This window comes from Meriones unguiculatus, chromosome 17 (genome assembly GCF_030254825.1).
Source record: "Meriones unguiculatus strain TT.TT164.6M chromosome 17, Bangor_MerUng_6.1, whole genome shotgun sequence".
NCBI classification, from domain to species: domain Eukaryota; kingdom Metazoa; phylum Chordata; class Mammalia; order Rodentia; family Muridae; genus Meriones; species Meriones unguiculatus.
This window is the reverse complement of record NC_083364.1, coordinates 95,493,999-95,629,006: the sequence shown is the minus strand read 5'-3', so window position 1 is coordinate 95,629,006 and position 135,008 is coordinate 95,493,999. Positions and strand designations below refer to the sequence as shown.

Sequence of the window (135,008 nt, the reverse complement as noted above, 5' to 3'; positions counted from 1 at the left end):
TTGTTGTTAATTTTTTGTGAGATTGTATTTATTTTCATTTTATAGAAATGAGTGTTTGGACTGAATGCATGTCTGTGTGTCACATGTGCCTCAAGAGTCCAGAAAAGCACATTAGATGCCCTGGACCTGGAGTTACGGATGTTTGGTAAGCTGCTACATTGGGGCTGGGAACCAAAGCTGGTCTTCTGGAAGAACAGCCAAGGCTCTTAACCATTGAGCATCTCTCTATTCATGAATTCTATTTATTTGAACACTGTAGTATTCTTGCACTGATAAAGAATTGATGGGCTCTGTCTGTCCCATGGACCCATCGTAATCCTATCTTCTTTCTTGAGGAGCTAGGAAGGGGCATCTACTCAGTCCAGAAAGGCAGCTTGTGATGAACCAAACGAAAGAGACTGAAAGGAGCTGCATCAGGTGAACAGCAGAGGGCTGGACAGATGACTCAACAGTTAAGAGGGCTTGCTGTCCTTGCCCTTGTTTTCAGTCATTACCGTCTCCATGGCAGCTCACAACTATAACTTCAGTCCAGGAGATCCAACACATTTTTCTGGCCTCCTGAAGTACCAGACATTCACAGGATGCAAATATATACATGCAGACAAACCCTCATACATATAAACAAAAATGCATGTTTTTAAAATTACAAAAGTAAAGAGATTGTAGGCAGAGACAGACTGAATACCTTCCCTACCTGGTCTTCACAAAACAGAACATCAGGGAGGTAGATGCTATGAAAATGTGCTTTATGCAGTCGTAGGTCTAGACCAAAGACTGCTTCTTTCGCTCAATAGTTGTCTTAGTTAGGGTTTTATTGCTATGAGTAGACGCCATGTCCACGGCAACTCTTATAAGGGAAAACATTTAATTAGGACTGGCTTACAGGTCAGAGGTTTAGTTCATCATTGTCATGGAGGGAAGCATGGAAGCTTGCAGGCAGACTTGGTGCTAGAGAAGTAGCTGCAGTCAACAGGAAGAGATGAGACACTGGGCCTAGCTTGAGCATCTGAGACCCCAGCAGAGCCATATCTCCTCCAGCAAGGCCAAACATTTTAGTAGTGCCACTCCTTAATGGCAAATGGGGGTAAATTTCCCTCAGACCACCGTAACAGTCTACCCCTATTCTGGGAGTGCCTTCCTTTCTTAATAAACAGACCCTCAAAACATTCTCACCCATTTCTGCCACACATTGCTGGATGTACTGTTATGCCCAATTCACGAACCTCAAAAGACCAGGAATAAATAGACTCCACTGTAAATACATGAGGTTTTTAATTGTACACGTGTTCAAACAGGAGACACAAACCTACTATGGAAACGGGAGAGGAATGTGGCCCCGAGGTCTAGGGGTACGGAGTTTTTAAAGGGAAAAAAATACAAGCAGAGACTTACATGCTTTGGTATCACATGACTGGGTAAGGGAAATTGACTTTTTAAACTATTGGTCTACTTTAGGTGCCAAGACTACAACAGTTCTCTGGCCTGGCCATATGGGCCGGTTTCCTAGCAACTGTATAATTAGTGGGTGGGAAAGAATGAAGTAAGGCTAGTTCTTCCCCTCAGGGCATTACTGGACATATCTCCATTTGGCTGGCCTTGGTTCAGGCTTGTGCTCTAAACTTTAAAATAATATCCATTGATTTGTAATCCTTTAGTCTCTTAGTACCTATGAAAGACCCCCGAAGGTTGTCTTCCGTCAGGGAGACCCCGTACCCAAAGATCAACGAGTCCAGTTGTTCGGATGCAACCAGCAAGAGGCTTTATTGAGTACACGGGTACCCGGGGGCTCGGAAGACTTGCGCGCCTCTTGGTTGGGGTGACGGGTTTTTATAGGGCTTGGGAGCAGGAAGCGCGGTTACAGAAGCGAGAAGCATAGTTACAGGGGTCTGATTGGGTGGTTTGAACAAAGCCGTAGTTAAGTCACGTACCCAGAACAGGGAAGGCGGGAAGGCAGATTGTGAGCCGAGTCAGCATTATGCTAGGACTTTATTCTTTCACCTACTTCTTTGGTCCAGAATCAAAAGGCAACTGGTACAGTAAGATAGTTCAGTGGGTAAAAGTGCTTACCACCAAACCTGAAAACCTACGCTGTGTCCCAGGACCCACGTGGTAGATGGAAAGGACTGACTTGTGGTCGTTTGAATGACAGTTGTCCCCTTAGGTTTGTATATTTGAATGTTTGATTTCCAGTTGGTGGAACTGTTTGGGAAGGATTAGGAGGTATGGCCTTGTTGGAGGAGGCCTGGGGGGGGAGCTTCTGTAAGCATGGATCCTGCATGTTCAGTGCATAGTCCTCATTTTGTGTGTTACATAAGCTCATGGATGTTTGGGTTGGCCATTAAATGATCCTGCCATGAATGAATGTGGGTGTACAAATGTCTTTGAGGACCCATTTCTCTTTTTTTTATGATCATATCTCTGAGAGACCAAAAGATAAGCAGCGATTGTTAACACTATGTAGAGTAGGCGCGGTATAGCAGTAAGTTCCGTGAGGGGAGAGCTACCTCGCTGCATTCTTTCCCGCCTTCCCGGTTCCGGGTATGTGACCCTGCTCACAATCTGCCTTCCCGCCTTCCCTGTTCTGGGTACGTGACTTAACTACGGCTTTGTTCAAACCACCCAATCAGACCCCTGTAACTATGCTTCTCGCTTCTGTAACCGCGCTTCCTGCTCCCGAGCCCTATAAAAACCCGTCACCCCAACCGAGAGGCTCGCAAGTCCTCCGATAGGCTTGGTCGCCCCGGGTACCCGTGTATCAAAATAAACCTCTTGCGGCTTGCATCCGAAGGCTGGTCTCGCTGTTCCTTGGGAAGCGGGGTCTCCCCGTCTAGATAGGCTCTTGGGAGTGTTTCAATCTCACTATGTAGCCAAGGCTAGCTTTCAAATCTCAGTCCTTGCCTCAGCTTCCTGGGTACTTTGGTTAGAGGTGTGTGCCGATTTGCTTGGCCTTCAGTTCTTGGAGGAAAAGAATGTAAAGTGCTATTTATGTAGCCTATTCCTTTGCACCATTCTTCCTATATGCACGTTGCTGTTGTTGTTGGGTCAGTGAGACTCTGGGAAGGAAATTCTGCTGTAGGAAGGTCAGCAGCCAAGCAAGGTTCAGTCGCACTGGCTTCTTCCTCGCTTCAACAGAGCCCTTGCTTCCCCAGGGAATTGCTCTGAAAACCAGTGTTTCCTCTTGTGTGGTCCAGGAAGGCCTGCAGACTAGCGCCCTCCAGGAAGATGTCCTAGGTTTAGGAGGAAGAGATGAGCTACTCTTCGGAAGACCTTACTGAGAGGTCGGCGAAGCAGGTGAGAGGGACACGTGATCCAACAACAGTACAGGCTTTATTTGGGAAAAAGCTGCAGAGGAGATGCCTAGTCCAAGAAACAGAGCCTGTCATCCGCCACACATACTGCTGCTGCAGCTCAGGGAAGAAGAAAGCGGAGTGGAAATTCTCCCTTTTTGTCCCGTGGTTAGCTTGGCTAGGGGTAGCTAGCAGGTCATTCCTGGGGGTCCAAAGGACAAGAATCTAGAAAAGCATCAGTTCTGGCAACTCAGTTAGTTCAGCTACAGGACCTGCCATCATTTAACTCAGTGGAGGAGCTTTCCAAAATAGGACAGGGTGAGGCAGGGCAGGGGTTCCTCCATCTTGGATTCTTGTGCAGGCCACCTCCGGTTTAACTAGAATCTCATCTCCTTGATGGAGAATCCTGTGGAAAATTACCCAACTCTATTCTAGGAACCCAAGGTCAAGATGTCCCAGCTAGCTTTTCCTAGCTTCCCTCCAATTGTTTGGTTATGTAAGAACCCCTCCCCTCCCCCACCTCCTGTGGCTGCCAAGCGAGATGCCAGGAAGTGGTTTCTGCCTTCAAAGCCCCTGTGCTCTGGACACTTCCGCTATGCTTAGGATACCTGGGTGCCTGAGTGTAGTCCCAGCCTGCCTGAATACATGAGTTTCAATTGGCTATAAATGCTGTCTGAGTGGTCATCGCTGGTGGGCTCCCTGAAATGATGATGTGCAACAGATATTATATGAGAGAGATTTACTGGATGGAGATGAAGAGAGAGAGAGAGAGAAGGAGAGAGCGAGACAAGATGGGGAGGGAAAGGGTGGGAGAGAGGAAGGGAGCACAAGAGCAAGAAGGAAAGAGAGAGAGGAAGTGGCTCCCTTTATGGAGCACCTGAACCATGCCTGCCAGGTGTGACTGCCTGGCTTGGGACACATGATGACATCATAGGTTGCTAGGCAACCCAGAAGCAGGCTGCCTAAATACTAACAAAAATGGTGTGGCCATGGCTGACATTAGGAAAGCTGTATCAAACCATGGGCCACCATGATGAGGCCCTGAAGAAAGGAACAGTCCCTTCGGTTGGTTCCAAAACATAAAGAAAAGTTATTTCTCTTACGTGTGTGTGTGTGTGTGTGTGTGTGTGTTTGTGTGTGCGTGAGAGAGAGAGAGAGAGAGAGAGAGCTAGCCTTTGTGCCTGAAGGTCACAGCCTTTTGCTTAACAAGTTTCTGTACTAAGGGGAAGTGTGGCCTAATTCCTTGAGGCCAGCGGGAGGTTCCCTTAAAGTGACAGGCAGAGGGTCGGTCTGTAAACCTGACAGACACTTTGTCCAACTCAAGCCTCCTGAAGAAGATGGACACTGTGCATTCTTGGGCACACACAAACGCAACAACCACAGCTAGGCAGAGCTGCCTTGCTGAATTCAGTCTTTCGATTAGGAACCCTGGCTCTTCAACTGTCCTGAAACCTTTCTAAATGAGTTAGTTAAATGTATTGTTGTGTGTACGGGCCACGTGTGAATGCAGACGTGTGCCAGACCCACACGTGGAGGCCAGAGGAGGACAGCCCTCAGGACCTGGTCCTCACCTTCCACGTCGGAAGCTTCTCATCAGGCTTGTGTGCCAGGCACCGGAGGATCGGTCCAGCCCCTGACTGAGCATGTCTAGAAGCAGTTGTTTTCTGTTCCACAGATGGCTGACAGGCTGGTTGAAGTCATGGGATAGCATGTTAGTCATGGTCCTCTAGAGGGCCAGAACTGCGAGGGCCAATCTGTATCTCCAATAGGGAGATTCAGTAGAGTGGCCTACAGTCTGTGGCCTGGGCAGCAAACGGCTTCACCAGTGACATGAGAAATTGAATTGAGCTGAATTTATAGAAAAAAAAAGGGGGGGTCAGGTTTACTGGGGGGCTTCTCTCAGGCAGGATCACTATCTCCTGGGAGGAGGTCCCTGAAGCTGAAAGGCTGGACTCAGGTAGGGGCTTCTTCAAGCGGAGTGGGGGAGTTGTGATGGAGGGTGAGGAACTGGGGTTACAGCCTTATGTGGGGGGTTCAGGGCCCTGTAGGTGGGTCCTGGGTCCAGTGGTCACTTTGGAATCTGGAAGTAGGAGCTGGCTTTGTCCAGTGTTTCCTGTGGGCTTTTGAAAGTGTGGGCTCCTGGTCAGAAGAGAAAGGTAAGAAGGGTAGGGACCGCTTGGTCCTAACATATCCTGGACATGTCCTCCAATGTCCTGGACATCGTTGTTGGCAGAATCTTCGCAGAACTGTATCTGGCAGAAAGCTGGAGTGAAGGCGCCTAAGCTTTGAAGTAGCCTTTTTATCAGCAGTTGTTACTTGAGATTCTATGGGTATTCCTTCCAGGTTTCTCTTGGAGCCTCGTAGACAAGGCTTGGCAATCAGGAAGTCTCCCGCTGAGAATTGCTTAGGTGCTAGCCCTACATCAGATAAGAAGCCTTGGAATTCGGAAATTAGCTTGCTCAGGTGTCTTTTGTGTAACAATAAAAAGAGCTTCTAGGAAACTGCCCCGAGGCTGATTGCCCTGTTCATCCCGTTGTGGCTCCCTTTCTTCCATCAATCAACACTAGTCCAGTGAAACCCAGGAACAACAACACACCTCCTGAGGAAGAGGGCAAGAATTCTGTAGCTGTTCCATCCCTGAGGCTAGATGTTTTAGCTGATTGCAGTCCTCAAAGGAATCACAAAGACTAGGTTCTACCACCCTTGAAGGTGTTAGGGCTCTACCGGCTGCAGGGCGTGGCTGGCATACCTGCCCTACCTTGGTGTGTTTGTGTGTGTGTGGGGGGTATTTCCTCTCTCCCCGAGGCCCTCTACTAAATAATCCAGACATTTTGGTTCCACTGGCCCTCCCCCCCCCCCCCGCTCCCCCTTTTTTTTTCCCTTCCTGCTCCCTCACCTTCCTCCCTCACCAAGTATATGGTCTCCTTCTCAAGCTGCTCCAGTAAACCTGCATTTATATAACGTAGCTTCATCTCCGCATTAGCTTAGTTCCATCTTATTCAATCAGAAGAAGTGCCTCGGCAGCAGAATAGATGAACTTGCCAGCAAGAGTGAGGGCAAGCAGGCGAATAGCAAATGCTCGTGTCTTCCATGTTGGCGGCCACCAGAAAGTGTGGCCTAGATTTAGGGTCAGTCTTCCCACCTCCAGTGAGGTAATCATGAAAAACCTCACAGGTGTGCCCAGCTGCTTGGCTTTTAGTTGATTCCAGATGTGGCCAAGCTGACAACAGTAGCCACTGCAGATAGCATGAGGTCTGCATTATTTACCAGCATTTGAGCATGATTAAACATATAACACGAATACCTTGATGAGAGCAAGTAGACCCTGGCTAGCCTGTGCCCCTGTCCTACTCACACTGACAGAGCCACAGCATGTTTTACAAGAACCCGCCTGCCCTTGGCCTTGTAGAGAGGACCCAGGATACGTTACAATCTGAATCCTAAGAGCACATTTGTACCTAGCTGTGTTACAAGGTAAGTCCACCAGAGAACATGTGCTGTTGGTCTCATTTACACTTTTTTTTTTTTTTTTTTTTACAGTTTTAAGACTGGAGGTGGGGCTTACTGTTTGATTTCAATCCTGATGGGAACTTGGGGGGTAGGCATAGCCAGCATGCTGCCCTGTCTGGTTGAGCATGGTTAAGGAATCAATTCCCTCTTCTAGCATGCTGAGCACCGAGAGCCTGGCTTCTGCTGATCCTGGGCCTTTGTCCCCGGGGTTAGTAAACGACTTCCTGGGGAAACTGGAGTTATGGGCTTGATACCTTAGGGGCTCACATTCTCAGGGTACCAAGACGGTCAGTGTAGGCCAGTGAGCTAGATGACCTTAGGTGTTTTTTCTGGGACTATGAAAGGATCCTGTGCTCCCAGGAAGTCTTGGCTTCACAGCCACCCCGAGCACAGTGGTATGTGCCTGGCTCCTGGCAGTGCAGGGAGCCTTCAGGGGGCAGGTGCGGTGCCGAAAAGGTTGGAGCTCTGTCTGGTGAGCCAGGTGGCCCCAGACCCGTGTTCCTCCCAGGAGCGGGTGAACCCTCCACCGCCAGTAGCCTCGTGTGTAATGTTTTACAGGAAGCTGCCTGGAGATGGGTTTGGGTCTAGACAGACTAGGTGTGAGCTCCTCCCTTGGTCCTGGTCCTTCTTAATTCCCACACCTCATGGGGCCATTGTGGCTTTCCCACAGGAAGACAATCTAGAACAACTGTTAGCAATCAGGCACCTCCCCAGCCAGCTCCAGGGGCTCTGTGACAACAGGAAACGTCATCACCAGCCGCCAAGACGGGACACACTTCCCCCGGTCACCATGAGACACATGTCTTCTCCCTGAGCACGTGTGGCATCACCTTATAAAAGGACCCCTCCCCATTTCCCACCACCCTCACCCAAGGCACCGGCTGTATCCTCTCTGGGTGGGACTTGAAGAACAGCTCACCCACCTAAATCCCAGCAACAACCGTTACTACAGGCAGCCATCAGCCTGATCGTCAGGTCGGAGAACCCGCTAATCACTGTGTGCCGTTGTCTCCTGCACCTCCTTCAGCTAGGTGCGGTGGGGCCCTGGGATGACACTGGCGACCTTCACTGCTGTGGGAGTGATGACCCCCAGTGTGGACCTTTCCCTGCTGGCTCCAGACTGCGGGTCAGGCTCCTCTTTACCCAGACAAGGTCTCCGGGCTCCGACACAGAAGGCCATTGTCAGAGCCCTGGCAGAGAGGCAGTCCAAATCTAGAAATCAGCTCTTGGAGGAGCGTCTTGGTGGTCATTGAGGCTGTTTCTGTTTGGAGAGGATAGATTTCCTCCTATCTAGAGAAGGTGTCACTATGTAATAGTGTCACATAGTAATCACTATGGAGAGTGCACGGTGGCCAGGAGCAGTTCCTAGTCCAAAGTCAGGCTGTCAGCTTCTTTGGTTAGCAGGCTCCAGGGGCAACTATCCCACAGCAAGTTGGCCAGCGGGCAGAAACAGAACCAACAGGACCAAGTCTTTTGGATAGGTCGGCCACTGGCCTCTTGCAGGTTCTGATGCTTGGGCTTTCCCAGGTAGGGGATAGGACAATCTGGCACTGACCAGGAATTTAACAGCTTTGCTTCCTGTCTTTATTGAGCATCCTGGGCTCCTGGATGCTCAGGGGACAGAGCCCTGGTCCATCCAATCCTCACCCAAGTGAAGAATAGGGGCCTGTCCTTCGGTATTTTGATTTGGGCCTTCATTTTTCTGGTGTTCGTTTTCTCCACAGTAAACACACAGCTCCTTCTCTAGTCTCTTCCTTGCCGATTCATGTCTCCAGCTTCCTCTCTAGGAGCTCTTTTTTGGTCTCTCAGAGCCCCGCCCCTGCTGCATGGGTCAATCTTTTGTTCTGCTCTTCTACAGCAGCGGTTCTCAATCTGTGGGGTCTGGCCCCTGGGGGTAGAAGGACCTTTTCACCTAAGACCATCAGAAAACAAAGATATATTATGATTCATAGCAATAGCAAAATTACAGTTATAAAGTAGCAATGAAAATAAATTTAAGGTTACCATAAGGCGAGGAGCTGTATTAAAGGGTTAAAGCATTAGGAAGGTTGAGAGCCACTGTTCTGTGGAATCGCAGAGATTGCAAACCTTTTTGTTGGGGTTCAGACCTGGGAAAAGCAGCAGGGCTGCCTATTTAACACACCAAAGCAGACTGGTCTCCAAGTTCTCCCAGCATCCCTCAGTCCCCACCTGTTGTTACAGGGCATGGCTGGCATACCTGTCCCTCTGCCCTGAACTTCCCAGCCAAGGGCAGGGCCTCTTTCCCCCAGAGGCTCTTCACTATATAATCCAGACTGCTTCTGACTGTCTCTCTCTCTTTCTCTGCAGTTCTCTTTCTCTCTTCCTCTTCCCCTTCCCCTCTATCTCTCTCTGTATGGCGACTTCCCTTGTCGCCTTGTTCCTTGGGACTGGTGAACCCACCCAAGAGCTGCCCCGTAATAAACCTGCCTCTATACTTTAATTTGGCTTAAATTGGCTAATTTTTTTTTTTTTTTTGGCACAGCTAACCTATAGCTTGTGAGCAATCTTCAATTACTGGAACCTAGTCACACTCTGAAACCCCTGTAACTTCGGAAGCTTTTTCTAATATCTGAGGCTGCCTGTGTAACAGAGGCAGCATTGGTTGCCTGCAATGTCTGGGTACATTGGGATAAACAGCTGGTAAGCCTTGCAGAGGCACCCAGGAACAGGTGGACAATCCCGGCGCCTCGGTGAGCATTCTAGCTGCTGCCTTCAATCCTCCTAAAAGGGATTGGAGAAAACTGTCCAGAACCTCCTTGCCTTGGTTGCTGTTGGGGCTCCAGTCAGGGCAGGCAGAAGGGGAAATCTACTCTATTCAGGCTGAACTGTCCTCAAATAATCCAGCACCGTGCCAGAGGGCAGTGGTATTTTGTCTTTTCTCCTCAGAGGTGAAGAGGGGGCCAGGAGCTGGTCTCCTGTCAGCTGGTGGGTGGGGAAGACATTCTCAAGAAGGCTAATGACAGCCTGAGAGTTTTTTTTTTTTTTTTTCTCAGAGAATGGTGGGTTGAGTTTTCCAGTTATACAGATCACTGTTTCAAAGCAAGACATAACCTGTGGAAGGTGGAGAGTGGAGCCTTCAGGCCTTGGGCTCAGCAGAGGAGCCTCCTGTAAGCAGGAAATGGAGGCTCCTTTGCCCCAAGGAAATTTCTTCTGGAGCCCCCAGTGCCAGAGCAACTCTGGATGTGTGGAGGGCAGAGGGGGCCTGAAGTAAAAGAGACTCTGCACCCCGGAATCTATTTCCCCTGCCCTGTGCACACACACGCCCTAAAGGAGGAGGAGTACAGTGCCGCTCCTGCTTTCCTGGGAGGAAGCACTCCCAGCGTTGAGGCAAGGGCCAGGGGCTCCGTCCCAGGGAGCAGAGCGAGGACAAGGGCTAAGATGGAAGGGAGCGAGCAGTCAGAGCAGGAACAGGCAACTGGGAGGGGCTGAAGGAGGAGTTTCTGGGTGGTGGAGGGGAGCAGAGACCCAAGGTGGAAGACACTGCGTGCCCCCAGCAGGGCGGAGGACAGTACTTCCCCTGGCGTGGCCGGGGCTACCATGGGGCACACGAGGGGGATGTCGGTCCTCTCCCACAGGGCTGAGGGAACAGGTGGAGGTTTTAGGTTTCTCTGGCCAAGCCAAAAGGATTTGGCCATTAACAAGAGGGCTTTGAGACAGGGAGGTGGGTCTTGCGCGGAGAAAGCCAGTGCTGGGTTTATCTGCCCCGGCCTGCCAGCCCCGCCCAGAAGCGGCTCAGCACCTCGGCGGGCGGCCTCTTGGAATTGTTCACCCCCGTCCCATTCTAGATGTTTCTCCAGCCAAGGGAACAGACGGAAACACAGAGACACAAAGACAACTAGAGGTGACCACAGACAGAAACCAGGGACCCCAGAGCTAGCTCATGCAGATCCCAGGCAGGAATCAGGGCTGTGTCCAGCCCTAGGTGTCCTGTGCCCACACTTTCAGACTCACTTTCAGAGGGGCGGGTCCGGGAGACTTTCTGCAGTTTCCTGTTTGTGGTGGAGGCGTTGGGAGCCTCTAGGTCTATAGGAGCAGAGAAGTTCTGGGGCCTTGGAATGTCTCAGAGTGTCCCCCCCAATACCAGGCCAGCGCATCTGAGGCCCCTGGCATCCTGGGGTGTCCGTCTCTGAACTCCTGCCGCACCTCCAGTACGTGAAAGGGAACACACACAGACACGCTTAAAGCCCAACAGAAAGTCTGTAACTGCTGGGCAGCAGCTGTACAGGGACTTGCCCAAATCCTGCAGCCCCCTCTGTGTGTTTCCCGAGCACACCCACGTCCCGCTTGACACACTTCAGCCAGAAAGAAGAGTTAGTAAGAAGCAGAACTACAGAAGCCAAAAAGTACAATTAGGGGACTTTCCTGATTCCTGAACTAGGACTGGTCTTTGATGGATTAGCTCTTTGTTCCCGTGTTGGCAGGTGTTGGGGTTTTAGGGTCGGAATGGCGCCTCTAACATGGTGTCGTGCTCAGGTCTGTCGGCCTGTTACAATTATGTAGATAAGTGTCCGTGTGCACCCTTTGAAAGCATCTTGGCATGTACACCTGGTTAACGGTTTATTCTAGTTAATCTTAACTTTAGGTGTTATCCATATCGGTGGCTGGGAAGGAAATGCACGCACACGCAACTGGCTGCCACATGCAGCATTCTGAGTCCTGTGGAAGCTTGCTTTCACCGCAGAGAGTTTCAGGATAAGCAGTGTGAGCCAGAGTTGGGGTTTATTACACAGACTGAGCACAGGAGATAAGGAAGAGAGGCATGTTGGAAAAGACTAATACATCCCAAGTGTGGTACAGGCTTCAGGAGAGCGTCACATCTTATATAATGACCCTGTGGCTTTCTAAGTTACACTGTTTATTTTATTTTACTTATTTATTTACTTATTTTGTTTTTTTGGGGACAGGGTTTCTTTGTGTAGCTTTGGCTGTCCTGGACTGGCTTTGTAGATCAAGCAGACGGCCTTGAACTCACATAGATCCCATCTGAAAAGATTAAAGGAAGCTTCAGATTTAATAGAAAGCATCTGTGCCTGTTGACTTGTTTTCCTTAACATGTGTTTCCCTTTGTGACTGAAGTTGTTCCCGTAGCTCCCTGAGCCATGTAGCTCAGCTTTAGCTATAGCGTCCACAAGCTGGAACTCATAGTTACAACCATTCTGACCCAAGCAAGCTCGGGGTGAATGGACAAAGACATAAGCAAGGAAAGGACACAACTGCTCCTAGGTCTGCTAGCGGAGAAGGTCTATTGTTTTTTACTTTTTGAGACAGAGCTGCTCTCTGTGTAGTTCTGGCTGTCCTAGAACTAGCTCTGTAAACCAGGCTGACCTTGAACTCTAAAGAGATCTGCCTGCCTCTGCCTCCCGAGTGCTGGGATTAAAGGGAGAAGCCATCAGGGACATCTGAGAGAGTCTAGAATGAGTGTGACCCTGAGCCCTGTGAGGGGAGGGAGGAGGGGCAGGCGAAGGGAGAGGGAGGCCAGGTGCAGCAGCTAGAGGGTCTAAATAAAGAAGTGGTAACTGAAGTGGTTGGCTTGTATAAGGAAGGACAGCCTAGTGCCTGCGCCAGAGTGCCTTAGGGTAGGGGCGTGGTGTTCAAACAGGGTAACACTAGGGGCTGCGGGAGAACCTGGAGGCCAGGTCCACTATGATGTCATGTAGGCATCTCAGCCACTTGTCTCAGGGTTTGAGACAACACACTTCACTCTCTAAGTCTGAGCTGTCTTTAGACTCATCATCTCTGCAGATATTTGGCTTTATTCAGTGTGTTGAAATTTCTTGACACTCCCCAGGAAGGCAACTGGATCCTAGGTTTAATGGCTTCTTCCTTGTAGCACTCTTTTAAACTATTTTATTTGCATTTCTTATTCTCCACCCCAATCCCTTCCAATACCCCAACACCAGGTAAGAGAGAAAGAAGGTTAGTGGGGAGAAGGAGCAGAGCTCTCTTTAGCTACTTCCTGCTGGTTGGAGTTGTTGGGGTTCTTGGGGCAAGTACAATCTATGTTCCAGATCTCCAACTTCTCATCAAACTGCAGCAAAGGCAACATGAGCAGCTGCAGTCTTCTTTCTCCAAGCCCCCTCTTTGGGCTCTGGCATTTATTCCCTCTCCAAAGTCCTCAGAATTTAACCAACTGCACAGAGCCCCTCTCAGAACCTGCAGGAGGCAAATAGTCTGCTGCTGTGGACCATCTGAATCAGTCCACACCCCACTCCTGAGGTTAAAATAAATTCATGTTTATAGAACATAAATGAGGTTTTAGACACCGAAATTTCCACCACACTTCCCCGGTGGGGGTTGCTCTAATTCTGGCCCTCAAGATCTGGTTCTACCTATTCTTGTTTTGTAAATCTGCCTAAGTCATTATATCTGATTGGTTCATTAAACAGCCCATACCTGGGCAGGGCAGAATGGGGTAGGCGTGGCTAAGGTTCCTGGGCTTTGGACAGAATCACTGGAGAGGAGGAGAGGAAGAAGGAGGAAGCTACAATGGGTTAGCCTGGGGAAGAAACCACATGGGGCTGGGAGGAAGGACTCCAATATTGGTGTGAAAAGGCCTAGATGAAGAATAAAAGCAAGTATTTATAAGATTATGGAGGGAAGATAGGATAGTTAAGGATGATGGAATTGGGTGGAAGCTGGGAGATGGATGGGGGGTTATCGAGACAGCACAGGTAGGAATATCTGTCTGGCCTAAGGTAAATAAGGCAATTACAAAATCTAACAGGTGTCTGTGTCTTATTACTTGTGATATTGGGTTAGATAATACTGCTGTGATAATCATAGGGCAAATAAGCATCATATAAACATTATGCAGCCCAACAGCCATATTTTGTTTTGTTACACACTTCCAATTCCCCTTCATTTCCTCCTGTGCCTCTGGACGGCCTCCCCTGTGCTGTGGGCCCAGGATGGGCTGGTTTCCAGGAAGTCATAACTGGGTGGAGTAACCCAAGAAACCAGTCCTTACAAGTTTTCACTGCAGCAGCCTCCTCCTTCCGCTTTCTCAGAGCTAGGGCTGACGGTGCAGAGCCTGAGACTCTGGTTTCGATTCCTGGCCAGACCTGTGAGCCTCAAGTCGGCTGCCTTGGAAATGTTAACAGGACAGGAAACCACAGAAAGGAAACCACGCACGTGAGCCGCTGAGCACCCTGCCCGGTCTCTGTGGAAGGGATCACGTTAGCACATGCAGCCTTCGCTCACACGAACTGTGGAGTCCCATCTCCTAACTCTGGGCTGTGGGACACCAGGAGGTTGTCACTCATGCCTGTCACTCCTGGCAAGCACCACCTCTCCCCTTCCCCTGCCTCAGCACAGTGCTTCTGTGGGTCAGCTTCACCACCCTTTCTGGGAGGAACGGGGCCAGAGCAGTTAACTTCATGGTGGGTACACTCATTCATCCGGGAAAAAATTACCCAGCTGCGGCACCGGTAGGCTGGAGATGTAGCTCAGTTGGTAGCGTTCGCTTAGCCCTGGGTTTGAGGCCCCACGACAGCATTGCACATGCCTGTAATCCTCGGGTAGGAGAGGCGGTGTCTGCCAGACTAGGACATGATAGGCAAGCCGAGTTGCATGCCACCATGTATGCCTTTGCACCCGGGAAGATGGGCACTCACGCCAGCTTTGTGGTGCTTTCTGCTTACATCCCTTGGATAAGCCTGTCCAGTGGGGACCTGGTAATGAACACAGATTATCCCCAGAAATCAGCAAGTTGTTCTAGATGCCTGTCAGGAGCTCAGGTTAGACTATGGGCCTTCTGGTGGTGAGAAAAAAGCCTGCATTCCTTAGGAACTTGTGAAGTGGGGTCGCATCCCCAAAAGGAGTCCCTCCCCCTTTACACAGCCCCAAGTTTGTCTCTCCTGAGCATTCCTCCTCTCTGCACTTCTATCTTTTATTTATTATCTATTGTTGCTCTCTCCCACCTCTTTCTCTGTTCTCTCTCTGCTCGAGACTCTTCCAGATGCCTCTGGACATTTCCCTTTAATGGAGAGCTCATGTGGGCAGTTTCTTTAATATGCTCCCTTGCATGTGATATCAAGAAAAGGTACTTGTCTTAATTAGGCTTTCTATTACTGTGATGAAACACCATGACCAAAAAGCAAGTCGGAAAAGAAAGTGTTTTTCTGGCTCACACTTCCACATCACTGTTCGTCGGCAAAGGCAGTCAGGACAGGAACTCCAGCAGGACGGGAACCTGGAGGCAGGAGCTGGTGCAGAGGCCATGGAGGGTGCTGCTCACTGGCTAGCTCCCCATGGCTTGCTCAGCTGCTTCCTTATAGACCCCAGGACACCAGCATAGGGATGGCAGCACCCACCATGGGCTGGCCCTCCCCCCAATCAGTAATTGCGAAAATGCCCTACATCTGGAAATGATGAAGGCGTTTCCTCTTCTCGGATGACTTTGGCTTGTGCCACGTTGACATAAAGCTAGCCAGCACGGTGCTAACTGGTAAACCTCCACACCACAGAAGACATTCACGGGCTGACAGAAACCGATGCTATAAAGCACTGACTTCTGTCTTTTCTTGGATTTATTGTGTGTGTACATGTGTATATGCGTGCCCACACGAAGTCAGCTCTCTCCTCCCACTGCCTGGGCACTACTGTCCCCACGCTGGGCAGCCTTACCAGCTGAGCCACCTCACTGGCCCCCGCTTCGTCTAGCGTGTTCATGCTTTGCCTTCACACACATCTGGACATCACGTGTGCACAGTGCACAGGGAGGCGTGAGAACGGCGTCAATCCCCTGGGACGGGGACTACAACCGTTAGTGAGCCGCCCTGAGTGCTGGGAATCCAACCTCGGTCCTGGGTGTGAGCAGCAGGTGCTCGTAGCTGAGGTCTCTCCCACCCTCCCAGTCTTTTTCTTAAAGCAGGTCTTCACAGCGTGAGGCTCACAAACGCTGTGGTTTCAGGGTAACCTCCCCCTTTCCCTCTGAGACCAGGTCTCACAGTCTCCAAAGCTGGGCTGAAGCTCATGGCGAGCGAAGGCTGACACGGAGCACAGGCTGGCAGTGAACCCCCCATCCCCCACACCTGATTTTTGTAAGCTTTGAGTGTGATGTCAGACTGGTTATTGAGCAAGGTGCGGCTGCTTCCTCATTCTCTGGATATAGCCCCGAGTGGGGTATAACCCCGGAGAGTCACATGGCTTACCATTTTATACTGACAGGCTTCAGTGCCTGCAAGTTACATATGTTTTCACTTTAAATATATTCCTTGCCGGTGGTGTTGGTGCACGCCTGTGAGCCTAGCACTCGGGAGGCAGAGGCAGGTGGAACTCTTGAGTTCGAGGTTAACCTGGTCTACAGAGTGAGTCCAGGACAGCCAGGGCTACACAGAGAAACCCTGTGTTCAAACAAACAAAGGAGCACATTCCTTTGCATGTGATTCCCACGTAATTTCTAACAGATACTGTGTGACTACCATATATTTAGATGTACTTTTAAAATAGAATTTCCAGCCCTTATTTAGGCAGACAGAGGTCCTGGGAGCTCCAGAACTATGTTGAGACCAAGGACATAAATTACTTTTCTACTGTGTAGAAGGAGTGAGATTTAAGAGAGGTCTGGTGAGATGGCTCAGTGGGCAAAGGGCTTGCTGCCAAGCCTGACAACTAGAGTTCAGTCCCCAGAACCTCCATGAAGAGAAAACTGACTTCCACAAGTTGACCTTTTACCTACACACACAGACACACACACACACACACACAGGATAAGTGTAATAAGAATGAAAATAAATTTAAAAAATTCATTTCAAGGGTGCTGGAGAAATGGCTCAGGGGATAAGAGCACTGATTGCTCTTCCCAAAGGTCCTGAGTTCGATTCCCAGCAACCACATGGTGGCTCACAACCATCTAAACATAAAATCTGGTTCCCTCTTCTGGCGTGCAGGTGTACATGCTAACACACATTGCATAAGTAATAAATAAATCTTTAAAAAAAAATTCATTTCAAAACCAGAAAACAGAGAAGAGCAGAACTGATCCAGTTCACAAAGGCCAGTGTACAGCAGGCCTGGGCTCTGAGCGGCGTGCCCCACGAAAGCGTCACCGAGCAGGCAGGTCCGGAAGGCGCGGGGCACTCACTGGTAGAGTGAGCCTCGGTTCCCAGCCAGGATGTAAGCAAGGCAGCTGGCAGAAGACAGCCTGGGCGGGTGAGATCCGATGCCGCCAGGCCGAAGGGATTATTTTAATACACAGTAGCATCAGCAGAGCAGTAGAGATCTGAGGGGGAAGACAGCAAGGGAGAGGCCAGAGTCAGCAGCTCCGACTGCTCAGGCGCCAGCGCGCTGTCACCACTGTCAAGAGGCTGAAAACCGCAGGCTTCCCATGCGACCAACAGCGCAAGTGTGATGTCAGTGGGCCAGGCTCCAGCGCACCGAGGAGACCCACCTAAGCGCTCAACAGGCTGGCATGCTGCTGAGAGCCGGCCTCCGTCTCCAGGCTGGCCTCCGCTTCCTGAGGGCTGCAGCTACAGGTTGGAATTCCATGCTCTGTGGATGCCAGGCAAACGCCGACTAACACAGCTCTAGCCCCGCACTGTGCTGCTATCGTTTAATTTTTAAGTTTCAAAGTACAAAAAAAGTTTCAAACTACAGGACCAAAGTACATGCTTTAAAGGCTACTGGTGTGAAATGTTAAAAATAACATTTTTGACAACTTTTAAAAAACAACCCAACAATTTTTTTTTTAAACTCTTAACTTAGGTGTGCGTGTGTCGAGTGTGTGGAGACCAGAGGACAACAAGGGGGGGGAGGGGTTGGGTCTTTCCTTCTGCGTGTGGGTCCTGGGGCTGAGCCTGGATCATCAGGTTGGGAGGCAGGCTCTGTCAGTGCTCATTTTATCTATGTATCTGTGTACCTGTGTGGACGGCAGAGGACAACGTGGAAGGATCTGTTCCCTCGTGCCCTCTGTGGGCCAGGGCCTTTCCCTGCTAAGCACCCCGCCAGCCCAATAAACAACTGGCTTGAAGTCAGAGAAACAGCAGAGCCCAGACCTATGCATTTGCTTCACCTGCTCTTCACATAGGACAGTCTTGTGTGCTCAGATGATATATTAATTTTATTTCCATTACATGAACTGAGGAGGAAACACAAACCGGGACTGAAATATATTACAAGGCATTGAAGGGAGGCGCATTTGGCTGCAGACCAGAAAGTACCTGAATGGTCTTTCAGGACTGTGGCAGAGGCGATTCACTTTCCCCCACTCCCGTCTTCTTTACAGAACACCCTGTCCGGTCAGGCTGGGGAGGGTGGTGAAGGCCCTGGGCTAACACTCCGGGTGCTCCAGGAAGTCCTGCTCCACACACTCCTCCAGTCGCTGCAGCACCCGTGGGCTCTCCACAGGGAAGCCCTGCTCTGAGGTTCCCGGCACATCAGGCAGGCGGCTTTGGGTTTTGAAAGCACAGCTTAGGGTCCTGAAGAATGGCATCAACTGCCTGACACAGGACACGGAATGGTGGCGCAGAAGAGGAAACTCTTGCTTCCTGGTGACCTCCTCAGAGGGGCCAGTGTCCTGGAGAGAGACCAGAGCCATGCAGGTGACCCGGCGGGCACCGAGAGGCCTTCCCAGCACACGCCCGCAGAGGGGCGTCAGCCACAGCCAGCTAACACACAGAGCTCCACAGTCCAGCTAAGTCTTCAGCCCTTCACCCCAAGCCCGCCCAGCCCCAGGCTCTTGCCATCCCTCCAACAGAACTGACTCAGAACCATAGAGCAATGTGGGAAAAAGCCAGCTTCTAACTTCTAACTTCACTGTTCCCCAGGAAGCCTTGCTTCCCAGCAACCGCATGAGCAAGAAAACGAGGAGGGAACTTCTAACCGCAAGCTTTAAAACTAAGACATTCTGAAGGTCTTAAAAATCAGCAACGTTAAGGACTTTGCCACTGCGTAGTCTACCCTCAAGCCCTGGCCTTCCGCCTCTGCTTCCCACGTGCCCGGCTTACTCTGCTCCACTCTGGCTCAGTGTACATAGGGACTCAAATCCAACCTCGGGCATTCTGCGCGCCAGCCAGGGCCCTGCGCTCCAGGCCGGCACTCTGCATCTGAGCACAGCTCTGGCGTGTGAACGCTGCTTTTGAAAGGAAAGCACTTACCCCATACTTTAGTCTCAGAAGCTCGAGAATCCTGACAGTATGGGGTTTGCATTCCTGGTGATTCTCCTCCAGCTCTGACAGGCAGGCAGGGTGCTCAGTGTCCACCTCTGGAACAAACGCCCACCTGTAACTGCAGGGAACAAACAAGGCCGGCACTGAGGCGGGTCCTGCACACTGCTGCAGAGAGCGCTGGCGCAGGTGACACTGTACAGCTCTGGCCTGGCGTCGTCACACAGGCACTAGACATCTACAACACAACCAGTTTCGGGGGCTCATCAGCTCTGCAAGTCCACCTCCCTCAGCTGCCCCGGCCCAGTCTCTAGGCCACAGACCTAGGTCGCCATCTTTGTATGTGCAGGAGAGTATGTGCATCTTTGTATGTGGGGAGAGACAGGCCTCCCAGAGGAGACGTCAGTGTCTTGTTTCCTGTCCCTGCTGATGGATGTCTCCTGTGCAGGTGTCTACTGCTGTCTGTGCAGCTGTTGCTGATGGACACCACACACACTGTCACTGTTCACAGTGTCCACAGGAGCACCCCCTTTCCCATGGCCTCCTTCGGCTACCATGAACACAAGGGAAGTTTCCTCAGGTCCAGTATGGTCATGCACAGCCTCTCTACATGCATTCACACAGAGCAGAGCAGAGTCTGTGGCAAGTGCTGGCTATGTAGTGATAGCAGCCTCCACCCAAGCCTCTATCTTCACTAGGCTCCATGTGATGCTGCCCAGATACAGATCTATCCCAGCAGCCAGTGCTCTGTGCTCCCATTGCTATGGCGTGGTATTTTCCAGATTAGCATTCAAATGGAATGATACTGTGTGTGTCCTGTTCAGTCTGGCTTCTTCCACTTGATAACAGCCATTGAAGAGAATGCACAAGTGTTCAGCCCATGACTACTCTCTTTGTTGGAGCAAATTAGAGACCAGTGGCCGATGGGCCAGGCATGAAACTCAAGGCAGAACAGCTGTGTAAGCCTGTGGGAAGTGTGTGCCAAAGAGCCCAAGGGACTTGGAGAGGCCACATTGCCAATACAGCTTTCACGGCTATCTAACTGAGGCAGACAGAAGTCCAGTGAGGGCCACTGCTAGTGACCCATTTCACAGGCACTCAGGAGCAAAAGCCATCTCAGCAGACGGTAAAACACTCCGCATAGACAACTCACAGACATGACTGTGAGGCAAGGCATGAAGCCACAGCTGTCGGGGAAACCTGAACCCTGGGCTGTGGTCGCCTCACAGATGCTCAGAGCGCTTCGCAGACACACGCTGCACAGGAAGTGGCGTGCCCAACAGCAGGGAAAGCCCGCCTCCAAAGGCTGTTCAGTGCCCTCTGACTTACGTCTGAAACAACGGCATCTTGTCGGGTGGGAAAGAAAGCGCTGTGTCCAGGAATTTGCAAGCGGAGAGGTACATGATGAGATCACTGGCGGCCACAGCCACACCCGAAGGCCCATTCCCATCAGCAACCGGGATTTTTATTCTGTTTATTTTGTTGTTGTTTCTATACAAAATTTTCGAAAGGAAAATTTCGTTATTCATTCACATCTTCTGCACTTAATTTGCTCAGGAAAAGTCCTCAAGACACATTTTTCTGCTAACAAATCTTCAGAATATGGGCACAGTGAGGCATGCCGCTTTGAGGGGTCGTGGAGCCGGGAGGACTCATTCAAGGCTATCCTCAGCTACAGAGCCAGTTTGAAGACAACTGATGATACATGAAGCCCTGTTTAAAAACAGGAGGATCTAGAGAGTTGGCTCTGCAGTTAGGAGCTTTCGCTGCTCCTCTACAGGACCTAGTTTCAGTTCCCAGCACGTACACTGGGAGCTCACAACTGTCTGTAACTCCAGTTCCAGGGGATCTGATGCCCTCTGCAGGCTTCCTCTGGCACTGCATGGACATGGTATACACACAGGCACACAGATAAAATGAACACATACACCTTGAAAAGAGGGCAGAAGTCTCCACTAGCTGGTCCAATCGGGTCTTGCCAGCAGCCAGCAGGTGCTGTGTGGCTGACAGCCCACCCGAATCTCCCTCCTCACCTCCCAGCGTGCACTGCAGAGCTTGCATGACCCACCTGGATTCATCTTCCTCCTTCAGATCTTCCTCAAGCTGTATGAACGTCTGGATCTTAGGAAGAAAGCATGTATTCTGGTTACTATTTGAGGGAGATCACATTTACCTACATTTATCGATTTATGAGAGACTAGTAGGCCAGGTGTGGTGGCGCATGTCCTTAGTCCCAGCACTCAGGAGGCAGAGGCAGGTGGATCCATGCTAGCTTGGTTTACACAGCGAAACCTTATCTCCAACACTAAACCAAACCAAATACCCAGCAGATTGGAGTCCAGAAAGAGCCTAGCAAGGGGGAGTCCTGGGATTGACCATGAGCACCACAGATGAAGAGAAAAATCAGCAAAGAGTATCAAAGTGTGCTTGGGTACAGGTGGGAGAACACAGAATAAAACGTTCTCTATTTAGCTGAAAGATAACTCTGTGCCGCCAACCTGATTAAAAATAACAGTTAGACAGAGTTAGATGCCCACAGAGTGGCATATTACATGACAATGAAAATCTTTTTTTTCTGGGAAGTGGTGGCTCACACCTTTAATCTCAGCACTCAGGAGGCAGAGGCAGGTGGATCTCTGTGAGTTCAAGGCCAGTCTGGTTCACAGAGTTCTAAAACAGACAGTACTACACAGAGAGCCTGCCTCAAAAAGCAAACTCCCAAGCCCCCAAAAATAATAAATAAAGAAAAAGAAAACACATTTTAAAAAGCTCCAGCCTTGCCTCACCCTGAGACGAACGCACTCACCAGTTCGGAGACCATGATGGGCCACAGTGAGGTCAGGTGCTGGGGAGAGATTCTTAGCAGCAGAACTCGGAAAAAGAGAAACATCTGTGCAGCGACCATGGACGTCTGTCCGACCCTGAGGTTGTCTGTCAGGCGCTCTAGGGAAAGAAGATTTTAGAGAAATTACAAGTATGCACTTTGGGGTTCTTGTCAGCTAAGACAGAAAAACCAAATTGCAACTACAACTCTTAACTGTATACGCGTGCCCCAGGGAGAGGCAGGATTGCCACAAGTGCAGGGCCAGACTGCTCTACAGTGTAAGCTCCACGCTAGCCAGGCTACAGGGTGACCTCTATCCCCATCTTAAAAAAAAAAACAAAACAAAAAAAAAAAAGGAGGGGCTGGGTGTGTGTGGTGGTGCACACCTGTAATCCCAGCACTGCGAGGCAGAGGCAGGCTGATTTCAGTGAGTTTGAGGCCAGCCTGGTCTACAGATCCAGTCCAGGACAGCCAAGGCTGCACAGAGAAAAGGAGGGGATGGTGGAGGGCGTGGCTTGGTTAGTACGGGGCTTGCCTAGCATGCATGGGGCCCTCAGTTTTTTCTTTGCACCAAGTGAAATGGGCATGGTAGCACACAGCTGTCAGCCACAGAGACCTGGAGGCCAGCCCCCTGGGAGACAGGGGGGCAGAGAGTGTGTGATTGTGCCATGAAGACCATCTTGCTATGTAGTCCAGGTTAGCCTCCAACACAATGAGCCTGTCTCAGCCTCTCAAGAGCGTGGGTGTGCCGCCAGGCCTGACTCTCCCACCGATCCCCTTGGAGGTAAAAACCGGTCAGTTTCTCACGGCCGTCCTTGTGCGATGCACCTCACCTCACGCAGCTGCTGTCACTACAACCTGCAGCCGCTACCGCTGCACACCTTCCCACTACCAACCTAACAGTGATGACCGCTGAGCAAGCGTGTGTTCGCTCGGCCCTCTGGGCACCCCGATCTCCGTCAGTGCTGCCCGAGGGTGCTTTCAACCAGGGAGGAAGAGCTCAGCATCAGAGCCCAGGCCTGCCCTTTCAGGACGGTGCTCGCCCGAGGCTAATGGGCTCCTGTAATGAGCTGCCTGCGTGCTGACTTAGAACCCTAACTAGAACTTAGAACCCTAACTAGAACTGCTTGCCATGTGCACTACGTTAAATCATGCAATATGAATACGTCTCAATCCTTAACTTCCCATCAGCCACCACCCCTAAAAAAAAAAAAAAACAAAAAACAAAAAACCCTAAAAGCATGAGTTTTCCATTGTTCTTGGGATTTGCTCTGGAGATCATTCTAGAGAGGCTCCTCCCCTCTTCCTACCCCTCAACATGGCTCTCATAGCATTCCTCATCTTTTAATTTCTCACTCCTTTAAAAAATGATTAGTTTTTATTCATTTTAACTCAGTGAGCTGGGTGTGGTGATGAATACCTCGAATCCCAGCACTTGGGAGGCAGAGGCAGGCAGATCTTTGTGAGTTCAAGGACAGCCTGGGCTACAAAGTGAGTTCCAGGACAGCCAGGGCTACAGAATTCTTGAACTCTCTCTACCACTACCACACACACTGTGTATATGTGTATGTGCACATGAGTGTGGGTGCCCAAAGGGCCAGAAAAGGGTGCTGGATAGCCCTGCCTGAGTTACAGGCAGGTGTCAGCGGCCTGGCTGGCGTAGGTGTGGAGAGCTTGGGTTCTGTGGAAGAGCAGACTCTTAGTTGCCAAGCCCTGTCTCTCTCCAGCCACTACACTGCAACTGTAACATTACACACATGGCACACGTGTGTGGGTGTGTGTGATGTATGTATGAGGTGCATGCTATCATACTGCTTGGCTCAGGGAATGACCTGTCAGAGCTGTTTGCTCAAACTCTACTCACCCCTGCTTGAGAAAGGCTGCTGTGCACTTTTATTTACTTTTTTTGGCAATACAATTAAGTTATTGTATTGTACCGAATAGTCTGGGCATGTATACATACCCACTCATTACATCTGGCCTGCCATGATGATACACTACGGGAGTGACTGTGTTCTGTAGGCAGCAGCCTGCAGTTAGAAGCTTTGTGACCTCAGCAAAGCCCAGCTTCTATACTCCACTTGCAACTTTTAGCCTATACGTCATGGCTATACGTCAGGGAAGAGGAGGCGTCATCAGACTGAAGGACTGGGGTAGAGTGCACACGTCCTGCTTAAAGAGAACTAGGCCCTCACAAGTGGGTTGGTATGAGTGAAGGGACAGTTGGGTCCCTTTTATACTCAGAACAGATGTGGCGAGAAGGACCTGTCGCATGCAAGGCTGTCAGCCCTGAGCTTTCCATCCCCAGAGCTGTGAGCTAAGACACTTCTCCTCGTAAGACAGCACCGGGTGGGTCTCCTGCCGGACACGGGGCAGCCTGCGACGGGCTCTTACCTTGAATCAGGGGAAGGTAGAGGTGGTACTGGTCAAGCTCGCCGCTGAAGACGGCGAACGCCTGGCGCTTCAGCAGCATGGCCTTCTGCTCACAGCTGGAGAAGAGCTTTAAGGAACTGCTCTGCATGTCTGGAACAAACACACAGCAGTCAGCTGGGTGCAAACCACAGTGGGGGAAGTGACTGGAGTCACCCGTGACTCCCTCCTCCCTCTGGAAAGTCGGTGTCTTCTCTGAGAACTGCAGAAATCAGTCACACATTTTAAAAACGCCCATCTCAATCAGGAATGGTGGTCCATGTCTACAATCTTATCTCTTGACAGGCTATGACAGCAGGATTGCCAAGAGTCTGAAGCCAGCCTGGACTATACATGAGTTCCAGGAAGTCTGGGCCACAGAGCAAGACCCTTTCTCAAGAAAAGAAAATGCCAAAACCAACATGGCAATACCATCACACCCAAATTGCCTCCCAAAACAGAAAAAATTCTACTCATTCCATTAATGACACACACAGGGAGTCGAGAAAGAGCAGCGGTGTGAAAACAGCCTCCTAAGTTGGACAGTGCTGACCTGTAATGTCGGCATTTGGAGGCCAAGCAGGACTGTGAAGCAAGCAGGGTGACACTGCCTCAAGTCTAGAGGCCTAACAGAGGAAGGCAGACCTAAGCTCTTCAACGAAGGGCGCCACGCCGTGGCCTAACGGGCTCTCGGCGGTCTCTACCGTGAGCCTCAGGGCAGGCCTGCCGACACCCGGGACTAGGACGCTCACGCAGTCCTTACGAAATGGCCACAGCCCTCAGCTCTTCACCCAGCGTCAGAGAGGCTGACGAGCCGGGCATGGCATAGTGGTGCACGCCTTTCACCTCGGCACCGGGGAGGTTCAGTGCAGGGAGTTCCAGAACAGCCGGGCTGCACAGACAGATCCGTCTCCAAAAGTCCGATGTGGCAAAAACTGATTGTGAGGGAATTACAAGTGTGACAGTTAGCTCGAAACTTACTCATTAAATCCTTAAACATTGTCCTCTCATGAGTCAGAAGATGGTCAATGATGGACTTCCAGCTGGACGGGGAAAAAGCAAATGTAGTTAGATACGCAATTGGCGACAATCTGGCCGAAAGCATTGAGAAAGTAACAAGGCCTCTGAGGCTCTAACAGTGCTCTGCGGGCTGGGAGGCTCAGCGGGGAAGAGTGCTGGGGTGCAGGCCTGCAAGTATATGGGCCCCAGCGTACCCCGATCACCTGTAAAAGCCAGGCCTGGATGTTCACGCCTGCAACCCAGCGCTGTGGAGGAGGTGGGAGACCTTGCCGGCTGCTAGCCTACTGGTCAGTGGGGGAGCCTGACTCTCGGCGGGCAGCAACAGCAGGACACCAGACACCTACCTCTGGTCTCTGCACACGTGCACACTGGAGCACGCACACCACACAGTATACTATAGCGCACAGCACCCCACCCCCACAGCACCCACAGCACCCCACCCCACCCACCCCCACAGCACCCCCACCCCACAGCACCCCCACCCCACCCCCACAGCACCCCACCCCCACAGCACCCACCCCCACAGCACCCTCACCCCACCCCACAGCACCCCACCCCCACAGCACCCCACCCCCACAGCACCCCACCCCCACAGCACCCACCCCCCACCCCCACAGCACCCCACCCCCACAGCACCCACACCCACAGCACCCGCACCCACCCCACACCCACAGCACCCACACCCACCCCACACCCACACCCACAGCACCCCCACCCCACCCCACACCACACCCACATCACCCGCACCCACACACATACACCACACCCACACACACCACCCCACACCCACACACATACACAACCACACCCCACAGCACCCCACACCCACAGCACCCCACACCCACACCCACCACTGCACAGTACACCACACCCAGCCCCATACTCGCACTGCATCCTCACACACAGGAAATGAGTATGTAAAAAGAGAAAAAAGAAAAAAAGCCATCTGCTCTCTGAAGTCAGTCACCCACGTCTGTCAGGAATGGAGTTGTGGAAAGAAATCCGAGCGCTCGTGAGAACACTCCAAGGAAACAAGACCAGAGTCTTGTGTCTCCGGTTTTTCTTTTTCTTTTCTCTACATAGCCTTAGCTGTCCTAGAACTCCTGCTGTAGACCGGCTGGCCTCAAGCGCACAGAGACCTGCCTGCCTCTGCCTCCAGAGGGCTGGGATTAAAGGCCTGTGCACTACCACCAGCCCAGGCTCAGGTTTTTTGAGAACTGCTCTTGGAATGTTTTCGTGCTCCTCCCAGGTGTGGTGGGCGGAGTGAGTTCACCTCAGACTGCTCATTACTGCTTTCTGTTCTAGTCAACTACATGTTTAAACTATCCTTTGCCCGCCTCTGTGGAAAACATGGTTTTTCTGAGGGTGGCTTCTCCTTGTGACTGCACACAGTTCGAACTTGTGAGAACTTCACTCAGGAGATGTTTCTTACACCTCAAGAGTATAAACTGTGATGCGCTGAGCAAAGCCGGCTTTTGCGTGAGTTACCGGCTCCACTCTCCCAGGTCTCTCTGCCTCTAGAGTGCTGACACACTCATGATTTTGTATGAGGACATGGCTCCGCAAAGGCTTTCTTCAGAACACTAATACATGGAGGAAGAGCACGGACTCCCTCAGGCTGTCCGGAGCCTCCACATGTACACTGTGGTATGTGCCCTATACATGTACACACAGACATATCAATGTGGAGAGCGGCTCATTTGTTGGGCTGCTTTGTTACTGAGTTCTGAGCGAAAAACATGCTTTCACCCTGGCTGCTTCCTGGAGACAGGGACAGGCCAAGTCCACTTCCTCTTGTCTGTGTGAGGTAAACAAGTTTGACTTCTCCATGAACCCCTTCACTGTACTGAGGTGCTTTGCTCTGACTATAGAAAGGGGCTGTGGAATAAGGTGGTGTGGCAGTTTCTACTGGCAGCCCTCTCACACTGATCCCATGGGTAGTGTGCTGTGGTCTTTTTGTTTTGGTTTGTCTTTTTTTTTAGATTTTCTTTCAATCCTCACTCCCTACTCAAGAACTGTTAGACTCTGCCAGTGGGCTCCGGGATATCAAACAACAACCTTTAAAGTGTTCTTGAAGAGGCCCATTTAAGAACTAGGAAGGGGGCTGAGCTGGTAAAATGCTTGTTGCATATGCATTAGGACCTGAGTCTGAATTTCAGCGCATGGTGCTGCCTGCCATGCATGCTCATATAATCATACTCAACCAGAAGCCTGCACGCATGCCTGCACACATACACGCATGCATCCACGCACACACCCAGGACGCCTGTGCTGAGGAGCCTCTGAGCATGCTTCCTGGTCTCTGAGGAAAAGGCATAGGAACAGCTGGCTCAGTGTGCTGCCCTGTGACCCCCTGGGGTGTCCACGACCCGCCCCGTCCCATCACAGAGTGTATGAGCCTGGAAGCCAGGCAGAGATACTGCCCGAGCCACCGTGGGCTCTCACCTCCATGAGGGGCAAGTATTTCACGTCTAAGATAAACAGGTTCCTGGCTCTCCCATCGTGCTCAGAACCACGGACAGTCTCCTGATCTAGTACTGCTTCTTTGGATACAAAGTTCCCTTGGCATTCTGCAGGAGAGAACGCCTTCACGAACACAGGATGAACACGCATGCTCGCGATAAGGACTTCCAAGGGGGTGAGGGGATGCTGCTGTCCACTTTCCTTTCAGCACTGGGGATTGCGCAAACCCAGCGCACATGGTTTCGTTTGTTTGTTTGTTTTTCATGACACAGTTTCTGTGTAGTCCTGGCTGTCCTGGAACTCACTCTGTAGGCCGGGCTGGCCTCGAACTTAGGGATCTGTTTGCCTCTGCCTCCTGAGTCCTGGGATTAAAGAGAGCACATGCAGATGGAAGCAAAATTCCTTACTGAACACAAGCAGTATCCATCTGAAAGAAAGTGGGGTCCAGAAACAGCTCGAGCACCTCCTTCTTCCACGCCCTTTTGGTGTAGGCATAGCCACTCAGGGGGCTCAGAAGCTGGGCACTGGCACGGAAGCTCGGAGCGTTGTACGTGCTGAGGAAGAGAAGGTCAGCGTCAAAGCGAGCCCCCAGCTCTCCTCTCAAGCAGCCGCTTTCTGGGGGTGGGATGGTGGCATCACCTGTGGTTTCGCAGATAAGGGAACACGTAGTACAGCAAGCGGGAGATCAGCGGCACTGCTTTCTCCTTCTCGTCACTTCGGTAGACCATGTCCAGAAGAGAGGCCAGAACCTGAAAGAAATAGGGCAGAATCCTCCTAAGAAAACAAGAGATGGAGAGATGCTCAGATATTAAAGAACACTGGCTGCTCTTCCAGAGGACCCAGGTTCAAATCCCAGCACTCACATGGCAGCTCACAACTGCCTGTAGCTCCATTCCAGGGGCTCTAATACCTTCGCACAGACATACATGCAAGATGCCAATGCACATAAAAACAAACAAACAGAAGAAAACAAGAGATGCCAGCCAGTGGTGGCACACACCTTTAATCCCAGGACTTGGGAGATGGAGGCAGGTGCATTTCTATGAGTTCAAAGCCAGCCTGGTCAACAGGGCGAATTAGGATATCCAGGACTGCACGGGGAAAACCCTGTCTCTAGACAAAGAAACAAACAAACCAACTCCCTATCCTACATCCTCCCTCCTCCCCTCCCCCACAAAGAAAACAAGACTTCTGAAATGGCACTCAAAAGTCCCGTGCTATAACCTGACGCCTATTCTAATCTGGTGTGCAACATGACCCAAAGATCTCCGTGTTGGAACCTGTGGCACTACTGGGAGAGGCCTCGCTGTGGAGGTGTGCCCTTGCTTCCTGAACACCTTAAGTGAGGGCCAGGCACCTCCACATGCTCCCAGCGTGACACTGTGCCTCCCACAGCCCAGAGCAACACAGCCAACCAGGCAGCCTGAAGCTGCCAACAACCTGAGCCACACAGACCTTCGCTTCCTTTAAATGAGCTTCTCAGGCATTGGCTGCAGCACAGAAGCCAGGAGGACACAACTCTGGACTTCTCAACTCACAGGAGGGTGCGGCCTGCCTGTCACCCAGGATGAATCCCCGCCTTCACAACGGTCCAACTCAGGAAGCTTTCCACAAGGGACCACTAGTCAGGCCTGTGCTTACCTCTGCCAAGAGAGAGAGCGCTTGCACACTGTAGATGGAGGGGGCAGAAGCAGATACCATCTCTGAGGCCGCGGCAGCATCTGCTGACAGAAAGAGGCGCTTGTTCAGCTGTGAGGGGGTACCACTTCCAGGAAGCATTCTCCACAGCATGGTCACTGTGGCTGCAGAGAGAAGCTGCAGCATCTGCTTTAATTTCCCATTCCAACCACGAAGGATGCCCGAGTTAGGTTCCCATTTACTGCTGTGACAGGGACCGAGACAAAAGCAACCCGGGGGGAGAAAGTTCATTGCAGTGTATAGCTGCCATTCTCCAGGAAGGGAAGGCAGGGCAGGAAGCTGGAGGCAGGACATGAGACAGACTATGGAGGCATGCTGCCGGCTTTGCCTCCTTCCACAGGTTAAGACCGCTATCGCAGGGGCAGCACCAGCCTTATTAGTCAGGGCCTCCAACAATCACTAATAAAAAAATGTCCTACAATGCAGGGCGGGGGTGGCACACGCCTTGAATCCCAGCACTGGGAAGGCAGGGGCAGGAAGATCTTTGTGAGTTTGAGGCCAGCCTGGTTTACAAAATGAGTCCAGGATAGTCAGGGCTACACAGAGAAACCCTGTCTCAAAAAAACAAAAAAACAAAAAAACAAAACAAAACAAAAAAAACCAAACAAAAAAAAAAAAAAGAAAAAAAGGGAGAAAGGAAGGGAGAAGAAAGAAAAGACACCTACAGCCAACCTGAGGGAGGCATCTTCTCGGCTGAGGTGCTACTTCCCAGCTGTCTTAGCTCTGTCAAGGCATATAACCTAACCAGGACAAAGACTGTAGGTGGGTGTTTGGATCAAATACACCAGTAGCAGCTCCCTGCGTCACTAAGCTCAGAGTCCGTCTTCGGCTCTATTCCCAGTCTACCTATGTCCTTGTCATGGCGCTGGCATCCATCCTGCCTCTCATCCATCAGCAAATGTCCTCGACTCTACTGCCTCCTCCCCTCAGAAGAACCTGCCTTGGAACAGGAAACACTGACTAAGCCAGTGAGCTTCAGCATGATTATGGTTCGTCCCCTCTGGAATTACCACACGATCAGTGACATTTCAACACGAATGTGCTGAAAGCAGCAAACACAGAAGCTGAACACAACCTTCTAAAGGGAATCTCCACCATGGACATTGGCTGATGGGCAATGACGTGTGTTGTGTGTTGTCTGGGTCAGTTAGGGTTGGTTGGAGCCAGGGACTTCTCTGAAGATTTCTTTGCAGTATCCCACTTATTGGTATAATGCTCTTGTGCATTGTATACAATTTACCGTTGTTCGTTCAAATGCAGCTTTCTCTACCCAACTATCTGGTTTCAATCTGAACACTTCATTATGATGTTTATTTTAAGCGTCACCTGTCTCAAGTTTGTGTAAACATGCCACCATTTGTTCTCTGTGTTGTCAATGAAACAACCGGCCAATGCTGTGCAATAGAGAGAATAGGGTGGGGCATCCTGATCTGGAGGGGAGGAGAGAGAAGAGAGTGGGAGAAGTGGGAGAACAGATATGGGCAGGAGATGACTTGGAACCATGAGAAGAGACGAACTAGACCTAAAATATGATTAAAAACAAGGATAATGTGGGAAATCTGAATGGGAGAAAAGTATGCAGGCTTAGAGGTCTAGAATGCAATAAGTATTGCCCAACACTGTGCTGGGGAACGTGGCGGGAAAGGAGGTGGAAAGACTATATGAGCCAGAGGACCAGAACACCTGCTGCTGGGCTGTGTCTCACGGTCATGACTGGGAAGCTGCACCCACAGAACCTCAACAAAACCCTGCTGAGAAATCAGTCCTCTCCAGGAACGAGCCACCAGTAGCTTATCCAGTTCCGAGTGCCCGGCCCTAAACACACACAGGACAACAGCCAAGCAGGGTGTGCAAAATTCCCAGAAGAGGTGCTGGGGTTGGTCTGGAGATACTGTGTACTCATGTGTTAATTGCTTGTCCCCCACCCCCACCCCCAAATGCTCATGTTTTGTAAACCTTGCATCCCAAATCTTTATAAGCCTGACTGGTTAATAAAGTTGCCTACAGCCTGGTTGGGCAGAGGAGAGGTAGGTGAGGGGAAGGTTTGTGGGCCTGTGGGGTCACAGAAGGACCATGAGGAGGAGAGAGAAAGGAGAAAAGAGGAGCAGGTTGCCATGGGCGGGCTAAAGCAGGAGCACACATGTGGCTGAGAGCAGCTTGCTCTGAGGATGGGCCTGATGGAGCAGGAGCAGCCCAGGTGGAACCTGTACAAGTATCTGTGGAGATTTGGGATGGGAGCAGGCAACACAGCCTACCGGGTTGAGAGCTGCCATCCCTGACGTTCAAAGGCTATTTTAAACCTAACAAGTTTCTGTGTCTTTTATTTACAAAATAGCAGGTTAAGAAATAACCGATGCTGTATTAATAGCCATTAATAACTACTGACAGCACACCCAGCTTCTAAACTCTGTGCCTTCTGGGGCCTAAAAGGTGATGCCTCCCCGAGATAGTGTCATCAGGTTGACCTCCGTCACTGAGCAAGCGCCCAGCAGCAGCACTTGTGCAGCAGTGAGCGGTGCCCAGTACATCAGCACCCACAAAAGGAGGCACAGCACGTCGGTGGAGCGCACGGCTGGTGGTAATCACGAGGGCCAAGTCTGATGCCAGCACCGTAACCAAAGACAGGCACGGTGGCTGCCCATGTGGCCCCGCGCTGGGGAGGAGGAGGTGTGTCTCAGCAGCGTGGCAGCCAGCCAGCCCGGTTAGGAAGTTCAGGTTCCAGGGAGTAATACCTGAGGCCGCCCTCTGGACACTTCCCCCAACAACCCCCTGCACTGTCGTACACGAGCAAATCACAACAGCATCACTAAGGGACAGAGCATCACTATTTCTCAGCTTCCCAGCAGCTGTGTCAGGACTGACGGGCCAAGAGGCCAACTATGTCTGCCCAGCTCCCCGTCCTTCCTCGTTCTGGGAAGAGAATTCCTGTTTGGGTGGCAAGGAGTACTGTGTGGCTACACTCTTTCAAAGATTTTTATTTTTGTTTTTAATTACATGTACAAGTGTGCATCTGAGTGTGCACATGCCTGGCTGACTGTTGGGCGATGTTCCCACACAAGCCTGCCATCTTGGTTCAGAAGTTGACCATGGCAGCCTATGTCCCTGGCAGCTCTGAGCTTGTCAGAGGCAGTCAGACTTTCTAGCTGGGGTCCCCAGGGGTCACACCAGATGACGGCACTCAGATTAGTGTCCCCTGTGGCTAGCATCAGGGACACTTCCTTCTGCAGTAGAAGGAGCATAGGAGACTCACAGCTGGACAGTGTGACTGGACAGCAAGGAAACAGTGTGTGTTCCAGACTCCACAGGAGTGGCGCACACGTGAGCTCAGAGAGCCTGGCAGCGCAGGTCTAAGCGAGATGGGGTCTCAGTGATGAGAGGACGAAATGAACTCGACCCCCCCCCCAACCAAAACACTTTTGCAGTTGACATAATTCACAACTGGAGTCTCCCTGGGTCCATTAACGCCACTTAAGGGAGGTTTCACGCCCAGCAGTGGGTAGTCAACACAAAATGAACCCGGTGGGGTTTTGTAGTTTTGTCTCATATTGGTGGTGTGCAGGTGGCCCCACCAGCCTGCCTTTCAGGGCCCTAGCAACCTCTGATGTCATCACCTGCCACCCCAGGTATGTGCGAGATAAGAAGACCCCACAGCCTCCCTGGTTCTCACTCCCTCTCTTGGTTTCACTCACTTTCTCTGTCTCTCTTTCTCTCTCTGTCATGGGTCCCCTTGTCCCCCCACCTTCCCACAGTAAACCTCCTTTATGCCAGATCTGTCACATGACACATTAATCATTATTATAACCTTGGTGCCATGACGGGGCTCTCCCATTGTCTTGGCACATGGGGACCCTTCTACACCCACCTGCAGCAGATTTGTTTTCTGGTCACCTAAATTGCTACATTCCTGCGTACAACACTGGGCAGCGTGAGTGGCAGTGGCCGGCCACTTTCGCTGACCTTTGTTTGGACGCTTTCCCTAGCTGTGCCTCCTCTTCTACCAGCATGGTTTTCCCCCTCACTCTCTATCATTGAAAGTCCTAGTACTAGGTGGAACCCTCTCTCCTCAGGCGTCTTCCCCCAGTCCCTGACAAGCCTGTGACAACCCACTTGGCTGGCTTGTACCAACTCACTTCTCCTTCCCCTGTGCCCTTTGGGATACCTGGGGCCAGGCCTATGACTGATTTACTTCTCTCTTCGTCCATGGGATGCTGTCCCCCATTCAGGACTCCAAGCTCCCCACCTGGATGCTTTTTGGAGAAACTTGCACCCCCATACCTGGGTTCTAAATTCCCTCAGGGCACTGCTCAAGTGATTGACGGAACAGGAAAAACTGTCCTTTCTTCATTCCTTTCTTTCTCCAAATCCTGTTTTGCTTCATCTGGTCACTCTACCATGCTGTGTATGCAGCAGGTCACAGCTGGATGGGAACACAAGATTACAGCGCACGCCTGCTTCCCACAGAGGCTTTCCCGAAGCAAGCCGCTTTCTCAAGACTCCTCCTGAGGCTTCTGCAGACCACTTGTCTGTTAACTTGGTTCTAAATTCTACTTAGAGTCCAATTTCTCCACGTGGCTCTGGCTCTCAGCCTCTCCACCTGGACCTTTGCATGGCTGTCCTCCTCCTGCTGGAGTTCCAGGCAAGCCAGCGCTTTCCCCCTCTTCCTTAGTGAACTCTCTACAAATCCTGGCAGCATTCAAAGGCAAAAAAAATTGGCATGCCTAATTTTCAAATTCTTACAACCACAGACAAGAGATTCCCAGATACCTACACTCTGCTCTATGTTCCCAAAGCCTCTCATCTCTGAGGCTCTACTTCCCAACTCTTAAAAATCTGATTTCTTCTTTGCACTCTGCTCTCAAAAGAGAAACACGTATCTTAAGACTATACCATAAACTCTTATCTAAGGATTTCTAATCTGCTTACTGGGCGCAGTGTTTCAAAGCTAACTATGTGTGCCCATGTGTCTGTAAGCAGCCGTGCTGACCACGTGGCTCACGGGACTCCACCATCCTAAGAGGACCATGTGGGGCAAAGCACCAGTTAGAAAGCCTATTCTTAGTCCCAGTGGACTCTCTATTATTTTATCTCCTTTTTGATCAAGAGAGTAACAAGTCCCACTTTAAACTGGTATGGATTTTTACAGAAATTCAAAGTTATACTTTTCACAATATACCGTACATGTGAGTCAGCCCTGGTTCACAATGCTCTTTACGTGACGGTGAGCTTTCAAGGTTGTACAGCTCTATTCAGATTAACAAGCTAACCTAAATGCGTGTCTACCTACGTCTCTGCTAGTTGTTGGGTGCACACACGAGTGCCGTTTCTTTCTCTGGCCGCCAGCTGCCTGTGCTGGGCACCTTCAGGCTTTCTGGCCAATGGATGCAGGTGCAACTTTAAAGTTGTTTTATGCTGTTCTACTGTATTTCGGACTCTAGAAACGGGTTACTGCTCACCCCTTCTCAGACCCAGGCAGTATTTTATGGTCCAGGCCAATACAGGATGAAGTGAAACTCTTAACTCGGGGTCAGTAGTTAAAAGGTTGTGCTTTTATGTGACATGATTCCAAAGATACTTTAAAATTGGAATATATTAATTCTAGAGACATTCAATTGTTTGTAATATTAGAACTTGGTCATTATGCTCTATCTTCACTCTCAAGAGGTTAAAAATGACTGCTTCAAAATATGTTGGTTTTGCTAACATTACTAATTTATAGTAAATATGGCTTTAGATTTTTATAAACTATAGACTTTAAACTAAATCATACAGGAACTGTTATTTTCTATATTGGTACTCCATAAAAAGGTCAAAAAATTCCCAGTCTCTTTATGGGTATAAGAAGGTGATTTAAGGTATCAAAAAGAAATAAAATAAAATAAAATAAAAAGAAAATGATTTCTTTCTGTTGCTATGCTACTGTGGTATTAAAAATGTTCATAGCTAGCCAGGAGCGGTAGCGTACGCCTGTAGTCCCAGCACTCAGGAGGCAGAGGCAGGCAGATGGCTTGTGAGTTCGAGGTCAGCCTGGTCTATAAAGTGAGCCCAGGACAGCCAAGGCTATATAGAGAAACCCTGTCTCTAAAAACTGTTCCAAACCAAGCCAACCCAAGAGCTCAGCCTTGGCTGAGACGAGCATCCCTTCCCACCTCCTCCACATACCCTGCACATCTTCTTCTGCATCAGACTCTTCCAGAGCAACCTGAGGCTGGGCTTTCACCTCCAGGTTTCTGCTGAGCCAGCTGGTTTGTTCCAAGGAGGAGCCGGCAATGGTCCCTACAGCTTCCAGGATTTTCTGAGTGATTTCCTGCAGAGTTGGCAGAAGCAAACAGGACGTGGTTAAGGAGAAGGAAAGCTCAGGTGCACAGCACTGTCTAACAGGAACAGCATGCAGGCTAGCAGGACCTCTAACACAGGAAGTCCTTACACTCCAGGGAGCCACCGAGACGTGAAAAGCAACTGGGAGGACGGAGGTTAATAACAGGCTCTCTGCCTAAAAACACAAATACAAACAACACAGTCCTCACTGAGACTCTGCGGCTTGTTTCTGCCCTGGCTTTACGCTCCCGTGTGTGCTGCTCACTTCAAGTCTTCACTTAGCACATGCGGCTGCCGGCTGCCGTGTTCTCTACAGAGAGCGGAAGTCAGCAGGACTGAGGAAAAAGACTGCTTTCTGGGTCTCTTGCATCATGGTTTGAGGACGCCACTGTTTGCTAAGCTGCAGCATTAGTCATACCAGGCCAGGCAGAAAGTCACCACGGAGCTCACTGGCACGGCGGTGACCCATGCTCTGCCGTAGTCCTCACACGGAAGCAAGGCAACAGCGACCAACTGCGTCCTGCTGCTGGCCTCCCCTTCCACTCCCGACAAGGAGCTGCTGGGGCGATTTTTATCCTTTACTTTTGTTTTCCTCAGCCTTTCTCTGTTTGCAGAACCAGTGCTCCCAGCTCAGCTCACTGGAACGCACATTCTGCTTTATGAGATGAAGAAGTGCCTCATTCTAAAACCACAATAAAGCCAGTCAGGGGCTTTATAAGACGAGCTGTGTGCGGAGTGCACACTGGAAACCCCAGCACTCGCTCGTCAGAGGGTATCCAGCCAGGGCTATACAGTTAGACTATCTTAAAGATGTCTTTAAAAGCAACTGCTGTAGCTTTGCTATTTGCCTGAGGAATACATCTTTTAATAATAGAAGAAACAAAATGAGATAAAGTGGCTGTTGTGGGTGAGGTGACCAGCCGTTAACAATTAGAAGCATCATCAGACATGAGCGTGGCCAAGGTTCTGGGCACGGGCTCTGTGCAAACACGAGTGTTAGGATTTATTTAAAAATGCCATGCACACATAGATGTTAGGGTTCAGAAGATGCTGTAGTGACAGCCTCAGCCTCAAGTAGCACACAGGCAATGAAAGGCGTTTATTCTGCAGAAGTCCAGCATGCTGGGGCCACCATCCAGGCAAACTGGAGACTCCAGACAAAGCCGCATAGGTCTTCTTATAGGAAACTTGGGGAAATTCAGTGACACTTAGGTCAACTTTATTGTGACTGGCTCAGGTCAAAAGCAAGGGTATGAGTGCATTTATGATTGGCTAGGGCTAGCTAGGGCTTGATTAGGGGTTGGGGGCTCTCTAAAGTGGTCCAAACCAGCCCAAATTCGTTGGTGGTAGGGACATCACAAGGGTCAGTTCTTGACTGACTTGTGTCCAGGTGGTCAGTGGGCTGCATTCTTGTGTTAAGAATGTTCTACTACAAGATAAGGCTGCCCAGAACAGATGTCCCTTCCCATTTTTTTGGTTATCTTTAGGCTGTTTCTTGGGTGGGAGATTTTATGATCTTGACCAAGTCTATCTGAGCTAACACATAGAATGCTGGCTTCCACTAACACAGGAGCTAAGAATGTCGTCGGATAGCGTCTTGGGCTATAGAACAGCTCCCTTCCTTTCTTAGTACCTGCCTCTCTGGTGTAGCCACCAACGTATTTTAAAACTGCCTTGATGTATGACCTTCTTTGCTTTGTAAACCTATAAAAATTATGTGAAACCACTTCCTTGTCAGAGCGCTGATTCCATTCCCCTCTGCCCCACACTGCCAAGCCAACAGCCAACAGCACAACCAGTCACACCACAGTGCTGTGATAAAGCCCTAAAAATTGGTATCTGCTTTTGAAAAATCTTTTCTAGCTTTGGCTTTCTATAGTTAGCAAAAGTGGGAGGCCTCCCAAGCCCTGGGCTGTGCCAGGTCACTCATCTCAGTAACCGAGGCTCGTAGCAGTGTCTAGCTGTGTCTGAGGGCTGAGCTCCATCCTTTCTAGAAGGCACACCATCGCTGTGGTGTACTGAAGCAGAGACAACAGTGTCTCTCCACTTAGTTTTAGCCAAACTTGTAAGTAAATCCACTTTCTGATTTACATAAATATGTTACTTTATGTGGGTGTTTTAACCCAAAGCCAGGCCTGGCGGCAGGGACTTCTGGGAAGACTCTGGTAACCACAAACAATTCTTGATGGTGTCACTTGGCTGTGTCACTTACAGAGTTGATGCTAATCGCTCTTTGGCCTTGGACAAAAGTGTCAAGAGACACAGAAAATTAACTGCCTAGCAACCCAGAGAAGCTGATCTGCCTAGAAGATTCTCAGGTCAGCCAAGCTGCCCGGAAGAGCCAGAGACCAGCCAAGCTGCCTGGATGAGGCTTAGACCAACTGAGCTGCCAGGAAAGAGATACTCATCAACGCGTAAGCTGCCTGCAGGCTGGCAGGGAGGCCTATGTCCCCAGCTCTCGTGGGCTGGGAACACGGGGTGGGCTTTGAGTCACTTCTGGTCTGTAAGTTGCCCCAATAAAACCCACTCTTTCACAGGGCTGGGCTTCGGTGGGATCCTTCCTTTGGTCTGTCATTGGTTCCCATCTAGAAGATGTGTGTTCATACCTCTTCAGGAACAGTGTCACACAATAGACTGTATGTTAAGTACAGACTTAAACTGAATTCTAGAGGTTTGTAATTAAGTGCTACTTATAATTATCAGAACTTTCAAAATAATTTAATTTTATTTTATGTGCATTGGTGTGAGGGTGTCAGATCCCTTGGAATTGGAGTTTCAGATAGCTGTGGGCTGTCATGTGGGTGCTGGGAATTGAACCTGGGTCTTTTGAAAGAGCAGACAGTGCTCTTAACCAGTGAGCCATCTTTCCAGCCCTAATCAGAATTTTTAAACTTAAGAAATATCCTTTAGTTTGGTCTTTTTTCCTTTGTGCCCAGCCCAAAGCAGGCACAAATAGAATAGGCAACAGTGGATTAAAAGGCACAAGGGGCACACAGGCATGTCATCACCGCAGCTCTCGGCACGTATACAAGCGCTAAACCACACTGGGAGCTCCATACGCTGATGTTTTATGAGAAAGGGTTTATATCTACTTTATAGCTGGCTATTAAAAAAGGGCGGGGTCATTAATATTCTGAGAAAAAACTTACCGCACATAGGAATCTAGGGCTTCACGCTTAGAGCACAGCTTTCTCTGACAGGTCCTGGCTATGGGCACAGGGAAGCACTCTGCAGTGTGCAACCACTGCTAAGCTGCCCATGCTCCAACCAGAACTCCTACCTGCTCACGCACAGCCCTCATCATGCTCAAGAAGAGGCAAGCACAGGAACGCTATACTAACTCCAGAAACCGTCTGTGTAGCATAAAAATGTGTTATGCAAACATAAAATTATGCAAACAGACGAGGAAATATGTTTCCTTCAGGAATTGGCTCCCTGGAAGTCCCTGGCAAAATACCCTATTGGAATATGATGTGCTCTTATAATCCTGCTTTCTCAGATGCAAGACTGGAATTGATGAGCTCCTTTTTTGCTGTTTCTCTATGATTCTTGAAACAGTACAATTAACTATTCAAGGAAACATTTCTAATAGATCACTAAAAGCTTTAGCAGATAAGAGTAGAAGGAAAATAGAATTTTAGGAGAGGTAATAAATCAGATTCAGCATCAGGAATTGCTTGTGGAAAAACCAAACATTGTAGGTAGTAAAAGGACAAGAGTTTTAGGGCTTTCTAAAGAAAATGTTTAATCAGGATCTGTTAGGATAAATGCTCTGGATATTCCCACTGCAGTAAAGCTACTACAAAACTATTACCTAACACAGGTATTTATGATGAGGCAGAAAGAAGATAGGCAAACATAGGAGGTCAAAAAGTTTTATATTATACTATAAGTTTTACAGACAGGCTAGCTCAAGCATCTTATCTCTAAGGAAAGATTGTAAACCCTTAGCAAGCCAAACAGGAGGAATTCCCCTCAATGCTTAGCTCCAGGGGGGTTGTAAATCTTTAGCCGACCTAGTTCTGAGGATTATTAACAACCCCTAATTAACTAACAATAAACTACGTAAACACACCACAAGTTTTACAAGCCCCTGGCCCTCTACTCGCTAAATTGGCAAACAAGTCACTAGTTCTATGTTTGCTCTGCTTAAGAGGCTGTTGGGCCAAGATTTTTTGTAGACACTGCCTTTTACCAGATGGCCTTCAGTTAAAATATAAACTTTGTAAACGTTCCGGGGGATATGTCAACTTTCAGGTGCTTCTTTGTAAGATCGCTATAACAGTGTTGGCTTGACTTCAGTAAAGCGCAGAAGGTCCAACCAACATTAAGTGGTGCGGTCTCTGTCATTCGCCTATCTGTGCCTTCCTGATATCCGAACTCTCTGCACCTGACGGGGCTGGTCTGTGGCACAGGAAGACAGCATGGGCGGGCACCAGAGGGGAGGACAATGGTGGGGAGGAGGGGGCTCAACAGGATCGGGAGGGCGAAGAGAGGGTGATGGTGAGTGAATGCGTGAGACAGACAGGTATGAATCTATTAAAGAATAAATTTTAAAAAGATATTTAAATTAAAGAACAAAGGTTTTTATACAGCAAGAAAAGCTCTTATGGGTTTCAAAATCAGTAAACTGAAGCCACTGTCTGTTTTAATGCTGGTTTTAAATTTCTTTCTTTCTCTCCCCCCCCCAACCCCCCGGCTGGCCTTGGGCCCAGAATAATGGTGAACTTCCCATCCTCTGTCTCCTGAGATTCGGGGTGTGGGAGTGCATCTAGCAGAGTGGATTGTTTCAAAGACTCTTAACTGTACTGTTTGTAATCACCTGAAACCTACAATACAAGGCACAACTAATAAATTATCACTTATATGTGTATGCTACTATATATATATTTTTTTTCTGAGACAGGGTTTCTCTGTGTAGCTTTGGTTGTCCTGGACTCACTTAGCAGACCAGGCTGGCCTTGAACTCAAGGTCCACCTGCCTCTGCCTCCTGAGCGCTGGGACTAAGGGCATGCACCACCATGCCTGGCCATATGTGTGTTTCAAGCAACGGAATCATTACTCCCCAACAGCAACCCCTAGATCGTGCCTCACTGTTACTCAAGCGTGTTTGGAATACATCCTGAAACCAAGAGAGATGGTTTGGCTTGAGCTAGTGTGCCGCCTCATGTTTCGTGGAGAGCCTCCCATTTTCCCATCTTATGCATATTTGGGTGTGCTTATGATTAAGATCAAAGGCATAAATAGCGAGTAAAGTCTAGGCCTGCTGACAACCAAACTCCGTCTGCTCTTGAGCCCCTAAAAGGAAGTCTCAAACAACAGAATTTTTGAGCACCCTCATTCAGTGGCTTGCTGTCTCTTGACAGCGTATATAAAATTTCCTTGATATTTTTCTGAACCTACAATACACTTATTTCAATTGCTTGAACTGGACACCCAGAACTTGGAATAGCCAGCCTGTAGAGGAAACAAGGCCTTGTGCATACAGCTGACCTCTTTGGGAAGCCAGACTTCATCTATATCTCTAGAATTTACTTATTCCAGACCCTTTCCCCTTAAAACAGCGAGCACTGCGTTTAGGCCACAGAACCATCCTAACAAGTGAGGTCACTGTGCTTTACAACAGCCTAGGTGACTTCTATGTTCTCTTAGGGCCCGACTCCCACAGGCAGTATGTTTAGCTCAGTAAGCTCCCGTGACCCTAAATCTTTGGCACTATCTCTGAGTCCACAGGGACAGATGCAGATGTGCTTTGTAAAAAATCTCAATGTAAGCACGCCTTAAATTGCTCTGCGCTTGGAACAGAGTTCACTGTTATCTGAATACTTCTTTCCAAAGTTGTGCTGTGCTTAAATGTGGCTAAAACGATCTGGTCAGACTCTACAAGCCTGGGTACAGCACAGGCTATGACAAAACCGGGCTGAGCTGAGTTTCATTCTTGTCTCCTTGTGGATTTTTTCCTGCCTGCGGTGAAACCTGGAAGGAATTACCCACCAGTCCAGCCCCTGACCACTGGACGCACCTGTATTAAAACACTTTACAGTTCTGTGGATTTTGCCAGAAGCATTCTAAAAACATTACTGTAAATAAAAACAACTCTAGCTGCTGCCTGATTTTATCCGCTTGCACACCCAAATGTGCACAGGCTATTAACATGCAGTTCCTCAGCTGGGTATGGAGGGTGATGCCTTCAGTCCCGGGAGCAGAGCACGTGGGAGGGGAAGGCAAGCAGACCGCTGTGATTTCAAGGCCAGTCAAGGCTACACAGAGAGACCCTGTCTAAAAACAATCGAACAAACAAAATCCCAGCAACTGAAATTCTATGTGATTAGAATCCAACTGAATTTGATGGGCAGCACAGGGCAGAGGACCCTCCATCTTGTTTTCTTGCTGAGGCCATTTTTGGTTTGACTGGAATCTGATCTCCTTGATGGGAAGCCCCGTGGAAAATTACCCAGCTCTATTTTAGGAATCCAAGGTCAAGACGCCCCAGCTAACAGCCTTCCTGCACAAAACCTCTCCCTGCAGCTGCGTAGAAAGACACTGGGATGTGGTGTCTGTCTTCAATGTCCCTTGGTCTAAGTGCTTGAAGCACGCCTGGGTGTAGCTGGCTTTGTACGAGCCGGCTGCAATAAAGCCTTTCAACTGGCTCTAAACCGTGCCTGAGTGGTCATCTCTGCTGGGCTCCCCACAACATTTGTAAAGTCTACTTTATCAGATTAAAAAATATGAGAAACTAAATTCTAGTAAGGAACTTGTAACTTTGCAATACTAGGCCCAATATTTTCTGATTTTCTTAAATGTACTGTTTTGCTTTCTTGAAAAGGCCAAGTAGCACTTTTACCCTGGTTTAGATAAAAGGACTTTGTAGACCAGGCTGACCTTAGAGATCTGCCTGCGTCTGCCTCCCAGAGTCCTGAAATGAGAGGCATGTGCCACCACTACCAGACTAAAGAGGACTCTTAATAGAGAATTCTTTAAAAACAATTTTTTTTTTTTCTCAAGACAGGGTTTCTCTATGTAGCCCTGGCTATCTTTGACTGACTTTGTAGACCAGGCTGGTCTTGAACTCACAGAGATCCTCTGCCTCCCTAGTGCTAGGATTAAGTGCATGTGCCCCCGTGCCCGGTTCTTTACAGTGTTTTAATTTGCTCTTTTGTGTCTGAGTGCTTTGCTTGCATGTGTCGGTGCACGACGCATGCCTGATGCCCACAGTGAGAGGACTTAGTGGCAGCGCACTTCAGCAGGGCGAGGCCAAGGGGTGCCACAAGATCCCACCATGCAAGAGAGCTCACACGGGAGGCTTATTGGGAGGATTGAAAGGCCATCTCAGAGTGGGACATGAGACAGGCAGACAGAGATAGACTCAGAGAGAGAAAGACAGAGATAGACAGACTCAGGGAGAGATAGACTCAGAGAGAGACAGACAGAGTGAGTGAGCGAGCAAGGGCATTGGGCAACTGGTGACGATGTAGCTAATTCCTCAGGGGTCCCTGATGCACTCCAAGCACCAAGGCAGTGACAGCTAGGATGTCACAGAGTCCCAAACTGCTTGGGGCTGAGGAATGTACAAGAAACTGGGACCCGTTTTTAAAAAGTGACTTTTTCCTTCCAGCTTCCAAAAGAGCACAGCTCACCCCGAGAGCCCTGTCCCTGCCAGGAGAAACACTTCTCTCCCGGTTGCCGTGAGCAGGCTCCTGGTTTTGTTCTGTCTTTCTAACCCTGGCAGCTTGCTGTGGGGAAGGCAAAGGTGGGGAATGTCTTCCCCCTCAGTTTTGGTCAGAACTGTAAAAAAACTCAATATGCATAAACCCGTCTTCTTCTAGGGCAGGCTTGGGTGGGGGAGGCCTCACAGCCCAAGCCTTACTGGCTCCAGAGGCAGCTCAGCCACCAACCTGCAGGACGGGCTGCTGCCCCACCCTCCTGCACGGCGAGGAGTGCCCTCACTCTCCTCACTCTCCTCAGGGAGTGTGGAGCCACTCTGTTTCAGTTCTGACATTGAAGGAACAAGATGCTGAAAAAGTTCTGAGATTTGGTTTATGTGTTCGGTCCCTCCATTCCTGTACACAGAATAACTGATAACCAGGTCTCTCATTGCTTGATTTCTCAGTCCAGAAAAGCAACTGCCATTACTTGCCTGCTGGAACACTGGAACAAAATGTTGTCTATTTAAGCCAATTAGAAGTTTAATTGAAAATTTATTTATTTCAAAGTGTTTGGCTTCAAGTATGCTTCAATGTATGCAGTACCACTGGAGACCATAAGAGGGCGCCAGATCACCTGGACCTGTGAGCGACCATGTAGCTGCCACGCGGGCGCTGGAGACTGAATCTGGGTCCTCTGAAATCGCACCCAGGGCTCTTCATCACTGAGCCATCTCTTGAGATGAAGGCAGGACTATCAGACGTTCAAAGCTACTCTAGGCAACTTGACAAGATGTCTCAAAATAAAAATTTAAAATGATCATTCAGCATATAGCTCAGTTACACACTAATGCATGCTAAACCCTGGCATCACAAAAACAAACAATGAAACCAACTGTGCCTATGAGCCAAGCACCAGGGAGACCAAGGCAAGAGAATTATGAGTTTAAAGCCAACCTGAGCTCCATAGTAAGACCACTTCTCAAAAAACCAGGGGCTAGGAGGAAAGAGAACCAGATCAGATGTCCATCAACAGATGAATGTGGGACAAATGGATTTTATGCAGCCATAAGGAAATGATGACATTCACAGGAAGATGGATGCAGCTGGAAATCATTATGGTTTGGCTCAGTGTCAGCACACAGGCCTGCCCTCAGGGGCCTTTCAGGGACAGAGCAACTCCTGACCTCATCACCTGCTGCTGCCAGGTGTGGGCCTGATAAGAGGGCCCCGCCAGGCTCCCTAGCTCTCTTTTATACCCTCTGTCTCTCTGGCTCTTTGTCATGGATGCTCCCCTCCCCTCCCCCCATCATTCCACAATAAACCTCCTTTATGCCATATTTGTTACAAAGCATATTAATCATCACTGTAACCTTGGTGTTGTGATGGGGGGTTTGGGGAGGGGAGTGGCTCTCCCGTCGTCTTGGCACACTGAGGTCCCTCCTACACCTCTCTGCAACAGATCTGCTTACCGATCACTACATTCCTCCATCCAACTCTGGTCAGTGTGAGCAGCAACGGCCAGCCATTTTTGCTGGCCATTTTGGACCCTGGGTGCCTGCTTGGGCGTCTTTGCTTGGTCTCTGGAAAGCGTCTGTCCAGCTTGTACTGACTTGTTTCCTGTGCCCTTTGGGGTGCCTTCAGGGTCAGGCCTGCAACTGACTTTTCTCTCTTTGCCCATGGAATAGTGTCCACATTCAGACCTCCAAGCCTATCAGGATGCTTTAAAATTGCCTCATCACAGTGCCCAAGTGATTGGGGAACCGGCAAACCCTTTTTTCACTCCCACTCAGTCACTCTACTACGCCTGCATTGGCAGCAGGTCACAGCTGGATGGGAACACCCAGATGCTACCACTAGATCTACGAACAGTCTGCCTTGTTACCAGACTCAGAAAAACAGGTCTTAGATGTAACTTTTTACCATTCCTTTAGTGAAGGACAGCAGTTGGCCCTGACAGTCTTACCTGAGCCTGGTGGTAACTGAAGAAGAAAGACTGTAAAGCTTGTATAAGGCCTAAGGACACAGAAGCTTAATTTGTGAGGGCCTAAAGAAAGTACTTGAGTGTCTAAGAAGGTGTTTTAAGGTTGACAAATACAAGTGAAAGCCTAGATTGGTATAAGAAGGTGATTTAAGGTGAAGAAGAAGAACAAGGAGAACGAGAAGACAAGAAATGCTTCAGATTGCTTCCTGTTGCTATGCTGCTGTGGTATGAAGACTGTTTAGAGCTTTGACATTCCACTACACAATCCACTATCATGGTTCCAAGCTTAAGGTTTTAAATTTCCTTTGGTTTACACTTTGAGCGTAGACTTACAAATGTTTCTCATTTTGCTGGACTTACACACATCCAGTCCTCTGGATGGAGGGAAGAAGTCTCTCCTTCGTGATCTACCGTCACACCAGAAATCAGGATCAAGTGAGCTTTTTCCCCTTCTGCCTCACAGGTTCTGCCTTCCCTGAGCTCGCCTCAGAGTGTTCATGCTGTTAGCGCACTCATTTCCCAAGCCTCTGCTCTGCCGTGACACAGAGATGCGTGTCTGCTGCCTTTTTCCACAGTGCACTTCACTGCAAATTACAACGGTGATGCTAACATGTTTAAAACTTACCTTCTTTGTAAACTTAAAAAGGGCTCTGGTTGGGGCTGACGAGCTGCTTAGTGGTTAAGAGCCTTGGCTGCTCCTCCAGAGGACCCTGGTTCAATTCCCAGCACCACATGGCAGCTCACAACTGTCTGGTCTGTAACTAAAATTCCACTGGATCCGACTGCCTCACACAGACATATACGTAGGCCAAACACCAAAAGTACAGAAAAATAATTTTTAAAAAAGGACTCTCGTAAGTCACAGCCACTGGAATCTACCCTTCAGGTCAGATGAACTCCAGATGAGTACTGCCAATCAACAGCCTCAGCTTCCTACTACTGCCTATTAGAGGGTGGGATTCCTCCCCCTTCAGCCAGCTTTGGGGGCTCCCTTTCCCCAACCACAAAACCCCTGGGTCCAAAAGCTCAATATCTATACCTAGGGAAGAATTTTCTCTCTAACCTACTTAACTTTATCTTCTGCCATATATATGCTCCAGGGTCCTGTCAGGCCGGGTGTTTCCTATCCACGACAGCACCAAAGCTGCCCCTCACAGGTCCTGCAGTCTACCCGCCCAGACTGCCTCTCAGCTGGACCTGCGTTTCCTTCCTTCCACAGATGTCCTCACAGATTCCACACAGCAGCAAAACAGCAGGCTCTCCCAGGACCATTCTTTTAGGATCCTCAAAGATGTCATCACCTCAAGCCGGCAGGAAGCAGCCTTTCCAAACACATCCTCACTCGCTCACCACCCTTCCTAAGTTTGTCATTCTTTCATTAAACACAAAGGAAGAGTGTTAGCGTACAGATGGCCCGCTGGCCTGTCCTCGGGGCCTTGCAGGCTGCATCATCACCTGCTGCCACCAGGTGTGTGCCTGACAGGAGGACCCTGCCGGTCTCCCTTGTTCTCTTTCTCTTAGACGCTCCCTTTTACATGCTCTGTCTCTGCCTTTGTCGTAGATGCCCCTCTCCTCTTTCTCTCCCACTCCCTTTTCCACAACAAACCTCCTGTCTCATGGCACAGTAATCATTATTAGAACACTCAGAAAATAATTATTTTGAGTTTTCTGTATGTGTGTATGTATACTATGTGTGTACATGTGTGTAAATCATGAAACCGGAATGTGATTGTGAGAGGGGTAGACAGAATCTTAAGGGGAGGCGAGATTCGAGGGTGGAAGACACCACGAAGGAGGAAAGCAGGTGGTGACTGACTGGCGGTGGTGGGGACCAGACAGAGGAAAGGGAGTGTGGAGGAAGAGCAATGAACTGGGATGAACTCTAAATGACACAGAGGTAGAAGGACACTATGGCAGAACCCACTGTCTGCATATTAACCTAAAAAAAAAATAATAATCTGGGTGGTGGTGGCACACATCTTTAATCCCAGCACTTGGGGGGGCAGAGGCAGGTGGATCTCTGAGTTTGAGGCCAGCCTGGTCTACAGAGTGAGTCCAGGATAGCCAAGGCTATACAGAGAAACCCTGTCTCAAAAAACAAAATAATAACAAAGTAAAACCAAAAACAACAACAAAACAAGGACTGAGATGCAGCTTGGTGGTTGATTGCTTTTCTAGTGCTTGCAGTGTGCAGAAGCCCTGGGTTTGACCCTAGAACTGCAGAAGAATGACATAAAGAGCAAAGAGAGAGAGAGTGGAAAAAAAGGAGCGAGAACACGGAGGACATGTCTAAGCTCTGGGCAGACATTGCTAGTTGACTTAGGGCCTTGAGAATTCTCGTATATCAGCATCTCATATGTGAGTGTGGCAGGGCAAAGCAGTGCAGAGGTTCCTCCATTTTGCATTCTTGCATGGGCCATTTCAGGTTTAAGTAGAATTTGATCAACTTGATGGAGAATACTATGGAAAAACCATCCAACTAGGGCCAGAGGCTAAGATGCCCCAGCTAACTGACCTTAGCTTCTGTTCAACTGCTTGCTTGTGCAAACTTCCCCCAGCAGCTGCTAAATGAGGTAACAGGATGGGGGCAGATGCAGCCCTGCACTGTGCCTGGGCAGCACAGTAGAGCTGGCTCTGGTAGTATGGGTGCTGGTCAGTCACCCCGCGGGCCTGAGATAGGGAGATCTGGCTCTGCCCCTTGCCAGCTGCAGCACTGGGCGAGATAGCCAGGGCTGTGCTGGAGAGCTGACCCTGGTGCTGTGGGTGCAGGAGAGCTGCACAAACTTAACTACCACCCAGGTCCAGATCCAGGGCTTTGAGCTGGCCCACCCCAACAACTATCCCATCTGTGAACTGCTGGAGTGTGTGAAGGGGCTGGTCCTATAGATCCAAAGCTGCAGGGTCTCCTTACACAAGGCAACAATGGCTATCAGAGAGGAGTCCCAGTGAGGATCCAGTATTGATGGCGTAGCCAAAGCCGAGGCCCGGAACAGACGGTGACTCACGGCAGTGAACATTTGCGAGTGAAGATGTGTAGACGCAAGGGCACGCGGTGTGGCCCACTGCAGCTTCCACAGTGAGAGACTTGGTTGTTTGTTTGCTTGCTTTGTTTTGTTTTTTAAATTTTCTTTTGGGTGCAGAGGTTGCAAGGGCAGAAACAAAGAGATGTGGAGATGACTGGGATTGGGGTGCATGATGTGAACCTCACAAAGAATCAATAATGAGAAAAAAAAAGAGCCTTAGTCTAAATGCTTGGTCCTACACTTAGGTCCTGAGCGTAGTCCCGGCCAGCTGGAATAAAGACTCTCAGCTGACTACAAGCTGTGTCTGATGGTCATTTTCGGCGAGCCCTCCTGACAGCTGGTTTTGGAGTCAAGGACACTGTCCGTCTGTGCTTACCCTGATAAAAAATGGCCACAGACTCATTCAATATTAGTAACTGTACAACAGTGATGTTCTCCCTACAGCTCTATTTGGAGATGGAGTCTTACTAAGTGGCCATGGAATTCACCGTGTGTACTAGAACTCATAGTGAATCCCCTGCCTCAGCATCCCAATTTTAGCATCCTGGCCCTCAAGGGCTGGGATTATAGGCATGAACCACCACGTGGGTAAGCTTTACCGTTTCTAGTATTTTAGAATTTTCTTATGAACATGCATTGCTTCTATCTTGGGGCAAAGAATGAGAAGGTTTTGAGGAAAGCTTCCTGAGAGGAGAAAGATCTGTGCTCCACAGATAGCAGGCAGGATGGCATCCTACAGGTTCCCCAGCGGGGGCCTCTGACACAGAAAACCCAAGCCTGCCTGATACACCGAACACAGCGAAGCTAAGGTGCGACTCTGGGTCAGGCTTATTAGCAGCAGCACATTCCTACAGACAAGGGCACTGCAGCATTCCTACAGACAGAGGGCACTGCAGCATTCCTACAGACAGAGGGCACTGCAGCATTCCTACAGACAGAGGGCACTGCAGCATTCCTACACACTGCAGCATTCCTACAGACAGAGGGCACTGCAGCATTCCTACACACTGCAGCATTCCTACAGACAGAGGGCACTGCAGCATTCCTACACACTGCAGCATTCCTAAAGACAGAGCGCACTGCAGCATTCCTACACACTGCAGCATTCCTACAGACAGAGCGCACTGCAGCATTCCTACACACTGCAGCATTCCTACAGACAGAGGGCACTGCAGCATTCCTACAGACAGAGGGCACTGCAGCATTCCTACACACTGCAGCATTCCTACAGACAGAGGGCACTGCAGCATTCCTACACACTGCAGCATTCCTACAGACAGAGCGCACTGCAGCATTCCTACAGACAGAGGGCACTGCAGCATTCCTACAGACAGAGGGCACTGCAGCATTCCTACAGACAGAGGGCACTGCAGCATTCCTACAGACAGAGGGCACTGCAGCATTCCTACACACTGCAGCATTCCTACAGACAGAGGGCACTGCAGCATTCCTACACACTGCAGCATTCCTACAGACAGAGGGCACTGCAGCATTCCTACAGACAGAGGGCACTGCAGCATTCCTACAGACAGAGGGCACTGCAGCATTCCTACAGACAGAGGGCACTGCAGCATTCCTACACACTGCAGCATTCCTACAGACAGAGCGCACTGCAGCATTCCTACACACTGCAGCATTCCTACAGACAGAGGGCACTGCAGCATTCCTACAGACAGAGGGCACTGCAGCATTCCTACAGACAGAGGGCACTGCAGCATTCCTACAGACAGAGGGCACTGCAGCATTCCTACAGACAGAGGGCACTGCAGCATTCCTACACACTGCAGCATTCCTACAGACAGAGGGCACTGCAGCATTCCTACAGACAGAGGGCACTGCAGCATTCCTACACACTGCAGCATTCCTACAGACAGAGGGCACTGCAGCATTCCTACACACTGCAGCATTCCTACAGACAGAGGGCACTGCAGCATTCCTACACACTGCAGCATTCCTACAGACAGAGGGCACTGCAGCATTCCTACACACTGCAGCATTCCTACAGACAGAGGGCACTGCAGCATTCCTACACACTGCAGCATTCCTACAGACAGAGGGCACTGCAGCATTCCTACACACTGCAGCATTCCTACAGACAGAGGGCACTGCAGCATTCCTACAGACAGAGGGCACTGCAGCATTCCTACAGACAGAAGGCACTGCAGCATTCCTACACACTGCAGCATTCCTACAGACAGAGCGCACTGCAGCATTCCTACAGACAGAGGGCACTGCATGACCAGTTCTGACCTCTTCACATGTTCTCACATACACACCTGCAGGTCCTTTTGGTCCTTTTTGCTTTCCAGGTTGGGTGTCCTCGTCACAAAGTCATTCAGCATGCTGTTGAGAGAATCAGCTCCTGGTCACAGGTTACAGAAACAAACGTGTCCCTGCAGAAAACACTGCCTGTGTGAGCGTGGAGACTTCATACCTGAGAAGCAGAAAGTACCCAGGGGGAGCCAGGTTCAGCTGCACGGCCTCCTTGAGGACGCCCAGGAGTGAAGGGAAGGTCTCCTGCAGGTCTGGGATGGAAAGTCTGTAGGAAAGCAGAAACAGGGAACGACACCGAGTGTGACAAACGAAGCATGTTTACTTTGAAGCACATTTTCGATGCAGGGAAGCAGACGGGAATGGCGCATCTGACCGGCCTGTTTTAGTTTATTGTGGTCTATGCAAGCTTGGTTCTTTGCCCAGGGGCAAGCAGCTGCAGTCAGGGCACCTGGAATTTAGCTTTTGGCATGTGGGATGCTCTGGGTTCCACTATCTGCAAAGTAAAAGCCTCAACCAGCTGCTCAGCTTTTGTTTCTGGCCTTGCTTGCCCAGTACTGAGGACAGCAGGCATCACGTACGGGAAAGATGCAGTGAAAAGGAAGGTGATGGCCGCCAATGACCACTGCGCACAGCAGCTGTCAGGTCAGGCCTCTCTGGCATGGAAAGCTCTGCTGGCATCACGGCTGTGCGGCCAGGTGCTGCGGCACAGGTCGCCAAAGCGCAGGCGCCGTCAAGGGGGTCCCAGGCCACACCCTGATGCCTACCTTACTACCTCGTGCTCCACCTTGGTGGCTCTTCCTCTGCAGCAGAAGGATGGTGAGACCCTGCCCTGAAGCAGCTGGGCAGCTCAGAGCCTACACAGGCTGCTGAGGTCAACTGGTATCACACCAGCTTTTCCAATAGCTACCCCAGGCTATCCCAAGAGTGGTGTGACTAGCCCAGAGGACTCAGCAAAGGTGCTGCTGAGTGAAGACTGACAGCTAGCTTGAATTTAACACTAACTCAGTGCCTCCTTGGGTTACAGTCCTCAGTTTACCTTTCTGTGGTTTCAGACTATGAAGAGCAGGACTAGCTAAGACATTAACTGCTTGAAGCAGGAGACTTGGGGTTGTCAGAAATTACTGTGCCCCCCTTAATCCCTCCCCCACGTGAACCCCAGCCCCCATGTGGATCCCACACCCACAACCCTGATGCACAGGCTCATGTGTCCCAGACAGCACCACCATCTGGAGACTGTGGAATTTTTGGAGTAGGAGTCATGGCTGGCTGAGGTGAGGGTGACCCTGCTAACTCTCACTTATCCCAACACAGATGGCCCTATCCAAGCTGTGCCAGGAGAGCAGCTATAGAGGCTCAGTCAAGTGTTCTCAGCACACTGGGGAATCCCCTGCACACCAGCTAAGGCCCAGACTGAGATTCAGCTGAGTGAACCAAAGTGGAAGTGACCCAGCAGAAACCACAGGAAGTCCCAAGCTGGTTCTCCTTTTTCTACAAGCGCCGCCTTTATGTTTTCCTAGTTGTGGGTCTTTTAAAGACCATTTTGCATAAACCGGAACCTTTTAAAACTTAAAGGCCATCATGCAAATCTTTGCTGACATAAAATATTCGATGTGCAGCACATATATTTTTTAAAATGTCAACTCAGCTCTTCAGAGAAAGAAAAGCACAGATAGCGGAGGTCACTGGGAACTGGAAGCCACTTAAGACCTCTGTGAACCAAAGCCAAGTGCCACACAGGCGTGGAAGGAGGGGTCTTACCTTTGGATGAAGGCATAGCAGAACTGCAGCACAGGAATGTCCACCAGCGGCGACTTCTGAAAAGGAAGGCAGCCCCAGTCACCGCAGGCCGTGGGGAGGGAGATCCCGCAGGTCTGCGGCCGCTGCGGTTTGAATCTGAGAGTGCTGCTCACGCTTGCTCCCCAAGTGGAAGTGCTGTTTGGGAGACTGTGGGGCCTTCAGGGGTGGGTGAGGCCTCTCATCAGGGCGCAGACCTTTGGAGCTCACATCCCAAATCACTCTCGGACCCCTAGACAAGGCAAGGGCCCAGTCCTTGATGTAAGAGCCCCGCCAAGCTCTGACTTCCTTAAGTGTTGAGTTGCTGGGATTATAGAAAAAGATGGATCCAAATACACCTTTTCTTGGAAAGCTATTAATAGAAATTGAACTAAGATAATCAGAGAAACAGCAAACTTCAGTCACAGACAGAGTCCGGTTCCTTTTTCACACCCTCCAAATAAGAAGGTGCAGTTTTCTATAGACTTCCGAGTAACCAGAAGAAACACAACTCGGAGAGGTCGCAGGGGCTGCAGATGACTGGCCCAGGGTACACCTTCCCTCAGCGTCCTCAACCCCTGCTCCTCTCCTTGGCCGAGCCGCCTTAATACCTACGTACAAGAGTGGATGACAACTGACAACCACAGTCTCAGGAGACCCAGAGGCAGAGCTCCAACACGGGAGGGGTCTGTGTCTTGGACCTTTGGCCCCTCAGGCACTCGGCTCATCTGGGCCCATGGTCATGATCCACGTCTAGTCTCTCCTTCCTTTAGTCACCAACACACACAATCAGAGCCGGGCCCTGCGCCTCCCCCTGCCGTGGGGGCTGCTGAGTCACACGGCCTGCAGCCTCTCTCAGGGTCTGGCTTTGTCAGCACTCCACCTGTCAGGCTGCGCAGCTCCTGGAGCAGGTGCCATTTTGGCTTTCTAGAAGGTGCTCAGAGCTGAGCACCAGGCAGTGTGTGTGGCCTGGGGGACAGGCAAGCTAACCTCAGGGTGGACCTCATGGACAGGCAGGCTGACCTTGCGGAGCTCCCGCTGAGAAACAGCAGCACCAGAAGCCCGTCTACCCCCTCCAATGCACAGCGACAGCCTTCCTCACAACCGCCAACAATGCTAGTTCTCCACCCCAGTGTTCACGGACGGGGGCAGGAAGGAGCTGCCCGCCTGCAGATGGCCCAGGGCGCTCCCCCGGGCACCTCACCTCGTCCCCCTTGATCTGCTGTGGCCTCTTCACGACCTCCTTCACCAGCTGCAGCACTGAGTCTGTCTGCAGGGTGCTGAGTGCACATACCAGGTCCACAAGGGTGTGCTGGGATGCGCTCGTCGCGGGGACTATCTGTCCAGAGGAAAAGAATCCCTTGAAGGCATACAGGAGAGAAGAGCAAACCCGCTCACACACAGCCTCCCACAACGGCTGTCCCGGGACAGAGACTGAGTCCACTGTGGTGTGTACAGGCATGCCCACGCCTGTGTTTGGGCCCACGCACGCATGTGCGGCTGCCCTCCATGACAATCCTCTCCCTTACGAATTTTGTGAGTACACACATGCGGGCGTGCTAGATGCTGCGGCCCTCAAGGACAGCCTGTGAAGTTGGTTCCTCCTTGTCCCGCAGGGGTCACAGGGTGGAGCCCTCCAGGCCCGCTCCACCTCCACCCTCACCTTTGTCTTGCTGTGGCGTCGAGCCTGCTTTCTGCTCCACACTGTGGCAATGGCAGCTATCAGCTGAACCCCGAGGTGGCCTGTCAGGGGGTTCAGCAGCTCTAAAATTTTTTGTCTTATGATCTGGTAAACAGAAAACCAAGAGTTAATTGCAAAAAAAGAAAAAGTCATTACAGAGTAGCGTCAGGACCCTCACTGACACACTCAGGTGCCACCTATAAGACTCAGAATCCCGATAGTATGCTTCACAGCTGAGGGGACCTAGGCAGAGGACGGGGCTGACACCTCTTGCAAGAGCCAGGACACAGAGATAAGAACTAAGAGACTCGGGGTTCTGGGGGTGTATGCTAATTAAGATGAGCAAACTCTCCCAGGCCCAGCACACCCCACACTTCAGTGCCTAGCTTCAGACGCACTCTGAGAGACAAGCCATGTTTAAGCGGGTAGTCGTCACTCAGGTGAGGGCTATGTACAATCATCTTATGCCCCTGCTGTGTGTAAACTGAGAGCGTTTGCTGCTTTTATGAGAAAGGGTCTCACGTATCTCAAGGTGGCTGCAAACTCAGTCTGCAGATGAGGCTAGCCCTAAACTCCTGAGCTTCCTGCTTCCACTTCTAAAGTGCTGAAAATCAGAGGTGTGTGCCATCATATTTATCTGAAAGGGGGGTTTCTCCATCTGATTTGGACTGTGGGTCCCATTAAACATTTTTTTATGATTTGCGTTTTATTTTCATTTTTTATGATTTTATGCTATGGTTTTTTGTGATTTGTTTCCACACATTTACCTCCTTGTCTGTTACCGAGGCAGGGTGTGGCTATGCCGCTGACTGGCCTGGCACTGCCTGCAGATTCAGCTGGCCTGCAGCCTACAGCAGTGGTCTTCTGGGTGCTGGGGACACAGGCCCGCGCCAGCCTGCCACTCGCAGGGGGGCAGGGGGAAGGGCGTAGCCGGGGAGAGCAGCACGGTGCTGCGCAGGCAGCTGCAGACCCGGGGAGGCCTCTCACCTTGGTGGTTTTAAAGTAAACAGAGGAGGATCCTTTCGTGGCTCCCAGGAGATCTACAGGTCTCTTCTGAGCCTCTTCCTTTCTGAGGACACTCCAGATGAGGGCCATGGTGTTTACAACGCGAGGCAGCTCCTCCAGAATGGCGTTCTTGGCGTTCCTCAGGCTGATGGGGTCACGTACAGCAGCAGTCTGCAAGTTCAAACAGGCTATGAGGCTCACTGCCCTGACCGAGGCCCCCCTCACCTGCTGCGGCCTCGGGGTGGGCCACTGCCTTTGTGGTAGTCTGCAAGTGACATCTGTCCTCACCTGTGTCAGCCTACTGTTTGTTTTCAGAGAAAGAGACCTAACATGAAACACTTCAATTATAAACTTTTATTTTTTTATTTTTTTTTTGAGACAGGGTCTTTCCATTATGTAGCTCTACCTGTCCTGGAACTCACTCTGTAGACCAGGCTGGCCTTGAACTCACAGAAATCAACCTGCCTCTGCCTTTGGAGTGCTGAGACTAAAGGCTGGGATTTTAACTCAATCAGAATGGTAGGTGTACGTTAAGATTGTGTTTTATTTTTCAACACAGGGTCTTATGTAGTCGAGTGGTCTCAGACTTGCTACCTGACCAAAGATGGCCCTGAGCTCCTGACCCTCCACCACTAAGATGGCGGCGCCACAGGTACACACCACCAGGGCCAGCGTTTACCCTCAGACTTCGCTACACATCGCAGAGTGGCTACCTCAGATGTCACATGGTCCATATCAACATCCGAGGAGGTAGACAGAGCTGAGTGCAGGCAAGGGGGATGTGCCAGTGTGCATAGGCTGTTTGTAGGCGTGAGGGCCTGCGCTCACACCCCAGACTGCACAGAAGCTGGGCAGAGCTGTGCACGCCTGTAGCTTCAGGACTGGACCAGGTGGATCCTGTGGCCACGCCAGGCAGCTGGCCAGGGCGGACGGCTTCTGGTGCAGGGAGGCCTGTCCTGAGGCAAAGGGGCCGAGAGCCACAGTGGAGGGACCTAAAGCTTCCTCTGGCCTCCAATGCATGTTCACAGCTCGTGAATGTGCCCATGACACAGCACACATGCACACCCACCCATTCATATCAACACGAGCCTAAAGTCAAACAATCTGCTTCACATCTTACCTCTAGTGCCAGCTGATGGAAGGTGGGCAAAAGCTCGAGGAATTCACTCACTTTTGTTTCCTGTGTATATACACCTACGTGTGCACATTTGCATAGTTTGCATGTATTTGCATAACACACTTTTATATTTATGCTTTCACTTGAATCTCTTATATATATTTGCATCATTCACATATTATGTATTAAATACAGTCACAGACTAGTACAGACAAGCAATTTGCCTCAGACTCGGCGGGGGGGGGGGGGGATGTACCTTTTTGTGTTGGGTGGGCTGTTCCAAAAGACAGAAGTGGCTAATGGTGGTCAGACCTTCCAGGAGAGTGAGTGGGTAATCTGGAGAAATGTTTTCCTTCTTTGAAGTTGTACTGCAGAGAAGAAATGAGAAACTTAAAATAACAGGATTGGTGGGTGATGAGCCAAGTCTGATTCCCAGAACCCACTTAGAAGACCTGACTCCCAAGTTATCTTTTAAAACATGCACACACGAGCGCACGCACACACACACCAATAACTATTAGAAGAATATTTAAAAATGAGACATGAATTTTGAAGAATGTGAGGCCATGAAGGGTTCAGGCTGACGTCACTGTGTTTGATAAAGGGGCTCCTGACAGGAAGCACACAGGTGTCTTCAGTGGCACGCCCGTTTCCAGTCAGAGCTGAAAACTGTAGAAGGTGCTTTGGCGTCACTGTGACGCGGCCTCTGGGTTTGCCACCCTGCAGAACTAACGGAGTTAACTGACTGTAGAGACGGCCTGGGCAGCTGAGGGTGTTTACACAGGGTTACCATGTGGCACAAAATCCACACTATAGCCAAGGATGGCCTTGCGTGCTGGGGACTGAACCCATGGGTTTATAAATGCTGACAGGCCAGGAGTAAAGCCGGAGCACCCAACCTGACCACGCACACTCCTGGTGACGACAATCACCAGCCTTCTCATTGGTCAGATTATCTTCCAACCGTTAGCCATGGCAGCACGGGTTCTCCTACAAACTCTGTCTCGAGGAGCATCGCGTTCTGCATACCTGACGGCCAGCTTGATAGACTCGTTTTCATACTGCTTGACCAGGTCGTCCAAATTTTTGCAGATCTGGATAACAAAGGGCGCCACCGTCCAGCCCAGAGACTTCCCGAAGTAAGGCAAGGAATGCGTGACCAGGCTCACCCAGGCCGGGTGCATGCCGTAGCCATAGGCCGGCTGCAGGCCTCTCACCACGGCTGAGACCAGTAGGCCCTGGGAGGTGAGGGGGTGGGGCTGCACATACTGCATGGCGCCGATGGCCTGCTGGAAGCTGAGCGCCCTCTGCCACTCTCGGGACAGGGCAGCCTGGCTCTCGGCCTCCTCCTGGCCCTGCCCCAGGTGGTGCTCCAGGACTATGAGCGCCTGCAGCAGCTTCAGCAGCTCGATCTGCAGCGGGTGCTCGCTCCAGATCTGGTCCTGCCCCAGGTTGATCAGGCTCTCCTCGAAGAGGCCGTCCTCCACCAGGGCCCTGCCTCGGTGGGCCGTGGCCAGGCCGTAGCGCTTCTGGCTGGTGTACATGGACGCCGACAGGGACAGCAGCACGAACTCCTGCACCTTGCATCTCTGCAGCAGGCTGCGGAGAAAGTCGTTGCTCTTCCCTTCTGAGGACTTGGCCACGGACACCAGCTGTGTCACTATTCTGATCAGGACCTCCACACTCTTGACCTGCACGTCCCGGTTGCCGAGGATGTCCCTGTGGCAGACCTTCAGGTGGCAGGGGTAGTAGGACCGCAGGAAGCTCAGGCAGAGGTAGGTGAGGAGCTCAATCAGCAGCGAGTGCGGGCACACGTTGGGGGCCTGGGTCTGCAGCTTGCCATAAAAACTCTGGCCAATGAGGGCCTCCTGGTGGCGCGCCAGCAGATTGGAGATGAGGTTGAGGTGCGCCGTGGAGCTCGTGTCCACGCCGGTCTTGGACACAGCCTCAATGAACTCCTTGGGGTTGGTCTTCAGCACGGCCTCCAGCACGGAGAAGGCGTAAAGGACCCTCTGGGAGTCGTAGGGCTGAAGGTAGAGCAGGATGTGTTTGAACAAGGCCTCAAGTGTCTCCTGCTTCTCCTTCTGCTGCTTCAGCAGCCGGGACGTGGTGATGGCCTGGAGCTCCACGTCGGCCTCCTCGTCACTGGAGAGGGACTCGGAGGCCTGTGTCCTGTCTGAGTCCGCTCGCACGAGGCCCAGCTCGGCACTAGCCTTGAGGCTTTCCGGCTGGAAGGCTGGCCGCTTGGAGGACGCCCTGCCCCCGAGGGGGAGGGGCGCACAGCAGTGCTCCTCGTGGCTCAGGTCCCGCAGGTCGTGGGAGGGAGAGGAAAAAGTAGACGTGTTTTCACTGTCTGTGCGGCCCGAGCTCGTGTCCGCAGACTCCGTGTGCTCACTGCTGTCCGGGCCAGAGGCCACCCGGTCTGGAAGGTCCATGTGGTAGGGCAGGTCCTCCTCACTGAGGTCATCTTGCAGGGGGCATTTCTCAGGTTCCTTCTCCACCTCAGCCCAGATGGCTTCTCGGTCCACTGTGGTGAACTGGCCGAGGGGCAGCAGCTGCTCGGACGTGCCCTCCTGCAGCTCAGGGGCCCCAAACGACTGCCCGAATGTGGGCTTCTTCCTGTTAAACCAACGGTGGAAGTCCTCTGGAAATCACAAAATGACACAGGACTTTAGATCAGAACGGCTAGAGATGACAAGGGAGCTCTGGGGCGATGTCTGGCTTACAGCAGACGGCGCCCAGTGGAACTGTACCCAAGAATAGATGCCATCACAACCAGACACAGACACAGCAATATATGTCCTTCAGCTGGAGGGGCGGCTGGGCTGGGCACAGCAGCTCGCAGTGCAGACGGCCCTAGGTTTGATCCCAGCACCGCAGAAAGCTGGGTGTGGGCACACATGGGCACGTCAGCTCTTTAGAATATTCAGGAGACTGTGACATATATTTATACTGTCACGCATTGATTGTAACAATGTTTGAGTTTGTTTTTATCTTGAGACAACAAGCTGTGTCTTGTTACACAGCTCAGCCTGTCCTCAAATTAACAACCCCACAGATGGCTGGGCCTGAGTTATGGGCCACCTTATCTGTTGCACGTTTAATTTTTGGTTTTATCATAAATTCTGGGAGAAGGCACTTTGGAAAATAAGTGATTTTGTCCCAGGAATTCCCTCTTCGGAAATGTATTCCACAGAAACACCAGCAGGTTTCAAAGCTGTGAGGACTAGGCGTGCACTGGAACAGTATCTGGAGAAAATGGAAAGTGAGCCCAAGACCCACAGCAAGGGCGCAGGACATGGGTTGGGCATGTGCCCATGACAGACTGCTCCTGGGCTCCAAAGCATGTATCTATGTGCATGTATATATGCACAGGACAAATGACAGGGAGAATCCAGCTGCAGAACAGCTGTATAGAATGTGCCCACATGCAAGAGCATCCACGATGCCCAGCTATAAAAAGCCCAAGGGAGGGGGATCTGCCCCCACCAACAGTACCCAGCTCAGCGGCCGGCACTGACAGGCCTCCACTTCAACACTTCACTTCTAAATTACCGGAGAAATTTCTATTTTTGTGCATGTGTATGTATGGTGTTTCTGCATGTGTGTATGTTTGTTCAGATGTGTGTGAGCACATTTGGGTGTGCAATGTAGGGGCCTGAGGCTGATGTCTGGAGTCTTCCTCTATCAACCTTCCTTGTGTATACTGAGGTAGGGTCTCTCAGGCGAGCTCAGAGCTCTCAGATCTGGCTGGTCTACCCAGGCAGCTTGGCGGCTTGGCCAGGAACTGTCTGTCTCCTGAGTGCTGGACCACTCATCGGGCGCTCACGTGGGTGATGAGGGTCTGGACTCAGGTCGTTACTTCATCCAAGGAGCCAGCAGCCCAGCTCCATAGCAGGTTGTTTTGTCTTCAATGGGAACTCGGTAAATGGCCCAGGCTGTCCTTAGGGCGATGGTCCTCCTGTCGAAGCCTAGTGAGTGCTGGAGCTACAGGTGTGAGCCACTGCCTAATTTAACACATTCACAGCAGCACTTCTGCAATGGGAAAACACTCAGCACTTTTCAACAGCAACTCTCTTTTAAAAAGAGGTGAGAAATCTCAAGGTTTTGCTATGTGGAGATTCTTGGGTAAGCAACTTCAGCAAGTCTACGGCACAGTACAAGGAAGAGCAGAGACCAGAGACGACACGGCGGTGCAGGCGGCTGGCTTCCCTTTCTCGTTTTCTTGTACTCGAAGGGAGCGGGAGGCAGCAGCAGCAGCCAGAAAACGGGAAGTGGTGAGGAGTGGAGAGACAGAGCCCAAAAAAGCGCAGGGTGGGGAATCTTTTTAAGGGGGTGGGGCAGCTGGCAAGACAGCTTGTGTGCCACAAAGCCTGATGACCTGAGTCTGATCCTTGGAACCTGCACAAGGAAGTTCCAGTCCCTGCAAACTGCTCTTTGACCTCTGCACGATGTCTTGGCATGCATGTGTCCATACAAGTTAAGTGTGTGTGTGTGTGGGGGGGGTGTATACACACACACACTACATGCAAAACTAAAGAAAGAAATGCTGAAGCACAGAGCTGGGGATGGCGCCCCTTTCTTAGGATGTGGATAATTCAGTCAGCTCCTCGAGAAGGCAGCCTGCTCTTCCTCGATAAGGACAGGCTCTGGAAGAACCTGGCTCGGAGGACACCACTTCCTTTCCCTCCACCCACCTCAGGGTGGCGCCACCTCGCTTTGTAAGAGTGCGACAAACTGAGCAGATTCCACACAAACACTGACATTTTTAGTCTTCAGAAACCATCCCAAATTTGGGGTGCAAAACTGTGCAGAGTGCCCCTGGGGCCCTGTTTAACAGTGGTGCTGACACCCGGGCACCACACACCAGCTGAGCAAGGGAGAGATTGCTTCTGGGGATGCTGCGTCCTCGACTCGGCTGGTGCAGTCCAGAAGCGCTGTGCTTGTTAAATATGGGCCGCTGACTCGAGAAACTATTTCACTGAGAAGTAACACGTACATATTGTGACAGGATGCAATGCAGTTTTTAACGTGTGTGTACACCATGGGATGGTCAGACAGTCCACACAGCTCACCCACCACTTCTTTCACAGCGACAAACATCTGCAGTCTACTCCCACTGAGGTGAAGCAGGCACGGAGGTGGCTGCCAGAGGCCAGGCTGGGAGCAAGGGCACGTGCTGGCCAGAGGCATGAAGGCTGCTACCTCAGAAGCGTGTTTTTTTAGTGTCTGGCTGCACAGCAAGGTGACCATAGCTAATAAGAATATATTGCATATTTCAGATATTGCCTTTCAATAAGGAAATTCTGACTTTCCAGTGAAAACAGCAACCCACACCCACAAGTTCAAGGCACCCCTGCTATGTGAGCATAGCAGACCTACATTTGTTACACCAGCCTGCGGCTCCTCCCCCTGTATGACGCAGGGTCTGCAGGCCCGCCCCCTGTGACGCACGCCTGCGGCTCCTCCCCCTGCATGACGCAGGGTCTCCAGGCCCGCCCCCTGTGACTCAGGCCTGCGGCCCCGCCCCCTGGCAGCTGCTCACCCGCAGAGCTCTCGCGCTTGAGGCAGTGGATGGAGGTCCTCTGGGTCTTGGGCTGGAGAAGCAGCAGGAGCATGGGCTCCAGGATGCGAGCCACGTCCCCGAGGGAGAGTGCTCGCACCAGCCAGCCCTGGGCTGCGGCACTGATGGCACCGTCTGTGCAAGCCAGGCTATCCAGGACGACAAACAAGGACCTAGGGGAGGAAAGTCTTGGCTGAGTCCCCTCTGTGCAGCCCTTGCATGTCTGTCTGCACTGTGGCCCACTTGGAGCCTGTGCTGTTGAGGGCAGACACGGGGGGCGGGGGGGCAGCCTGGCCTCACAGACCACAGACCAAATGGGTAGCAGGCTGTGCATGGGCAAACCAGAGTCCAACAGACCAAAGAATGTGTCGTAGTGTGCAGTTGATGGTGTAACAAATGTTGCCTAGTGCAAGGTGGCTCTAGAGCAGCTGTCCCCCTAGGCTGCCCCTCATCAGACCACGCTGATGAGGCAGCACGGTGATTCTGAGGCTCAAGGGCGCCTTCCTCCCCATCACACTAAAACCCCCACAAGAGTCTCACACCGTGCTAAGTGAACTTAGAGGACCCGGGATACCATGTCCCATGCAGCGTGAGCTGAGGTCAAGCAAGGGGTCACAGCTCCCACATGTGGCCCAGCTGCCGGCATCACCAGCAGTCCCTCCCGAGCTCACACATGGGAGGAGTCTGCAGAGCTCCCACGGCTGAGAATGGTGGACACATGAAGAACCGCCTTACCTGTCGAAGGAGCGATTGCGCGATGTCAAGCGACTACCCTGGATCTCCCGAGTCAGGTGCCAGATGACGGAAAATCGAAACAGAGCTTCCAACCTTGTTCCCTTGATTGGGAAATAACTCTGTATCAGGCAGGGTAAGGCTTTTTTTTTAAATTTACTTGTTTTGTAGTGACGCTGGTCAGGCCCTTGAATGCTCCAGGAAATGCTGTACCCGGCCCTCTCTCCGCTTTTTACTAGTTTATTTTTCAGTTCTGACACAGGGTCTCACTAAGCTTGCAGGCTGGCCTTAAACCTGGAGTCCTCTTGCCCCAGCACCCCGTGAGGGAAGGACTACAGCCCCATCATGCCAGGCTCGGCTTCAGGTTCATCTGAATAATGAATATGGGCCAGTCGGTCCAGTGGGTAAAAAGTGCTTGCTGCCAAGCCTGGTGAGTATCTGGGATCCACAGGGAGGAGAAAACTGACTCCTCCAAGCTGTCCTTCAACCTCCACACAGGTGCTGTGGGACACACACTCGCACATACACACACATACACACACACACACAGACACACAATACATGTAGAAAGTATTTAAATAACAAATGCAGTCAACAGAGCAGAAAATAATAACAGCCAGGATACTGTGCTTTCACCTGAGTCTCGGCCAAAAGGAAAAACTCGCTCACTTCCCTGCCCTTCCTGCACAGCCCTGGATGTCTTGGAACTCAGATGCTCCTGCCTCTGCCTCTCCAGTGCAGGGACTAAAGGTGTGCACTGTCTCTCCTGCTTTAGATGTGTTTAGTGAAGAAGGCATTCAAGGTTTGGTCCCAGGGCTGGAGATGGCTCGGCAGTGAGGAGGCTGTGGAGGCTCAGGCTGGTTTCCCAGCACCCACACGGTGCTCACAACCACCTGCAACTCCAGTTCGAGCCTTACAAATGGCCCCAAAGCTTGCAAATCCCAACGTTCAGGGAATCGGGGCAAGTTTCCACGGTGAGCTTCAACATGGACACAACCGCACTTTCAGGACCCTCGAAGCAACGGCTCAAGCTCAGGGATCTTCCAGCCCTGGGCTTCCACAACACCTCTGCTCATCAGGACGTGCATGGAGCCCAGAAGGGTGTCGGCCCGGGTGGGTGCCCCAGCCGCCTGGGGCATATGAAAAGGACAGGCTCAGCAGCCAATTACCACGGCACAGTGGACACAGGTGTGGGACTCACCTTGTCGGGGTCCAGCAGGGCGTGGCAGATGATGTCCTCACAGATGTTGGCTGTGGGGGCCAGACAGTGCAGGCGGAAGAATAGCTCCACACATGTGATGTGATGCTCTCGAGTGTCCTTGTTCAGCTGACTCCAGAGCACACGAGCCACCCTCTGCAGGGAAACGGGAATGGGGACCTGAGCTGTTCCTTCTCACGTGAGCCTGACCCTACAGCCTGACTTCTACCTGTATCTGCTCCCTGAGACTCTAACACCCACCGTCAGGTCACCAGGACACAGCAGCTACCCAGGTAAGATGACCCACCAACTCTGTCAGATTGTGGGGCGAAAGCTACATGCCGAGAGACCAGAGGCTACTGGCCTGCTGAGGGCACAAACTGCCAGGGGCTGGGATCAGGAGACAGATCACACAGTCCCAGGTCCCTCTACCTACCCCTCATCCCTGGTTGCCACTGGACCTGCACAGCCCCTTTGCCAGCCAGTAATGCCAGCCTCGAGGACTTTTTTTTTTTTTGGAAGCTTTACACAAGCCTCTTTGTGTTTCAATGCTGTTTATTGAGGAGTGAATGAGACTACTGCCAGACATGCCAACGGCACTTCACATTCAAGGGCCGGAAGCAGAATAGACAACTTTCAATAAACAGGTCTGAGGAGAAGGCCCGCTGACCTCCACACACTTTCCCGGCCAGCCATACCTGATAGAAGTCCGTTTTCTCCGCAATGACTTTCAATATCCCCGGGGCAATGGGAGGTACTGTCACCATCTGTAATTTGCCAAAAAATGGGTTGTTGCCAGAGGTTTTGTAGCGCTTCATCTTGTCCTCAATGACGAGAGCCAGGGACTGGGAGTGGTTGATTACTTCCAGGAGCGTGGCGATGGCTACGTTCTGGAGGGAGCAGTCATTCACGCAGCAGCAAACTGTCATGAGGGATTTCAGCCAGGATGGAAAACTGCAATCGCTGGCTCCTAGGATGCCAGCCAGAGAACAGAAGCGAGCAGGTGAGCGTGGTCTCCCATTCGGATGCCACGGTGCCTACTCTGGCCAGTGACTCGAATCACCTGGGCAGCAGGGCCTTGCTAGATGTAATCAGGTTAGGACCAGCCTCGTCAGGGTGGACCTCTGTCCACCTGAACTGTCCTGGTTCCCAGCTGCTGGTGCTGTTCTGGGAAGCTGGAGGCAGGTCAGTAGGTCAGCCCCTGGTAAGGCCTGGGGCTGCCTCTGCTGTCTTTCTCCCTGTGCCTGATCTGCCACCTCCACTCCAGTCACTGTAGGGGGAGCTGTCCCAGCTGCTGTCCCTTCCCAGAGACAACTCCTGAGATCCTCAGCTGAAATAAAGCTCTCTTCCCTCAGGTTACTGCTGCCAGATAATTTGTCACAGTAATAAAAGCTTGACTACTGTATTTCTAGGGCACCGCGCCTGGCGTCCTCTCTAGAGGAGTCTGTGCAGACAGCGATGCTGCTGTGACCCACAGACTGCAGGAGCTTGGAAGACACTGGGAGGGTGGTACCCAGTCTCCGTCAGATGGACTGTGGCTGCTGAGACTTCGCTCTGGGGCTTCCGGTGTCTAGAGCCATGAGGTGGTAACACTCAGCTTTGCGATGGCCGTCACAGCAGATGGACAGCTATGTCTCAGAACACACTGGCTACCTATCAGGAGTCAGCCCTCCAGGAGGGCCAGGCAGGCCTACAGAGGCAGACCCAGAAAAGCCATTCACCGAGTAAAGACAGTGGTCAGAAGCGGGACACAGCCAGCAAGCTACCGTGACACTGGTGCAGCTGGCTGCGGAGGGAAATGGGCTGGCTGCTTCAAGTCCCCTAACCAGCAGCTTGTCGTCCAATGTGTATCTGATCTCAGAGTTTTCAGATCTGGGGATGTCTGCAGAGTTTCCTGGGTGATTTCCCCTAATCTAAAATTACCCCAGATCAGGTGCCAGTGTCAGGAGGTTTGTATTTCCGAGCATTCGGCCTGGGAGGCTTTCCTGTGGGCTCGACAGCGGGGAGTTGAGCATGGAGTCTATCGCAGGCTTCCCAACCAACCATGCCCCACGAGGGCTCCCCCTCACCTGGAGTCTGGAAGAGTGTGTCACACAGCTGCTCCGTCTCCTCCTCGGACAGGTACACAGGGAAGGTGGCGCAGTCCAGCAGCAGGTGGCAGGCGGCGGCAAAGGCCTCCCTACAGTCCTCCTTGGCGCCCACCAACTCTATGGCCGCCTGGTCGAGGTCCCACTCTGTTTGTGCTTTTCTTTGCGGGCTGCTGGGCACAGAGGACAGCGACTCTGACCTCTTGGCCTTGAAGGCGGACCCGCGCACCGTGAACAAGTCCGAAAGCACCTGTTTAAACTGGGGCACACTCTTGGGCTTGGGCTCCCAGGAGCTCTTCCTGCCTGAGTGCTCGGGGCTCTGTGTCTTGCTGCTCTTCCCTGGATGCTCCTCAGCCTTGCTTTCTTCTCCAGAGCCCGTCAGCGATGCTGCAAAAATGTTCTTGCTGGCAAAGTTGGCAATGAGCTCCTGGATACAGAGAAACGTCCTCTGCATGCTTCCATCTTTCTTCCAGACGTCGTCTCTTTCTGCAGACACCCGAGGCACCCTTAGGTGCTCAGAGAGCTCTGGCGATGAGGCGCTGAGCCCGATCCCACTGTCTTCAGATTTCAGTGGGTGGAAGGAAGGCTCTTCCTCCCCTGCAACCATGGTCTTCGTTTCCAAAACCATGCTAACGGTTTCTCCTTTTACTGGACTCTGGAAGATAAGGAAATCCCGCATCTCATCCTTCTCTGCTCTCCACTGTGGTTAAACCATGATGATGGTGGGAACCGCAGGGAATCCAGCACTGCGGTTGCTCCTGCCTTCCCTGCCCTACCGGCCCCACCTCCCAGTAATGGCCAGCTTGGAAACACACTTAGACATTCTCTCCCTGGCCACTCATTAGTACCTCTGGCGGTGGTCAACTGCGGGCTAAAACTGGGAGCTTTTGCAGCCATGTGTGGTGGCACTAGGGAGGCAGAGGCAGGCCTCTGTGAGTTCAAGGCCTATCTGGTCTATACAGAGGAACCCTGTCTTGAAACAAACATAAAACCCAACCCACCACCCACCCAGGATCCTTTCATCCCCTTCCCATCCACTTTCCAGTGAGAACAAAGAAGGGGCGGCCACTCTGCATTATCCCCCGGCCCCCGCCACGCTGCGGTCCACCCATCTGTCTACAGCATTAACAATGTCTCTGAGAACTCTCACCTCTAAAAGCAATCTGCCTCAGTGCTCCCCTTGAGCTGTTGGGCTGCTGTGGCAGCACCTCACAGTTTCAAAGAAGCAATCAAGTCCTTCAGCACCCCTCAAGGATGGTGGGACCCGCCTACTTGCTGTATGAGGGCGCTGACGGCGAGCCTCAACAGCGAAAACCGAGAGAGCTAAACAGTCACGGGAAAGAGTTACAGCACTGGTCCGCACAGGGAGGCGCCACCACCCCAAACATGCAAGCGTGCTCCACCCTGCAGCCAAAAAGGGTGGGCAGCGACTGCACAGCACAGGCCACGGCGCGTGCCCGAGCCTGGTGCTCAAGGCCTTATCTGAGGAAAGGCTCTTAGCAGCTGGGAAGTGGGGGCATCTGGCAGCGTAAATCCAAACAGGCAGTGTTTTCATAAGAGGGAAGGGGATTTAGGCACAGACTCACATACACAGGACACTGTGTGTTGGGGTGGGGGTGGTAGATTCTGACAAGCCTGAAGTAGCACAGATGGCCAACAAGGCCAGGAGAAGGTTGCAAAGGGGTCTGGGGCAGATTTTTTATTCACATTGCACTGGGAGAAACACCCTTGAGCTCCAAATTGAGAACACTGCTATCTGGTATTGAAGCCACCTGCCAATTCAGGACCACCTCTGATTTGCATTTTACCTGAGTCTAATCCCATGCGTACACACACAATGAAAGGGTTACCTGTGATTCTCAGCACTGTCTAGCCGGTCATGGTGGCATGGTGGTGAGGGAGCAGCGGAAAGGAGGCCGCAAGAGTCCCGCACACAGTGCCCACACACCTTCCCGCCCACACGGCTCTGCACGCCAAGTTCCTCCCACCCTCAGGGGCACCCAGAGTGCCTCGGGCCTGGAGCACATACCGAGTTCCCACTGGTGGGCTCCATGTCCATGTAGGAGGGCGGCATCTGGACTTTGCTGAGCACCTTGAAACATGTCTTCAAGGCATGTGTGAGCTCAGGTAGGCTCAGGGTCTCCACCTCCTCAGCGAGAGGCTGCAGCAGGCAGCCAAGCACCTGTGGGAGGTACTGAGTCTGCACCTCTGAGTAGAGTTCCTGCAAACAGAAGCACCCGTTACTGACATGGCGGCCACACAGGGAAAGCACCAGTACTGACAGTGGCTGGACACACAGGGAAAGCACCAGCTGCCAACCATGGCTGGCCAGACAAGGAAGGCAAGCACCTCAGACTGTTCTGGTTTTAGAGTCTGTTTTACTAAAACTGAAGCCCCAGTCCGTCTGTCATCTGATTTCCATACTTTAGCTCAGCCTGCTACCAGTCCCAGAAGTTAAACCCTTCAAATAAAGCAGCAAAAACGAGCCAGCTGTGGTGGCACACACCTTTAACCCCAGCACTCAGGATTAAAGAAACCGGTCTTGAACAAAACTAAAACACAACAAAAAACAAGAAGCAAACCAACCGACCAGCAAACCTGTGAGAAGGCTGGGGCACAGCTCAGTGGCCACCCTGTGCTTGGGAGCGGGGGGGCCCTGGGTGGGTCCCATCACGAGAAACAAGTGTGAGACTCACACTCCAAGACAGCACACCTGGAGACAGTGCGTGCGTGCAGAGCCACTCATAAACGCAGGGTTAACCAACACCGTGACGGCACAGCGAGAGCAAATCCAGAGCAAGGGCCCAGGCTCACCAAGGGAATCACGTCCAGGAGGAACACGAGGAGGGTGCAGAGCTCGGAGACGGTGGGGGGAGGGCTGATGGCTTCTGCAATCGCTGCGGGCTGCTTCACTGGCCTGCGTTAACCACAGGAGAAAGAATCAACCCTCTCTACCATTGAGTCACAGCAAACATCACGTCTTTGTCTTTCTTTTTGGTTTTTCCAGACAGGGTTTCTTTCTCTGTGTACCCCTGGCTGTCCTGAAACTTGCTCTGTAGACCAGGCTGGCCTCGAACTCATAGAGATCCACCTGCTGAGTGCTGAGGTTATGCTTTACTTTTTGAGCCCCCTCCAAGCGATGCCTGTGAGGTCGCAGGCTCTGGGCTGTGAGGCGCCTGCAGGAGCACAGCCAGCTCCACTGGGATGTACTGCCAGATGCTGTCTCTGGAGTCCAGTGTCTGTTTCCGAATAAACAGTAGTGTCAATGAGACGCCTCCCACAGTCTCAGACATGTGAACACGCGGCCCCAGCTGGTGGCTGTGTTTGTGGATCTTTGGGGAGGCTGCAGCACCCGGCCCAGCCTGGGGAGAACAACACTGAGTGTGACACCCTGAGAGCTTAAGGCCTCCTTCCACTTCCAGCTCTCTCTGATCTGTGCCTGTGCTTTGAGATGTGGGCTCTCTGCATCCTGTCCTGCCAGCATGGCCGCTCGCTGCCACGCCTCCTGACCATGTTGGCTTCTCACCCTCTGGAAACCTAAAATAAACTCTCCCAGAACCTGCTTTCAGTCAGCGTAGCACAACAATAGAAAATCAACTAATTCTTGAGGACCCAAGTTTGAGTCCCCAGAACCCACATAAACCCAGATGCAGTGATGTGCGTCTATAATCCCAGGGTTCCTACAGGGAGAAGGGAGGAGGCGGCAGGAGCATCTCTGGAAGCTCCTGGGCAGATAAGCTTGGAGCAGCAGCAACCAACACAAAACAGACCTCTGCTGCAGAAGCGGAGAGGACCACACCAAACTGTACTCTGACAGCCACACAGCACCTGACACACATACCTAGGCACATAAACACACACACACACACACACACACACACGCCTGTACATAAACACACGATTGATAAAATAACTAGCCCAGGCCAGTAATACAGCCTGAAATCTGAAATATTTAAGAGGATGAAGCAGGCCAGGCAGTGGCGGCGCACACCATTAATCCCAGCACTCAGGAGGCAGAGGCAGGCAGATCTCTGTGAGTTCGAGGCCAGCCTGGTCTACAGAGTGAATTCCATGCTACACAGTGAGACCATGTTTCAAAATAAACAAGGGCAGGGATGTGGCCTAGTGGCAGAGCACAAGCTCTTGAGTCTGATTCTAATGCTGAAAAGAACGAAGAAATGAGTCCTACGACCACAGCATACTCTGCCCTCCACTGCCCTGACTCTGGGTGCAGCGGCCATACCTCAGCAGAGAGGAAAGCCATGTGCGCCTGGTTTCAGGGTATAGAGGGGCACTAAGCAGCACTCGAGGGGTCAGACTCCCAGGGCGGGCGCGGCTGGCTTCTGATGTTGGCTGTTACTGGTCTGCCCTGCAATGCTGGAGAAGGCCCTTCCTGTCTCTGGGCTCTATAGCCTAGCGACACACATGGTCAAAGTTTACACGAGAAGAAGCTTCTATCACAGCCCCAGGCTCCTCAGGTGGGAGTCGGGGGTCCACGAAGGATTTACCAGTGGCACAAAGCTTCCCACAACAGCTTAAAACATGAGCACGGGCACTCTTATCACCACACACTAACTTCAGGATGGGTTTCAGAGTGACGCGTACAAGCTCCGCCGTGGAGACCGCTGAGTCAGGCACAGGCTTGCAGGGGAGGCGTGGGGTGTGCCAGAGAGCATGGGCAGGGCTTCTCGCCTTGAGGTGGCTCAGGACCCTGAGACACAGGCTCTGCCCGGCCTGTGTCCACTGGACTGTGAAGCATGGGAGAGCCCGACCCTCCCTGCGGCCACGGAGGCAGCTCCACGCTCACACATCCCTCATCTGCAAGCTCACCTGAAGCACGCCTCGAAACGACGTGCCATGTAATCCCACAGGAAGTCCGTGCTGAGGGATGACACCAGCAGGTTGACGGTTTTCACGATCTCGGAGGCGTGCCTGTTTTCCTTGATGGTGCTGTGCAGAGGACGGAGCAGCTGAGCGCACTGAGGGTGATGTGGCTCTGCTCTCAGCCTCCGACCTACCGAGAGTATTCCACAGTGCCCGTGCTCCCACACATCAGCCTTTAGAACATTTTCATCCCTACACAGTCAAAGCTACCCCGACTCCTCCTGCCCCTAACAGGCCCCTCCCACCTTCACGTATCTTTTCCCTCTTCTCATAAATAACCAGGAGTCCAGTTGCCTGCCCGAGCACGGGCAGCCTGCCAGCAGCCATGGCCCTGACGAGAACAACTCCCTGCTAAACAGTGTTCTCACTGATGCAGCCTCTTAGAAACGGGCATGAGTTATGGTGGAGAGAAAATGACATTGGGCATGGGTACCCCAGGCCACTGCCCCAACTGTCGGTTCAGCGGGGAGATCTGGCTACAGCTTTACGTATTTACTTACTACAATGCTGGGGACAGAGCAGCCAAGCGTTCAGCCACCAAGATACACACCTAGCAAAGCGCTAAGGTTTTACACACTCTGCAGCTAAGGAAAGCACGCTGGGGAACGCTACAGAAATCCCCCAGTGGGTGCACAAAGATCCACGACCATTTAACAAGTGCCTGCCAAGGGAGCTCAGATAATCACATTCCATGGAAAAGGAGGCACATTCGCCACAGCTGTGCACAAAGAGCCACGCCCTCTGCCTTGGGCTGGAAGGTGAGTAACGTGTTTAAGCAGGCAGGAGGACCTGGAGAGAAGTGGGAACTGTTCAGTTTTCCTTGAAGGACGGAGGATTATGGAAGGCAATGCCTTTGTTTGCTTGACATCTTCAAATATCAGCCTAATCTATTGCTTTTGTATTAAAAAAAAAAAAAAAACCCTCTTATTTTTTTGAGAGAAAAGAACTACCACAACAGACTTCTCAGGACATTTACCACAAATAAACCCAATAAGAATATGAGAATAAAGTTTTGTATATACACTCCCAATCCAGGCAGAAAGCAAGTGTTTAACGGTGGTGAAGTGTAAAGAGGCAGCTTGCCTATTTATTTGTTTGTTATTGACAAGGTCTCAAGTGGCCCAGGCTGGCCTCAAACTCGCTATGTAGCCAAGGATGACTTGAACTGATGGTTCACTCTGAACTAACTGCTCCTGAAGACATCCTGCCCTCGGCCGCTTGTCTCTCCTCCCTGAACTTCCTCCCTGAGCCGCAGCACTCCTGTACAACAGATCAAGCTGCCTTTGCTGACTGACTTTCATGCTTGGTCAGTAATGCCCGCTATGGCAAGCCTGGAAGGGGTCAGACCAAGCTCTTCCCACACCGCTAAGGGTGGAGCTGCCAGTGGGGGCTGGCCGCCCTCCCCAGCACTTCACATTCATGCTGAAGACCAGGGGAGAAGGACCACAGAGGCCAGTGTGTGAAGGAGAAGGACCGCAGAGGCCAATCTGCTCCTACCTGGTGAGCAGATTCCCGCTCTGGGTGTAGCTGAGTTTAAGGTCAGAGCCAAGGACATCATGACAGTAAGAATAAAAGGCCCTGATGACTTCCAGAAATAAATTCTCAACCACTTGAGGTCCTGAAATCAATAGAAAACAGTTAGAGAGTGACTAATAATAGACTCAAACATCTGATTTTTGTTTTGAGACACAGTCTTTAGCCCAGGATGCCCTCAAACTCTCTACATAGCCAAGGATTACTGTGACTTCTATTCCTCCCGTCTCTACCTCCCGGGATGTCACCATGCCCAGTTTGTGCAGCAAGAATCCAGGTGGAATCTACTGCGTCCTGCACGCCAGGCTGGCACTCTACCAACAGAGCCACACCCCCAAGCCTTAACCCTCAAATCTCAGACCAACATGAAGACACGAGGGCTGCCTACACACATGGGCCTTCAGGATGCACAGACGTCACCACGGGTGAGGACAGCACCAGCAGTGGGAACACCCTCCGGGAGAGCAGCCAACACGACTGCACAGCTCGCTATGTGTGAGACAACGGGCTCAGACAGAGCCCCTCCCCCGGCCACACAGGCAGGGCTGTGCTGCAGTCCTGACCACAGAGGCGACAAAGCACACAGGGTGGAGCAGGGTGCCCAAGCTGACCCCCTGGTGAAGGCCAGAACAGGGTGCCCAAGCTGAGCCCCCTGGTGAAGGCCAGAACAGGGTGCCCAAGCTGACCCCCTGGTGAAGGCCAGAACAGCTTGCCCAAGCTGACCCCCTGGTGAAAGCCAGAAAAGGGTGCCCAAGCTGACCCCCTGGTGAAGGCCAGAGCAGGGTGCCCAAGCTGAGCCCCCTGGTGAAGGCCGGAGCAGAGTGCCCAAGCTGAGCCCCCTGGTGAAGGCCGGAGCAGGGTACCCAAGCTGACCCCCTGGTGAAGGCCGCTGAATGCTCCCCGGGCCAACCCTGCAAACTGCCTGGCCAAACTCACTAGAATCATTCACACAGAAGAGCAACCTCGAAGCTCTTCAACCAAGAGCCAGAACACAAAACAACGTTAATTCTAAACCCTCATGAGGAGCCATACCAGCCTCGTGTCAGCCCAGCTTCTGGCCCACTGGGTGGAGCACAGGGCAGGAGTTCTCAGAGCTGCCTTCTGAGCATCTCCAGAGGGATGAGAGCACACCTACTCTCAGCAGAGGAAAACGAGGCCTTTATGCTGTGCAGATGGCAACAGCACATTCATGCTTCATGGGTTTCTCAGTGATGTGACCAAAATGTGACCTCACCGAGCCACCGCTCCACCACTGAGCCATTCTCTGAGCCCCACATCGCTGTAACCTTTGTCACCTCACAGAATCCCAGCCCGCCTCTGAGAACGCTTTCCATAAGCGCTGTGGGTTTTGTGCACTGGGAGGGAGCGAATGCTTTCTCCACAGGCAGTCTGGCTCCTTTTCCAAGCGGGGCGAGGCATGCCGAAAGGCCAACTGCTGAAGAATGGGCAGGACTTAGGCCACGGGGACTGACTGCCCTGTGCTCCTGTGTCTGTATAATCAGGTCCTGTCTCCCTCTGCACACATCCCTCAGACAACACAGCAGCAGAAGAGCACACTTAGTCACTCCACGTGAGGAGAAGCGTTCTCCCTCTTCCAGAGAGCAGGACCTGCAGCCTGGCAGCTGCAAGCTTACTTGGCTCTCCACAAAGCTCTGACACAAAGCGTGCACCTAATGCTAAGTCCTACTTCTCTTCCAAGTGCCTCCCCAAGCCACAAGCAAGCACCCAACACACTAACACCAGGCGGTTCGTTTGCTAGGCTGGCGCCTGACTTTTCAGAGTTGGAGTTACCTCCAAGTACAGGGAAATCTATTTTGAGCCACTGTGGTGGATGGAGGTGGGAGGGAAGGAACACAGACTCTGAGCCCAGCAAGGTGCTTTTAGGAAGAAGGGTGCACTAGGGGCTGCGAGGCTCAGCAGAGATCTTGCTACGTGACCCGCCTCCAGGGCAGCTGTGCTCAGCACTATCCGGCCAGCAGCGCTCCCTGGAAAGGAAGGCCTCGGCACTGGGTGACCTCCGGCAAATGAAGTGGGCTTCACAAGAGGTCCCACCTCCAGATCGGAGGTGTGGAGACACCAATGCCTGCAAGTCACCGGGAATGAAGCAACTTCTGGGAAAACCTGCAGGCAGGGTTCGGTGCGTGAAGAAATCTTCCACCATGACTAACAGCTGGAGCTACTCCTGGGATCCATACGGTAGAGAGCTGGCTCCTGAAAGCTGTCCTCTGACCTCAACACGTACACCGTGGTACATGAGCACACGAGGGCATGTGCACACACAGCATGTAGTACATGTAATCATTTTTAGAAAACCACAATGTCTATACTTCCAGGACTTTGCCCGCAGAGGCAGGAGACAGTGGATTCAAGGCCGGCTGGCTACATAAACAGTTCCGGGCCAGCCTGAAGGGTAATAACTCAAAAAGCCAAAGCACACACACACACACAACATCCCAGCACCTGGGGTGCCCCTCCTCCTTGACAAGCCACCACTGCCTTCTCTCGCCACCCGAGAGCTCATGCCATCCCCACCACACAACAGATGCTCAGTGCCAAACTCAGATGAGGACAGAGGGCCCAGCTCTGCTCAGAGACACGTGCCTCAAGAATGCCTCGCTCTTTATGTGAGCCAGAGAGGCACAAACCCTGGTCTCAGACAATACCCTTGAGCTTGCGTGCAATGGAGGGATCGGGGTGGCTCTCTGTCCTGTAATGGAGCTCTGGTGACGTCAGATCAAATAGTGAAGAGGTACAGAGGTCACTTCCCTCCACAGATTCAAGGGAGCACAGTGTGTGCAAGAGGGGTCAGGGGTCATGGTGTATGTGTAAACGGGAGCCTCTAAGAAGCAGAGTCTAACTCAACCTTTTTCATTCTCTGGTAAAACGTCATTTTACAGAGGAGCGGCTCACTCAGGGTCACAAATCAAAAGTTCAGGAGCAACAGTTATAAAGCAAGGCGAACTAGCAGTTCCGACCTGGGAGTGAGCACCCTCGGACAGTGGGGGCGAGGCGGGGGCTCTGCAGGCACACGCCCCCACAGCAGGAGCCCACGGTGCAGAGCCAGGAAACTGAGGCGTATGCTCTCAAGACTTTCAAGCTTTTGGTGTTGACTGCGTCCTATGCAAACCCTCTGGAAACAGCTGATACACACCCTACCTATTTCTGGCTTGTCCAGCAGGCTGAGGAGGATTCGGAAAGGCTTCAGGTAAGCATGATGGCGCTCTTCTGTGTCAGCCGCTAAGAGCTTCTGGTGCAGGATCTCGGCCAGAGCCTGTGTGTGTGTCCACAAAGCACACGTTAGGATGCCGTACGTGGCGGGGACATTGAAGACCAGCCCCACAGCGCGTGTGCGACGCTCTGGGATCACACCGTGACTGTTTTGGCGTTGAAGAACTATGACAGGAAGCTAGGGATGGGCCTAGCATGCATGAGGTCCTGGGTTCAAGCCCTGGCACCACAGAAGGCAAACACCTGGCACACACCTGTGTTCTCAGCCCTTCAGAGATAGAAACAGGAGGACTGGGAGTTCACGGGCATCCTAGGCTACACAGTGAGATTGGGGCCAATGTGAGAAATGTGAGACCTCAACTTAAAAAAACACCAACACCACCAAGAAAAATCAAACCAAACCAAACCAGAGGGGCCAAAAACCAGAAAGAAGAGAGACTATAATGTCCTGATTGTGGTCAGGACATTTCCATTTTCGGCAATGTTCTTACCTCAACTAAAAGATCCTTGGAGTATTTATCAAAAAAGTATGAGGACTGGTCTTCATAAGAAGTTGAGAGTTTAGATTCTGGCACAACAGTATTTCCTTTAATGTCTGAACCTATGAAAGAATAAGCAACAGGCTGTAAAAAGATCCTGTGTTTTATAGGGATACCATACTGTGCAAAGCCCTCGTGCTGCAGTATTTTAATAAACACGGTTCCTTTGACAGAAGAGCCCAGCCTCACATCATTTGGTGGCTGCCCTCCTCACCCAACTCGCCCTCCTCGAGCCGGGCAAGAATCAATTCACTGTGCCAATCGCACACCGCCCTTCCGGTGCAGCATGCGTGTAAGCATGGGACAGAGGCGTTTTCAGGTCATGGCTTACTTGTCCTGGAACTGAAACTAGGCAGACCGCCCACCTGGCTGTCCATACACCCTTATTCTGGGCTCTGGGTCAGATCTTCAGGGCGAGGAAGACCATCTTCAGGGAACAAGCAGAAACCAAGGTTCACACTCACAGTCAAGTGAGGCCTGGTGCTTTCTCTAGACACACAAGGTGGGCTCCTCCTTCTCCCCCCACTCTTTTTTTTTTTTTTTCCTGAGATGAGGTATGTGTGTGAGTATGTGTGTGTGTGTGTAGCTCTGCCTATCCTTGAACTTGTGCTGTAGAGGAGGCTGGCCTTGAACGTGGCCATCTGCTTGACTCTGTCTCCCGAGAACAGGGGAGAGGAGGATGAAGGGAGTGCATCAACACCCCACCAGAATGCCATGTTCTAACACATGAGTTCCTCACAAAATCGTCCTTTTCTTTAAAATCCTTGAAAGGGGGCTGGAGACACGCCTCAGTGGTTAAGAGCAAGGCAGAGACCCGTGATCAGCTCCCAGCACCCGCATTAGGAGGCTCACAAGAGCCTGTAACCCAGCTCCAGGGAACCTGGAAGCTTCTTCTGTTCTCTGTCACCGCACTGACATGTACAAATACAGCACACACGCACACACACATGCACAGGCACACACCCATGCACAAACACTTTTTTTTTAATCTAAAATTTTAGCTGGGAATGGTGGTGCATGCCTTTAATCCCAGCATTTGGGCAGCAGAGGCAGGTTGATGGCCAGCCTGGATCTGCAAAGGGTGTTCAGGACAGCCAGGGCTACACAGAGAAACCCTGTCTCAAAAAACCAAAAACCAACCAACCAACCAAAAACAATCAAAACTCTCCAAAGAGAACCGGGGTTTATGCGTTTATCCCCAGTACTGTGCAGACTGGCTTGGTGGTGGATGCCACAGTCGCAGCACTTGGGAAGTGGGGGAGGGGAATCAGAAGCACAAGGTCTCTGGACATTCGGGGCCAGCCTGAGATACAAACGAACAGAACAGAGCTCCACCACCGGCCTGAAGTTCCTCATCTTAAGCCCATAGAAGCTTCCTTATGAAGGCCTCTGCACACGTTCCAGCGAGGGGGAAGCAGTCACAGGGAAGCTGGGGTGGCTGCCCTGACTCTGGCAGGATCCACACACTGAAGGTCAAGGAAGGCTGTGGAGGGGCTGGGGTGTGGCCACTGTGTTCCCTGTATTCCACCCACAGCACTTAAACAAAACATATAGAAATATAGACTTATACCTAAAAACGCCCTTGGTTAGCCCTCTGATTTCCTGAGCTCTGTCTTTGGGAGCCTTCGAGGCCTCAGCCAACAGCTCACATGCAAGTTTGCATGTTGTCCACACAAACACTACACAGAAACGCAGTGCAGGAATTTTGTGACTTTTGTCAGGCAAATGCCTTCCCAAGCCCCCTCCTGTCTTCACGTGGATTTCACAGTGCTCTGGGGTTTCCTCCTCATGTGCCCTCGTCCTGTGAAACTTCTCCATGGAACACATAGAGGCTTCTGCCTCCTCCTTTTTTTTTTTTTTTTGTACTGTGGACTAGGGCTTTTTACATGCTGTGGAAGCCCCCTATTGCAAGGCCACACCCCCATCCTATTTTAATTTGATTTTAAGATTAGGTCTTACTATGCAGCTCAGGCAGCCTAAACTTGCAACTCTCCAGCCTCCATCCCAACTCCTGTCTCAGGAACCCCACCCCACTCGCCTCAGTACCCTCCTGCTTCACCCCTTACCCTTTGCTTAATTCAAGTGTCCCATCACACCTGGCTTCTCATTGAATCCCATTTAACACCAGATTACTGGTATTTAAGATTACTCTTAAAATGGAACTCAGCTGGAATTTTAAAACCTCACTTACTTTTCTTTTTTAAAAGAAAAAAAAAACAAAAAAACAAAAAACAGCAGATAATCATAGCTCCTGCAGCAATCCAACCTCAACTGACCAGGGCTGTTAGTCATTGCTGTCCTTCCACTATTCCCGATTCAGAAACATCGCGGAGTGCAGCCAGTGCTTGCTACTTTGTGGGTTCTTCTCTCCTCCACCTTTCTCCTCCCCCTTTCTTCTACCCTCTCAATCCCTAACACTACATAAGAGAGAAAAAATGGACAGCGGGAAAAGGAAAGAGATCCCTGGACAAAGTGGGAATGGAGAGGGGGTGGTGTTACCATTAGAATACTTCCTGTTGATTGGGGCGGTGAGTACCTTGGATAAGTCTGATCTTTGCTGTCAGGATTTCTAGTTTTTCTTCTTGTTTCTTCCTTGCACTACTTAACAAACAGAGACCACCAGCAAATTTCCCCTCCCAATGACCAGCAACCACACACACCACCTATCAGGGCTCTTGCATTTATAGACCCTCTTCTGAAGAGTTCCCAGAATTCCAAATATCACACAATCACAGATACTATCTGCAGCTGGCAAAAATCACACCTCTTCTAGAGCACGAGATGATTCACAGTCAGCAATACCAAGCAGCCCCATGTCCCCACACCTAGGACTAAAATGAAAACATATTCTTATACTTCCATGTTTTTAAAAGAAACCAAACTTGCAAGATTCTCACTACAACTAAGGGAACTCTTAGTCCACAAACCAGCCCAGAGCCTGGTGCTCACCAACTGCTTAGTACCTAGTAACCAGGCGTAGAGTCTTCTATTGAGAGACATGTCCCGTCTCAGTAGGGTCTGGGTGGCAGCTGAGAGAATGTGGACGATGTCGCGTCTGTGCAGGGGGATGGCTCTTTCATCGGGATCCTGTCAGAAGGATGGAGAAAGCGTCACCTCAAGGGAATGCTAAGTAGGCTTCTGACTTCTGACATGAGGCTCTGCTTAGCCATCCATCCCCAAAAGATAGCTTTTGAGAGGCTGGCTGTCCCCAGGTAGCTCCCCAAAGGAGTCAGTCATCCTGACTGACTGGGTAGCTGGTTGCTCAGAACTGACTCTTCCATCCTGGATGGACAGACTGGAGTGCTGAGAGCTAAGGAAACCTCAAGTTATCAGACTCATGAGGCCTTTTCCCACATTATGTAAGCAGTAGAATTGTCTTCCGTGAGTCTCACAGGGGACTCAGGGAGTTGCTGTCTCTGCAATGCCTGGACAGGCCCTTCTGTGATGATATTGTGGCTGCCTCTGAGTCCCCAACAGTCCTGTTAATAACCCCAAGAAAGCCGTCGCCTTGCCAAGCTGGGCCTAGGTGGCATCTCTCCCTAGTGTTTTGTTGGTGCCCTACCTGGCACACTTTTGTGCACCTCTTCCCAGGGAAAGTCACCCAACGCCCACAGAATGAAAACAAGGCTGCTGACCCGCTGAGGTGAGCAGAGACTGCCGGGCAGCTGAGCAGCCTTCCTGAGCAAAGCACCATGGAAACACGAGCCTGCTCAGGGACATGCCCAGAGGGGCAAACGAGACTCACCAGGCAGGTATAAAGCGGGAAGAAGAACAAAATGATTTCCAGATTGTTTCTTTGTACAAGAACATTGGTGTCTAACAGGGATGCACACAGGGATTTCACCTGAAACGACAAATCACAGCACTTGCTCCAACGACACCCAGCACCCGGCATCCACACTCTGCAGCACAAAAACCGCTAACTGAGGCTGGGAGTCTTGACGAGGCCACACAGGAGGTCAGGGCTGGGGACAGGGCTTCATGTGAGAGCTGAGGGGACCGGACTACATGTCAGTTCAAGATCTTAAACTCTGGGATGCTGCATGGGATCCAACACACAAAACCTCATGTAAAACTAAAGGACGACATGGGGTCCAGTGGCTCCCAGGTCCAGGCAGTACCTACTGAGTGTCCTGTGTACAGACAGGACGGTGTGTGCACCGAGGCTGAGCACCACACGCAAAGGCTTGTGGGAAGGATAAGGTTATGAGGGGTGCTGCCGAGGCTGAGGAGAAAACAGTGAGCCATCAGCTAGGAGCAGACCAGGAAGCTCCTGAATTGGGACTGTGTGAGCTACATTTCATGCAGCCAAGACAGGTGTAAACACAGCTCACCTCCCAAAAGCAATCTCTTAGCCACTGATGAAGAGCAGGCCAGAGGGTGCTGGAGGAAGCCAGTGGGAGGACTGCGGGCCCAAGGGAAACATGGCAGGGGAACAGGCCACGTCCATGGGCAGGAAAGAGGAAGACACTTGTATGCAGGGATCTCCTATAACCAACCACAACGCGAGGGGCTCTGCAGTTTTACCACGTGATCCTCAAAAAGCCCCTGTGGAAAAACTCAACCCACCCTCTGCAATTCCTGCTAGCCCTCGACTTTGTAAGCCATGAATTTAATCTGGAGACCTTCCATTCCCAGTATGGGTTCGCTCCCAGGTGGTGACACACAGCATGCCATTAGGCACAGGGTCATGGTGGGGAAGGGTAAAGGCCTGGGATGCTCCCATTACCGAACTCAGGAGGAGGGTTGTAGCTGCCATGGAAGGCAGATTACCTTGAGGGGCGTAGAGAAGGAAGCCGGGGACCCTGACAGTCGGGTATAAGGGCAGGGAAGAGGGACAAGAGTCGTCAGGACACTGGAGCGGGGAGGAGGCAGGTTCAAGGTGAACGAGGAGAAGGTGGTTCAGGGCATGGGCGGAAACAAGAGGAGAGGTGCAGCAGGGGCTCTGGGGAGCTGCTGAGGAGCCGCACTGCCAGGGCAGGAGAGCTGGCCCCACGCGCAGACTGTGTGCAGCTCTTCTGCAGGACAGGGCCTGAGTTTAGTTCCCAGTGCCCAGGTCAGCTCCCAGGGCCCCAACACCTTCTTTCTATATCTGTCTGTCCCCCAACCTCTCACAAATAATAAAATATTAAAAGCCAACCTTGAGTACACGAGTCCAGCGCAGCTACCCCTCACCCTGGGCCCAATATTAAACACACATTCAGTCCTGGAATGTCTCCATTCTCCTTCTCCATGATGGAGAAGTGATGCCCATATCACTGAGAAGCCACGACCACACCCTAGGGAGAAGCCACGACCACACCCTAGGGAGCCACGACCACATCTCTGGAGAAACCATGCCCATGGCCCTTGGAAGTCATACCCACAGCCCTGCGAGAGCTACGCCTACATCCGGGGTGGGGTGTGTTGGGGGAGGGGGACTAGGCACCTACCGTGAGCTGGTGATCTGTGCCCAGCATGTACTTCTGCTCCTTGCCCGGACAGTCCCTGCTGATGTGGTTCACCACAAACAAGGAGGCAGGGAGGCGGATGGAGGGGCTGGTCAGAGCGCTCCCCCATAGGGCAGCGTAGAACACCTCCCGGCCCACGACCAGAGACAGTCTCAGGAGCAGCGTGTCGGTTCTGTGGGTGAGAGATGACAAGGATTCAGGTTCCTGCCACACTGCCCAGTACGAGCACTACCCTTGAGGGCCTGTCCCTGGCAGAGCAGGACACTCATGGCTTCACCCTGGCCACGAAACTCCATCTTCCTGTCATCCCTACATTGCTGGCCTTCCCACCACCCACCAGCTGTCATGCTGAATCCAGACTTGCTAACACAAGTGTGTCACCCACAGGTGCAGCTTCCTACCCAGCATGCAACGTGTGACCAGTTGCACACAGACCATCGCTGAGGCTCTGGGGATGCGATGCAGGCGGCTGGGCCGGCTGGCAAGTGCCTTTACCTGCTGAGCCACTGTCCCCTTTTAACAGACTTAGTTATGTCTACCTGTCTGTGTGTATGTATGTGCATGTGTTTGTGGGTGCCTGTGGAGACCACAGGAGGGCACCGGATGCCCTGGAGATGGAGTCACAGAAGGTTGAAAGCCACCCAACATGCAAAGTGCGAACCAGACTCAGGTCTCTTAAAGCACTGCCGACCATCCCTCCCGCCCCACACAATTAGAGCCCCACTTAATTAGTGTGTGTGTGTGTGTGTGTGTGTGTGTGTGTGTGTAGTATGTGCTTGTATGTAAGGGATGTGTGTGTGCACATATGCACAGCAGGCACAAGGAGGTCAGAGGACAATCTACAGAGTCCGTCTCTCATCTCCCCCATTTGGGTCCTGGGTATTGGACTCAGCACATCAGGCACTGCTGGCCAGACACCTGCCTCAGCCTCCTGAGTGCTGGGAACCACAGGTGTCAGCCAGCAGGCCTGCCACACCTCGTCACGTAATCTCCCTGTGACACAGTCAGCGGTCCGTGCCAAGCGCCACTGCCAGCGCGTCAGCCTGTTTTTCCATGGATGCCAAAGCCAGGCTCTGTGTGAGGCTGGTGAGAGGCCTGCCGGCGACTTGCGGAGAGGTCACCTCCTGATGGAGCTGACTTCCCACCTTTCGCTCCTGCAAAGAAGTTGGGAGGAAGGAAGGCCGGGGCCAGCTCAGAGAGAAGAACAGAGCATAGGGTTCTCGGCTTAGCCCGGCTGTGTTCAAATCCTGGCTAGGGATCTGGGACAGGCCTGACCTCAGCAGGGACCCACACTTGGCCACCAGACAGAGCTGAGTCTCTGCCCCCAGAGACGTTGCGCAAGTGGAATGGGAGTGTCTACCTAAAAACTCAGCGCCAGGCGACAGAGTGGGAACAGGCCACGGTGCTGGGCCTCCCCACAAGTGCTCCCACTCCTTCATGGTCCGAGCACCAGGGGAGCGGGCACCATGAAGATGGCCCCACACCAACCACCCCAATTCAGCTCACTTATGATTTCAAAAACAAATAAAAGGAAAGGAAAAAAAAAATACTTGCTTCAAATTTAAACTGTTTATATATTAAAAACTGATTTTGTTCTCCTTAAAAATGAGTCTGTGTACTTGGTACAGAGCTCACAGCTGACCAAGGCCAGAGAATAATGCCTGCAGAGTGTGGGCACAGAGTCCCGCCCTGTGCCACCCTCCTCCCCTGAGGCTCAGGGCGAGGAGAGGCCGTAGAAGCCAGAGGCTGGGAGCAGTGCTGGAACAGTGTCTTCAGGGCTGAGGGGGTCAGAGGGCACGAGAAAGATTAAACTTCATTACGTAAATAGATGAAGCTGCCGAAGAATAAAAGGCTTAATGAAAGTTTTAAATGACCCAAAGCCTTAGCCTTGTCTCTTAAAATACTTGCAGGAAAGGATACTGGATCTTAGAAAAGCCAGGATGAGAAGGTGTAAGTCAAGCCAAGGCTTCAGGGGAAGCACACAGAATGGTTTTGTGGCTGAAGGTATTGATTGATCTTCTACTAAAAGCTGACCAAGCATACAGAACGTGGCTTTGCTCGGCTCTGAAAACTGTAGCAAGAGCTTTGGCTCAGGCAGCATCCCGCAGCTTCGTTACAAGGTCAGAGGAGCTGCGGTGTGCCTGGGATACAGTCCTTCGGGGCAGCCTCTGCTCGGGCAACGGAGGCTCCTGTGTGAGGAACGGACTGCTTCCCAAGGGGTTACTTTAGTGATTCCTTGCCCTGACTAGATAAAACGCTCTGTGAGCACGAGAACTCACAGGTCACCGTGCCCTTCTGTTCACAACAGACCATCCCCGATGCACAAACCACAGGCCGCTGTGCTGCACAGCTTCCACTCGGGACGGTTCCACAAAAACCCAGGAAATGCACCTATTTTAGGGGAGGGGGTTGTGAGACAGGTTATCCTTCTCTCTCTCTTTTTTTTAAAGTTTATTTATTTGTTTGTTTATTTATTATGTATACAGTGTTCTGCCTGTAGACCAGATCTCATTATAGATGGTTGTGAGCCAGCATATGGTTGCTGGGAATTGAACTCAGGACCTCTGGAAGAGCAGCCAGTGCTCCTAACCTCTGAGCCACCTCTTCAGCTCCCATATCCTTCTCTCTTGTTTTTATGTGACAGGGTTTCTCTGTGTAGCCTGACTGTCCTGGAACTCACTCCATAGACCAGCCTGGCCTCAAACTCAGAGATCCCATCTACCTCTGCCTCCACAGTTCTGGGATTAAAGGCGTGTGCCACCATGCCTGGCAAAACTCAGCTACTGATCCCTTTCTAATACTTAGAGAACAACTGAGTACAGAGTTTATAATCCAGAGCCTTAAACTTTTTTTCCCCCCAGAGACAGGGTTTCTCTGTGTAGTCTTCACTGTCCTGGAACTTACTATGTAGATCAGGCTGCCCTCAATTCAGAGCCTCCACCTGCATTTGCCCCTGAGTGCCAGTTTTTAAGACACGGGCTACCATGTCCACCCAGAGCCCTACACTTTTAATTCAAAATCAACTGACAGCAGCCATCACCTCCACACACCCTACATCCATGTTGGCTCCATTTTCCCTGGCAGCTGCCACTCTGCCTTCTGCAGACACAAGCTCCATCAAGTGAACGTGAAGCAAGTGGGTGGCCCGCCTGGGGCCGGCAACCACAAGCCCCAAGCTTCTCACAACCTTGGCTCTGCGGCTGTTTGCCCAATGGACAGACGGGAGGCATAGCGTGGTGTAAACACACAGCACAAACAAACACGCACAGGCTACCGCCAGGGAGTCAATCAGTGGTCCCGACTGCGTGCAGGCGCAACTGCGGCCACTGGGGCGCAGAGGCCACCGAGACCATCATGGGTCCAGCAGGGAGCCACAGACAACAGTCGCCAACACAGATGAACCTGGGCTCCCGACCTGACACTGCTGGCCTGGGACTGGCGCTTTGTCCGGAGGCGCTTAGGGCCCCAGGATGCCTGCAGCACCGTAGGCCTCCAGCAACTAGACACCAGCAGCCAGCCCACCCCAACCAGAGACCGTCCTGGGTCCTGCCAAGCGCACCCTGGAGGCATCTCCCTAGGGGAAGAATGCGGATTGGGTTGCTACTGTTGCCGAGACAAGTCTCACTACGCAGTCCAGTCTGCGCTACCTTCAAACTCAGGGTGATCCTCCTGCCTCTACCTCCTGAATCCTGGGGTTGCCTGTGTGTACTCAGAGCTGCCGATTTAAATGGTCATTTCTAGTAAGTCATGCCTCCTCCCCTCTTCCTTTTTTTTGTGCCCTCCCAATGGATTCTGAGGCAGGGTCTGGTCACACACAGCCAAAGCTGGCCTGGAAGTTGCTGTGTAATCCTGGCTGGTCCTCCCTTGGCCCCTCCAGTGCTGGAGTCACGGCGTGTGTCACTACACCTGACCTCAAGGTCGTGCTTCCCAACAGCGCCCACCTCCCTCTTCTCCCGGAAAGGAGTTTGGTGAGCATTTTCTCCTTCTAAACTTGATTTCTTAGTGAGCAAAGCACAGGTGTATGACACTGGGGCAGAAATAGCAAATTAGCTGGCTTCAAAGAGGTAGAAAGCCAGAATGACGGCACCATCACACACCGGCCAAGAGTGCTGTTTGTTTGTGTTCACTGAGAAGCACCAACGGGGAACAGTGCCCGCCTACAGGAAAGCAGTGAGTTACTCATCCTCACAGCTGGGTGAGGCGACGCCCTTCGCAGCATCTCCTCGCACACCCGCTGTGACCCTGGCTTCCTCTTCTGTGTGTGCACAAGAATTACTACGGGGGCATTCTGCTCTATTCCTAAGGGCTCAGACTAAAACAAACAGCATAAGACCATCCCCAGGGCCCGCTCACTCACCATGCCTGTGTCACACATACCCAGGGATTACATGAACCTTGACGGCATCCACCCTGCGAAGCTGATCACCAGTCTGACACACTGGCTCGGCTTCCAGTGACAACTAAATCCATTCATGCAGCTACCCAGCTCTTGGTTCAACGTCAAGATATCTCAGTGTAAGGGGGGAAAACCACTAATATTAAACATTAACAACTGTTCAAACAAACTCACTTATCGATCAAAAGAGCAAACAAAAACACTCCAACTTTTAACATGTTTCTAGTGTGAGTTACACAGATTTGAAAGATGGCAAAAGTCCTTTGTGTTAATCTGCCAGAGAATGTAAAAACTCAAATAACTCATATCACAGACGCTTATGAGCGCGCATGCACGCACACACACACTGTCATCAGAGCCTGAATGCACCAGAACTTGCAGGAAGTCTGGTAATGGCCCTGCTGCTATACTATGTCATGACTACTAAGTCCACACACTCCCAAACCTCACCACGTGGTAGTCACCATGTGTGGCAACAAGCCCCACTCTTCCTCCACAGACGTGGCTACAGTGGTGGGAAACTGAGGGCTGAGCTATGTACAGCTTGGAGTGGCCCACATGCAAGCCTCTCGCCAGGTCTGTCCATTCCCAGTACACATGCACACGCAGCCTGGCCACCGTCCTGGCTGAGACACTCCAAACTGCTCTGCTTCCCCGCGTCTCTGGAGCTTAGACAATACAAGTGCAGCCGGGACTGACTTCCTGACTCCACACAGGGCACAGGCACTGCCCAATGTGTGCGAGGGTGATACGGCCAAGGCCTGGGACCGGGGAGGCCAGAGGAGCACATGCCAGCACACAGGGGCATGCATACACACAGTTGGCGGCATTACACGGCCCTGTCACCACTGGCTAACCCAGTAACATTGCTCAGAACAGTCAATGTGGATGGGAACTCTTTATAATGCCCCCAAAATGAAAAAAATTCAATTAAAGGCTTTGTGCATATGCAATGGTTTCCATGGCCACACACCTTCCTGCTGAAGGCTGTGAAGACGCTCTGCTCTGGTTGGATTTGCTGGCATATGCCTGGGATCCTAGCACTTGGGAGTCAGAGACTGAGGCAGGGGGATTGCTGCCACCAGTTTGGCTACATGATGTAGCAAGATCCTTGTGTCAACAAATAAAAGAAAAGAAAAACTGTCTCTAGTCTCTTACTTCCCCAGTGTGAACAGCTTCGGGACTCAACTTGTCAAATGGCCAGCACAGAGAAATGTGAACAAGCCCCGCCTCCTCTGCCTCCAGCTCTGCCCCAAGCGTGCAGCCGTTCCTTTCTTACAGTGAAGTAGGAGACCCCAGACCCAGACAGGTAGAGCCAGCACAATGTCCACCAACCTGTCATAGATCTCTGAGCCCTCTTCCAGGCCTGGCAGCAGGCCCACGAGGAAGGCCTGGAGACTGGGCAGGAGCAGCTTCTGCAGCGGGAGGAAGTACTTCTCATACAGGCCGAGCAGCACGGGCCGAACAGACATGGCAGCATAGGCCAGGAGCGGAAACAAGCCACAGCTTTGAGAAAGACAAGAAGGGTGGGGGAGACATCTTGTCACAGCTTCCATGGACCAGCTGGCAGAGAAGGGCACCAGATCTCACTATAGATGGTTATGAGCCACCATGTGGTGCTGGGAATTGAACTCAGGTCCTCTGGAAGAACAGCCAGTGCTCTTAACCTCTGAGCCATCTCTCCAGCCCCAGATGGGAATTTTAAAGAGCAATCAGAACATTTAAGTGGTGACAGATGCACGTTTGAGATGAGTTGGTCACATGACACCATTATGTAAAAAGCAGGCTACTAAGCTATGTATACATTCAGGTTCTCCTTATACATAACACACATGGAGCCTGGATGTAGGCATTTGTTGTAGTTTGTTTTGTTTTAGTTTTTTAGTTTTTCAAGATAGGGTTTCTCTGTGTAGCCCTGGCTGTCCTGGAACTCACTTTGTAGACCAGCCTGGACTTGAACTCATGGGATACACCTGCTTCTGCCTCTTGAGTCCTGGAGTTAAAGGGGTGCAGTGGACCGCCTGGCTGATGCAGGTTTTCTGAAGCTGACCTATTTCCTGGTGCTGGCCTGATGACCCACTGCTGGGTTTTTCTCCCCCATGCATATTCTGTTTGCCATTTTCCCTTAAACATTTTAGCAGTAGAATGTAGCTAAGAGTGACTGAAGCTTCTGCTCTTTCTGCCTTCATTGTATTCTGGCTGGGATTTCAAGCAGGCACCACCACCCCTGGCAGTGCTAGGAGGGTGCCCAGGGCCTCTGCAAGCTAGGCAAGCTGCCCCGTCCCCTGCTTGTCACTTCCACTGTGACTGGAACCCTGGGTCCTGGTGTGAGAGCACTGGGGTAGGAAGCAGCTGTACCTGTACAGGAACAAGTCCTTGGCCAGCCATCTGGTCCCCACAATCTTGAAGATGATCTCATAGGTTTCCAGGGCTTTCAGGTGCACTCCGCTGGGTAGGGCGGGATGCAGGCACTGCGCTAGCCTCTTGCTGATCAGGAGCCGCCGTGGGAGCAGGGAGTACTTCAGGTTGCTCTGCAGGGCCTGGGAGACAAGGAGAGGCAGGTGAGAGAGTGGCTGGGCTGCTCACAGAGCAAAGCAACCCTGTGGATGCCAGGAGACACACACGGCCTGATGGACGGTCGGACAGAGAGGGGTTGGTCACCTGGACATGTGTGGAGCCTCCAGGGACTCACAGGCCAGGCTCTTTGGCGTCAAGTGGCTGTGAAGGCCCTGCCAATGCCAGAAAGGAGGCAGACAGCTTCCTGGTGACATGGTGGCACCCTCAGATAAACAAGGGCTGTGTGTACCTCTGTCCCAGGAGGGCGGCAGAGCCACAGAGATGAAGGAACGCTGGCTGTAACCAGCACAGACAACACCCTCTCCCCACGAGGGACTGCTGTGGGCACAGACACCCTGGCTGTCCGCTCAGGGAGCAGAGAGATCTCTGTTACCCCATGTTCTTCAGCTCTGCCATGCAGCTTTGGGTGGGGCTCACACTTGGGGGACAGTGGTTTCGGACCTCTTTACCAACTAGGGGCTGTGCTGGGAACTTAGAAGAAACACACTGCCGCTCCACCGAGCTGTGCAGCAGCAGCACCCCCAAGCAGGCAGCACCCCCAAGCAAGCAGCACCCCCAGGCAGGCAGCACCCCCAAGCAAGCAGCACCCCCAAGCAGGCAGCACCCCCAGGCAAGCAGCTCCCCCAAGCAAGCAGCACCCCCAAGCACGCAGCACCCCCAGGCAAGCAGCACCCCCAGGCAAGCAGCACCCCCAGGCAGGCAGCACCCCCAGGCAAGCAGCACCCCCAGGCAGGCAGCACACAGAACCCTTCTTCAGACCGCAGCTTGTCAAGCTGGGACACGGCTCAGGGTGTGCAAGGCCCTGGGTACTGATGACAAGAAAGCTGCTCTTCTGGTGCTGAGTGAGCACGGGCAGAGCATCGCGGGGGCGGAGCATCGCGGGGGCGGAGCACCGCGGGGGCGGAGCACCGCGGGGGCGGAGCACCACAGCCGGGACTGCCCGGGCCTCTGAGCTGCAGCACCGCCTGACAAAGCCGACACACCCCGGTTACTGGCGCAAACACATCTGTACTGAGTGCACACAGGGGAACTCCAGGTTTTCTGAGGGCCACTCAAAGGCCCCAGCAGCTGCCTGGCCCACCCCATTTCCACTTTCAATTTCTTTTTCTTTATTTGGGCGTGTGTGTGTGTATTTGTATAGAGGCAAAAGATCAATGTTCTCCATTTTTTAAAAGAACGAACAAAAACATTTACTTCTGTAGTGTGCCAAATGGCTAAACAGAATGGTAACACACTTGCTCCTCACTGTAGGAGCTGTTCCTGACAACACAGGTTTCTCTTCACGTCCACACAAGTCTCCAGCGTGATCAGCTACTCTCGGGACTGCTGTGTGTGGTTTCACCAAGGATGCTCTGCACACACAGGCAACTGGGCTTCACCAACCCGTGCACACAACAGGTGGCCGTGGGGTATGCTCAAGCCAGTACGGTCCACACAACCGTGTGGCAGAAGCTTTGAGGCCCACCTGAAGCTCTTCTGGCTTACTTCCACCTTTCGGTCACAATCTACGGCTGGGAGGAAGCCACCCCCAGCCATGCCCCGGAAAACTGCCAGCTGACAGAGGAACGAACCTCACCAAGGAACCTCCAGGCCTGGGGGCCTGTCTGCTGCCAACCTTCCCTTCCCTCTTCTCACAGGGTTCTCCACAGAGATCTAAGACCACCACAGAAGCCCGAGGCCATGCCGTGGAGGTCCAAGGCCATGCCATGGGTGCCTGAGGCCACGCTGCAGCAACCAAGCCTGGGGAGCTTATGACCCAGGTAACAATCACCCTACAAATTAGACTATAAAACACTGACACAAAGCCTTTTGGCACACCCAGGAACCAGAGGCGGGGAGAGCTCTGAGATAGAGGCCAGCCTGGTCCACAGAGTGAGTTCCAGGACAGCCAGGGCTACATACACATAGAAAACCTGTCTGAAAAATAAATAAATAAATAAAGCTGCTGGGCGTGGTATCACACGCTTGCAATATCAGCACTCGGGGAGGCAGAGGCAAGCAGACAGCTGTGAGTTTGAGGCCAGCCTGGTCTACAAAGTGAGTTTAGGACAGCCAGGTCTACACAGAGAAGCCCTGTCTTGAAAAACAAAAACAAAGAAACAAGCCGACAGTGTAAGAGGACAGTTGTAGCAGCACACCATGAAAACGGTAACGTGGCTTCTACTGCTTACACGTCTCAGGAGGGCTCAGCTGTGTGCGCTGAGGGAGGGCTCAGCTACGCGTGCTGGCAGCCTCGGCTCCTTGAGGGCTGACTGACGCAGGCTGAAGACACCGTATCGAAAGGCCTAAACTGCTGACTTCTCTACTGTGCAACAGTGATCTGAAAGTGGAAGATCCTGAGCAGGCAGCAGGTTGTGCTGTGCGGCTGAGAGCTGGTCTCAAACACACAGCTCTCGGCCTCCATTTCCCGAGGATCTGAGAGACACCTGGGTGACGCAGCAATCAATCACGTTTCTCAGGAAAGAAAGGTCAGAGTGGCAAATCCCACACTGTGACATGTTACGCCAGGTTAAAGGGAAACAGCCCTGCATCTCATGGCAACAGGGGAAGTGGGGGCCATGACCCACCTTCCTTCAGAACAGTTATTTTTGACCCTAGCGTCTACACATACATCACATGACTAGCTAGCAACTGTCACCTCTGCAGGGGTGTCTGACCTCACGACCCATCCAGCCTGGCTGAGAAAACTGAGATCAAGTATGTGGTATTACAAAGGGATCCCAGCCTCTCAGCTCCCCTCTTGCAGCTCCGGAGGGCAGATGAGGCGACCTCCCACCCACACGCACAGTCCCAGAGACTCTTCTCTGAGCTAACTCGGCACCATGTGCAAAGTGCCAGCCACTTTTCCCAGCCCTCACCGCCATTCTCATCCCCCACACCAACAGCATCCTGGCTCAGGTGGGGAGGACCCCTCCTCTCTGCCACTCTTCCCAGCCCATATCCGAATGCCACTGTGGAACCAGTGTCCCAGAGAGGAAGGCTTAGCAAATACTACAGAGCAGGCCACAGCTGAGCAGGCCACAGCTGAGCAGGCCACAGCTGAGCAGGCCACAGCTGGGCAGGCCACAGTGGAGCAGGCCACAGCGGAGCAGGACACAGTGGGGTTTATCTTCAGGACACTGGCCTGTACACCTGACACACACAGTTCATGAGAAACAGTCTATGCATACAGTATAAACTCAGGGAAGTAGATGAGTGGGGAAGGGAAAACAGTTTCAAAATCATTTTCAGTCAGTGCCACAGAAAAGAAAAAACTGATTAAGCAGAAACAATTCACCCTTGCTTATTTTTCTCAGGAACTATATAATTCTGAAACTACAATTAGGATATGATTACACTATTCCTGACCTGTTTACATCCATAGGTGCAGCAGGCTTACCTTAAAACAAAATAACAGGGACACGACCGTCTTGTCCCTAAGTAGTATTCTGTCTGCTTGGTGTGCAGAAGGCCTGGGCTGGAGCCTCAGTCCCCAAAATAATAAATAATAAGACAAGAATAAAATGTAAGTGTGGCATTATAGCCTGGTTCCATGGCCAGAAGCCAAGAAGGACCTCCCTGTGTCCACCAACAGGACCTGGCCTGACTGCCTGGTCTTCTCCAAGGCTCGGCTGGGTCTGGAAGAGAGGCCCATGAGCTCAGTGGGGAAACGTGTCCCCACGAGGACCTGAGACCAGACCTTAAGCCCCAAATTGACACGTGAAGCTGGATGTGGTCACACAGCCCCAGCCCCGGTGGGTATGAAGTGGGGTGTAGGACACCTTGGCTTGCTGGCCATCAGCTCAGCTCCAGGCGTGCGAGACTGTGACTCCCTCTGATCTCTGTGGACACACTTCCACATGTGTGTATATGCTACAAACACACCGTGCATACACATGCACGCATGCACACAGGGGTTCCCAGGAGGCACAGCGCAGAGAGCCCCTGCAGGGGAAAGCACTTACTGCAGCGGGCCACATGCTGTGTGCAGGAAATGTAAACAAGTCAGCTGAACATGCGCCTCTCACCACACCAGGACACACACCAGCCACTGCAGCGCAGCGCCTGCCCTGGGCGCCTGCCACCTTTACAGGATGCCCAGTGCAGCGACAAGGCGGTGAGAGCGGGGCAGGCTGGCCAATCACAGCCTCAGCACTCGCTCACATGCTGGCCAGGGGACACCGGCCCTTTGCTCCACATGGGAGGAGAGCAGAGATTGAGCAATAACACGTTGGCCAGGGCTTCCCACAGTGAGGCCAGCCAGAGCAACAGCGCCAAGTGTCTCGCCTCACCTGACACGGATGGCAGTGACTTGGGGAGGTGGTGCAAGAGACTCAACAGGAGATACAGGGCCCTGGGCTCCCCAGGAACTAGGACCCCACAGGTAAGCAGTGAGGCCGGCTGGGATCACCAGGAAGTGACACCTCAAACAAGAAGCTTCCTTCTCAAAAGGGCATGGGCTGAACAGGCACGCCACATTCTGTCGGTGACCTCTGCCCAGGATAAGACAGCTCGGGGTGCGCTTCCGACACCACCACCGTCACCCCCACTTGGGAAAGCTGCCGGAGAGGACCAATAACAGTTAATTCAACTGTTCCTCTCAAGGACAGAGAAGTGAGGAAGCCAACATCTTCTTTTTAAATCTAAGCCAGCGGCAGTCCGAGGCGGAGACAACCAGATCCCCAAGTCCGAGGCCAGCATGGTCTCCAGAGCAAGCTCCAGGACAGCCAGGGCTGTACCTGTCTCAGACAGATAGACACACATACACATACACACACACACACACACACAAACACTTTAAGTCAGCTGCAGTGACTCAGGCCTATAATCCCAGCATTGTCAAGGCAGAAGCAGGAGGACCGCCATGAGTTCAAGACCAGGGGGACTGGTTCTAGGTAACATCAGCTAGGGCTTTCTGAGCTGCTAAGGGGGTGGTGAACACAAAGGTGCTGACGGGAGCTGGTGGGGCTGACTGACACAGCCAGGCCCAGTGACCAAGCATGTCAGAGTCGGGCGCAGAGAAAACACTTTTCCTCAGCCAGAGTGCGCTGTCAGGGAGGATACGCTCCAGGGTGGGGTCCGAGTCCAGCTCCCCTTCCCACTGCCCACCAGACCGTAACATGCCACCTGAGTGTCCCGAGTCTGGCTCTCCTTATCACTGCCTGCCACGGTGTCACATGCCACCTGAGTGCCCCAAGGCTGTTTTCTCACACAGAAAACATGCTGCCCCGCCTACTCACCGGCTGGCCATGTACGTTAAACCCTGAGGGGAGCTGAGACACACAGAGCATCCATCCCACTTCACCAGCACCTCAACACTTAGTGTGCACGCATGCATACATGGACATACAACCTACACATGCATATACACAGCTCTGCACATGTACATGCATACACGGGTACCCTCTATATATGCACAGACTCTACACACACATACCAGCATGTACTACAGTGACATCATGACCATATCATACATGTACACACCTTACAGAGACATTATAACACTCATGCACACATGAAAGCATGGGACACACACACATGCATCATGAGTAACAAGGTCATAAAGCACGCGAGTGTTCATTCGCTTGGTTGTGATAACACGGGACAGGAAACTTTCATCACTTGTGAGACGAGCTCTCCCTGCGACCCTCCATCACCTTCCATCTGCTGGAAAGAGGCCTCTCACTGAACTTGGAACTCACAGATTACAGCCAGACAGGCTGGCCAGCGAGCCGCCTCAGTCCTGGGATCGCAGGCACGTACCATTTTACACGGGTTCTGAGGTCTCAATGCAGGTCCTCAGACCTACACGCCCAGTGCTGTGCAACCAGGGCTGCCTTCCCCAGCCGCTCTGTTGAGACCTGCTGCCAGCTGTGTGTGAGCCCGGGAGCGTGGGGGCTCACAGAGGCAGTCACCCATCTCAGTGCCAAGAGCGTACAGGTGTAGAAGTGACCATACAGGCATGGGCTGGGCATCTCAGTTCCACCAGAAAGGATGGGACCGGGAAGGCAGATGGGAAAAGCCACAGACCTTGGCTCAAGCCACTCAGCTCCCTACATGCACACAAGGCTCTGGAGCGGGCCTGGGAGACAGCCGAGCTGCTAGAGAAAGGCTTCTGCCAACCAGCCTGAGGAGTCCAGTTCAAAACCTGTGACCTCTCCTCCACACACGTGCTGTAACAATGACTGGACCACCCCCCCCCCACATCAATAAAACAAATGCCGTTGGGTTCTGAAGTGCGTGCCGGCTCCACAATGGGCAAGTCTTGTGGCCAGCAGCCAAACAGGAGGCAAGAATACCAAGGGATGTAAATGCAGAGTCCCAGCCCGGAGCGGAGGTCACAGTTCTCCCACATGCTGTCCTGATGTCAGCAGCTCCGGTCTGGTTCCATCCTTTCCTGGTCTCCCTCTCTATGCTGTTTGCTTGCCTGGATCAGAGACAAGCTGGCTGCAGAGGATCAGGGGTCCGGTGGGAACAGGCTGTACCAGCACACGGAGGAGCTTGCCACAGAGCAGACGTCAGACGGGACAGGCTCTGCTGTCTCTGAAACTTGTCCCGAGCCATTCAGGACTAAGAGCAGGCCACCAAGGTTGGCATACTGAGCACTGACCAACATGGCTCCTCAGAAACACAACGGGTTCTGAGCTTAGCCTCCAGGGACTCAGGAAAAGCCCTGATCCGTCCAGCCCACCAGGCTGCCAGCCAGCTGCCACTCAGTGAGGACAAAAGGCCAGGGATTGGCAAGAGGCACTGTGCACCTTTTTATTTTCTTGAGGCACAGGAAGACTTACTTGTCTTAATTTCTTATTGTGGGGTTTGAACCCAGGACCTCTGACAGTCTAGGCAAAGGTTCTACCCATGAGCTACACTCCCAGAAAAGCCCATTCCTTCATTGGTTCCCCTTTGGCAAGACTGTGGGGCTGAACCTGGCCTGGCATATACTAGGCAAGCTGAGCTCTGCCCTCAGCCCCATTCTGTATCCTTTAAAGGCACACAAACACATTTACTGACAATGTCAAAGATGTCTACACAGGCCCATGGAGCGGGCGAGCTTAAATGAGGAACTTGGCTGGGACACGTCTGGGCATGTGGACACAGACTATCCAACCAGGAAGTTTTAATAAAGAAAACATAATCTATAAAACTGAAGGTCTAGGGCACTGCTGCCCTGGGAGACATTCAGGACTGTCTGGAGACATGACGCTTTCCAGCTGGGGGTGGAGGCGGAGAGAGGCTATGGCAGCAGGTCGCGGACAAGAGGCCAGGACGCTAGCAAATACTGTGAGGCGCACAGAGCACCACCTGGATGCCATGGTGATGGCTGAGGCACTCCATGAGGAGGAGCAGGATTCCAACCCTTATGCAGAGGACATCAACACACGCTTCTTGAGTGGCCATGCACAGGGCCGAGCTCACTCTTACCCCGAGTTTTCCTGTCAAAAGCTAGGATGTCTGCCCGGGCTTAGCAACAAAACAGCCCACTCTCAACGGAACAAAACAGCCACACAGTAAGTGCTTGCTGCCTTTATGCGTTTGTAGCAGAGGAAATCCCTTTCCGAAGCCAGCCTGCAGCCTTCCTGCCACTTCTGGGGGTCCAAGAAGTCACAAGGCCACACCCAAAGTAATCCCTGCCATGGAAAATGAGTCATGAGGACAGTATCTGAGAGCTTGGACATTAGGCCTTGGGCTACCTCAGAACACCCACTCACGTGACCTCTCTTCAGAGCAGGGGTCTCTCTCAGGCTACCTCAGAACACACGCCCACGTGACCTTCTACATAGCAGGGGTCTTTCTCAGGCTACCTCAGAACACATGCCCACATGACCTCTCCACACAGCAGGGGTCTCTCTCAGGCTACCTCAGAACACATGCCCACATGACCTCTCCACATAGCAGGGGTCTTCTTAACAAGAAAGGGGCTGGCTGTTGGGTGGCACACACCCACCTCACACTCAGAGGGGAGGAATCTGAATTGAGCCCAGCTGCTCGCACACCATGCTCATGCTCCTGCCTTCCACAGCAGCCCATGCAGACTGCCTTCCAACACACCAGGCATCTAGCTGGGGTCACTCCAGCACCAGTAAGAAGGGACCCGTCACCCGCAGAGGGAAAGCTTTATGCATCACTCATGTTGGACACACACTCTTAAGGGCTTATTTTAAAACATAATGTGTGCATGTCTAAGTGTGGGCACATGCGTGTGGCTGTAGGTGTTACCCTGGAGTTGGAGTTCTGGGCAGCTGTGAGCTATCTGGTGTGGGTGCTGGGAACTGAATTTCCGCTCTCTGAATATGATAACTGCTGCGCCATCTCTCCAGCTGAGGAAATGACACACACAGTCGCTATGGACAGACTGGTTCTTGAGGAGACAGTGAGAAACGCCAATGGAATATGGAATCACCGTGTGCCAGGACCTGCCTGATGACATCACCTACCTGCTCTCCCCCTCCGGCCTGGTGGGCCATCCGCTCAGCCAGGGGACAGTTTTTGGTGTGCCTGGAAACTGTGCATGGAAGGAATATGTGCCATTACCACTTCTTAACTGGGGCTGGCCAGGTCCCCAGTGGCTGGGAGCTTGTTCTGTTTGTGCCCAGCATCCATGTCGGGCCGCTCCCCACTGCTGGTGACTTCAGCTCCAGGGATCTGACAACCGCTCTGCAGGCATGTGCACTTCCGTGCATAGCACACACATGCAATACTGAGAGCTGTGAAGGACTGTCAATTTGTCTGTCTGTCTCTCAGTTCTCATGTCTACACTCTCCTGGAAGACTTGAAGGCCACCTAAGCTGGTAACTAGACGATCACATCACGATTTACCTCAGGGCGCTCCCCGACTCCAGTGACTTGTTACGAGACACAGCGCCGAAGGCTCTTGACGGCTCTTACACCCACCTTTGCGTTTTATGTCATGGCACTAAATTCACACCGACCCAGGCTAACACTGTAATTGTCTGCCGTGTGGGAAATGCACATCACAACCAACTTCTCCTTTCCCTATGAACAGTGGTTATGTCTGCCCACAGCAACTGCTGACAACCAGAAGGGCTGCGGTCCCAGTCATGGCAGGGTGGACAGCAGAGCATCATGCTGGGGGCCAGAGCGGAGGCTCAGGAGTTAGGAGCATTTGCTGTGCAATCCTGAGGAACAGGGTCCGGAGCCCAGCACCCTGGTTAACAAGCCTGTAACTCAAAGTGCTCCCAGCTCCGCTTCCGGCTTCTACACAATCACCGGGACATGTGCCTGCATACACACGCACGCACAAAACACAGCTGGGCATGGAGGTGGTGCACACCTGTAATCTCAGCACTCAGGGAAGCAGAAGCAGATAGATCTTTGTGAGTTCAAGGCCAGCCTGGTGCAGGATATCCTGGACCCTGTCCTGAAAAAAAAAAATTAAAACATAGGCTGGAGAGATGGCTCAGTGGTTAAGAGCACTGGCTGCCTTTCCAGCAGAGCCAGGTTCAAGTCCCAGCACCCACATGGCAGCTCACAACTGTTTGTGACTCCAGTGCCAGGGGATCCTCACATGAACATACAAATATGTCATTAAAAAAAATGAAAACACACGCCCACTGGAAGGAACGCAATGGTCCATTACAAGGAATGGATCCACAAACTGAGTGGTGCTGGCTCAGCAGTACAGGGTGAGTGAGTTATCAGTATCAGCAACTTGGTTGACCTTCAGAATAGCTTTGCTGAGTGAAAAAGGGCAGAGCAGGAGGATGGGTGTATTCATGCAAATTTAGCACAGTCTTCGGTAGCCTGGGATAACCTTAGACACACTACGTAGATGGAGGCCTGGGCTGCGTGCGTCTCTTGCCTCCACCGCCCAGCTGCTGGGATCACAGGCCTTCACCAGCACACCTGGCTCTGTTTACGGAAAACGTTTTAAGATGCAAACTGATCCAGAGTGACAGAAAGGAGGGCAGCAGCTGTTTGATGATGTGGACATGAAATACCAAGAGGGAACTTCCAGAGGTCACAGTCACAATCTCCGGCATCGCACGTGTCAAACCCATCACACCTCAGTGTGTGGGGCTGGAAGGGGGCTCTGCGGCTGAGTCTCAGTGGCTTTGCATGACTGTGTTCTGGTTACTGTGTGTGGAGAAGGCCTGGCTGGGGGCGTGGCCCCTGAGGAGGACAGCTATATCAGGCTCAAATACCAGCGTGGGGGTTGGTTTGTGTCTGAACCGTTGTCTGGATTGAAAAGCGGCCAGCGCTAACTTCGCCCCTTTCCTCAGCTGCCTGTACGGATCACTGCATACTGTGTGCTGGAAACAGGACACTTACCTCACAGAACCAGGGCCATGACCAAGGACAGGCGACTCAGGTCTCCTCCTGGCTGTGTCTTTACCGGACGCCTAGAACCTTTTTTGCTTCTTTCAAGGCCACATTCCTATCAGACAAGGGCCCACCCGATGACCTCACCTAACCTAAGCATCTACTAATGACACTTTCTCCAGAGAGAGACTTGGGGCTGGAGTTTTCCACAGAGCAATGGAACAGTTCACTGCTTCCTGCACCCTGAGTACCATTCTGCCGGATGACACACTGCTGCGGTGTCCTTGCTGGTCACTGGAGACTCAATTATCTGTGTGAACTTGGTCAACTTCCATCCCTCCAGCAGACTGGAAAGGATGAACTACAAACACATTCATTTACCCGAACAGAATAAATAGACTGCTCTGGTTAAGAACTGTTCAAAAGTGTTAACAGACTCCTTTGTGGACAGAAGGCTCTTCCCAGAAAACACCTCAGCTGTGTCATGTTTGAGCGGCTCCCACGAGGCAGCTGAGTCAGCAACGCCCTCAGAGTCTCAGCAAGGCCCCCCGTGGTCTACCGTAATGGCCATGATGTCATCTAAACCCCAGTGCTGGACACAACACAGCAGAAGTCAGAAGCTGCTGCCACACACTGGGACCAGGCCTGTCAGGGAAGAACATTAGAAGGTGGCTAGCGAGCAGCCAAAACCACAGTTCTGAACAGAGCTATCACAATGGAGAGCTAGGGGTGAAGAGCTGGGAGGGGCAACATCACCCGCCTTGTCAGGGACCAGGTAGCAGGAGTGAGGAGTGCTGGGCCAGCTGGTCAGAGCTAGGAAGAGTTGCGGCATGCTTCGAGGATCCTCACACACATTTGCGGGACGCCCACAGTGCCCTCCATTCTTAAAGGAATGGGTGCAGAGCTCTCCAGCGGGGCTCAGTCATCAGGAAGGCTATCTGGAGACAGCAGTGGTGCCTGCCCTATGTTTCCAAGGTCCCTGCTTGACCAGGGTCACGACAAGGCGAACGTCTCCACGAGGCTCTTGGGCAGTGAGAAGGTCTGAAGAAATAACACTGTGGCTTCTATTGGTGGGTGAAAAATACCCAACCAGGCATCCGTGAGAAAGGAGCTTTTGAACCGTGACTTCTGGACTTCACTGTCAGGCCTACTAATCGCAGTGTGAAGTCCTAGCACTGGCCAACCTGCAAGTGGACCACCTGTGGACAGAGGGAGGCATTCGAGTACCTATTTCAGAGAGTCTCACTGGGGTCCTTATGAGACAGGACAGAAGGAGGAAAAAGAAAAAGGGGCAGGGAAGGAAAACACACTCAGTATCAGCAACTTGGTTGACCTTCAGAATAGCTTTGCTGAGTGAAAAAGGACAGAGCAGGAGGATGGGTCTATTCATGCAAATTTAGTACAGTCTTCGGTAGCCTGGGATAACCTTAAACACACTACGTAGCTGGAGGCCTGGGCTGAGTGAGTCTCTTGCCTCCACCGCCCAGCTGCTGGGATTACAGGCCTTCACCAGCACACCTGGCTCTGTTTTAAGATGCAAACTGATCCACAGAGCCTGGCTGAGGTCTTGAGCCAGCTGAACAGAGAATTTTGACACAACTGAGTCCGCTGTGGAGGTGGTTTACCGAGGAACAGGTTTCTTCTTCCGCAGAGAAACCTCCAGGTGAGAAGGGCATTGTGCCAGGCCTGTGGTCAGACTGTACACAACCTTGTACTTGACCTTACTCCTTTTCCCTACAAAACCCACAACTTTCTGAGAATCTCACAAACACAGTTATGATCCTTGTCTCAACTCCTGTGTTTTGCTAGTTAGGATTCCTTGACTTCCTGTGATTGTTGTCTCATCAGCCCAAAATCCTGTCCCACACACCTCAGGAACCACCCTCAGATCCCATATCCTAAAAGGAAAAATAAAGAGAACAGCTCCTCAGAAACCTGTGGATGCATCTAACTTCAAAAGCCACCAAAGTGTACACAGCTGTCACCAAGACACTTGAACACAACTCCTCCTGAGGCGCTCACCAGCTCTTGGGTACAAACTGACTTTTTCCTCGGTGTCTCTTTCTCCCCCTAATGCCCAGGTGAAGTCTATGTTAAAATGCTTTCTTAATAAACTCCAGCCGTGCGGCACACGGACACACCATGAAAGTCTCCTCTGCTCCACCTGAGCACAGGTCTTGGCAGGGTCCTCTGACTCTGCTGCCTACAACACTTGAAGAAGGGTGATCAGACGTGCCCGTGGGACAAGCAGGCCGTGACAGGGCTGTCCCTCTCCCCTTGCTTCTCCCAGGCCCTTTGGAAGTGTAGGGAGATGAGCAGTGGTCCTCAGCTTGCTTTCTCCTCATCCGGGACCTCAGCCCAGGGAACGGAACCGCCATGTTTGCGCTGGGCCTTCCCTCCTTGGTTACCTCAGTCTAGAAACCCTCACTCGGATATGACCAACAGTTTGCCTCATCGAGTTCACAGTTGATATTAACCGGCTCATCTGGTATAGCTTATACTTGCCGAGGTCAGGATGTCTATTCACAGCAAGAAAACACTAAGACACCTACAAAATGTTCATACACATTTAAACTCTCTGTCTCTCTCTCTCTCTCTCTCTCTCTCTCTCCCTCTCCTTGTCCCTCTGAGGGGACAAGAGAGATGGCCAATGAATAATGGTGCTTGAATGCAAATTAGTGACCTGAACTAATTCTCAGGACTCACATGGTAAAAGGAAAAAATGGAGTCCTTCTATTCGTCCTCTGACCTCTACATATGTCCTGTGATATACATATGGCCCCAAACATGCACACACACGTTTTTTTTAAGCCACAATGGGTTATAACTTCACATACAGTAGGAAGGCTATTGTTACAAACGAAAGAAGAAAGTCGCTATCAGAAAGGATGAGAAGCTGGAGCCCTGGGGCACCGCCGGAGTCATGAAAGGCAATACAGCTGTCAGAACAGCCCGGCAGACCTTGAGTAAGTGAAGCCCAGCTGCGTACGACTCAATGGTTGGTTTCATCTGTAAGAACGTCTGCTGCAGGCCGGGGCTGGGCACGTAGCTCAGTGGCAGAGTGCCTGCCTAGCCTAGGAAGGCCCTGGGCACAACCCCGCACCCTAAGAAAAAGAAAAAGAGGGCTGCCAGATGACTCCATAGTGAGGATGCTTTCCCCTGAGCCTGACTTCAACACATCACACTCACGCGGTGAAGAAGACAACTGACTCCGTGGGTTGTCCACTGATGTGTTCACACTGGCAGGAACTCACCCACACAGAGGCATACAAAACAAGCAAATAAACGTAGAAGAAGGAAACAACAAAATACAGAAATAAGCATAACAACCAAAACACCTGGCAAAAGACATAAACATGTGGTCTGCCCACAGGAGAGGCTAGCATTTGGCCTCCTGTAAAGAAGGCAAGGGCTGATGCATGTGGCAAGAATGTATCCACACATGGGTGAGCCTTGGACTATGCTAAATAAGCCAGACACAGAGGACTGCACACTGGTAATCTGAGTTGTGCCTAAGGGCCCTGGACAGAGTAAAAGCCTGCTGGGGAGAGAGTGCTCGGAGGCTCGGTTTCCTTCTGGAAGATGACATTCTGTGATATGAGATACTGGGGACGGCTGTGTGTCACTGTAAATGCACTAAAGCCCACTCACTGCACACTTTAATGCATTTTAACGGAGAACATGTATTTTATTTCAATTAAGGAAAACCAGCCAGATTTGGCGATATACACCTGTAATCTCAGCACAAAGTGGGATGCAGGAGGATTCGGGGTCAAGGCCAACCTAAGCTGTACCGTGAGTTCAAAGCCAGCCTGGGCTACATGAGAGACTGTCTTAAAAGCCCACAAAAGAGGGACTGGAGAGATGGCTTGGGGTGCAAAGCACTTGCTGCTTTTGTGGAGTTCGATTCCTGGGACCTGAAACTTCAGCTACAAGAGGATCTGCTGCTCTGGCCTCTGCAGCCACCTACCTTCAAGTGCACACAGCCCCCAATACACACACACACACACACACACACACACACACACACACACTTTAAAAATAAACCTTTTTTTAAAGATAGATATAATGAACACTATTGCTTTTTCCTGCAATTAAAAAAAAAATAAAGCATACTGGGGGCTGGAGAGATGGCTCAGCATTAAGAGGACTGTCTTGCTCTTTCAGAGGTCCCAAGTTCAATTCCCAGGACACAACCATCTAAAATGTGATCTGATGCCCTCTTCTGGCATGCTGGTGTACAGGCATATAGAGCACTCATATACATAAAAATAAATAAATATTTAAAAAAAAAACATACTGAAGCAGGGCAGTGATGGCGCACCCAAGAGGCAGAGGCAGATGGATCTCTGAGTTTGAGGCCAGCCTGGGCTGCTCAATGAGTTCTGGGACAGCCAAGGCTACACAGAGAAACCCTGTCTTGTGAAAAAAAAAAAAAAAAAATCACAGTGTTCTTTTGTCTTTAGTTTGATCTTTTCTGTCTTTAGTTTGGGGCTTCTGTTTGTTCTGGAGCTGCATGCTAGCTCCGGCTGGCTTTGCACTGCTCCTGTGCTTTGGGCTGCCTTCAGCCCCTGGTTCCTTCTCCACCGAATGCTCTTAGACAGCAGCTAAGCCAGGCTGAGCATCCAGCAGGACTCGGCCTCCACTGAGACCTCCTGAGTGTGACCTTCCTCCCTCCTCTCAGCATCCTCGGCTGGGGATGCCGACCACAGAACCTCAGGCTCCTGTATCCTATCTAAACACAGAGCTCGGGAATAGACGTTTGTCTGTCCTGTTGAACACCAGCCTGTGACAGTTCCACGTAAATGTGCCTTGCAGGAGACCAGGAGTTTCCTGGCCAATGAGCAGCAACCTCCTATCTCACCAAGCCATCTGCCACGCTGAGCTGCTGCCCCACCCATGCTGGGCCTGAGAGCAGGGCCTTAGGCATGCCAGGCAAGCACTCTGGAGACTGCTTTCTGGCCTCAGACTGAGGGTGTTGAGATGGGTACAGGGGGACACAACCGCTGCCCAGGCAGTGTGCCCAGCGCCATGTCCATTCTTCACACATGCTACCGTCTACCTGGGAAAGAGGCAGTCCCTCTCCTCAGCGGGGTTTGCTCGAGTTCCCTGACCTCTGTAGAGAAGATCCTCCACCTCCCACCTGACACTCATGTTCCAAACCCAAGTGTTGGCCGGAGAGCCTGGGAGGAACCTCTTCACACCCAGCAGCTGGCTACTGTGCACCAAGCGGTCACTGAACACCGAGGAGTCCCTGCCGAGGCTTCCCTTTGGGCAGGTCAGGAAGGTCATACAGAGGCAGCTGGAGCTCCATCTGATCTCCACATCCAAACATATACACACACGGCATCCCCCTCACACACATACACAGACACACACATCATCCCCCCCACACAATTATTGTGCTTTCTGTTCTTCTAGAAGTTTCCAGTCAGCAATGAAAGGGCCCCAAAAGCACAGCACAAAGGAAACAGAAAAATCCCCATTGAAAGACAAAGAATAGTCTTTGAATAACTGGGCTGACAATTTTAAATTCTATCAGTACACAGACTTAAGGGAAAAGACCACTCCCAGCCAGCTGTGCTGGGACACACCTTTAGTCCCAGCACTTAGAGGCTGGTCTACAGAGTGAGTTCCATCAGGGCTACCCAGAGAAACCTTGTCACTTAAAACAGGAAAGGAAAGAAAAGGCCCCTCCAACCGTATTAAAGCTATAAAATACCAGCACAGTAAACTCCGTGTTCAGAAACCACTGGAAGTTATATGGAGTAGCATGAACTTGGCATGGGCAAGCCTGAGCTGCCGAATCCCACGTCGCCTCTCTCTCCTGACAGCTTCACCCCACCTCCACACCTTCCACACAGGAAATGCCCAGTACCTTGTTAAGCTTGCCCAGTGAGGAGATGAGATCCGCCCATTCACTGGAGGACTCGAAGTTCCGCAGGGCCTTTTCAATCACTGAGGAGTAACTTCTGTATCTGTAATCATTCAGCAGCTCCTGCTCCTCTGGGTCCATCTTACATGCTCACGGCGAGGGAGGGATCTAAACGTGAACCAGAAGACGTGTGAGGGCACTGCTCCCTGGCAGAAGCCCTCCCCAGCTCAGAGAGAGACCTGTGAACACACTCTACTCGCAGACTCACTGGGCGATCCACTTCAAATATTTAGCAAGGCTCCTAGGCCAGGCGCTGAGTAAACACTGATAAAGAGCTTCAGCCCGCACGGGTTCTGAGGGACAAGCGCGCTGGGCAGAAAGCAGCAAGGGTGCTAGGATCTGCCTAACGGACAAAACTAGCACAATTACAACCTACTGCTGGCTGGTAATTCTGAGTGCAGAAGGCTCCCCCCAGCAACTGGCCTTTATCAAACCTAAGGGAGTTCTTTCAACCTGAAAGGTCCATTTAGCAATTCAATCCTCTACAACTAGACTAGGAGACTGGAAATATTCTCCACAAAAGTCAAGTAAGAGGGCTGGCAAGATGGCTCAGTGGATAAAGTACTTGTTACAGGAGTTCTGGCCACCTGTGGGGAGCATGTCTGTAATCACAGCAACGGGTAGTGAGGCAAGAGATTTAGAGTTCAAGGTTACATCAGAGACACAGTGAGTTCAAGACTGACCTCAGAAATATCAGATCCTGGGGGTCAGGACAGACAGACAGACAGACAGACACAGGTAGACTGGGGGTAGAGGGCATGAGATACAGTGGGGGTGGGGTGGGGAGAAAGAAAACATAAGCTTAGTGGAAATGGCCAGCCAAGAGTGTATACTGAATGATTCCATTTGGATGAAATAGCCAAGGCAGGCCAGTCTCTCCTGATGGTAAGCAGGTTAGCGGTCGCCTGAGTGGACCAGAAGCAGACAGAGATAGGGTCGTGCTGAGGTCACTGGAATGTGGCTATGGCAGTCACTGCTCATAAACTCTGTAAATCTACTGAAAATCGTTGAATTATACACCTGCAGAATTTTATGGTCTGTAAATTATACCCAAATTAACACTTAAAACTCAACTAAACTCTGAATTTCATCCAGTCAGCAAGCCCTTCCCTCATTTTCCCACTTTGCACCAAGGGCCCCCTCTGTGGGCCAGGCATGTTACTCTAGCTTCCTTCCCTTCACCTGCCACACTCAACCCAAGTCCTGCTGGTTCTGCCTCGAAAGGGCTCTGGCCCTCTGTGTCCAGACTCTGCCACTCTCTTTCTCCTCCCCTTCTCAGGTTCTCCCCCACCACTCCCAGAATCCTCTGCTGCCCCATGTAAAGCTCTCCCTATACCACCAACGCCTCCTTCGCCATTCTGCAAAGCTCCGCCCTCTGCCCCTTCACTGTGCTGGGCATGTTCCAAGACAGATTCATCCTGCCACAGAGCTGCCCCGCAGGATGCAAAGGAACCCACAGAAGTCATCCTCAGCAGGACCTGTAAGCTTTCTGTGAAATAACAGGCTTCGCGGTTTGTGAAAACAGAAGGAAAGGTGATAATCAGCGAGAAGCAGACCAAGTCTACAGCTGAGCTCCCGCCACCCCCTTTTTCTCTAAGGAATTTTCAGTCCTGAAACCCCACACTCAGTTTGTTTATTAAGCGTCTCACAACCAAGGAGAGAAACTTGAGCAGGACTGGGTCTCTGACTGAAGGATAGGGACTGCAGCTGAGTTCGAATACAGTGACAGAGGGTAGGCTGGGGAGATGGCACAGTCAGAAAGAGCTGAGGACCTGAACTCCATTCCCCAGAGCCCCTATAAAAAGGCCAGATGTGCACACCTGTAATCCCCACACTCTGGGAGGCTGAGGCAGGTGGATATTTGTGAGTTCAAGGCCAGCCTGGTCTGCAAAGTGAGTACAAGACAGCCAAGACTACACAGAGAAACCCTGTCTCAAATAAAAATAGAAATAAAATAAAAGGCCAGGTGTAGTAGGACACACACCTATAACCCTATCGCTGGGCTCCATGTCCATAAGCCTGTCCTAACCTGGGCTCAGGGCTCAAGGACAGACTTTGCCTCAAAGTCAAACGGATGGTCTTCCTGAGAAATGGAACCCAAAGTTCCCCTCTCTCTCTCTCTCTCTCTCTCCTCTCTCTCTCAGTGTGATATGGACTTTCCTCTCATATCACATATGAGGGGAAGGAGGAAGCCCAGCTATCAGTGAAGGAGTTCTCAGGGTCCACAGGCGTGGACTCTGGTGTTACCAGGAAGAGCTGCATCACTGATAAGATGAGTGCTCAGGGCAGGAGTGCCTGGCTGCCCGTGGCAAGGAGGCCATCGGCCAGGTAAGAAGAGGCAGCAGGTGAGTTCTCTGTTATGATCTGGTGTTGGGAAACGTGCTAGCTGGCACAGCAGCCCCTCTAAGAAGCTTAGAAAGTATTCAAGCAAACACCTGCAAAATATGGGGCACAGGAAATGCAAAACTACACAGCCTCTATCTACGTCAGCTCCACACATCCTTCACTTATGAAGCACACCGGAGTCCCATGCCGAAAGACGGAACATTAGGAATTAGTAGTACATGTAGGAATCGGGCTCAGTTCAGCGGGAATCTGTCAAACAAGTGCAAGAATGGCCAAGTCAACCTCCATACAGCTCTGCTTGCAAGCTATGCCCGACTCCTCGGGAGATGCAACAGTTCGGTACACTGATAGTGCTATGGAGGCTACAGCCCATAAAGGAACATGTACACACAAAGGAACAGCACACGTGCACCTGACGCGTTTACCTGAAAACACAAAGCGTCCATAACAGCTCTCACCTGACCCATTCCTAATTCCTTAGCTCAAGTGAAAACCCAAAAGCCATCTGCTAGATCCCGGAAGTCCATTACGAGGAAGGAGTAAGATGAACACAGTAAAAGCCGACAACAAGCAGCCTTCCCACTTTCCTGAAGAGAACGTCCCCGCATCTGGGCCACCAACCAACTGGCCCAGTTTTGAATTCGGTCTTTCACACTGAGATCAAACTGTAAGACACCTGACACCTCGCAGGAAGAGCTTTTAAAAGCGGGGGGTCCTCAGCAAACAGCCCTAGCCAGGTTTCCCGAGGGGGGACTGCTGCCACCGGAGGAGCACTTCCTCAGCGGCTAATCCGCAGGCGCAGGGCCAGGCCGGCTGGTGCACGCTCCGAAGCTGGGACCCCATGGGGAACCGGGAAGCCCTGCCTAACAAAGGCCGGGCTTCCAGCACCGCCGCGGCCGGCCAGGCGGAGAGGGGCGGCCCCCAGACCTCCACCTGCGGCGCGAGGCCGGCCGGCGGGACCCTGCCAGGCGCGGAAGGCCGGGTCAGAAGCCCACACCCACGCGCGGCCGAACCCGCACTGCAGCAGACGCGCCGCCGCCCGAGCCCTGCGCACCCGCCGCTCCGGGCCCGCGGGGACGGGACTCACCGGCGACCGCGGCCCTCAGCGGCCGGCGTGGGGCGGAGCCCGTGGGCTGCGGGAGACGGCGGCTCGGCGCTTCCGCAGCGAACGCGGACGCGGAGGACGCGCAGCACCGCGGCACAGCCGGCGCCGCTCCCGGGAACCAGGCTGCTGGAGGCGGGGCCGGAAGGCGGAGCCTCGGGGGGCGGGGCCTGGAGGCAGGCCTGCGGCGCGGGGCGGGGTCCTCGGCGGGGGTGGACACGGACCATGATGGGCGGGGTCGTGACGTTAGGGGGCGGAGCCTTCAGGGTATGCTAGCGTCTCTCTCCTCGTGGGCGGGACTTCAGGCCCGTGGGCGGGGCCTTGGTGGCGGGATGGGTGGGACCTCGGCTCTGGCCTCCTGCAGGGGCTCCCGGCGCGCGGAGATTCCGCCGGACGGGTGGTGGGTGGGGCCTCTGGGGGCGAGGCCTTGGGGCCAGAGCCACGTCCAGACTCGGCCAGCGTCCGCGCGGCCTGGGGCTGCCCGTGGTGGGCGTGGCCTCGCGGTGCAGTCGGGGAAGGTTGAACAGAAATGGGCAGGTCACCCGGGCCTTTCCTGAGGTAGGCAGAGAGAGGACTTCAGTCAGGGCCTGCCCAGAGCGGTCCACTTCCCTGCTTCTTCGGCCCCCTGAGGGCTGCTTCCAAGCTTCGTGCCGGGACCACACCCACATCCTCCTCCGCGGGGAGGAGGCAGGAATGATTCCAAACACCCGGAGCAGAAGGCGAGGGTGGGCGGGACGGGACAGGACACTCCGGGTTAAGGTGGCCCTGCATCTTCGGACATTAGCATCTCTAAACCTACCCTGTTAGCTGCGGATCAAGAAGAGCGGTGGGGTCGGGAACCCGCAGGGTTCACCCCGACATTGACCCTAGACAGCTGGAACAGCGCCACCTACTGACTAATGGCATTTCAGTGGCGGCCTCTTCACTTTGACCTGTTTTTAGATCTAGGCCGGGGCAAGGCACTTGATGAAAGTTTAGAAAGAGCCATCTGCGCTGGCTAGTTTATGTCAACTTGACACAAGCTAGAGTTATCTAAAAAGGAGGGGACCTTAATGGAGAGAATGCCTCCATAAGATCTGGCCATAAGCAGACAAACCTGTAGGGCATTTTCTTAATTAGTGATTGACGGGGGAGTGAGGGCACACGGGGGCTGGTGGGTGCTACAAGAAATCAGGCTGAGCAAGCCAGGGGGAGCGAGCCAGTAAGCAGCACCCCTCCGTGGTCTCTTCATCAGCTCCTGCCTTCAGGTTCCTGCCCTGTCTGAGTTCCTGTCCTGACTTCATTCACTGCTGAACAGTGATTAGGGAAGTGTAACCAAATCCTTTCCTCCCCAAGTTGATTTGATCATGGTGTTTCATCACAGAAATAGTAACGGTCCAAATCCATTGAGTAATTGTTTATAACGCTCAGTGACTATTTATATAGCTTTCTGGGAGAAATACATGTGGTTTATATCAGATCCCAAATTAGAGCTATCCAGGTGAGCAAGTGGGTAAAGACACTTGCTGCTAAGACCGAGTTTGACTCCAGGAGAAGAAAGCCAGCTCCTAAAAGCTCACACTGAAGCACAAGCAGGTGAGTACACATCACACTCACAAAATAAATAAATGTAAGAAACAAAACAACACCCAAATGACAACCCTAAACAGGAGTGGATATGCTAACGACCTTTAGTCCATCCATTTTCTGGATTCCAAGTGCCCTAACCTTCTGGTGAATGGTTTTAAGAGTGATCTTAAAATGGAGGGAGTGAGAAAGGAAAGAACTGGGCAAAGGTAACAGGAAAATATTGATTTTAGGAAAATCAACTCCCTAAGGAAGATTTGATAAACTCTCATCTTAGAGGCTGAGCAAAATGGCAAAACAACAAATGGCAAGATTTTTTTTTTCCTCTTGGTTTTTTGAGAGAATGTTTCTCTGTGTAGCCCTGGCTACACACTCTGAAACTCACTCTGGAAACCTGGCTGGGAGTTCAAGGCCAGCCTGGTCTATAAAGTGAGTCCAGGACAGCCAAGTCTACATAGAGAAACCCTGTCTTGGAAAACAAAACAAAAAACAAGCAAGACACAGAGCTCCACCTGCCTCTGTCTCCTGAGATGGGATAAAGGGCATCCAACACCACACCCAGCTAGTTTCTGTCGTTGTTTGGTTGGTTGGTTGGGTTTTTCGAGACAGAGTTTCTCTGTGTAACAGCCCAGGCTGGCCTCAGACTCACGGAGATTCACCTGCCTCTGCATCCTGAGTGCTGGGATTAAAGGCGGGCACCACCATGCCCTGTTGAGCTACTTTTTTTTCCTTGAGAGTTTTCGAGGTTTAACCAGCTCATAATGCACTGAGCAGAAAGAATTGCTTTAAAGAAAAGAAAGCCCACCTGTTTGTCTCAAAGCTAACATCTGTCCCAATACAGTGTCCTAGTTTGGTTTCTGTTGCTGTGATAGAACACCATGATTAAAAGCAATTTCAGGAAAAGGGGCTTATTTTGTTTACATGTCCCTACCCTGAATTGAGGCTAGGCAGGAAGTTCAGGCAGGAATTTGGAGGCAGAAATTGAAGAAGAGGCCATGGGGGAATACTGCTTACTGGCTTGTTCAGCTGCTTCTCTTACTATTTCCCAGAGCCACCTACCCAGGAGTGGTGCCAATATCCATTATTAATCAAGAAAATGCCCACAGGAATGCCCACAGGCAATCTGGTGGAGGCTTTCTGGGGTGAAGTCTCTCTTCCCAGACATGTCGAGGATTGTGTAACCAGCATATGCAGTCATGTAAAATCATGTAATGTTGGAATGACAAGCATGAAGCCCTGAGTTCAAATCCCCAGCACCCATGGGCTCCTGGGCAGGTAGAGCAGCCCACTGTAATTCCAGTAGCTGTGAGGCAGAGACAGGATTTTCAAGTAAGCTAGCTAGCCTAGCTGGATTGGTGAGCTCTTGGTTCAAATAATAAATTCTGCCTCAAGATATAAAAGGAGGAGAGTGATCAAAAAAGACAGTTGATGTCAACATTTGGCCTCCACACTCAGGCACATGTGTGCATAGGTACTTACTCACACACATATGAACATGCATACACATACATGCACAGGAAAAATTGAACTGAGTATGGTTGTCCATGGCTATAAACCTAGCACTTGGGAGGTGGAGGCATCAGGGCTAGCCTGGGTTACATGAGACCCCCTATTTCAGAAAAATATGAGCTGATCTGAGATAGTGATGTTCAGTTGTAATCCCAGTACTTAGGGGGATCAGGAGTTCACCTCCAGCCCTGGCCACATAGCTAGTCTGAGGCTAGCCTGTGCTAAAAGAGGCTGTCACAAAAGAAGAAAAGAAAATGAAAAGAAGGAAGGGAAAAACTGAGCTAAGGCTGAGACAGGAGTGTCTCAAGTTTGACACCACCTCGGTTATGTGAGAACCTGTCTATGCTGGTTACCTAGTTTTTGTCAACTTGACACAAGCTACCTGGAAAAGGAAACCTCGTGAGGAGTTGCTTCCATGAGACTGGCCTGAGGGCATATCGTTAAGATGGGTGCTGGAGAAATGGCTCAGAGGATAAGAGCACTGATTGCTCTTCCCAAAGGTCCTGAGTTCAATTCCCAGCAACCACATGGTGGCTCACAACCATCTAAACATGAAATCTGGTTCCCTCTTCTGGCGTGCAGGTGTACATGCTAACACACATTGCATAAGTAATAAATAAATAAATCTTAAAAAAAAAAAAGATGTTAATGGTTGATGTGCCGCCTCTGAGCAGGAATAATAAGATGCCAGGCGGAGCAAGCGATGGGGGTAAGCCAGGGAGCAGTGGTCCTTCAAGGCCTTTTCTTCAGCTTCTGCCCTGCTTGCCTCGGCTTCTGTCTTAGCTACTCCTCTATTGCTGTGGCAACACGTTGGGACCCAGGCAACTTTTAACAGAAAGCCATCAGGGGCTCACAGTTTGAGACGGTTAGAGTCTATCGTGTCGGAGAGCATGGCACCAGGCAGGTGGGCATGCACGGGGTAGATGAACTCACATCTGTTCTGTCAGCACAAGGCAGGGGCAGGTGGAGAGAGGAGATGGTGTGGAACCACACTGAAACCCCAGTGCACACCTGTAATCTTTCCCAAACAGTTCCACCAATTGGTGACCAAGTATTCAAATATATAATCCTATATCATGGGGACTCTACTTGTATAAACTGCCATAGGATGGGGCTGGAGAGATGGCTTGGCAGCTGAGAGCACTGTCTGCTCTTCCTAAAGGTCATGACTTCAATTCTCGGCCACCACATGGTGGCTCACAACCATCTATAATGTGAACTGATTCCCTCTTCTGGCAGGTATAAATGCAGATAGAACATTCATATACATAAAATAAATAAATCTTATTTACATAGGACATCGTCTAACAACAAAGACTGCAAAGAAGAAAAGCTAGGCTGAGGATGAACCTCAATGGTGGAGCTCTGGACTCAGTTCCTATTATATCCAAAACTTAATTAATTTTAAAAGTGTCTTCTTCGGTCAGGCAGTGTTATTACACTTCACACTTCAAAATCTACTTAGTCATGTGCAGGTTCCTTGCAAGATAAGTCAGACTAGAGAACTTCAACTTCCACATTCATGTGAACTTTAGAACTCCAGCATACCCTTCACTGTGGGACAGAGGTCAGCTGAACCTTCACCCCCTCCTGTCGACATTTAAGGGTGCACTAGAACCCAACACACGGGATGCAGAGGCAGAGGCAGGCAGCTCTCTGCGAGTTTGAGGTCAGCCTGGTCTACATAGTGAATTCTAGGCCAGCCAGGGCTACATAGAGAGACCCTGTCTCAGAAAAGAGAAAGTACCAGAAAACAAAGCATTTTGTAGCTCAGGATATTCCATCCTTTAGAAGTTTGGATATACAGATGTTAATGATTCTCTAAGAGCCTAGTCCCCTCATCTGGATAGCAACCTCCGTGGGCCCTTGGCTCTGCCTCTGCCTGGCAGGACCCATTTCTTTCTCCCCGCTGTTTCTCTTGGTGGAGAAGCCAGATGCAACTCTGCACTATACTCATGCTGTGGCCACTTTGCAGCCTCTTGTCACTTAAGTGAGTCTCTGTCCTGCTTATCATCACTTACACTATCCTGACATGTTGTTACTGTTCAGATTTTCTATCTGGCTGGTGTGGTATGTGTGCCATACAAATGATGACCTAGAAAGCCTGAGGGAGAAGGGACTTCTGGTCCATCTGCCTCCCAGAAATATACAGTAAAAGGTGTGGTTCATTTGAAATATGCTGCACCAGCTGGGCATGGTGGCACATGCCTGTTATCCCTGCACTCGAGGAGGCAGAGGCTGGCAGATCTCTGTGAGTTGGAGGCCTGCCTGGTCTACAAAGTGAATCCAGGACAGCCATGGCTACACAGAGAAACCCTGTCTCAAAAAACCAAAACAAACAAACAAACAAACGAACAAATAAAATGTGCTGCGCATAAGTCACCCTTTTCTCTGTGGACAAATGTGTGTAATGAGAGGACATAATGAGCAAACTGCTTACAAATTACTTAGGTGAGGTGTTTCACCTCCTGTGGGAGGCCTGGAGGTCTGTGTGCTCACACATGGGAACCGTGGGAATGGGAATGTTCCTTCAAGTGTAACATCTGTCATCTGCCTAGAAAGCTAGAGCAGATGTGCATTCTGGCTGCTGACCCTTGCTCTATCTGAGTGGAGAGAGGCTTCTCCGGCACTGGATCCTCACCACCACCACCACCACCATCATCACCATCATCACCACCACCACCACCATCATCATCACCATCATCATCACCACCACCATCATCATCACCATCATCATCATCACCATCATCATCATCACCATCATCATCATCATCATCATCATCATCACCACCATCATCACCATCATCATCACCATCTTCTCAGTCTGTAGAACCTGTCTTTATGGAAGGCATCACATGGACTTTACGAAGAGTTTAGATGTAGACATGTCTGATCTTATTTATTTCATTTACTTGGTTCCTCAGAAAGATTCATGTTTGCTTTGCTGTGCATGTGGGATTGAGCCAATAATCACCAGAATCATTGTCACCAAAGTATGCTTAGAGATGCCTAAAATAAACCACAGAGGGACAAATGTCCGAAGTTTGAACCAATGCTAGCTACTGAGTGTTGAGCTGAACTCCTACGGCTTGTCTCTCTACAGCCTGAGAAGGTCACAGAGACCCCAAAATCTCCCTTGTTGGAGTTATCTAAAACTTACTATGTATTCAAACGTTAACTGCTTGACTCTCCAAGATCCTTGCTGCTCTTTGCTATAAACTTTGCCTCCCAAATTATCCCTGATTGGATAATAAAAAGGCTGACAGCCTATAGCTGGTCAGAGAGAGAGAGGTAGAAAGGGGGACTTCCTGGGAAAGAGAAAGGAACTCTGGGAAGAAAAAAGAGGAAGGCCTTTTCTTCAGGACACTGGAGAGGGGTCCATGTGACTACGGGCCTGGAAGGTATAATAACTTGCCACGTGGCTGGATGGGGCTGGTGTCTGGGTTAACCTAGATGAGCCAGCTGAGTCTGCCCAGCAAAGGCCTAAGCTTTGAAATAGTAAAGGGTCTTGTCTCTTTATTTTTATGGATGAAGGGTCACCAGGGTCTTAAAACACTCCATATACATACATATGCACACACATACATGTGTATCAGCAGAGTCACCCATGGCTTGTAGAACTACAACAGAAACCAGGTGTGCCCAGGGTCAGAGTCCAAAGGACTTTTCATTCACACAGTCCTGGCTATGCCTCAGCTCTCCACAGCTGTGTGACCCAGGACAAGTTAATTTACATCTGTCTTCATTTGAGAGTGAATGCATGGCATGACAGCTTGCGCCTGGGACTGAAACCGGAGAGGCTGGAGCAGGAATGAATGCAAGTTTGTGCTACCTAGTTCTAGGCCAGCCTGGACTACAGAGCGAGTCTCTACTTCAAAAACCCAACTTTGAAATAGCCCCTCTTTCAAGAGGTCCCTGCTTCAGAAGTGGGTTGTCAAGACGGCTCAGAAGTTAAAAACATCTGTCACGCAAATGTGAACACCCGAGTTAGATTTCTGGGCTCCGCAGTGGAGAGATTCCTGAATGTTGTCCTCTGACCTCCACACATACTGAGGCATGCAGACGTCCCGGCTTACTTATGACAGGTCATTCACACACACACACACACACACACACGCACACACGAACCCCGTAAAAACAAATAAAAATTTAAGAAGGACAAAATAGAGTGGCGAGCATGTGGCAATGTCACTGTGAGACTCACTTTCTCTATGCTAGCCGCCCCACCCCCAAAAAGAGGAAGAAAAAGGAAATGGTAGTGTCAGTGACCAAGGGACACTGCGGGGAAACAGCAGAGTGACGAACAGCCCAGCAAGCGGCCGTCTTCAGTTCATGATTTTGCTTTCCTTTGGGTTCAAGCCTGATTATCATTTTCTCTACAACACACTACCATGAAATACTTGAATGCATTTCTATCATTCAAGTTCCTTTCCACTGCCTGCAACTGTTCACTTGAACCTAGTTAAGGAAATGAGGAAATGAGGGTGCCTTGAAGCACCTCTTAGCTGCCCATGCTCTCAGGAACTATCTGAGGCGGTTGAAGGGGGCTCATCCTCCCCTTTGTCGGCTTTGTAAACGCTCCTCTTGAGGGCTGTGGCCTGCCTGGCTGTTTGTATGGTCGCAATGGTTAGGGTGTGGCCATTCACGGCCCTAAACCAGTTCAACCGGTCCTGCTTTCGTGAGAGCAAGACCAAGACACCTACACTTGTACCTCAACCTTGGGGACCCAGAGGGGGAGGAGCAGCAGATCCAGGGCTGCTGTGGATACAGTGCTCTCCCGATTGGAGCGGCTAGCTAGCAAGGGTCTCCTAAGCTTCACTCGCCAAGCTGGGGTTGGGTGGTGATCGAAGAGGAAGTAGAAAAAGACCGGGCAGTTGACTCCTCCACTTCCGGTCTGTGTTTAAGCCTTGCTGCAGAGCTCAGTGGCTCCCCGTGTCCCCCCTCCGCCCTCCCAGCAGGACTCTGGAAGCTTGCTGTAGGCGCTGGAACCTGGTGGAAGGGATGTTTGACACAGTCAGTGAACTAAAAGCAGGCTGGGGGGCTGCTAGAAGCGCTTGCTGCTCTTGCAGGGCCTTTCTGAGCAGCTATCGCAACATTCCACGAGTTCAAACCCCTCTGCAGGCCTCTATGGGCACCCGGCATGCACATGGTACACAAATACACACACACAGACATACCCACTCCGCACCTACACACATACATAAGATAAAAACAAACAGCACATGAAATAAAAACGAAAATATTTTTAATCTGAAAAACAAAGCAGACACACTAAGTGGATGAAGGTTCGAGATGCCCAGCGTTCGGACACAGCGAACCGTTCGGGTCTGGCCCGCGGAACCACTCAGAAAGGAGTACACCTTCCTCCTCAAAGCTGGCAAGAGCCGGGCTGCACCTGCCCCATTCTAACAGCTGTTAAACCATTAAGCCCAGAGCAGATGCTCACCACGTTTGCACAAGTTTGTCGCGGACTAGCTGCCCGTGAGGCTCCGTGGCGTCAGGGGGCAGGAGGGCCAAGTAGACGGGGGTTTCGGCGCCCTGTTCCACGGTCCTGGAGCCCTGCGCCCCCGCCATGTCGGTCTTCACCCACCCCGGGCAGCAGGCGTTCAGCAGGATCCTGTCTGCCTTCCTCTTCTCCTCGAGCTGCCGGGCCAGGATCCTCGTGAGGACTGTAACCCCCAGCTTGGACACGCCGTAAGCGGAGTCTGGCCAGCCTTCCCTCTCGTGAACTTCATTTTTTGTGTCCTCCACAAACTTTTTCATGAGGTCGACCAGGTCTCCCTCCGTAAGCGTGTCGCAGCGGAACCTTTCCTGAAGTTGTTCGCTGCAGTTTTCAAGAGCCCTTGACCCCTGCAGACTGCTGACGTTCACCACTCTACCTGCAACAGGAAACACCGTTGAAGGCGTCCAAACGGCGCTTCAAGGCCCAGCCGCGGTTCAGACCGCGTTTAATTGCTGATGAAAACAGACCGGGGGGGTGCGGCCTGCAGAGATGGCGCAGAGGTTCAGGGCACGCTCTTCCAGAGGACCTGGGTTCAATTCCCAGCACCCACAGGACAGCTCACAACTGTCTGTAACTCTAGTTCCAATGGCTCCGACCCCCTCACACCAATGCACATTAAATAAATTACACACACACACACACACACACACACACACACACACAAAGGTGGCGTGTAGAGGCAGCTCAGCAAGCCAATTTCAGGCCCCAAAGTAGGAGAGAACTGACTCCTGTGATTGACCCAAACAAGCAAAAACGATCATGCACACACCTAAATAAGCAAGTAAGTAGAGAGTGAATCCACGCACCTGTGTGTGTGTGTGTGTGTGTGTGTGTGTCCATGCATGCATCTAGAAACAACCCTCACCTTGATAGAAAGAACGGGCATGTAGCTCCCTCTAGTGACTTAATTGTTGCCTAGGCTATTTTCCTCTCGGGCAAGTAAGCAAAACCTACATTCCTGGAAAGTAAGGTGCCAAAAGCTGGATAGAAAGCAAGAAGCCCTGACGGTGAGCATGTCTCTCCATGAACATAAGCGTAGCAAAGCCGGACAGTCTTTCCTTTAACTTTCAAAATGGCTTGGCTCATATTTGATGCTAGAATTCATTTCCTTCCTTCCTTCCTTCCTTCCTTCCTTCCTTCCTTCCTTCCTTCCTTCCTTCCTTTTGAGACAGGGCTTCTCTGTGTAGCCCTCACTGTCCTGAACTCACTTGTAGACCAGGGTAACCTTGAACTCACAGAGATCTGCCTCTGCCTCCCAGAGTGCTGGGATCAAAGCGGTGCGCCACCACGCCTGGCTGGATGCTATAATTCTTATTTCAGTAGAATGAATTGCATTTGATGGGGTGGTCCAGGCCAGGCTGACCTCAGGCTCAGGGACTACAGGGGTAGATGCAGGTGTTCTATGAACCCATCTATGATGGAGGCGTGAGCAGGTGGGTAGGAATTCAAGTTCATCTCTTCCACACTTTTCAGACTGAAAGTTTCTTACGGCTAAGCTGGGTAGGGTGGTGCATGCCTGGAATCCTGGCATTCAGGAAGCAAAGGCAGGAGGGGGCATTAGAAGTGCAAGGCCAGCCTGGTCTACACAGCAAATTCAGGGCCAGAGTGAGATACTGCTAAAAAAAAAAAAAAAAAAAAAAGGAAAAGAAATTCTTGCATCCTGAGTTAATTCTCATTCAAAACGTTAAGTTTAAAAAGTTACATTTTAAGGCTCTATTTATGTTTGTGTATATGTATGAATGTTATGAATGTTTGCCTGCATTATTCACCTGCATGCCCTGTGCCCAAAGAGTTCAGGAGAGGGTGTTGGATGCTCTGGAACTGGAGTTACCAATGGCTATGAGCTATGTAGGTGCTGGGAACCATGGGATCCGAACCCATGTCTTCTGCAAGAACAACTCATGCTTTTAATTGCGGAGCCATCTCTCTAGTCCCGAGAATTACATGTAAAAAACAACAGCCACAGGGTTCCCCTCAAAATCACAGCTAATCTTGGCCAAAGAAGTAAGAGCCCCTCCATAGCAAGCTGGCCATTTCACACGTTAGATCCTTTGTTAATCTCTGTCTTCCAACTCAGGTTCCTGCTCTGTGGAGGAGATGCTCCTCATGTGTGTGATGGTGGAGGAGATGGTCCTCATCTGTGTGACGGTGGATGAGACAGTCATGTGTGTGACGGCGGATGAGACGGTCGTCATGTGTGTGACGGTGGATGAGACGGTCCTCATACATGGCCCAATTCCCCACGAGTGCTGGGGTAATGGTGGGTACCCAATGAGCATCAGGAGGAAACTGATAATCTTTTGAAACCTCACGGCTGGGGTAAGGTGTTCCCTCACAAAGAATATTTCTTTTGGATTCTCTGAGTCACATAAGTTTGTGTGTGTGTTTGAGTTTTACATAAGAAAGGAATAGAAAGGTGTCATAATGCCAGACAAGCCAGGGTTGGCCCATCCTTGCAACATGAGGCCATCACAGACCTTTAGGGACAGGCGGTATCCTGTGACAGAGGGTTGAGCTCATGACACAGACCCAAGAACACTGATGGGTCCCACAGAGTTCTGACAACGACAGCTGAAAGGGTCAAGTACAAAGCCAGACACTTTGATTATATATATATATATATATAAAGATAAGGCAGTTTTTACCCCCCCCTCCCGACCTCACAAACAAACAGCAGTCCTGGGTGATTTCTTAGGTTGCCATATTTGAGGGCCCATGGCTGTTTCCTGAGGGACAGTGGTCCACACTGTGGCTGATTCCTGAGGGACAGTGACCGTACCCCGTGGCTGCTTTCTGAGGGACAGTGGCCCTACCCCGTGGCTGCTTTCTGAGGGACAGTGGCCCTGCTTTCTGAGGGACAGTGACCCCACCCTGTGGCTGCTTCCTGAGGACAGTGGCCCTACCCCGTGGCTGCTTCCTGAGGGACAGTGGCCCTGCTTCCTGAGGGACAGTGGCTCTACCCCCTGGCTGCTTCCTGAGGACAGTGGCCCTGCTTTCTGAGGGACAGTGGCCCTACCCCGTGGCTGCTTCCTGAGGACAGTGGCCCTGCTTTCTGAGGGACAGTGGCCCTACCCCGTGGCTGCTTCCTGAGGACAGTGGCCCTGCTTTCTGAGGGACAGTGGCCCTACCCCGTGGCTGCTTCCTGAGGACAGTGGCCTTACCCTGTGGCTGCTTCCTGAGGACAGTGGCCCCACCCCGTGGCTGCTTCCTGAGGGACAGTGGCCCTGCTTTCTGAGGGACAGTGACCCCACCCCGTGGCTGCTTCCTGAGGACAGTGGCCCTACCCCGTGGCTGCTTCCTGAGGACAGTGGCCTTACCCTGGACTTACCATGTGGTTTCATTATGGGCAGCAGCTCAGTACAGACATTCCTAGTAGCGAAAAAGTTCGTCTTCAGCGTTACCTCAGCTTGAACGTCGAAGGGTGTTGGATCATCCACTTTGAAAAGCATAAGAAAAAAACAGAGGAATTCCATTTCCGACTGTAACTCCTCATATAAGAAGGTGGATCCAATCCCATAACAGCTAAAGGAGAAGTAAGCTTACTCTAGAACAGTCTTGCTGAGCATGGTGATACATTCATCTGTGAATACGCGCACACACCTTAAAAATCGAAGTTGATGGTTCTAAACCTCCCGTGAGCATAAGGAGAGAACTTTCCGGCCCCCACCCCAGGCTTCTCGTCAGCGGTGCTCCTGCGACACCCATTTCAAGCCTGAACGCACAAAGGCGGCTCCTCGGGGGCTGGGTGACGACGCAGCCCCTGGGCTGCAGGTGCAGGACCTCAGCGTCTGTGTGGACAGCCGATGCTGAGGTTTGCAGACGCCTCGCCCACACCTCTGCAGCAGGGGTTCCGGGGCCCTAATCTACCTATCTTTCTATCAGCGGCTCAGCATGTCTGGGGTGGCGATCCCCGCTCTCCCCACAGCCCACAGGCTTTGGAGGTGCGGGTGGGAGGGCGCCGTGGGTCTCCCGCACCCAGGCTTCCCTGGGTACCCAGGGCCGGCTGCACGAACTTGTGCTCTCTTCGCCAGCGGTGGTGTAAGAAAGTTGACCTGTTTCTTTCTGTTCCATCACGTGACAACTGGATAATTTTGCTAATTGAGCATTTGTTAGAGTAAATGAGCTCGATTTTTTTTCCTCTGAAGGAAGATGCTTTTTCAAACTGCGCTTGCAAGTTTGATAATAACAAACCTAGCTCCCAGGAGGAGGGGAGAAGGCCTCGCTTCCTTATTGTTAGACACTCTCAAAATCGCTCCATTAAAGCCTGTAGGAAACCCACTATCGTGCCAGCGCGCGCTAATTGTGTCTCGGCAACCCATTTCCTGTCCTCGGCAGATGTCTCCGGGCATCTATGAATGCACCCTTGTTTCCCGCGAAGCGAAAGCTCCAAGCGCTTTTGGAAGACCCTTCTCTGGGAAAAGCCTTCGTGCGTGGGACAGAAAGCTGATGAGCCTGGCAAGGCGTGGTCCCCTCCCAGGAGGCCGGGTTTTTGCAAACAGGCGCAGCCGCAAGTTCCCAGGAGGGCCTCGGGCAGCGCACAGGCCGGCGCAGGCCGCTTGCCCTTTGGGCGGGCAGGGCGTGGAGCCGGGCGCCTGGGCGGGCCCGCACCGCATCGCCGCCCGCGGGAACCCGCTCGCGGACGCGCTCAGGCGGGATGGCGCAGCCCAGCACCCTCGGGGAACCCAGGGCACCCGCTGCTGGAGCCCGACACCTACTTCTAAAGGCGATGCCCGCGTTGTTGACCAGCACGTTGAGTCCCCCGTACTCCCGGCGCAGAAAGTCGCGCAGCGCGCGGATGCTCTGCAGGTCGTCGATGTCCAGCGGGTGGAAGCGTGGGCTCAGGCCCTCCGCCTGCAGCTGCTGCACGGCCGCCCGGCCCCGCGCCTCGTCCCGCGCCGTGAGCACCACGTCCCCCGAGAACTTCCGACACAGCTCACGCGTGATGGCGAAGCCGATGCCCTTGTTAGCCCCGGTCACCAGCGCCACGCGGCTGCAGGACGACATGTCCGAGGGACACACGGACCACTGGACCGCGGGCCGGCTGGGCAGCAGGTCACGCGTGGTCAGAACCGTGGCGTAGGACTAAGTTCTGGGACCTGGCGCTGGGACTGCTGGAGAGCAAGGCCTTGGGAAGTCGGTCCCTCCCCTCCAAGGAGGGGCCGTCTGTTCCTCAAGGGTCCGCCTCCTCCCGCCGGTCCTCCCGGGTGGAGATCCGGGTTCAGAGCCGAGCGTGGGTAAGGGACAGGCTCTGCTCCCAAAGGGGTGAGCAGGACTCGTGGCAATCGGATTGAAGCAACTATTTTGGGTAAACCTCAAGAAAAATAAAAAAGGAAAACAAGCGCCACGTAATTTTCTTGGGCGGGAGCCCGTCGTCTGCAAAAGGCAAAGCTTGCTCTGCGGAGCTCGCCCTGGAATGACTTACCACAGTGGAGCCGCTTGCCCGGGACTTTGGGGAACAGAGCCCGGCAGTGGGCTTAGCAGGTGTAGCTCTGCGGGTCTGGAGGGCGCTGTGCGCCCCCACGCGGGAGGAAAGGCTCATGTTTACAGAACTGTTTGGTGCTGTGCGAACACCCCCAGCCGCCTGCAACGCGGGGTTTTCCCCCAAGGGTACATGAGTAGAAAGATCTGGTTGGTCCAGGTCTACGCAAATGGTCTTCCGAGGAGACTCTGAACCTACGAACAAAATTCCAGGCGCGTCTAAGTGCGGGCACGCGTTTAGACCTCCTCCCACCCCGGTGGACTCCGGTCTGTGCTGATCCCACTTGGCTGGTGATGCCAGGTCTAAGCACAACCAAGTCCTCGCGGTGACTCAGCTTTTCCCACGCCGAGCTGGTCAGACTGCCCTAGCCTCTTGCTCCTGACACCACCTTCTCTGTTAAACGCTCGGGGGGGGGGGGGGGGCTTTGGTGGTTACCTTGAGAGAACCACCTAGGAGACAGATCTCGGGAGTGTCTCAGTGAGGCTGCCTGGGCTGCGGGGCCGCCAGAAGGGCGCGACATTCCAGGGGCTGCGACGCTGGGCTGACTGAAAAGGACAGAATGAGCTGAGCGGAGGCTGTGGGGCTAGCTCGGTGGCAAAGGGTTGCAGGTCAAATCCCCAAGGTCCACATAATGTGGGGCATGGCTACTGGTGTGTAATCCCAGAGACAGGGTTCCTGAAGCAAGTTGACTAGCCAAGTTGGCAAGGTCTGGGTTCAAGTGAGAGACTCTGCCTCAAAGAATCAGGAAGAGATGGGTGGGGGAAGATGTTAAATGATATCAACCTCTGGTCTCTGCACACATGGGCACCCCCCCCCCACATCCATATTCGAAGAGGAGCACTACTGTGCATCTCTCTTAGCTCACTGACTACAGACACAGTTTGTCTGTCTGTCTTATGCTCACGTCATTATGATCCTACAACGATGGACTGGACTCTCCAACTCTGAGTCAAAACAAGCCAATTCTTTATTATGCACAGTGTTCTGCCTGCATGTACATCTGCACGCCAAAAGAGGGCACCAGATCTCACTATAGATGGTTGTGAGCCACCACGTGGGGGCTGGGAATTGAACCATGGACCTTTGGAAGAGCAACCAGTGCTCTTAACCTCTGAGCCACCTCCCCAACCCCCAATAAGCCCATTCTTAAATTGCTTTTACAGTGCCTGGGACAACTGTTTTCTGCCTTCTTTCCTGAAGTCTAGTGGCGCGCTCAGGGTGCAGTTTGGTGAAGGGTACTTGCCGAGCACACACCTGTGAGCGAGAATTCCTGAAAAGAAGCTGTGTCTGGCAGTGAACACACTCCTGGAAGCAGTGTGTTCTTTGTCTGCAGAGGTCACTGTGCTTGGAGAGACTGGGATCACACACGTTCAGGGGGTAATTACTTCATACAGGGCAGGTTTTAGCTTCTGGAACAGCCACTCCTTGCCTGACTCAGAATCTGAGCTAACACCTCATGATAATAAATAAAAAAACCTCTTAGAAGCTGCTGACTCAGCAGCGTCCCGGCTTCCACTGAGAGATGGAATGTCAGCAGGGAGCAGCTTCCCCATCTCATCGTACTGCCTCTCTGGTGTACCCCAGGCATTTTAAGTTGTCTTGATTTACGACTTTCTTTATAGTTCTGAAACACTATAAAACCTTCGTGAAACTGCTTCTGTGTTCCCCAGCTGTGGTCACTCGTGGCTCCAGGAAAAACAATCTCTTATTCCTTTAAGATGAGAGCTGGGCGTGGGTGCATGCCTTCCATCCCAGTGCTAAGGAGGCAGAGGCAGCTGGATCTTTGACTTCAAGGCCAGCCTGGTCTACAAAGGGGGTTCTAGCACTGCCAAGGCTACACAGAGAAATACTGCCTTGAAAGCAGACAAACAAGGTGAGAATGGTGGTTTTTACATGAACCCCCGAGGGAAATGGAAACCTAAGTTAAGGGTCTACTCCGGGGAGATGCGTTGGCTGTGCACATCCCGTTCCATAGATAGCAGCAGGGCTTTGAAAGACAGCCCCCGACACGGGCAGTTGCTGGTTAGGGTTTGGTTCTCATTCTGTGATCTTTAAACAAAGGGGGAGGTTCTTGTCCCCAAGCCTGAAGATGTGAATTTGATCCCGGGAGCCAACAGGTGGAGGGAAAGAGTCCTTAAACTCTCTCTATGTCTCTCTCTCTCACACACAGACACACACAAACAGACACACCATACAATACATACACACACACACACACACACACACATACACATACAGAGGAAAGAAAACATAGAACAAAATTTTAAAGGAATATAGTACTATTCAATTTCTGCCACCACCCCCCCAAACATGCTCTCTTGCTGCTGGCCAGGCTGGCGGAGGCTTGACCTTGAACTGCCACTTCTTCCTGATCGAACTGCAGCACACACCACCCTTTTTGTTTCTGAGTTTTACTTTTCTGACACAACTCTGGTGTTTTGTTTTGGAGATAGGGTCTCATGGTGTTGCCCAAGTTGGTCTTGAACTCTTGGTTCTATCAATCCTCCAGTCTCAGCACTGGGTCCACAGGCATATGCCACTGTCTGGCTTTCCATCCCTCTGCCCCCCTAACATACCTGGCAAAGATTTAGTTCCTTTAAAAGGAAACCTCCGAAGGAACCAACTTTTGCTTTCCTTGATCCTCTTTTTTTCCATTTCTCCTGATTATTTTTAATTTTTTTCTGATTTTTATTTCCTGATTTCTGCCCACTTTGGGTTTATTTGTGCATTAGTCTCTTGAGTGGAAGCCAAGGTTGCTGGCTTGAGATATTTCCTCTTTTCTAGTGCAGACAGTACAATTTACACGCTTCCCTTAAAGTGCTGCTTGGTGGCACTCTTAGATAGTGATGTTTTTCAGGTTTGGGTGCTGGATCCAGAGCTGAGAGCTCCGAACTAGACCATCAGCCCCTTCCAGTTTGCCTTTTGATACCCTTTTTTGACCAGTATTATTTAGAGTGAGACTTCTTTTAATTCCAACTATTTAGTTAGGGTTTTCCAGCTATCCTGGTGTTGATCTCTAACAAATCCATTGAAAGCAGAGAATAAACTTTAATGGCATCTTTTAAAAAGAGTTTAAAACATACCAGGGCATGGTAGTACATGCGCTATAGACTGTCAAGGGAGGACGATGAGGCAGGGGAATGGCTGCAGATCAGGAGTTCAAGACCCGTCTGGGCGGTGCAATAAAGCAACGTTCTCTCTCCCCCTGCTCTGAGCCACTTGTTATGCGCTCCAGTGTGCTCTGGAATTTGCCATCCTCCTGTCTTAGTCTTCCAAGCTGAGCTTAGAAGTCTGTGCCACCATACCTGGCAAACCCCGTCTCTTAAAAAAGAGTTTCAAATGCTGAGAAATACTAAAGAGAGGTTTATGTAATGATAATTATCTCAGAGAAAGGTAAAAATTAGCGTAGACAGAATAATTGGAGAACAGAGTGTGTGGGGAGATAAAGCTGTCTGGTCCCCAGTGTCCCATGGAGCCATGGGAGCTGGCTGGGCCCCTGACTGCTGGGCAGTGGTGGTGGTGGGCAGGTGGACAGTCAGTCCCACCAGCCGCCCTGCCACAGAAGAGCCCTGGCTGTTCTGCGGGGGACCTGTGCTTGAGTCCTGCACCCACACAGCAGCTCACAGCCACTGTAGCTTCATCCCCAGATGCTCCAAGGACCTCTTCTGGCCCATGTGGGCATCAAGCGTGGATACGATGCACAGACATTCATGCAGGCAAAACACCTGTACACATACATTTTAAAAATGAAATTAAGAAAAATGCTTAGGGACTTGCAGGCTGTGCTGCCACTTGCAGCCAGCCACCATCAAGCCTACCCTGGTCTTTGACAGGGTGGCAGATGCTGAGCCCATGGCCAGGTCTCCTTTAAGCTGTTTGCTGATCAAATTCCAATGACAGCAGACAACTTCCACGCTCTGAGAACAGGCAAGAAGAGGTTCGCTTAGAAGGTTCCCCCTTCACAGAATTCACGGGCGGGATGGTATCTCAGTCAGGGGGGCAGGGATGGCATCTCAGTCAGCGTTACCACTGCCGAGATAAAACATCATGACCAAAAGCTACTTGGGGAGGGAAGGGGTTGTTTATCTGTCATATGCTTCCACATCACAGTGCATCATTCAAGTAAGTCAGGGCAGGAGCCTGGAGGCAGGGCTGATGCAGAGGCCATGGAGGGGGCTGCTTACTGGCTTGCTCAGTCTTCTTTCCTTCCTTCCTTCCTTCCTTCCTTCCTTCCTTCCTTCCTTCCTTTCCTTTCCTTTTTTTTTTTATTGTTTTCGAGACAAGATTTTCCTGTGTAACCTTGTTTATCCTAGAACTCACTCGGTAGACCAGGCTGGCCTTGAACTTAAGAGATTTGCTTGCCTTTGCCTCCCAAATGCTAGAAATAAAAGCATGCCACCACAGCCTGGTGTGCTTTCTTATAGAACCCAGGACCAGTCACTCAAGGGATGGCCCCACCCACAATGGGTTGGGCCCTCCTCCATTAGTCACTTATTAAGAAAAAGCCCTATAGGCTCACCTACAGCCCATCTCAGTTGAGGCTTCCTCCTTTCCAGTGACGCTAGCTTGTGTCAAGTTGACATAAAACAATGTAGTACAGTTGACAACTTCCCACATCATCGTATTGGCGAAGGAGGCAAGTCCAGTACTGGGAGGGAGACCTCTGAGAACGAGGGCTCCACCCTGAAGGTACAGTCCTGAGATCTTGTCTATGGCAAATGCTGACCAAATACAAATGCTTCCCAGTTTTTCATTTACGCTGCCAAAACATGGAAACTCCTCCCCTGTGCTGTATGTGATAAACTTGATGAGGTTTATCAGGTTATTAAGTAGCAGGTGTGTGCCATCAGAGCAAGTGCAAACCTGATCCCAGCTTTTCTGTGTGTGTGTGTCTCTCTCTGTGTGTCCTTTCTTCATTCCCTGATACCCCAGCATCAACTGCCCTGGATGTGGTAACATTCGACTTGAGTTTGTCTTAACTCAAGACCGTTCTTTCTGTAGCCCAGGAGAGTGCCCCCCACCCATCTGCTGCTCTTTTGCTCTTGTGTTAGTTCTAGAGGCTCAAGGAGAAAGACCACCGAGCTAAATCAGCTAACTAAAGCAAGCGATTAACTAAAGCGAACTTTTTTGTTGGTGTACACAGGCTGCCTTTCTCTATGGTGGATTCAAGAAGTCAGCATTGGAATGAGGAAGGTAAGATATAAAGCTCAGGGGTTTCCAAATGAGGGATCTGGTAGGCAAAATAGATGGGATTTTGGACTGGTGAGATGGCTCAGTGGTTAAGAGCAATGGCTGCTCTTCCAGAGGTCCTGAATTCAGTCTCCTGCAACTAGATGGTGGCTCCTGACCATCTATACAGGGATCTGATGCCCTCTTCTGGCATGCAGGTGTATATGCAGAGAGAATACTCACTAAAGAGAAGAAAGGGTTATAGAAGCAGAACACAAGCATAACAAGTTAGCCATAATGACCTCCTTTAACAAAGACATGATTGCAAGGCGGTTGTGACAACAGGTGGCCATAACAAGGTAGTCATAGGTAGTCATAACAACCTTCTGAAACAAAGACGGGGCTGCTGGTTCCTGGAACAGGCAGTCTAGAACCATTTGGGGTTAAGGTTACAGGTGGGGCATAGCCCAATCCTTGAGAAACAGGTTCAATCATAAGCAGGAATGAGCCTACTTTGTCTTTACTATAAGATAAATTTTAAGCGCGAGATGGAAGCAGGGTGATTCATCTTTCTCCCCTTGTCTTATGTGTCCCTGTCAAATTCTTGATAGGGTCTTAGTATCTATTCTGTATCTGGAGGGAAACAAAATTTGTAATACATCAAAAGATGCCTGGGCCATTTATAAACTGTGCCTGTTTGGTTAGTGTAGCAGAATTATAGACGAGCCACTGCGTCTGGCATTTACTCTGGAGCAAAGGCCACTTAGCCTTGTAGTCATTTCTTGTAAATAATCATTGATTGTTATCTGAGAGTCATAGGGTTGCTCTTCTGTGGGAGTTTCAGAACCTTAGCAGGACCTCAATCATAAGACATTCCTGGCAAACCTGGACTTTTTATAATAACTCCATTTGCATAGGTAAAGCTTCCTTAAGACAACTCCTAGATCAGATAAGAGATTTTGGTTTGAGGGAATTGCCTCACTCAAAAACCTTTTGTGTAACAATCAATAAAAGTGGTTTTGCAAAGCTGCTAGGTATTCAGTTTATCAGAGCTAGTGGAAGCTGTAATACATTCTGTACTTTCTGTACTTTGATCAACCAGCTGAATTCAAAATACGCAGCAAGTGAGCATAATAAAAACAAAACCTTAAAGGCAAATAGGTAGTTGTTTTGTCCCCCTTGCCAGGGATTTTCCCTTGGACCTAATATTCCAACCCTTTGTTGAGGAGAAGGGATGATGTACCCGCATTTGTAACTACTTCCTGCTGAAATTAGGATGTTATTGTCAGGGCCCAGGAGTTCTGAAGTACTAGCAAAAGGCCAGGAGGGTATTGGGGTTTGGTCTGATGCTGGTTATTTTGGCCCTCAAGATTTGGCTACTGCCTGGAAATCCTTATCCTTGTTGTGTGAACCCGCCTAAGACAGTATACCTGATTGGTTGATTAAAAGCCTAAAACCTGGGCAGGACAGAACGGGGCGGGCGTGGCTAAGCTACCAGGGCTTTGTGTTCAAAAGGATTATGGGAAACAGGTGGACAGGAAGAGAGGAAGGAGGATGTCACAATGGGTTCGCGTGGAGAAGAAACCACATGGGCTGGGAGGAAGGACTCCAAGGACGGCATAGATGGAGAAAACACCAAGATAAAAAATATGAGCAAGTATTTATAAGACTATTGATGGAAGGTAGCCCAGATAAGGATGGTTAAGGAATATGGCATTGGATGGGGGCTGGGAGGTGGATAGTGAGATTGTTGAGACAGCGTAGGTGAAATATCTGCCCAGCTGAAGATATATAAGCCAGTTACAAAATCCAACAGGTGTCTGTGTCTCATTGTGATATCAGGTTAAATAATACTGGCATAATAATTATAGGGCTAATAATAAATATATAGCCCAACACAATTTTTTTTCCTTTTTTAAAATTATTATTATTTTACTATTTATTCACTGTGTATCCCAGTTGTAGTTCCCTCCCTCATCTCTTCCCAGCCTCACTCTCCCTCCCTTTTACCCTCCCCTAGTCCACTGATAGGGATAGAAGGAGGAAATCCTCCTTCCCTACTATCTGACTCTAGCCTATCAGGTTCCATCAGGACTGCCTGGACCTCTTCCTCTGTAGTCTAATAAGGCCACCCTGCCAGGGGGAGGTGATCAAAGTGCAGGCAACTGAGTTCATGTCAGAGACTTCCCCTGATCCCCTTACTAGGACACCACATGAAGACTGAGCTTCCTATGGGCTACATCTAAGCAGGGGGTCTAGGTCCCCTCCATGCATGGTCCTTGGTTGATGCATCAGTCTCCACAGGCCCCCTGAGCCCCCAATACCAGTTTTATCGCCAACAACAGGAGGGGATTCAGGTGATGGGGCATTCATCAGAAGCATCCGGTTTGCTGATGCAGCCGAAGAGGCAGGGAACAATCACATTGGCTGGATGGTTTACATCAGCTTTTAGCAAGTCCAGGGCTTTCTGGTTTTGCAGGACTACCTGGTGCTCATGTGGTATGGATCATTTTTGGAGCAGTTTGTAGTCCACAGCTGATATCTGGATAGTGTTTCACAACCGAGTGGAACTCTGCCAAGACAGGAAAAGACCAGGGGCAAAAGTTAAGGTTAAAGAACTTAAGAGGAATTTATATTTTGACCTTCCCTGTCAGGAATAGGCAATAGGCAGGATGCTTATGCTGTTGATTGACAGGAGTACTCATCTGCAGTCAATTTGACCTGTGAGAGGTGGACCTAAATCCTAGGACTTTCTCGACTCTCTGAAGCTTATATTACTATTGTTTGTCAGACATTGAAAGGCTTTGAAAGGCACACAGTTGGAAAACCTGCCAATGGCATCTGTAAAACAGCTGGACTATAATCATGCCTTTGAGTCATGGTAAAAGCCATGGCTTTGAGTTAAAAAGCATGAACTTTTGTTTTGTTTTGTTTTTAACAAAATTTCAATCATTTGATTTCTTGGGAGCCACATGCTGGAGTGAAAGCCTGTTAGCTCAGAGAGGCAGAGAAGGAACCTAGCTGACCTTCCTTCTCAGCCGATGTCACTAAAGGAAGTGACATCCCATGCTGTCTCAAAAACCCCTCAAACTGCATGAGCCTCCCTTCTTAGGCATCCCAATCCATTCTCTGACTTCCTGTTACTCTATGTTTTTTTCCTATGATCACTCCCTGTCTAGAGGTTGCTTGCTCCACCTCCTGACCTATGGTTGACTTTATGTAATTCTGTTTACAATATTCAAGCAGGAAGCTCTTTGATTAAAGATGTATGCTGGGGCTGAGCCACACCACAACTAGAAGCAGGTTTTTCAGTAAACAACACAATCTCAGGTTCACAGTGTGATCAAATATCCTGCAACATTCTTTTTCTGTCCAGAGGGATGAGTATATAGATTGGACAGAGATGTTTTTAGCATCGTGAGAAGCATCTTTAATTCTATATTTAGAAGACAACCAGTGGAAATTTAAATCTTGAGCTTGTGATTGATAATAGTAATCAGAGCTTTACCAGCTTATCAGAATTTCATTGATTAATGTTAAAACTGAAAATTTGAAATCCTAGTATAATAATAGTATAAAGTAACCTGTATTTAAACCTTACATAATTTTAGATACCAGGCATAACTTAATTATTTTTATATCTTGAGATGTCTATAATATAAATTATTTTTAGATCTTTATAACTTAAATAATCCTTAAACTTTAAAAAAAATCTAATTTACCATTAGACATATATAAGTGGATTCTGTACATACATTAATTACTAAGAGCAGGTCTTTGCCAAGCAAGTTCTTTTAAGTAGTATGTTGGATACAATAATTAATATATAGAATGTTGGTCTATATAATGTTTATTATTTGCTCTAAGATTATCACAGCTGTATCAGCTAACCCATTATCACAAATAATGAGACACAGACACCTGTTAGATTTATAATTGCTTTATTTACCTTGGGCTGGGCAGATATTTTCCTTACACTGTCTCAATATCCTCACCATCCATCTCCCAGCCCCATCCAATGCCATCTGCCTTAACCCTCCTCATCTGGTCCACCTTCCATCCATAATCCCATGGTACTTGCTTGTGTTCTTCACCTGGGCCTTTTCACACTGTTGCTGGAGTCCTTTCTCCTCACCCATGTGGCTTTTTCTTCACACTAACCCATCATGGTGTCCTCTTTCCTTTTCTCTTCTGTCTGTCTCCCATGCCTCACTGTCCTCAAAAGCCTGGAAACCTTAGCCACACCCACCCCATTCTTCCCTGCCCAGATATAGGCTTTTAATCAACCAATCTGCTATGTCTTAGGCAGGTTTACACAACAAGGATAGGTGTGAGCAGATCTTGAGGGCCAGTAACATGCATCAGAACAACCTCCAACAGTTCCCCTTTTCTGTCTAAATAAAAAGGCCATTTTTATACAGTAATAACAATATGAAACAATTATAAAAACAAATAGGTAAGTCTATATATATATATATATAATGTCTGGTCTAAATGTATTTGGCAATCTTGAAGAATATATCTATTCTATCTATAAGGGTCTAAGGTTTTGTACCTAAGTTATTTTATAATTTATATCTATCAACCTAAAAACATCTATCTAGACCTAAAACATCTTTTTAATTCCTAAGCAACTAAGCTAATTGTAATACTGTCTAGTCTTTGCCCTGTCAGAGACTTGAGAAGAAATAAAATCACTTGAGTAAATAGGAAGTGCATGTTAGCAGCTTCCAGAAAATAGAAACTTGATAGAGACAGTCTGTTGCCTTAACAGACACCCAAAACTCTCTATAATGCTAGAGCGTCATCTTCAGCCTCCTGGCTAAGTATATTTGACAGATAGATATATATGTGAAGCAGGAACTATTTAGGACTTGCTTACCCTGTATTGGCAGAGTTCAGCAATCAACTTGGCCTGTATTTGAGCTTGCTCATTTTAGGCAGAATTCGGTCTGTTGTGTCATAAGGGCATTTTCTTTATGCCTGGGTGGCTAGTTTACCACATTTGAAGCCATTTCCATGTAGAGGTTATTCGATACTCACCATCTTCTTTGAAGATGCTGGGTACTGCCAGGAGATGACATGTCCCATTGTCAAAGAATCTTTAAAATAATAAAAACATTTCTAAATGCCATATTCTGTAGGTCTCCGAGTTTTTGAAGACTACCTATCTATATGTAATCAACCTGTCTACAAAATCATATCTATCTGTTAAACCCAGGATATATATTTCTGTGATAAATTAGGCTAGTGACTGACATGACCATGAGTTGATTAACTAACAATTAACTTGCATTATCTGATATCCTAAACAGTTTGTAATAGCAGTTTTAAAAGTATTGGAAAGAACCTTGTGTTTGTAAATGAGTTGTATGGGTACAGTATCTCACACCAGAATAAAAAGATACCATTGCAGCCCATCACAGTTTCTTGTATGACTCAGTTTGTCAAAATAGCTAGAGTGTGACAAGGTTAGCAAAGAAAAGGAGGCCGGATAGTCATTCTTTTTTTTTTTTTTAAATTAATTACACTTTATTCACTTTGTATCCCCCCATAAGCCCCTCCCTCCTCCCTTCCCAATCCCACCTCCCTCTTCCTTCTTCATGCATGCCCCTCCCCAAGTCCACTGATAGGGGAGGTCCTCCTCTCCTTCCTTCTGATCTTAGTCTATCAGATAACATTAGGAGTGGCTGCATTGTCATCTTCTGTGGCCTGGTAAGGCTGCTACCCCCTCAGGGGGAGGTGATCGAGGAGCAGGCCAATCAGATTATGTCAGAGGCAGTCCCTCTTCCCATTACTATGTAACCCACTTGGACACTAAACTGCCATGGGCTACATCTGTGCAGGGGTTCTAGGTTATCTCCATGCCTGGTACTTGGTTGGAGTATGAGTCTCTGGAAAGACCCCTGTGTTCAAATTTTCTGGTTCTGTTGTTCTCCTTGTGGGGTTCCTGTCCTCTCCAGCTCTTACTATTTCCCACTTCTTACATAAGGTTCCATGCACACTGCCCAAAAGTTGGCCATAAGTCTCAGCATCTGCTTTGATAGTTTGCAGGGCAGAGCCTTTCAGAGGCCCTGTGTGGCAGGTTCCTAGGTCGTTTCCTGTTTTCTTCTTTTTCTGATATCCATCCTCTTTGCCTTTCTGGATAGGGATTGAGCATTTTAGCAAGAGTCCTCTCTCTTGATTAGTTTCTTTAGATGTACAGATTTTAGTAGGTTTATCCTATGTTATATGTCTATATGAGTGAGTATATACCATGTGTGTCTTTCTGCTTCTGGGACAGCTCACTCAGGATGATCCTTTCCAGGTCCCACCATTTACCTGCAAATTTCATGATTTCCTTATTTTTCATTGCAGAGTAAGATTCCATTGTGTAGATATACCACAATTTCTCCATCCATTCTTCAGTTGAGGAGCATTTTGTTTCCAGCTTCTGGTTATTACGAATAAAGTTGCTACAAACATGGTGGAGCAAATCGGACATTCATTCTTAAGTCAGTCCCGGTCAGCCTGGATAGACCTTCAGTAAGGACATTCTGTAGGCTCTTTGTTTCACTGCTGAGCTCACCGTCTTCCTGCACTCTAAGACAGAAATCCCAGTTTCTGGTGTTTAGTATTTGGTTCTACAGCTGTGGCCCTAACTTAGTTGGCCAGAGACCACCCCAGTGGTTTGGGATTCCAGTGTAACCCTGAGCCCTTCTCAGGGTGAGCCCTTAAACCTTTAAATCATATTAACAAGAACTGTCAGCCAGAAACAGAACTGCAGGAGTTAAAAAAGCAAGGTTAGTAAATTTGGAGACTTGCCTGGAACTGTAGACGCTGATGGAATTAGGTCTTTGTTTTGTGATCGCCTATGTAGTTTTCTAATCAGTATCCCTGTGCTGTAAATTTTAATTCAACTTTTGTTACAGATTTTATAGGTTTTTAACCATATCAATAAATTCATAAATCCTGAAATACAGAAAGTTCATATAATAGTCTTACACATTTTGAGATAAGGTTTATAGCTTAGAAAAATGTTTAGACAGTTAAATGAAACTAATATTCTATTTTTTTAAAGCTGTTGCCTTGTTCTTTTTCCTATCTATCTATCTATCTATCTATCTATCTATCTATCTATCTATGTATGTCACAGTCAGGTGGCTTGCCTGACTTAGGATAGAATTTTTCCATCTCTAGAGCCAGCTTTTCAATATGGGAGAACAGCAGAAAACAGTATTTCAACATTACCCACACCAAAAAACAAACAAACAACAAACATTTGTATTGCTGCTAACCTGAATCCAGTGACCAGAAATAAAATTTGAGCCTTGGTTGTCAAAATGGCCAAGGCAAGTGGCAGTGGCAGATGGCAGATTTGAGCCCGGGTGGGGGAGGGGTGGAGAGGGAAGAGGGGGATGTACAAAGCTGCCCCGAGTGGCATGTGTGTTGCCCTAGCCTGGTGGCAGCAGCCAGAGGTTGGCTCTCATGTCTGCCTGTAACTGGGGACCCCAAGACACACACAAGAGACAGAGACAGCAAAAATAAAACAATACATACAGCACAGGCTAGAGGACTGTCCAGCCTACCCATGCCTTTTGTCTGTTTTAGTTGCCCCAGTTATGAACACAGAAAGACAGATAAAACACAAGACCCAATGCGGAGCAAAAATAATGGAAGGGTCAATGACAATTGGGGACATTCAGGGGTTCACCAGTTTAGTTTAGTTAGTGTTTGTTTGTATTTAACAATAGAAGGCCTCTTCTCTCTTGCCTCCCTGGACCTCCCTGCACAGCCCAGGTGCTGGGAACCTACCAGAGG

General features: G+C 51.1%; 2 protein-coding genes across 5 annotated transcripts; both read right to left on the bottom strand.

Annotated features, from left to right (window-relative positions):
• Nucleotides 1-17,859: 17,859 nt before the first annotated feature.
• Dop1b (DOP1 leucine zipper like protein B) lies at nucleotides 17,860-108,129 on the bottom strand. 4 transcript variants are annotated; one of them, XM_060370762.1, is made up of 37 exons: nucleotides 107,968-108,129; nucleotides 104,478-104,642; nucleotides 88,121-88,302; nucleotides 87,098-87,268; nucleotides 81,349-81,538; nucleotides 79,662-79,760; nucleotides 78,880-79,003; nucleotides 75,869-75,978; nucleotides 75,306-75,420; nucleotides 72,114-72,234; nucleotides 70,563-70,682; nucleotides 68,547-68,649; nucleotides 67,762-67,953; nucleotides 65,715-66,387; nucleotides 64,344-64,615; nucleotides 63,649-63,801; nucleotides 62,451-62,551; nucleotides 61,698-61,888; nucleotides 57,182-58,796; nucleotides 56,409-56,520; nucleotides 55,018-55,206; nucleotides 54,013-54,135; nucleotides 53,554-53,688; nucleotides 52,335-52,390; nucleotides 50,737-50,841; nucleotides 50,579-50,645; nucleotides 35,496-35,640; nucleotides 29,280-29,359; nucleotides 28,278-28,387; nucleotides 28,046-28,192; nucleotides 25,137-25,198; nucleotides 24,141-24,269; nucleotides 21,729-21,865; nucleotides 20,991-21,043; nucleotides 20,252-20,413; nucleotides 18,914-19,043; nucleotides 17,860-18,333 (listed from the first exon to the last, which is right to left on the bottom strand). In XM_060370762.1, exons 2-37 carry the CDS (start codon nucleotides 104,613-104,615, stop codon nucleotides 18,088-18,090), a joined length of 6,858 nt encoding a protein of 2,285 aa, XP_060226745.1. In that variant the 5' UTR covers nucleotides 104,616-104,642; nucleotides 107,968-108,129; the 3' UTR covers nucleotides 17,860-18,087. The 4 variants fall into 4 exon arrangements, 3 of the variants coding, with proteins under 3 accessions (XP_060226745.1, XP_060226744.1, XP_060226746.1); XM_060370761.1 differs by having other exon boundaries at nucleotides 29,280-29,362; nucleotides 107,968-108,111; XM_060370763.1 differs by lacking the exons at nucleotides 104,478-104,642; nucleotides 107,968-108,129 and adding an exon at nucleotides 88,424-88,903 and having other exon boundaries at nucleotides 29,280-29,362.
• Nucleotides 108,130-116,285: 8,156 nt separating this feature from the next.
• On the bottom strand, nucleotides 116,286-122,139 carry Cbr3 (carbonyl reductase 3). Its single transcript, XM_021644828.2, has 3 exons — nucleotides 121,276-122,139; nucleotides 119,889-119,996; nucleotides 116,286-116,936 (listed from the first exon to the last, which is right to left on the bottom strand). The coding sequence occupies exons 1-3, from the start codon at nucleotides 121,562-121,564 to the stop codon at nucleotides 116,500-116,502; spliced, it is 834 nt and encodes a 277-aa protein (XP_021500503.1). The 5' UTR covers nucleotides 121,565-122,139; the 3' UTR covers nucleotides 116,286-116,499.
• Nucleotides 122,140-135,008: the final 12,869 nt, after the last annotated feature.

Excerpts from the sequence above, each read along its gene's own strand:
- Cbr3 (XM_021644828.2), bottom strand. The coding sequence starts at position 121,564 with ATGTCGTCCTGCAGCCGCGTGGCGCTGGTGACCGGGGCTAACAAGGGC. Across the intron at positions 119,997-121,275 it reads CGCGGGCATCGCCTTTAGAA|TGGATGATCCAACACCCTTC; the intron begins GTAGGTGTCGGG and ends TGCTTTTCAAAG. Across the intron at positions 116,937-119,888 it reads GCCCATAATGAAACCACATG|GTAGAGTGGTGAACGTCAGC; the intron begins GTAAGTCCAGGG and ends TTCCTGTTGCAG.
- Dop1b (XM_060370761.1), bottom strand. The coding sequence starts at position 104,615 with ATGGACCCAGAGGAGCAGGAGCTGCTGAATGATTACAGATACAGAAGT. Across the intron at positions 61,889-62,450 it reads CGCAATCGCTCCTTCGACAG|GTCCTTGTTTGTCGTCCTGG; the intron begins GTAAGGCGGTTC and ends TTCCTCCCCTAG. Across the intron at positions 28,388-29,279 it reads CGCTCTCTCTCTTGGCAGAG|GTTCTGGCCTCTCTTCTGGA; the intron begins GTAAGCACAGGC and ends TATTTCTTTCAG.